At 34.5% G+C, this 144,179-nt stretch overlaps 7 protein-coding genes across 11 annotated transcripts in view; 5 read left to right on the forward strand and 2 right to left on the reverse strand.

Annotated features, from left to right (window-relative positions):
* The first annotated feature begins 4,513 nt into the window (after window positions 1-4,513).
* Window positions 4,514-20,487, forward strand: rbbp8l (retinoblastoma binding protein 8-like). 2 transcript variants are annotated; one of them, XM_077720099.1, is made up of 15 exons: window positions 4,514-4,623; window positions 7,419-7,514; window positions 7,611-7,653; window positions 8,727-8,822; window positions 9,399-9,511; window positions 10,615-10,690; window positions 10,761-10,918; window positions 11,003-11,055; window positions 12,052-12,113; window positions 12,185-12,220; window positions 13,449-14,181; window positions 16,401-16,500; window positions 16,579-16,640; window positions 17,580-17,775; window positions 18,855-20,487. In XM_077720099.1, the coding sequence occupies exons 2-15, from the start codon at window positions 7,454-7,456 to the stop codon at window positions 18,914-18,916; spliced, it is 1,851 nt and encodes a 616-aa protein (XP_077576225.1). In that variant the 5' UTR covers window positions 4,514-4,623; window positions 7,419-7,453; the 3' UTR covers window positions 18,917-20,487. The 2 variants fall into 2 exon arrangements, with proteins under 2 accessions (XP_077576225.1, XP_077576234.1); XM_077720108.1 differs by having other exon boundaries at window positions 11,006-11,055.
* A 2,443-nt stretch (window positions 20,488-22,930) lies between these two features.
* On the forward strand, window positions 22,931-36,710 carry hck (HCK proto-oncogene, Src family tyrosine kinase). Its single transcript, XM_077713903.1, has 13 exons — window positions 22,931-23,330; window positions 24,366-24,508; window positions 24,788-24,810; window positions 29,204-29,294; window positions 29,383-29,478; window positions 30,846-30,949; window positions 31,086-31,235; window positions 32,614-32,766; window positions 32,837-33,019; window positions 34,239-34,315; window positions 34,672-34,825; window positions 34,934-35,065; window positions 36,013-36,710. Exons 2-13 carry the CDS (start codon window positions 24,378-24,380, stop codon window positions 36,213-36,215), a joined length of 1,497 nt encoding a protein of 498 aa, XP_077570029.1. The 5' UTR covers window positions 22,931-23,330; window positions 24,366-24,377; the 3' UTR covers window positions 36,216-36,710.
* Window positions 36,711-37,094: 384 nt separating this feature from the next.
* On the forward strand, window positions 37,095-51,573 carry tm9sf4 (transmembrane 9 superfamily protein member 4). Its single transcript, XM_077713890.1, has 18 exons — window positions 37,095-37,171; window positions 38,269-38,379; window positions 39,226-39,325; window positions 39,417-39,573; window positions 40,572-40,716; window positions 42,019-42,142; window positions 42,210-42,331; window positions 43,283-43,394; window positions 43,503-43,573; window positions 44,703-44,835; window positions 44,948-45,029; window positions 45,112-45,187; window positions 46,067-46,150; window positions 47,094-47,269; window positions 47,366-47,429; window positions 47,507-47,626; window positions 48,435-48,524; window positions 50,572-51,573. Exons 1-18 carry the CDS (start codon window positions 37,154-37,156, stop codon window positions 50,719-50,721), a joined length of 1,935 nt encoding a protein of 644 aa, XP_077570016.1. The 5' UTR covers window positions 37,095-37,153; the 3' UTR covers window positions 50,722-51,573.
* An 863-nt stretch (window positions 51,574-52,436) lies between these two features.
* Window positions 52,437-96,658, forward strand: LOC144201978 (neuronal acetylcholine receptor subunit alpha-4-like). 3 transcript variants are annotated; one of them, XM_077724878.1, is made up of 7 exons: window positions 52,439-52,575; window positions 52,846-52,912; window positions 82,733-82,884; window positions 85,242-85,286; window positions 85,356-85,465; window positions 93,447-94,827; window positions 96,455-96,658. In XM_077724878.1, the coding sequence occupies exons 4-7, from the start codon at window positions 85,257-85,259 to the stop codon at window positions 96,578-96,580; spliced, it is 1,647 nt and encodes a 548-aa protein (XP_077581004.1). In that variant the 5' UTR covers window positions 52,439-52,575; window positions 52,846-52,912; window positions 82,733-82,884; window positions 85,242-85,256; the 3' UTR covers window positions 96,581-96,658. The 3 variants fall into 3 exon arrangements, with proteins under 3 accessions (XP_077581011.1, XP_077581004.1, XP_077580994.1); XM_077724885.1 differs by lacking the exon at window positions 52,846-52,912 and having other exon boundaries at window positions 52,437-52,575; XM_077724868.1 differs by lacking the exons at window positions 52,439-52,575; window positions 52,846-52,912 and adding an exon at window positions 77,716-77,858.
* An 8,796-nt stretch (window positions 96,659-105,454) lies between these two features.
* zgpat (zinc finger, CCCH-type with G patch domain) lies at window positions 105,455-118,407 on the reverse strand. Of its 2 annotated transcripts, none has more exons than XM_077728486.1 (7): window positions 118,298-118,407; window positions 116,484-117,106; window positions 114,801-114,934; window positions 113,473-113,637; window positions 112,324-112,443; window positions 107,154-107,562; window positions 105,455-105,857 (listed from the first exon to the last, which is right to left on the reverse strand). In XM_077728486.1, exons 2-7 carry the CDS (start codon window positions 117,068-117,070, stop codon window positions 105,719-105,721), a joined length of 1,554 nt encoding a protein of 517 aa, XP_077584612.1. In that variant the 5' UTR covers window positions 117,071-117,106; window positions 118,298-118,407; the 3' UTR covers window positions 105,455-105,718. The 2 variants fall into 2 exon arrangements, with proteins under 2 accessions (XP_077584612.1, XP_077584603.1); XM_077728477.1 differs by lacking the exon at window positions 118,298-118,407 and adding an exon at window positions 117,494-117,663.
* Window positions 117,887-138,405, forward strand: tti1 (TELO2 interacting protein 1). The gene is made up of 14 exons (XM_077728496.1): window positions 117,887-118,014; window positions 118,228-118,975; window positions 120,291-120,628; window positions 120,702-120,972; window positions 122,473-122,644; window positions 122,732-123,024; window positions 124,352-124,741; window positions 124,810-124,969; window positions 126,010-126,177; window positions 126,896-127,050; window positions 127,162-127,302; window positions 127,975-128,179; window positions 135,152-135,239; window positions 137,296-138,405. The coding sequence occupies exons 2-14, from the start codon at window positions 118,247-118,249 to the stop codon at window positions 137,498-137,500; spliced, it is 3,315 nt and encodes a 1,104-aa protein (XP_077584622.1). The 5' UTR covers window positions 117,887-118,014; window positions 118,228-118,246; the 3' UTR covers window positions 137,501-138,405.
* Window positions 138,406-143,661: 5,256 nt separating this feature from the next.
* vstm2la (V-set and transmembrane domain containing 2 like a) overlaps window positions 143,662-144,179 on the reverse strand; it is a 41,819-nt gene continuing 41,301 nt past the window's right edge. The window contains exon 4 of the mRNA XM_077730820.1: window positions 143,662-144,179. This exon is cut by the window's right edge and continues 515 nt beyond it. The gene's annotated coding sequence lies outside the window, so the exon portion shown is untranslated.

Here is a 144,179-nt window from a genome sequence, read left to right on the forward strand (position 1 = left end):
TTTTTCCATTGGCTTTGGTGTCTAATCCGGCAGGTCTTTTCTAAGCAGAAGTGATTTAAAGCTATGATGGCCGACCCCCCTCGCAAGGGTCCGATTGGGGGTGCCGTTAATTTGCCAAAGTGTGTGTTTTTTTCATGTTTTCCTCCCTGGAGTGCCTGACATGCTTAAAGCTACATAAACATTTACGCAGCAGTAATTTTTAAAGGCCCTTCGTGGTGTCTTGTAAATCTGTACTACACTTTGATGCCTTATCTGGTGTGTGTGTAAAAGTGTGTGTAAGTGTGTGTAAGTGTGTGTAAGTGTGTGTGTTGTCATTCATACAATTGGCATTTATTAAATATTTTAATTTAAGTAAAAAAAATGGATGAGCAACTCAATGTCATGTCAATAGTATAGTACTTTTACCCGCTTTTTTTGCATTTGATACCATTTTATTGATTTTATTTTAATCGTTTTTTGTATAGGTTACTATCACAAGGGTCGCAGGGGGTGCTGGAGTCTATTCCAGCGAACTACTGAATCCGAGGCCAATAGGGCAAGAGGAAATGGACAAGAATTTAGACTCAAAGCTATGGACAGTTTAGCATACAGTTATTGATTTTATTTCCTTCATTTTCGGAAAAGGTTACTATCACAAGGGTCGCAGGGGGTGCTGGAGCCTAGCCCAGCTAATTTCGGAATCCGGGGTCAATAGGGCAAGAGGAAATGGACTAGCATTTAGACTCAAAGCTATGGACAGTTTAGAATAAATGTATTGATTTTATTTCATTTATTTTCTGAACAAATTACCCTCACAAGGGTCGCGGGGGGTGCTGGAGCCTATCCCAGCGAACTACTGAATCTGTGGCCAGAGGACAGACAAGTGTTTAGACTCAAATCAAACTTATGGACAATTTAGCATACAATTATTGATTTTATTTCCTTCATTTTCTGAACTGGTTACTACCCTCACAAGGGTCACGGAGGGTGCTGGAGCTATCCCAGCTAACTACTGAATACATAGTCAGAAAACAGACAAGCATTTGGACTCAAATCAAACCCATGGATAATTTAACATGCAATTATTTATTTTATTTCATTCTTTTTCGAACAGGTTACTATCACTAGGGTCGCAGGGGGTCCTGGAGCCTAGCCCAGGTAATTTCGGAATCCGGGGTCAATGGGGCATGAGAAAATGGACAAGCATTTAGACTTAAACCTATGTATACAATTATTGATTTTATTTCATTCATTTTCTGAACAGGTTACTATCACAAGGGTCGCGGGGGGTGCTGGAGCTATCCCAGCTAACTACTGAATCTTATAGTCGTGAAAATACGGTAATTGCTATTGACTTCCAGGTATGAAGCACTCACTACTTTACAGTCACCTCTAGAGCCAGCCATTGTTGATGTTTTGGATTTTTTGGTATAAATTCTTGCAGTGGGGGAGGAGCTATATGATAAAGAAGATTTTGTAAACTAAGATGGCATCTGCATATTTAACAGTATTGTTTCAGTTCAGGCATTTGTGTTTTTTTTTTTTAATATCCGACAGTGGTGGTTTTCTGTTTTTTCCATATATAAGGCGCACTGGATTATAAGGCGCACTGTCTATTTTGGAGAAAATGTAAGACTTTGAAGTGCGCCTTATAGTCGTGAAAATACGGTACTAATGTATTTTTGATGAGGGCCCTCAAACAAGTGTGCAGGCCACTTAATAGATGTGTTAAATGTTGTTTATGTAAGCACGAGGGCGAGAGGGAAGGACGGCAGCTGATTTACGAGCATGTGCGGCCGTTACGGGTCAAGGTAATGATCATAAATAAGAGGCGCAAAAGAGGCTGCGCCAACATCATAACAAGTGTACAAGTTCAAATTCCTTCGGCCATTCCGTGTCGTAACTTACGAGTGGTTGTGTGCGGCCATTCCGTGTCTCACTGATCTCTCTCTCATTATTTTTTTTTCATTGACGTGATTTATGACATATAAATCATACATCTTAAAATTTAAGACCAGTTGAGGCCCATTGATTATACTTGAATAAACTTTGTAATACCTCATTAGTTAGTGTGAATAGAATAGCTTTCATTTCATCCATTCATGTTTTGTTTTTGTTTTTATTACAAAATGCTTTAGAGATCAATATTATCATAGAAGTAGAAAAATAATATTGAAAAGTGGTAGTGGTAGTCGTAGTATTAGTAGATGTAGTAGTGGTAGTCGTAGTATTAGTAGATGTAGAAGTGGTAGTCGTAGTATTAGTAGATGTAGTAGTGGTAGTAGTAGTAGTAGTATTAGTAGATGTAGTAGTGGTAGTAGTAGTAGTAGTAGTATTAGTAGATGTAGTAGTGGTGGTAGTAGTCGTAGTAGTGTTTGTAATTGTAGTGGTGGTGATAGTATTAGCTGTAGTAGTAGTAGTGGTAGAAGTAGTAGCTGTAGTAGTAGTGGTAGTAGTAGTTGTAGCTGTAGTTGTAGTAGTTGTAGTTGTAGTAGTTGTAGTTGTAGTTGTAGTTGTAGTTGTAGTAGTAGTAATAGTAGTAGTAGTAGTAGTAGTAGTAGTAGTAGTAGTAGTAGTAGTTGTAGTAGTAGTAGGATTTGTAGTTCTAGTTCTAGTTGTAGTAGTTGTAGTATTCGTAGTTCTAGTTCTAGTTGTAGTAGTTGTAGTATTCGTAGTTCTAGTTGTAGTCGTAGTAGTTGTAGTAGTTGTTGTTGTAGTTGTAGTAGTAGTTGTTGTAGTTGTAGTAGTAGTTGTTGTAGTTGTAGTATTCGTAGTTCTAGTTGTAGTTGTAGTCGTAGTAGTTGTAGTAGTTGTTGTTGTAGTTGTAGTAGTAGTTGTTGTAGTTGTAGTAGTAGTTGTTGTAGTTGTAGTAGTAGTTGTTGTAGTTGTAGTAGTAGTTGTTGTAGTTGTAGTAGTAGTAGTGGTGGTAGTATGAGTAGTAGTAGAGGATTGTGTCATACAACCACTAGCTAGAGCTGTCGTTGTAGTAGTAGTACTAGTAGTAGTAGTAGTAATAGTTGTTCTAGTTGTGGTAGTAGTGGTGGTAGTACTACTACTACTAGTAGAAGTAGTAATAGTTGTTGTAGTAGTAATGGTGGTAGTACTAGTAGTAGGAGTAGTGGGGGATTGAGTTATCTGTCCACTAGATACAGCTGTAGTACAAGTAACTGTTGTTGTTGTATTGGTTCGAAGTGGTGTTATATATGAACTAGATGTGAATTTCATACAATGATTAGCGTTTGAGTCTTTTAGTTGCGCCTTATTGTTGGGCAACTTATGTAACAACAAAACTGTCCTACACGGAGGTAAAAAATAAGAGCAAAATAAAAAAAAAAGAAATATTCAGTTTACCTTTAAAGATGGAGCCTCCCACATTTGCAATGTATTTGAGCTCTCTAGTGGAAAGAATAGGTCATCACAAAATGGGATCCAGAAATGCTTGCCATTGGTGCCACTGACATCTGATGGTAGATGACGGTAATTAAATTCACTGTCAAGTGAAAACTCCATTTTCTGTACTGAGCTCGTATGTCAATTAACTCGTAACTCAAATGAACGTCCAAAATTTGACTTCTATCTCAAGATAAATATTTTGCCCCAAATTTGTCTCATATCTCAAGATAAATATTTTGCCCAAAATTTGTCTCATATCTCAAGATAAATGTTTTTCCCCAAATGTTACTCGTATCTCAAAATAAACATTTCCCCCAAAATTTTACTCGTATCTCAAGACAAATATTTTGCCCCAAATTTTACTCATATCTCAAGACAAACATTTCCCCCAAAATTTTACTCGTATTTCAAGATAAATATTTCCCCCCCCCAATTTTTACTCGTATCTCAAGACAAATATTTTGCCCCCAAATTGTACTCATAACTCAAGATAAATATCCCCTCCAAATTTTACTCATATCTCAAGATAAATATTTCCCCCCCAAATTTTACTCGTATCTCATGAAAAATATTCCCCCCCAAATTTTACTCATATCTCAAGACAAATATCCCCCCCCCCCAATTTTACTCGTATCTCAAGAAAAATATCCCCCCCAAATTTTATTCGTATCTTAAGACAAATATTTCCCACCAAATTTTACTCGTATCTCAAGACAAATATTTCCCCGCCCCCAAATTTTACTCGTATCTCAAGATACAAGATACCTTTTCCAAAAAGTTTACTCATATCTCAAATTGCTCGTATATCGGTGCACTCTTATGTCAAGGTACCACTCTATAACATTTTAAAGGTCTTTTTGCTTCTTCTTATTCGCTAAAAATAAATAAAAGTGTGTCCTAAAAAAACCTTTCTCGTTAAATATCAACCTTTATCTCATACAACAAAAGAAATCTTTGTCACTTTGTCAACTGGTTCCGTCCCACTATCCCCAGCGGGCTTTATGAAACCAGTTTAGCCTGTTTTGTGAGATTTCAGCAGAACTGGAATATCAAGGGAGAACTTGCCCAGGCCTCCATGTTTGTGTTCCTCAACATAAACCGCCCAAACCGGTTTTCCTGGGGTGGGGAAGGCGAACGAAGGATGGGAGTGTGTAAGACAATCTCATTCGCCATAATTTCTCAATGTGACCGTATAATTCGGCGCCGGTTGGAAATCCAAAAGGAGCCCAGAGATTGGTCTCACTGAACCAGGTGAGTTTTTTAAAGGTCTCAAGTCTTAATTTTGATGGAAAACTTTACCAAAACTTTTTTTTTAGAACTGTAGATCAGATCTGTTCCACTCAAAACGTGAAATAGAACAAAACTTTAAAGAATGCTTGATTTTTTTTGGGTGTGAAGTTGCGTCTTCTTAAGTTTTTGGCCATGGTTGTCGTTGATTGGTCGTTTTGGGTGATTTCCGTGTCATCGTTTGTTAGATGTGGTTTTTATTCTGTTTTGAGAATTGATTATTTGTGCAGAATTGTCTAAAAAAACTGTGTTTGTGTTGTGATTGGATTATATTAATTTGGAGGGTGTAATGCTATATGCTATATGCTAATGCTTTTTGGTTGTAGGGTGGCTGTAGTGAGGTTGTGCGTCAGTTGATCGGGAAGAGACAGGTCTTTTCTTGCTTGACGTATCCCGACTTGTTGGGAAGGAATTGTGACGTGAGATGAACTGGCTACAAACTAATATTTATTTTTTGTATGTGAATAGTACTTTGTAGTGTATTTAAAGGCATGTTTTTAGAGCAAAAATGCCTTGCTCGATGGCATTATGGGTGGCTGTAGATAGGAATCAAACCGTGGACAATTCAGTCACCGGGCAACTTAGATTTGTATGTTTATGGCTTGCCAATTATTAGGATTTGTTGGAGTTTGATTGTTGTTGCTCATAAAAACTGGATATGGATGTAATCTGGCAGTCAAATGGTCATGCAAATTAAATGTGGTGGGGAAAAATATTTAAAAAATAAAAAAATGTAAGGAGACAGTAAATGACTTATTTGAAATATTTTTAAAATATTTTTCTTCCATCAGAATTCAAGTAGAATTTGATCCCATACTTGTACACTAAAATAAAATTGCTCATAGGTTGTGTTTTTAATTGAATTGAATGGTTTTATTGTCAATATAAAAATGCAATGAGATTTAAAGCCTCACTGCAAAAGTTTACAATAACAACAACAAACAAGACAAATAAATTATAAAAAAAAATAAGCAATAACTAATACATAAATATACAATAAATAATGAATTAAAGAATAAATAGTCTATATAATAAGTTGTCAACAATATAAATAAGTAGGAAAGTACACAAACAACAACAGCAAATAAACAAACAAACTAACAGATAAATAATCAATAAATAAATATGCATAAATATATACAAAAAAGTGGGTTGAACGGATATTTTAATTGCTAAAAGCTGTTGATATATATATATTTTTTTATTATTATTATCATAATTTTTTTATTTTATTTTTTAACGAATTTAGTATATTTTTTTCATTTTTTTCAGTACTACGCTTATTTTTTTTTTTTTATGTCTAACATTTCTGTGTCTGTATTCTATATATATATATATATATATATATATATATATATATATATATATATATATATATATATATATATATATATATATATATATATATATATATATATATATATATATATATATATATATATATATATATATATATATATATATATATATATATATATATATATATATATATATATATATATATATATATATATATATATATATATATATATATATTATATATATATATATATATATATATATATATATATATATATATATATATATATATATATATATATATATTATATATATATATATCAATCCATATATATATATATATATATATATATATATCAATCCATATATATATATATATATATATATATATATATATATATATATATATATATATATATATATATATATATATATATATATATATATATATATATATATATATATATATATATATATATCAACAGCTAATAGCAATTAAAATATCCGTTCAACCCACTTTTTTGTATATATTTATGCATATTTATTTATTGATTATTTATCTGTTCATATACGACAAAACTAAACAATCTTAAAGTGACCCACCTCCATAAACACACCCATGCACACATTGACAAAATTTTACTGACATAAACACATTCACGGGTGGAAAAAGATGAGTTTTGTGTACTTGAGAAACCGTGTCGACGCTCACTGGTAAAACCGGCCCAGCTAGTTTTAATCATCGTCAATATGACAGCCAAATTTGGCAACTAAAATGGGTTGCATAAATACATGCTTGCATGAAAAGAGCCGTTTGATCATTTCACATTAAACGTAAAATGATTTAAAGTGGGCGGGACTATTTTTGATAGATTATTTAGATTTTTTTTTAGTAAATGGAATAAAAGAACTGTGTTAAAAGCCCTGAATATTTAGTTTTTTATAGATTTAAAACAATGTTTATTTTAGCTTTTTTTTAAATATATTTTTAGATTTTGCAAAAATGATTTTTGAACTAAAAACACAGGAAAAAATGATTAAAAAATGACAATTATTGATTTAAAAAGGGGGAAAATCAGGAAATGTAATATACATCTATACTCTTCATTTTAATTTGATCCTAAAACAGAAAATGTTTATTTTAACTTTTTTATATATATTTTTAGATTTTACAAAATTATTTTTCAACTAAAAACACAGAACCATTTTTTTTTATTAAAAAAATTTAATTTGATCCTAAAACAGAAAGTCTGCACTCATGATTTACTTCCCCGGGCCACACAAAATGATGTGGCGGGCCAGATTTGGCCCCCGGGCCGCCACTTTGACACCTGTGCATTTAACAAATGTGATTGCGGGTTAGAAAATTGTCCAAAAGTCAAAATATGAAAGGAAAAACTAATAATGTGGCATATTGATAGCAGTTTTTTTAAGAAATATTGATGTATTTGTGCCTCCAGATTTCTGTTGAATGTCCAATTTGCGAAGATAGACGATGGAAAGCTTCAACGAGCTGCTTCTGAAACTCAAAGAAGTCCACGAGCGAGAGCTTGAAGGTGAGAAATTCATCCATAAAGACTTTATTAATCATTTAATTTATTTAAATCCTACATTTTTTAATCATTTGATGGTGCCATGTGTTTTCATTTCAGCATGGCAGATGAAAGTGCAAGAATTATCCAACAAGAAGTGCTGGTAAGTGGAGGCAAAATGTTGTTTTGGTGTTTCTGTGGATGAGTAGTTAGCTAGTTGGCTTCTGGGGATTTGGGTTCGATCCCAGGTGGGTTTTCACTGTTTGGAGTTTGCATGTTGGGACCGGGGTTGCGTGAGTTTTTTCCGGGTACTTTAGTTTCGTCCTAAATCCTAAAAATGCTAAGCTAGCTGGCTAAACACTCAATTTGCCCTAGCTAAAAGTCATTGGTTGTGGGTTTTCTCTGGGTACTCCGGTTTCTTCTGACATACCAAAAGCATACATGCTAAGCTAGCTGGTTGAACACTTTCAATCACCCTTAGCTACAATTCATTGGCCGTGGGTTTTCTCCGGGTACTCTGGTTTCCTCCCAAATCGTAAAAATGCTAAGCTAGCTGATTAAACACCCTAAATAGGCTCTAGCTAAACGTCATTCGTCGTGGGTTTTCTCCGGGTACTCTGGTTTCCTCTGACATTCCCGAAACATTAAAGCTAAGCTAACTGGTTAAACACTTTAAATTGGTCATACTGTTGATTGGTTGTGGGTTTTCTCTGGGTACTCTGGTTTCCTCCCACCCCAAAAAGCATGCATGCTAAGCTAGCTGGTTAACCACTCTAAATTGGCCCTAGCTACAAGTCATTCATTGTGGGTTTTCTCTGGGTACTCCAGTTTCCTTCCCCATCTCAACAACATACATGCTAAGCTAGCTGGTTAAACACTAAATTGCCCCTAGCTACAAGTCATTGGTTTTCCTTTGTCTCCTTTAGCCTTCTGATTAGCTTGCCCTCGATTCAAAGTATCAGAGATATACCCTAAGGTAGGCTCCAGCACCCCCTAGCTTCCTTTTCAACCACTCAAAAAGAAAAATAAATGACTCCTTCACCTGTTACATCTTGTCTTGCTTAACTCTTACCAGTGACTCATGTTTGAACACGTCCCAAAACATTTTTTGTTTTTCTTTTAAGAAGTTTTGAAAGAAAACTTTGCTGTAGGTTTGTTTTGATTGTGTACATGTTTGTGTGTGTGTGTGTGTGTGTGTGTGTGTGTGTGTGTGTGTGTGTGTGTGTGTGTGTTCAGTGATACCAAACGAATGGAGGAGTTGTTCACAAGAAACCAGCAAATGAAGGAGCAGCAGCGGCTGCTCACTGAAAACATCAAGACACTTGAAAACAGGTACACACAGTTGAATTTTTAATATACAGTGTTCCCTCGCTTATCGCGGTTAATGGGGACCGGGACCCCCCCCCCCCCCCCCCCCCCGCAATAGGTGCGTTTCCGCGAAGTAGGCGTGCCCCTTCAAAAATGCTTGAAGAAACGTGTAACAGGTGCACAAAAGCACCAGCAAGCAAAAACATCATAGTAGTCCGTATAGAGGATCTTCTGCAGTTTTTTTGCACGTAAGAAACATCGTTATTGGGAGTTGTAAACATTGTTTTTTGGGCGGTGAAGATGCGCCTGTAAACAGCCATGACGTCATCAATGCCATTCCTGAACTCTCACCATGTTATTGACCATTTATTTGGCCTTTTTTGATGCAATTACTAATTCTTATTGAATATATTGTTTCCACCTCTTGTAAAATGATGTAATTCATAATTTTAATTTAATATCTTTAGATTTTGTATTTATTTTTTTCCTGAAAAAAATCCGCGAAGCTCTGAGTCCGCGATAGCTGAAGCGTGAAGTAGCGAGGGAACACTGTAAAAAGCATGTGAGTATGCTAGAAAATTGCTCCTTTATCATTGGCAGGTTGAGAGCAGGCCTCTGTGACAGATGTACAGTCACCCAGGAGGTGGCCAAAAGAAGACAACAGGAGTTTGAAGTCTCCCAGATGCAGACCATCCAACATATGACGCTTCTAGGTAGTGTCATTTGCATACCTGGCAACCTCGAGCCAATTGCTCCCCTTATTAATGATTGCAATTCCCATTAATCCGTGATAATAAACCGTACAAATGCAACACAGCACGTATTTACTTAAAAAGGGCACACTTAAAAGTCTAAAAAAAATATTAGGAAAAAATAAGTACTTTTTAAAACATTTTTATCCTCATTTTTTTAATCAATGGATTAAAATAACTGGATTAAAAGCCCTGAATATTCAGTTTTTTATAGATCTAAAACGATGTTTATTTTAGCTTTTTTTTAAATATATTTTTATATTTTACAAAAGGATTTTTGAACTAAAAACAGAAAAAATGATTAAAAAGTTACAATTATTGATTTAAAAGGGGGAAGTAAGGAAATTTAATATACATCTATACTCTTCATTTGAATTAGAGCCTAAAAAAGAAAGTCTGCACTCATAATTTACTTTCCCGGGCCACACAAAATGATGCGGCGGGCCAGATTTGGCCCCCGTGCCGGCACTTTGACAAATTTGGCGTACACAATTTGAAATTCGGAGTGGTTCGTGTGTCGGCCTCACGATTGGCTGGCCTCGTGCTCAAAGTCAGCTGGGATGAGCTTCAGCACCCCCTTCCACCCTTGTGAGAATAACCGGTTCAGAAAACGAATGAATAATTGAAATATCCAATTTTTGCGCATATAAGCCGCATTTGTAACTAAAAAATAATGATGACAGAATCAAGGGTATGGCTTATATGTGCACAAAACTTGCTATACTCTTTTTCAACAGTAGATATTGGCAAAGCAACATTTACTATTTTTGGGTTATTTTCTGTTTTGCAGTAAGAAAACTACTTTTGGTGGATGAATTAAGTCCTGATATTGACCCTAATAATGTGCTTTTAGTAACTCAAAAATACCACAAGTGATGATTTTTCTCAAGATTTTCCCTTCAAAGTAACACATTTGTACTCCCGATTAAAACTATGAATATGGAGGTGAATTTATGAAACATAGAGCGGCTTATATGCGAGAAATTGTAAAATTCAACGATTTTAAGGTCATTTTAAGTGTAGCTTGTCAAAAATGTCCCTTACTAAATGTTGTTTTGCCACAGTTGGAGAGACAAATACCCTGAAAAAAGAAAACAAGAAACTCCGAGATGACTTGGATAATTTAAGAGAAGCGCTAAAGTGAGTATACAACAATGGCTCTTATTTTGGAGGGGTGTAACATACCTTTTTGTCGTCCCTTGCCTTGTAGCAACTCAGCTTTGGAGGCTAATCCAAACACTTCGCCAAAAATGTCACCTTCTCCTGGACCGGTGTCTCTTATTGCCATGGCAACCGGAAGAACCGCCTCCAACCAGTCTGAAGATGGAAATGTTGGAGTTAAGCAAGAGACAAACCAAAAAGTTGATGGTAAGATTGTAAATGACAGGTTTTCTGTTATATTTAAAGTTTTTTTTTTAAATTATTCTGTTTTTTTTTATTTTTATCAAACAGCAGAATCGCATTCGGAATTTAAACGTTTGCAACCAGCGAGCAAGAGCAACTTTGTGAGTTAATTTTTATTTTTTCCTTAAAAATTGGGCCCTTCCGGCATATTTTTGTCATTAATTGTACATCAATCCAGCTAAATTATTGATTATATTTATAAGCTAATAGACAAAAATATGACTTTATTATCCCAAATCGTATCGAATTTTATTGGAATTAACTAAAAACAAAGAAAATAATATTTAATCAGCTATGTATTCATTATTAAACATATTTTTTTTGTTTATTAGTAGAAATTTATGTTAAAGTACAACATTGGGAATATTTTCCAGTGCATTCTGGGAAAATAATTTCTATTTAAATTGCTATCAAAAGTAGAGAAAATCCATAAAATATGTTAATAACATCTGATTTAACAACAAAAAAAAATGACAATTCATGTATGTATCTGTATTCCAATGTTAATAAAATTTAAAAAAAAAACTAAAAACAAAGAAAATAATATTTAATCATATATGTATTCATTATTAAAATTTTTTTTTGTTTATCAGTAGAAATTTATGTTAAAGTACAACATTGGGAATATTTTCCAGTGCATTCTGGGAAAATAATTTCTATTTAAATTGCTGTCAAAAGTAGCGAAAATATTAATAACACCTGAATTAACCAAAAAAAATATGACAATACATGTATGTATCTGTATTCCAATGTTAATAAAATTAAAAAAAAAAAATACATGTAGTTCTTTTTTTATGCATTAGGTGGCGCCAAAATGCCAATCCATTATTCTCCAAAATTGTTATTATTAAAGTAAAGATGCTGATTTATGAATAAACAAATAACTCAAGTTACACAAAATGCAATATAATAAATTATATTAAAGATGAAAAATACTAGCTTCATTGTGTACAAAGGTAAAAATATACTAAATATATCATGAAATATATACAGTAACATTCCCATCATTAATAATAATAGCAGGGGTATGTACCATTATTTAGACAAACAAACACATTGTGCAATATTGTGAATGTGGATTGTATTTTATTTTGAAGGGTGTATCAAATTTTACTTCACCACCCTGGAAGACGGAGAACGTTTCACATGGAGAGCGAAGGTAAATCCAATAATTCTAGAGTTCATGAATCTATTTTCTGTATTTTATTTTTTATAATGTCTGTCTTACAGTTCTGGACAACAGCCAATGAAGACTGGATTATCCAGGTCTGGTATAAAGCAAAATCTTAAAAAATATTTAAAATGTGAGCTACTGCCATTAAAGTGGCGCCATTTTGGCTCCAGGAGAAGAGATACAGACACAGGAAAAGACATTGTAGAGCTAGACCAGGGGTGGGCAAACTTTTTGACCCGGGGGCCACATTGACTTTAAAAATTTGATAGATGGGCGGGGTCAGCACAAGATACGATACATATAAAAAAAGTGCATCCGTTAACTGTACATATGAAACATAAACAGAAAAAAAAGGACTAAAGTATTAACATACTCATCACTCTTAATTAAAGTAAAAAAGTATAAAGTACAAAGTCAAGTAAAAAGTATAAAGTACAAAGTCAAGTAAAAAGTATAAAGTACAAAGTCAAGTAAAAAGTATAAAGTACAAAGTCAAGTAAAAAGTATGAAGTAAAGTAAAAAGTATAAAGTACAAAGTAAAAAAGTACAAAGTAAAGTTAAAAGTACAAAGTTAAGTTAAAAGTACAAAGTTAAGTTAAAAGTACAAAGTAAAGTAAAAAGTACAAAATAAAGTAAAAAGTATAAAGTACAAAGCAAAAAGTATAAAGTACAAAGCAAAGTAAAAAGTATTAAGTAGAAAGTACAAAGCAAAGTAAAAAGTATTAAGTAGAAAGTACAAAGCAAAGTAAAAAGTATTAAGTATAAAGTACAAAGTAAAAAGTATAAGGTACAAAGTAAAGTATAAAGTACAAAGTAAAGTGAAAAGTACAAAGTAAAGTAAAAAGAACAAAGTAAAGTAAAAAGTATAAAGTACAAAGCAAAAAGTCTAAAGTACAAAGCAAAGTAAAAAGTATTAAGTATAAAGTACAAAGCAAAGTAAAAAGTATTAAGTATAAAGTACAAAGCAAAGTAAAAAGTCTTAAGTATAAAGTACAAAGTAAAAAGTATAAAGTACAAAGGAAAGTAAAAAGTATTAAGTATAAAGTACAAAGTAAAGTAAAAAGTATTAGGTATAAAGTACAAAGTAAAGTAAAAAGTATAAAGTACAAAGTCAAGTAAAAAGTATAAAGTACAAAGTAAAGTAAAAAGGAATGTCTTAAGAAATATTAAAATATCATTTAAAAAAAATAGAAGGGCTGCAAATGTCAGAGCTAGATAAAACTGGAACATCTTCCACAAGTTCATTGAGACCTTTGAGTTCCAGTCACAAAAACATTTTTCCCCCCCAAAAATTATAATATTTTGTATATTTTGCCACAGATCTCACATGATTGGACCTCTAGACCAACCACTCCCAATCCCCAATCAACCTCTTTTCCTGAAGACCTCTTCCCCCTTACTTCATTCCAATGGAAGTCCAACAAGACACACCCTGAAGCCTCCTGTCCTCTTCCGTCCTCAGCCAATCAAGAGCAGCCCTGTATCATTCCCTTGGGCTCTTCCAGAATCTTCTACATGGGCATCCATGTCCACCCAAGGAGGACCCACCCAACCCAAGCACTCTTTCCCCAAATCAAATCTAACCCGATTCCCGAATTTAGTCCCAACGAACCAACATGGCGGTCTTTCCCACCATCCCGATCATGGTTATGGACCTCCTTGGCAGAAACATGGCGTCTTCCCAGGATCCGTAAAAGAACCTACTCTAATACTACGAGTGAATAATGTAGTAGAGCCCAGGGAGTGTTTGGTTAAGTCGCCGGAGAAAAAGTATACGCCACCGCCGCCACAAAGCAACGAAAGTGATTCCGGGGAAGGAATCAAAGATCCCTGTGATGGTCCTCTTGATCTATCGGATAGAGGGAAGTCCAAATCTAGCCAAACACCAAAACATGAGATGTCAGAAGGAGGAGAGAGTGCCAAGCTAAGAATTGATGAGGAACTGATGAGGAATTTTGTCACACATTCCAAAGAAGGGTCGCCTCCTACTTCTCCGTCAATCCCAAGACCTTTACTTGAGGTTTCGCAAGACAGCATGCAAGCAAAATTTAAGGTATCTTGACAAGCTCTGGAATTATGAAGGGGAAATAGCTGGATATCAAAGACACAAAGAGCAAAAATTGTGAGATTTCTAAGAGCTACACCACCAAATTGGACACACACACGCAAAAAACACATTTAAAACCATATTATGCACTAAGACACTTTCATGGCAATAAATTGACATCAAAGACACAAAGAACAAAAACTGTGAGAAGTCAAAGAGTCACACCACCAAAATACACACACACACAAACACACAATTAAAACAATATTATGCACCACGACACTTTCTTGACAGTAAAGGGAAAATAGCTGGACATCAAAGACACAAAAAAAACAAAAAATGTGAGAAGTCAAAGAGCCACACCACCAAAACAGACAGACATGCACACAAAAACAAACAATTAAAAACATATTATTCACCACAACATTTTCTTGACGATGAACTGGACATCAAAGACACAAAGAGCTAAAATTGTGAGAAGTCAAAGAGCCACACCACCAAATTGGACAGACACGCACACAAAAAAAAACACATTTAAAACCATATTATGCATAAGACACTTTCATGGCGATAAATTGACATCAAAGACACAAAGAACAAAAACTGTGAGAAGTCAAAGAGTCACACCACCAAAATACACACACACACAAACACACAATTAAAACAATGTTATGGGCCACGACACTTTCTTGACAGTAAAGGGAAAATAGCTGGACATCAAAGACACACAAAAAACAAAAAATGTGAGAAGTCAAATAGCTACACCACCAAAACAGACAGATACACATACACAAAAACACACAATTAAAACCATATTATTCACCACAACATTTTCTTGACAATGAACTGGACATCAAAGACACAAAGACCAAAATTTGTGAGAGGTCAAAGAGCCAGAGCACCAAAAAAGACAGACAAGCACACAAAAACACAACCCTAACATTAAAACCAGATAATTCACCACATTTTCTTGACGATGAACGGATAATAGCTGAACATCAAAGACACAAAAAACAAAAATAGTGAGAAACCAAAGACCTACCTCACCAAAAAAAGACAAACACACAAACAAACACACCATTAAACCCATATTATTCACCACAACATTTTCTTGAAGATGAACGGATAATAGCTGGACATCAAAGACACAAAGAGCAAAAATTGTGCGAAGTCAAAGAGCCACACCACCAAAACAGACAGACAAGCACACAAAAACACAACATTAAAACCATATTATTCATCACAACATTTTCTTGACGATGAACTGATAATCGCTGAACATCAAAGACACAAAAAACAAAAATAGTGAGAAACCAAAGACCCACACCACCAAAGCAGACAAACTCGCACACAAAAACACCATCAAAAACATATTCTTCACCACAACATTTTATTGAGAATGAACGGATAAAAGCTGGACATCAAAGACACAAAGAGCAAAAACTGTGAGAAGTCAAAGATCCACACCACCAAAATACACACACAATTAAAACCATATTATGCACCACAACACTTTCTTGCCAATAAAGGGAAAATAGCTGGACATCAAAGACACAAAAAGCAAAAACTGAGAGAAACCAAAGAGCTACACTACCAAAACAGACAGACACGCACACAAAAACACACAATTAAAACTTTAGAATTCACTACATTTTCTTGACGATGAAGGAATAATTGCTGGGCATCAAAGACACAAAAACTGTCAGATGTCAAGGAGCCACACCACCAAAATACACACACATACACAATAACACACAATTAAAACCATATTACTCACAGCAACATTTTCTTGACAATGAACGGATAATAGCTGGATATCAAAGACACAAAGATCAAAAACTGTGAGAAGTCAAAGAGCCACAACACCAAAACAAAGAGACACATACATATTATTCGACATAACACTTTTTCCCAATCTGCCACATTTTTTTCAAAATATAATTTATTATTTAGGGCGGCCTGGCGGTATAGTGGTTAGCACATCGGCCTGGCCTCACAGTTCTTGGGTCCTTGGTTCAAATCCAGGTCGATGCACCTGTGTGGAGTTTACACACTCTCCCCTGGCTTGTGGGTTTTCTCCGGATACTCCGGTTTCCTCCCACATTCCAAAAACATGCATGGTAGGCTGATTGGACACTCTAAATTGCCCCTAAATTTTGTCCAGGAGCCCCATACGGCTCGAAAGCCACATGTTTGCCACCCTTGATTTCTAGTTGTTCTTACAGATGGCAAAAGAGTATGTGGAGCAGACAAAGGAGACCAATGGAAAGACAGAGGAAAGCAATGGAAAGAAGGTCCCGGCCCTCACTATCTCATTACGACCAGGTAACCACTAAACACCCTATAAATATAGCGTGTCAGCAAGCAATGTACCCATTGTGTTTTTTGTTTTTGGAACAATAGTCGTGCTGGAGTCTATGAATTCTACTCTACAAAATCAGGACAATTTATCAACAAATGGAGAGGTGAGATTATGTTTAAAATCAACAAGGATATTATGTCAAAACAAGTGTCTATTTTCAGTAATTTGTTGGATGGTGATAATGTAGTGATGCCATATGCAAGCCATATCTGTTCAATTTGGTATCAAACTTGATACGTATATTAAGTCCAGTCAGTGACTTTTGTAGCCATCTTGGAAATGGTGACAATGGCAACTTTTAAAAGGATGTTTGTAGCTGGCGGACATCTTGGAGGGGGCAAATGGGAAACAAATATCAAAGAGTACATGTTGTGTAGCATGAATGTGCTATTTCTTAGTACTGATTACATATTTTTGAAGGTATATGAACATTTTAGTAATTAATTACTGCATATTCAGTTAAATGCAACAACAAAATGATATTATTGATAGCTTATTGAATTAATTCCTGTAAAGATTGAGACAAAAAATGTTCTTAAAAGTCAAAATGTATTTATTTTTACTAAATATCTGTTAAATTTGGTATGAAACTAGATATATTAAGCCTAGAGTCAGTGTCATGCTGCCATCTTGGAAATGGTGACAAGGGCTATGTACTTTTGAAGCAATTTTTGTAGCTAGCAGCCATCTTGGAGAGGGCAAATTGTGTTTAGAAACTAAATATCAAAGAGTACATGTTCTGTTTTAGTAGTAGTTACCGATTCTGGGTTCCAAGACTACTAGTATTAGTGCAAGACTAGTTAAAAACACAATTTCTGGAAAAAAAAAACTATATTAAAACTAGCAATTCTATCATAGGTTCACATATAGTATTCTTATATAAAAATCTAGATGAGTCAAAGTTGGTCAAAATGTGGCTGATAAACAACAATAACGAAAATCATGTTGTTTTGATGCTAGTAATGTTTTATGTTTTGGCAGAAAATTGTGGATTTTGGAATGATACTTCTTTGCAAAATGAATATAAATATATATATTACAGTCATTGCCACCTGCAGTCGAGACGGGATGCACAAAAGAAAAGATGGAGGAAAGGGAGGAAGAGGAGGCTGAAGACCAGGATGAAGAAGGCCATGAGGATGATCAGGTCTCAGAACCGGAGAACAACCACAGCTACAAGAGGAAGAATTTTTTTGCCGAAATGGAATTGGACCAAGACTCGGACACAGATGATAAGTGTGAGTTCAAATCAATCAATTTCATCAAAATGTCCATAGTTTGCCTTTTTTACCCTTCCGATGATGAATTGTGATGTTTTATTTTTTTTTAACCCTTAGAGCAAGTGTCTGACTAGATCTTACAAAATGATTTTTGAACTAAAAACTGAAAAAAATGATTAAAAAGTGACAATTATTGATTCAAAAGGGAGAAAATCAGGAAATTTAATATACATCTATACTCTTTATTTTATTTTGATCCTAAAACAGAAAGTCGGCACTCATGATTTACTTTGCCGGGCCTCACAAAATGATGCGGCGGGCCAGATTTGGCCCCCGGGCCGCCGCTTTGACACCCGTGCTTTAAAGTGTTAACCTGTCTGTATTTCAGTTTTTTAAATCATTTTAATTTGATTCATTTTGTTTGATTCATATTGTGTATATTTGTAAATATATTTATAATGACAAAAAATTAAATAAGGTCATGAATAATCATTTCAAATATATAATTAGTATTTTTTATTAAAAAAAGACAGACATTTGCACTGTAGAAGGTTTAAAGTCCTTAAGTGTAAAAAATAACATTAAAATAAAAAATAAAATGAAAATTAAATAAAATAAAAAATAAAATGAAAAATAAATAAGATGAAAAATAAATAAAATAGAAAATACAATGAAAAATAAATAAAATAAAAAATAAAATGAAAAATAAATTTTATAAAAAATTAAATGAAAAATAAATAGGATAAAAAATAAAATGAAAAATAAATAAAATACAAATAAAAATAAATAAAATAAAAAATAAAATGATAAATAAATAAAATTAAAATAAAAAATGAAAAAAATTAAAATATATATTTTTATTTTATAGTTTTTATTTGCTTTGTATTTTTTTATTTTATTTTAGTGTCAATTTTTGAATAGCTGCTCACTATAGTGAGCACTTTCCCTTAAAGAGTTATATTTGGCAACAGCATGATAATGATATGATATATAATAATAACCCTGAGTTGAATTGAATGCTTTTACTGCCATTATACAAGCATAATGAGATATAATATCATTAAGTGTCTTTTTGACATTTTCTCCTTTCTCCACAGTCACGGCAATAGCCAAGAAAGTCAAGACCACTGTAAAATCACTAAAAAAACCATCCAGCTGATCCAGAGATTGTAACTATAATCACGATGTGGCAAAAAAAAAACATGATTTAGAACTCCACAAACTAATACAGTATGTATAATTATTTAATCATGGCAGAATTAGAAAACAAAAGAGCCTTTTTTTTAAAAAAGCTCAAAGCTAAAAAGCTTTAATGGTTGCAATGAGGAACACCCTTCCATTGTACTTTCCATTTTTAAGTAATATATAGTATTTTAGGCACTGAAAGTGATGTTATAATTGACCTTTGACCTTTTTGATTGAGCTTCAAGTTACTTAGCTTCAATTCGGACAGCATCAGGAGATGATGATGTCATAGCTAGCAATATTTTTTATTTTCTGCGATAATTGTAAATAATAAGATCTTTTTTTGGCTTTTAAACTCCTAAAATAGTATTTTTTTCTAAAAATATTTCATAATAGATAGCCGAATTAATCTCAGAAAGCTAATATTAGCATGTTTAAACCTAATATTAGCATGTTCATAGCTAATATTGGCATGTTTAAAGCTAATATTAGCATATTTGAATGAGGAAACAATGCAAAAAAAGAAACATAACTTCTAAGGAAATGCAATTTTTATGAAACTTTTTGGTATTTTACTGGACTTTTTCAACTTTTAAACTCCAAAAATGTTCATTTTTCAAGTAAATAATTCTCAATACATAGCCGAGTTATCTCAGAAAGCTAAAATTAGCATGTTTAAAGCTAATATTAGCATGTTTAAAGCTAATATTTGCATGTTTAAAGCTAATATTTGCATGTTTAAAGCCAATATTAGCATGTTTAAAGCTAATATTAACATGCTTAAAGCTAATATTAGCATGCTTAAAGCTAATGGCATGTTTAAAGCTTATATTAGCATGTTAAAAGCTAATATTAGCATGTTTAAAGCTAATATTAGCATGTTTAAAGCTAATATTATCACGTTTAAAGCTAATACTAGCACGTTTAAAGCTAATATTAGCATGTTTAAAGGTAATATTAGCATGTTTAAAGCTAATATTATCCTGTTTAAAGCTAATATTAGCATATTTAAAGCTAATAGCATGATTGGATGGGAAAATTGTGCAAAAATATACAAATATAACTTGTACATAGTATAAGTGAAACACAAATTCAATCCCCCAGCCAAAGGGTTAACCAATTTTTATGAAACTTGTTGGTATTTCACTTTCCTGGCCTCTTATGTTTACCACAAATTCCCCCTCCTCTTTCCCTTCGTGTCTTTAGTGGCCTAACAAATGGAAACCAAAAAAAAAGAGTAATAGAACTTCCTCTTCCTCATTTTGAAAATGCACATATTTTGCAAGCATTAACTTTCCACTTACAGCTGTGAAAGCATCTGTTCAAAAAGGGTGCGTCTGATAAATCGACAGTTAAAATAGCGAGTTAATAATAGACTTCAACAAAGTCACCCTTCCGACAAAAACACCGTCCATTCTAATCGCTGAGTCATTTTCAATGACATTATTTTTTGTTTTCTCTTTGTTGTACGTTTGCACATTTTTCTTTTTTTTAAATACTTTTGTGTACTTCAATTGAACTTTTATGTGACCATAAATGCTGTGATATCATTTTTTTTAGTGGATATTTCCGTCCAATAAAGGAGAACTACAGACATATTGTTTATATAGTTTGATTTATTTAACATATAATATCTAAGAGAGAGAGTTTAATATCTAAGAGAGAGTTTAATATCTAAGAGAGAGTTTAGTATCTAAGAGAGAGTTTAATATCGAAGTACTGTTTAATATCGAAGTACTGTTTAATATCTAAGAGAGAGTTAAATATCTAAGTACTGTTTAATATCTAAGTACTGTTTAATATCTAAGTACTGTTTAATATCTAAGTACTGTTTAATATCTAAGTACTGCTTAATATCTAAGTACTGTTTAATATCTAAGTACTGTTTAATATCTAAGTACTGTTTATTATCTAAGTACTGTTGAAAACAGTAGATATTTAGATATTAAACTCTCATGAATATAATTTTGAGAGCTGGTTTCAACAGTACTTAGATATTTAACAGTTTTCAGATATTCAACAGTACTGAGATATTAAACAGTACTGAGATGTTAAACAGTACTTAGATATTAAACAGTACTTAGATATGAAACAGTACTTAGATATTAAACAGTACTTAGATATTAATTATTACTTATTTATTAAACAGTACTTAGATATTAAACATTACTTAGATATTAAACAGTACTTAGATATTAAACAGTACTGAGATATTAAACAGTACTCATTCTGAAGGGAATACACAGTCACCTCTAGAGCCAGCCATTTCTAATGTGTTGGATTTTTTTGTTTAAAATCTTGCAGTGGGGGAGGAGCTTATTGATGGAATATTTTGTAAACTAAGGTGGTATTTGCATATTTAACAGTATTGTCCCAGTTTAGAGGTTTGTGTGTGTTTTTTTTAAATATCTGATTACATCACATTCGGGTCGAGGGTAGTGCTTAACAGATGCAAGGCTGCCATTTTCTTTTATCCCTTGACTCATCAACTATGGTCTTTCCACAATTTCAAAACGCTTAACATTCTATCTTTCCCTTTGACTCATTTAATTTCATTCATAGCCTCATCCGTCTTTCACCCAAACAATCTCTATCCTCCCCCCTCTCGCTGTTTTTTCAAGGGGAACTTTTAATCCTTGCTGTTGATTAAGGATTATGCTTGTGATCTGGTGGTTTTCTCTCGTCAACCACGGCAACACCCACATGCAACATCCTCCTTCTCAGTTTGACCCGTACAATAGCCGTCAAGGCAATATTTGGCAATAACAAATGTAGTTAAGGTATACACAAAAAATCCAAGTAGCGAAAAATACCAACTTATACCTTACAAACTTGACAAAACTGACTTTTATCCAAATGTAATTATAATCTATTTTTAATCATTGTTGAACCTGTTTAACCAGATTTACAGAACTTGGTTTTGGAATAAATCTAAATTTAAAATATATAGGTAAATAAATGAGTCAGATTCATTAAGTTTGTGTCAAAAATCTCCACTTAAAATGTCAATTCAAAAAAATTAAATGGTAAAAAAATAGATGAAATTATACTAAAATGATGATTCATCAAAAAATACTTAACATAATACTTCAAGAGGTCAAGAGGTAAGTGTTTCGGCCTCACAGTTCTTGGCTCGGAAGTTCGATCCCAGGGCCTGTGTGGGTTTTCTTTGGGTACTTTGGTTCCAAAAATAGGCATTCTAGGCTATCTGATTAAATTTTGAGTGTGAGCGTGAATGGTTGTTCATTCAAAAATTCAGGCTGTTCCCTAGCTGGTGCCCATAGTTAGCTGGGATAGGCTGCAGCACCCCCAGCGACCCTTGTGAGTATAGATGGGCCGGAAATCAATGAATGGAGGAATGTCCACTATATTGACATACCTGTCAACCTCGAACCATTTGTGATCTTACCAAATTTTGTTTTCGCCCTTACATATATGTATAAATACATGGAAAATCTTACCACTTTACTTTTTTGTAAAAAATCACGAACAACAAGTGAAAATGAAAGTAAACATAAACAAGGGAACAGGAAACGGAAATCACATGGTGAAAGTGTTACAAAACGAAATGTTTATCATGATCTTTTTTTTTTAGCCAATCAGAGGCGCCGGTACATATATCACTTGGCAGACATGCGTTTCCGGGAAGAAACAATGGCGGATGGTGAAAAATGGCTAGAAAGTGCCTTAATTTATTTTTTTTTCTCAAAATCACCGTTTAGCGTACCATTTTCATGTGTACAGCGTACCAATATAAAAATGGGCTTTCAGTTGTACCAATTACGGCGAGAACGTACCAGTTGACAGGTATGTAATTGACTAATCTTTTGGAAGGTAAAATTTTATGTATTTTTTTTTTTATTGATTTATTTATTTATGTATGTTTTGAATAACAATTATTATTTTAATCTCTGTATTATGGAAACTTTAAATTAATTCCACGTAAACGAAACACATGAAGTCGACGCCAATGATTATTAACGAAGCGTCCGGCCGGAAAGAGCGGGAATGCGTCCAAAGACTTTCCGAAAAAAAGGGGGGGGACCTTCCGCCGACGAAACAATTAAAACCATAACTTGAAACTTCAAAATGGACGGTAAACATGCAGAATGTGCTTTAAATACACGATAAAAGTAAACTAGGGTGGGAAGGAAGATTCACATAGCCGCTTCCCCTTTTTGACGGCTCGGTCAAACTTGACAGCACCCCCCCACCCCACCCAACTTCCTTGTCCAAGTCGTAATTGCACCGCTTCTCATCACATCTTCAAACACCCGCGGAAATAATGGTCGCGTCCAGAACGAAATGAGGACTATTTACCGTCTCGGAGCAACAACTATTTACTATCTTGGTAAAGTCTTCGTCGGAGTGATCGATTAAAAACGGCGGTGAGTCATTCTTCCAACGGGCGTGACGTCATTGTCCGGGTCATTGGAAAAGATGGGAAAACAAAACAAAAAATGTGCTTAAGTAGTCACAAATTACGAGTATTCTTGGATAATGGGTTTTTGTTGATACATTTAGGTAGAAATTATCGATTTAAATTGCGTGGTGTTTTATTTAAATGATGAAATGACCGTTTTAACCCTTTCCAGGACAGTGGACATTCATTTAAAAGTTATTAGTTTAACTCTTTCAGTGCCAGGCCAGATCATAGTATGTGTGGTAGTAGTTATCAAAAGACGAAAAATTTAGATTTTAAACAAATATTAATGGGAATAGAAGTCCAATTCATTTGATTTGGGAGATGCTGGAAGTGTTCTTTTGATTATTTTCAATCGCTCTTAGTTAAAATGGATTGGACGTCTATTGCCGTCAATGGCAACCAAAGAGTTGAAGTATCCCAAGAGATGTAGATATTATAAAATAAGAGTAAAATACACATGGGGAAATATTTCAGAATGTCGTTATTGTATTTTTCAAGTTTTATCTGTTTATGTTTTCTGTAATTGGAAATAAATGACTGCATGGGGTGCATGTTGCGTCATGGTGTCATTGCGTTATGGTTTTAATTTATGCGCATATAAGCCGTACCCTTGATTCAGTCATCTTTTTTTGTGCGGCAAATGCGGCTTATATGCGAGTAAATTAAAAAAAACATGCATATCTAACACAGAGATAAATAGGATGTGGTCTACCTCTGAACTGAATTCCCAAAAAATCTGTTTATCACAATGCCAAAGCAATATATAAATCATATTAACACAAAACATTCATTTTGTGTCCAGTCTATCCTTAAAAAAAGTCGTAGGGGTGCTGGAGTTTAACCTAGCCAGCTTTTAGTAGTTGGTGGAGGACACCCTGACTTGGTTGCCAGGCAACGGCAGGGCGCAGTGAGATGATGTCATGAAATATTTTAATGAGCACTGCTCTTATTTTTGATGGGGTGTGAAAATGTGGTACTTTCTGTTCTACTCTTTCAGCAGGACAGAAACATGGGCTGCGTGGGATCAAAGAAGGATCGAGATCCTCTTCGGAAAGGGAACAGTGAGGTGAACAACAGTGGGCCGTCGACCCACTATGTCAAAGATCCTACATCGGGAAATTCTAAAACTGTAAGCAATCTGTGTGTGGAAAATATATCAGTTGTTTAATCTTAAAGTGATCTACTTGCAAGATTGTTTTTATTTTTTTAAATTTCTAGTCACAAAGCGGGTGGCTCAAACTACATATTGCATTTTCCATACTATAAGATGCAGCGTCAATGATACTATGCTTATCTTAAAATTTGTTCTGTATATAAGGCGCACCTGAGATGCAGTAGTAGTATTGGTGGTAGTGGTAGTAGTAGTGGAAGCAGTAGTCGTGGTAGTAGTGGTAGAAATGGTAATTGTGGAAGTAGTAGTAGTAGTGGTAGTACTGGTAGTAGTGGTAGTACTGGTAGTAGTGGTAGTACTGGTAGAAATGGTAGTACTGGTAGTAGTGGTAGTACTGGTAGTAGTGGTAGTACTGGTAGTAGTGGTAGTACTGGTAGTAGTGGTAGTACTGGTAGTAGTGGTAGTACTGGTAGTAGTGGTAGTTTTGGTAGTACTGGTAGTAGTGGTAGTAGTGGTAGTACTGGTAGTAGTGGTAGTACTGGTAGTAGTGGTAGTTGTGGTAGTAGTAGTAGTGGTGGTGGTAGTAGTGGTAGTTGTGGTAGTAGTAGTAGTGGTGGTGGTAGTAGTGGTGGTGGTGGTAGTAGTAGTGATGGTAGTTGTAGGAGTTGTTGGAGTAGTGGTACTAGTAGTAGGAGTTGTTGGAGTGATGGTAGTAGTAGGAGTTGTTGGAGTAGTGGTACTAGTAGTAGGAGTTGTTGGAGTAGTGGTACTAGTAGTAGGAGTTGTTGGAGTAGTGGTACTAGTAGTAGGAGTTGTTGGAGTAGTGGTACTAGTAGTAGGAGTTGTAGTGGTAATAGTAGCCGTAGTCAGTTGTAGTAGTAGTTGTAGCGGTCATAGTAGCAGTAGTCAGTTGTAGTAGTAGTTGTAACGGTAATAGTAGCAGTAGTCAGTTGTAGTAGTAGTTGTAGTGGTAATAGTAGCAGTAGTTAGTTGTAGTAGTAGTAGTTGTAGTGGTAATAGTAGCAGTAGTTAGTTGTAGTAGTAGTAGTTGTAGTGGTGGCAGTAGGGGGTTGTGTTATACATCCACTAGATGGAACTGTAGTAGTAGTTGTAGTGGTAGTAGTCGTAGTAGGGGGTTGTGTGCCCTCTCTTTTGAAGAAAGTGACCCTACTTTTGCAAATTTGGTACAAAGTTTGTCCGGATAAATTGGTTGAGGTCCTGGAAAGTGATCATGTGTGAGAACATTTCAAAATGGACAGACTTTGATGTGCGTCATCCTGGGTATCAGCAGCGAAAGGCCGCTATCTAACAAGTGTAGTTCCTCAGGCCATCGCTTCCTGTCGTTCACCCAAAGTGAAGAAAGAAGAAGTGACGAAAGCAGGAGCAAAGTGTCAAGAAGGCTTGAGATGCGTGATTAAAACCTCACGATTAAGCAACGTCTAACACCAGTCAACCTGAAAACACAGTTTGGTAGCATACACAGCTACTTTTACTTTCTGGTTGCTTATTCTATATTTGGCAAGTGCAAAAAAAAACAACTTCAAAAAACCCTTATATTTGAAGTCCATAGCAGAGTGACAAACAATTCCTTGTACTTGCAAAATATTTGCTTTACATGTTGTACCTGCCGTATTTTCACGACTATAAGGCGCACTTAAAAGTCTTAAATTTTCTCCAAAATAGACAGTGCCCATTATAATCCAGTGCGCCTTATATATGGAAAAAACTGAAAACCAATAACGAAAAACCACCACTGTCGTATATTAAAAAAACACAAACGCCTGAACTGAAACAATACTGTTAAATATGCAGATGCCACTTTAGTTTACAACATCTTCCATCATATAGCTCCTCCCCCACTGCAAGATTTTATACAAAAAATCCAAAACATCAACAATGGCTGACTCTAGAGGTGACTGTAAAGTAGTGAGTACTTCATACCTGGAAGTCAATAGCAATCACCGTATTTTCACCACTATAAGGCGCATTTAAGTCTTAAATTTCCTCCAAAATAGACAGTGCGCCTTATAATACAGTGCGCCTTATAATACAGTGCGCCTTATAATACAGTGCGCCTTATAATACAGTGCGCCTTATAATACAGTGCGCCTTATAATACAGTGCGCCTTATATATGGAAAACATGTCATTCATGGAGGGTGCACCTTATAATACAGTGCGCCTTATAATACAGTGCGCCTTATATATGGAAAACATGTCATTCATGGAGGGTGCACCTTATAATACAGTGCGCCTTATAATACAGTGCGCCTTATATATGGAAAACATGTCATTCATTGAGGGTGCACCTTATAATACAGTGCGCCTTATAGTCGTGAAAATACGGTAATTAAGTTCTACCCAGTTTTTTGGCATGATGGCCAGCCAATCACAGGGCTCAATAAGACAAAAGACAACTAAACTTACCTATGGGCAATTTAAAAAGTTCAACTAGCCGAGCATGCATGTTTTTGGGATGTGGGAGAAAACCAGAAAACCCCCCAAAAAACACGCAAAAGAACATGCAAACTCCCTATAGTGAAGACTGACATGGATTCGAACCCTCGACCCCAGAACTGTGAGCCCAACACGCTAAACACACAAAAAACATTTAATATGCATCTTTTTTTCAGTACTTTATATGATAGCACCCATTTATTTAGTACTTTAAATGACGTACCGTATTTTCACGACTATAAGGCGCACAGCATTATAAGGCGCATTCTCAATGAATGACATTTTTTTCATTTATAAGGCGCACTGTATTATGGGGCGCACTGTCTATTTTGGAGAAAATGTAAGACTTTTAAGTGCGCCTTATAGTCAGTTCAGGCGTTTGTTTTTTTTAAATATCCGACAGTGGTGTTTTTTGGTTTTCTGTTTTTTCCATTTATAAAGCGCACTGGATTATAAGGCGCACTGTCTATTTTGGAGAAAATTTAAGACTTTTAAGTGCGCCTTATAGTCGTGAAAATACGGTAATCGAACATTCTAACAACTTTAGGTAGAACAGATAAGTTAACTTTTTGAAGTAAACTGTTAAGTTTTATTGTCATTATGAATTTATAATAAGAAATTCAGTGCTAATTGATTGATTGAGTCTGATTTATTTAATGAGGGACAGCACATATTAATGAACAGATTCATAGTGGTCAAAGGGATATGTATATTTTTATTGTTTACTTACGTTATGTAACTTCCCTTTTGATTGTTCAGTTGTTCCATCCATTTTATTTCTTCCAAAACAGGCCAAAAAGTGTGTTTTAACCTTGTTAAAGATTTTCATCTACATGATTTGATTACAATCAGGTTCATAAATCAAACCACTCTACAAACAAGTAGATTTCAAATAAAATGTAACTCTTTAACCCAAACGGGAAGTTAGCACCAAATTCAGTCAAAGATTTTAGTTCTCATTTTTTTTTTCAAATGTAGCTCGCAATCAAGTGGTTCCTTTTCTTTTAAATAGTGACACATTTTTAAAACCATACAGTAATATCTCGACATACGAGTGCCCCGACATACGAGCAATTTGAGATATGAGTAGAATTTTGAGCAAATATTTATCTTGAGATACGAGATAAATTTTGATATATGAGTAGACAGGGAACGCGAGATGCTGCTCATAAAAACATCATGGCCACCGTCTTTCTGGCTGCAACTCCCTTGTGTAATGTCTCTACGAGCACTGGGCGGAGCCTTGCATTTTTCAGTGTTTTTTTTTCCCGTTAGTCAGTGCGAATGGCGGAGCTATCGCTAATACAAGAGGAGTATATACTACTTCTCATTGGCAAGTGGTATTGCGTTATCCTATTGTGAGGACATTTGTTTGCATCATTTTCTGAATATTTTGAAGGTAATACAAAAGCAAACAACCCTCGATAGGTTGCATCTGAAAGTCAGGGTGGAGGCGGGGCCAATAGAGCCAAACCGGGGGAGGAAAGGTATCAAAATTCGAAACAAAATTACAATTAAGTTTAGTGTAAATTTAGATTAAACCTATTTTTGAATGTGTTTGCATTGTAATCCAAGTGATTTAAATTTGTTTATGTTATGTTACGAGCGCGTTGCCATAGAAAAATATGAGTTCAGTCCCGGAACGAATTAAGCTCGTATCTCAAGGTACCACTGATATAAGGATAAAAAAAACGTGGAAAATACTTTAAAAATGTATAAGTTGACAGGTCTGGGAAATGGTAAAAATGACTGTAAATGAGAAGGTATCTACAGTATAGTATTCTGTGTCCTCATGTGTTGTGTGAATTTATTCTAAAAGTGACTATCACATTTGATTGCCTTGAACAGGGGTGTCAAACATACGACCCACGGGCCGGATCCGGCCCGTCTGGTGGTTCGGTACGGCCCGGGGAAAAAAGCTGCATTGTATAAAAAAAATATGAATTTTCTTTAAAATTTGTAGTTCTTGTCTTATCCGCTAGGAGGCGCAGTGTTTTAGTACGTGCAGACAACATGACAACATTTATTTATGTTCTTATGTTATTCTCTTGTTCATAATATTTTGTTCATAATGTAAAAGGAAAATTCTTTTCATAAACATTTTGATAATTTACTCATTTTTTGCACAAATTATTAGTATTAGTGATTAATACAAAGGAAAAAAGTGGGTTTATTGTTAGTTCTATGACTATTTTAACATATTGTCACACCCCTAAAAAGCACATCAATTTTAACATTGAAACATGAATTTCCCTTCACTTACAGGAGACAACATTGCTATCGCGTTATACGACTATGACGCAATTCATGATGGAGACCTTGGCTTCAAGAAGGGAGAGAAACTTAAAATTCTGGAAGAGTAAGTGGACCCATTATATAACTGCTTTCTTGTTGGATTAGGTCATGAAAATGAGTATGGCAATAAAAATCTCTGTCACTCTTTATAGATCAGGGGAGTGGTGGCGAGCAATGTCGATAAGTTCGGGTCAAGAAGGCTTTATCCCCAGCAATTATGTTGCTAAGGACACCCTTGAGGCAGAGGAGTAAGTAGCCTCATACATTTAAAAAATGGTTGAAATAGGTTATTAAAAAAAAAAGTGCATGTGATTTTGTGTTAAGATTATTTTTCATGAAAGTGGGCTATGTTGGGTTTATTTTCCGTATTTTCTCACATTTTGACCGCCTCTGCGTATAAGCCGTACCCTTAAAATTGCCTTAAAATTGTTGACTTTTATGATTTTTGTCACATAAGACGCCCCCCTTATTAGTGAAATTACTAAAAAAAATGCACTAATTTTCATGTGCCGTATTTTCATGACTATAGGGCGCACTTAAAAGTCTTACATTTTCTCCAAAATAGACAGTGCGCCTTATAATCCAGTGCGCCTTATATATGGAAAAAACAGAAAACCAAAAATGAAAAACCACCACTGTCGGATATTAAAAAAACACAAACGCCTGAACTGAAACAATACTGTTAAATATGCAGATGCCATCTTAGTTTACAAAATCTTCCATCATATAGCTCCTCCCCCACTGCAAGATTTTATGCAAAAAAATCCAAAAGATCATCAAAATCTTCCATCATATAGCTCCTCCCCCACTGCAAGATTTTATGCAAAAAAATCCAAAAGATCAACAATGGCTGGCTCTAGAGGTGACTGTGAAGTAGTGAGTGCTTCATTCCTGGAAGTCATCAGCAATTACCGTATTTTCACGACTATAAGGCGCACTTAAAAGTCTTAAATTTTCTCAAAAATAGACAGTACGCCTTATATATGGAAATAAATGTCATTCATTGAGGGGGTGCGCCTTATAATCTGGTACGCCTTATAGTCATTGAGCTATATGAGGGAAGATTTTGTAAATTAAGATTGCATCTGCATATTCAACAGTATTGTTTCAGTTCAGGCGTTTTTGTTTTTTTAATATCCGACAGTGGTGTTTTTTTTATTGGTTTTCTGTTTTTTCCATATGTAAGGCGAACTGTATTATAAGGCGCACTGTCTACTTTGGAGAAAATTTAAGACTTTTAGGTGCGCCTAATAGTTGTGAAAATACAGCATGTTTTACATGAAAAATTAGAGGGAACATTGACATGCACCTGCTTATGCCAGGTGTTATACTGGTGTGCCCATAACGAGCAATGATGATGTCACTCACACTGGTACTCAGGGCGCTCAGGGAGGTTGTCTTTTTGCCCAGACCAACGAAAAATTAGAGGGAACATTGCCCATACCCATGACTTAGTTATCATTCTTTTTAGTTACATATACGGCGCATTTGCGAGAAATACGGTAATTAACTTGCGAGTGACGTATATTGGAAACATGTCACCGATTTTGAAGACCTTGTTCTGGACCATAGAGTGCGTTGTAGGTTTTGATATCATGTGTTTCCTGTTATTGAGGTGGTTCTTTAAGGGAGTGAGCAGAAGAGATGCCGAAAGACAGCTGCTAGCCCCAGGGAATAAAGTTGGATCGTTTATGATCCGAGACAGTGAGACCAACAAAGGTAAGTCACATAATTTGACTGTATATTAACCAAAGTCAATCACATGCTTTTGCTTTTTTTTGGCCTAAATCTAAAATGACTTATCACACAATCCACTGATTCATCATTTATCATTTCCCTCTCTTTTTTACAACAGGAAGTTTCTCTCTATCCGTCAGGGACGGTGACGGCCCATCTGGGGATACTGTTAAACATTACAAGATCCGTATGCTGGACAATGGAGGATTTTACATTTCTCCACGGATCACCTTCAATACCCTGCAGGACATGGTCAAGCATTACAAGAGTAAGTTTAAGGCCCTCAAGTTTCAGTTTTTAGAAATGACTCCCAGTGTACACTAACAATGGGAGCGTTGCTGCCATCTACTGTAGTGGATGTGCATGGAAGATTTAACGTCTTTATGATCGTCTTTCCATTTGTTTTACAGTAAAACCTTGAGATACAAGCTTAATACTTTCTGGTACTGAGCTCGTATGTCAATTTGTTCGTATCTCAAATCAACTTTTCCCATATAAAAACAAAATGCTCGTATCTCAAAACTAAATACAAATTAATCTGTTCCCACCCTCTGCAAGATAAATAAAAAAATAGGATATTACAATGGAAAAACATGTTTTTAATGCTTAATATCGATTACACTTTTTCTTCTGACTATCGTTCATTGCTTTGGACCCATTGTTTTTTGTAACCTAATTCTGCACTGATTAACGCATAAAAAATGCATGTAAAAAATGCTCGTATCTCAAATTTCTCATATGTCGGGACACTCATATGTCAAGGTATTACTGTATAAGCCAGGGGTAGGGACCCTATGGTTCGGGAGCCACATGTGGCTCTTTTGATGGGTGCTTATGGCTTGAGATAAGAGCTTGTATGTCAATTTGCTCGTATCTCAAATCAAATTTTCCATATAAAAACTAAATACAAATTAATCGGTTCCCACCCTCTGAAAAACATTTAACTTAGATGAACTTAGATTACTATTCACCCTCTTAAAGATAAGTTTTAATTTTTACATTAGCAAACCACTTTAGTCATGTTTACAGCTCTATTTTTTGTATTATTTTATGCTTAATATTGTCATCATATGCTTTTTCTTCTGACTACAGTTCATTGCTTTGGACTTATTGTTTATTTTTCACTTAATTCTGCACTGATTAACCCAAAAAAAGCACGTAAAAAATGCTCGTACTTCAAATTTCTCGTATGTCGGGACACTCATATGTCAAGGTATTACTGTATAAGACAGGGGTAGGGAACCAATAGCTCGGGAGCCACATGTGGCTCTTTTGATGGGTGCTTATAGCTCTCCGCTAAACTGTGAGCTCAAATCTGGACACTACGTCTATAGTCGCTTTAATCTTTCAGTTTTTAATTAAACCTTTCTGCATGCATGGATCCCATCGATTAGCATCAAGGTAACAATTTTGTCAACATAATTCTGGGATTTTTTCTACTTTAAAGGTAGTAAAATGACTAAAAATGCAATTGATTTCATTTAGTTTTACTTCTAGTAAATTCTCAGTATTGCTCTCAATGAAATATAATTGAAAATATGAATTGTTTATGGCTTTCTCTGTCAAAAAAAGTTTCCTGACTCCTTGTATAAGCCTATAAAAAAGGCTCTCTAGAGTTTTTCTTAACTTTAGCTTTTACTTTTTAGAGCAGGGAGATGGTCTTTGCCAAACTTTGACCAACCCTTGCCTGAGTCCGAAACCAGAGAAGCCATGGGAGAAAGATGCCTGGGAAATCGCGAGGTCGACACTGAAACTGGAGAAGAGACTTGGGGCTGGACAATTTGGAGAAGTTTGGATGGGTATGATGTAGCCGAGCAACTTAGCCAATGCCAATTGAATAATGATGTATTTTTTTTTCTCCTATTTTAGCTACATATAACAAACATACCAAGGTAGCAGTGAAGACTATGAAACCTGGAAGCATGTCAGTTGAAGCCTTCATGGCAGAAGCCAATCTAATGAAGACCTTACAACATGACAAACTGGTTCGACTCAATGCAGTGGTCACCAAGGAGGAGCCCATTTATATTATCACTGAATTAATGGAAAAAGGTATGCATCCAAATTCAGAATAATTAAGCGGAATGTATGGCGTGTAACCTCAAAGTACCGTATTTTCACGACTATAAGGCGCATTTAAAAGTCTTAAATTTTCTCCAAAATAGACAGTGCGCCTTATAATCCAGTGCGCTTTAAATATGGGAAAAAACAGAAAACCAAAAAGGAAAAACCACCACTGTCGGATATTAAAATAAACACAAACGCCTGAACTGAAAGAATACTGTTAAATATGCAGATGCCATCTTAGTTTACAAAATCTTCCATCATATAGCTCCTCCCCCACTGCAAGATTTTATACAAAACATCAACAATAGCTGGCTCTAGAGGTGACTGTGTAGTGCGTGAGTGCTTCATACCTGGAAGTCAAAAGCAATTACCGTATTTTCACCACTATAAGGCGCACTTAAAAGTCTTAAATTTTCTCCAAAATAGACAGTGCACCTTATAATACAGTGCGCCTTATAATACAGTGCGCCTTATAATACAGTGCACCCTATAATACAGTGTGCCTTATAATGCAGTGCGCCTTATAATGCAGTGCGCCTTATAATACAGTGCGCCTTATAATACAGTGCGCCTTATAATACAGTGCGCCCTATAATACAGTGTGCCTTATAATGCAGTGCGCCTTATAATGCAGTGCGCCTTATAATACAGTGCGCCTTATAATACAGTGCACCTTATATATGGAAAAAACTTCATTCATTGAGGGTGCGCCTTATAATGCGGTGCGCCTTATCGTCGTGAAAATACGGTACACCAAACAAATAGGAAAGGGAAGCCTGGAGGGACACAAGAGGTGAAAAACCCAGCCTAGAAAAACACGGCCGCACACAGACTTTCACCAAAACCCAGAAAAAATGGAATTTGTGGGAATGGGCAATTTGTTAGTTAAAAAAACACTGTCAACAAGAAAAAATTATACATTTTCCTTTTTTTTTTACTATTAATCTTCATTGACATATCCTACAAACCCAACAACAGATAGTAAAAAATGTTATAGTAGACTATTAGTGATTTTTTATTTTAGGTATACATGAATCTTAACCTTAATAAAAGAGTCATGAATTTATCTGGGTAAGAAAAAAATCAGACCAGAAAACAAATAAAATGTTCATTATTACTACTTAATGTTTTTGGTTACAGGATGTATGTAAAGCATAGTTTAAATGAATTTCCCCTTGAAATATTTTTCTATTTGTCCATACAGGCAGTTTATTAGACTTCCTCAAAAGTGATGAAGGGAGTCACATCGTACTTCCAAAGCTCATCGACTTCTCTGCTCAGGTAAGAATCCCTCCCTCACCTTTAAAACTTCTAAATATGTAATAAAGGATGAATAAATACAACTCCTGTACATTTGATACTCCATAAAAAACAGCCTTCTTCTGTAATCCTTATAAAACGTGATTTATGGGTGCATATGTTAAGATGCTCACGCTACGTTTGTCCAAACCGTTTATAGTGGAGAGTTGAAATTTTATATGATGGCCAGAAATGGCTGCCAGATCCTAATAGACCAGTGATTTGATATATTGGAACATTCCACTACTGCTAGGACTGGAATTAACCATTTTTCCATTTTGATATTTTATTCACTCCTCCATTTTTTAACTTAATAACAGTGACTTTTGTATTTGTAGATTGCAGAAGGCATGGCCTACATTGAGCAGAGAAATTACATCCACCGAGACTTAAGAGCCGCCAATATCCTCGTCAATAAGTCTTTAGTGTGCAAAATTGCAGATTTTGGCCTTGCCCGCATCATTGAAGACAATGAATACACAGCAAGGGAAGGTTAGGCATATTTGTTTTGATTTTATTAAGTCTTAACAACATTTTCTTAATGTGGAATATTGAAATATCTGGATTACAAACCTCTATAATACAATCATGATTGTTTAGGAGCACGATTCCCCATTAAGTGGACCGCCCCAGAAGCCATCAACTACGGCAGTTTCACAATTAAATCAGATGTCTGGTCCTTTGGAATTTTACTTACTGAGATCATCAGCTATGGACGCACACCGTACCCAGGTATGACCTCCATTATTTCATCAAATTTTCCCAATAGGAATGAAATGGTAATACCTGTCAACCTCAGCCAATTGCTCCCCTTATTAATGATTGCAATTGAGCGCAAAAAAAAATTACAAATGCGGCACATTTACTCACATAGGGTGTACTTAAAAGTATTCAAAAATGTTCAAGGTGGACGGGGTGCCCAATCAGAATGCACTAAATTCAAGATTCTGTAGATCACAGGTGTCAAAGTGGCGGCCCGGGGGCCAAATCTGGCCCACCGCATCATTTTTTGTGGCCCGGGAAAGTAAATCATGAGTGCTGACTTTCTGTTTTAGGATCAAATTAAAATTAATAATATAAATGTATATTAAATTTCCTGATTTTCCCCCTTTTAAATCGATAATTGTCATTTTTTAATCATTTTTTCTGTGTTTTTAGTTCGGAAAAATATTTTGTAAAATCTAAAAATATATTTAAAAAAAGCTCAAATAAACATTGTTTTAGATCTATAAAAAAACTGAATATTCAGGGATTTTAATCCAGTTCTTTTAATCCATTTATTAAAAAAAATCTAAATATTATATCTAAAATGAGTCTGACACCCTTGCTGGAGATGTTGCTGTATGACGTTGACAGCTTGACTTTCTGGGTACATTGCTTGCTGACATGCTATATTTATATTGTGGTAAGGCAGACCTTTAAAAAGGGGAATGTGCGTGAACATATCATGCTTAAAGTATGACAATATTAGCAATCGAAGATGATGTTTTCTTCTACGACCAGTGACCAAAACAATGCAGATTAGAGGTAAAACTAGTTGTTTTTTTAGGCTAGGTTAGAACGTTATTTCATCCCGTATTTGGGAAATGTCTTGGTTGCAGTAGCAAGACAGACATAAGACACATAAGACATTGTAGACCTAGGTAAAAAAAAACTAATAGAAACAATTTCATTTGCAGGAATGACCAACCCAGAAGTGATTCGTTCCCTGGAGAAGGGCTACCGAATGCAGCGTCAGAATAGTTGTCCCAAGGAACTCTATGACATCATGTTGGAATGTTGGAAGAACAAACCAGATGACCGTCCAACTTTTGATTATCTTCAGAGTGTCTTGGAGGATTTCTATACAGCCACAGAGAGTCAATACCAGCAGCAGCCTTGACTCATTTCTATGCTATTTCCACATGTAGTATTTGTACAAAAACTTTATAGTATATCCTGTGTCTTCAATCCATGTATGGCCCTCAATGAATTGATGTCCCAGCAGGCTGTTGACACGATTTCTTTAAAAATACACAAAAAACATTGGGAAAAAAACAGAAAACACTTTATATCTGTGTTTTTTCCCTAAGATTATTTAAGGCAATGATGGTTTAAGGCCAGTGAATACTCGAAAAAAGCTAAAGGAATGCAATTTCTGAAAATATATGGCATTTTTTTTTACCCTTAACTAAACTTCACAAGGTGCAACAAAACTAAAATATTTTAAAAATTCCACTTAGAATAGAACAATGCAAATTGGTGCCTGTAATGACAAAATATTGCATTTTTATTGTGTTTTATGAATCTTCTATCAGCACCATTAACAAGATGTGAGGGTTATTTATTGTTCAACTGTAAAAATGTGGTCAAGAATAAAGATTTCATAGCATTTCCACCATTTTTACTTTTTGTGTACAGAAGTCATCCAATGGAAAGCAAACTAATTATGAAGTATTTGTGTTTTTAACCATTAAACATTATGGTGACAGTATTTCCAAATATATTATATTATACATATATTATTATTATAAATTTGGATATTTTTAATGTAAAACAAAAACATACAATACTGCGCATTACCATCCAATAAATAATAAATCTAATCTTCATAGAGCCTGATGGAACAGCCAATCGTATTGCAGCACCGTGTATACGAGTTTAGAATGTAGGATTTAATTTTTGTAAAATACACATCAAAAGTTTTTGTAGTTGCATTAATATACATTTTAACTCACAAATGCGAATTTTAAAAATATATTTTTTACCAAAATAATAAACCGGCAGGAGGTTGAACAAAGCTAGAAATGTGGTGACGTCACTAATGACACGTATTTCAAGATGGCGGCCGCGGCTATGGTGAGTGGAGAAACGACTACTTTTTCCTCCAACTACACATTGCTTATCTGTTATAAGTCCAACTTTTAGGACAAGTGCAATGTTTTCATGGTGTAACTGTAATATATGGTAGATAATAGTTTGAAAATGAATGACGGTTTGACTCTCCCTTAGTGTTGACGCGCTTGCTAACTTCCTGGTAGTTAGCTAACGTCAGTTAGCTTTCATGATTTTACCTGCTAAGACGTCCTCGATTTATTTGCCAGGTCCATCGGACTGATTTGACAAAGTATAGAAACTCAAAGATGTCTCAGTCCAACTGGCAATCATTGATTATTATTTCCTAAAGAACTAGCCAGGTCGTTTTAGCATCCAATGCTACACAAGTTGCTGACGATGCATTATGTTGATCAAACCTGTTCCAAACCACAGAGCTATAGTGCTCAGGGCTATAAGTCATCCTACATTTATGGATGATTTACGATCCCAAACCTACACACTAAATATCCAAAGCTAAGCTAAGTTACAATGATAATAAAACGAAATTCAGCAGGGTATAGGTTGGAATTGGGTCCGTACCCCGCCCCCGAAATCATTCTTCAATCACAAATACGGATCAATACAAACAAAGTCCTAATACATGAATTTTAATTCATTCTGATAGCCAAATAATTTAATGATCAACATTACTAGTTTTTAAATATCTCTATTTTAACATCATTAGTCATAGCATTGTTTGAATAGGGAGTGTAGGGAGTTTAAGGAACACTTAAAGTTCATTTTATGAAGTTTTTTTAGGTCCCTTTCAGTCACATTCTGGAATAGAATGGCAGTATTCTACAGTTATTTAGTGAACATGTCAAGAAAAAAGTGCAGTTATTCATTTTTCTGAACCATTTTCTCCTCATTCGGGTTATGGGGGGTGCTAGAGCATATCTCAGCTGACTCCGGGCCAGAGGCAGGGTACTCCACACTGGTGGACTGACCTGGATTTGAACCCAGGACCCCAAAGCTGTGAGGGCGGCAAGCTAACCACTCAGCTGTTGGGCCGCTCCAGACAGTCAGAAGTAAATAATAAAAAAAACATCTTAAAAATATTAAAGATGTGTCTTTTTCAGGAGACGTGGTGGCCCTTGCTGCTATTATCTTTTTTGCCAGTGGTGCTGCCATTCTACGTTCCTGGTGTTGCTCCCCGGGACTTTCATGAAGGAGATGTTGTAGATATTAAGGTAAGAACTAGTGACTTATCGGGCAATTAGTTTAAAAGTGGGTTATTTTGGCTCACATGCATTTTGCTTGTAAGAATGCTCAATATTTTTAGAAATATAGGGGTAGAATAGATTATTTTTTGTAACTTCTATGAAGTTCAGGGCTTGGATTGTTGTTATTATTATTTTTTACACTATTACTGCTAATGAATATCGCCTCCAAATATTTATTATTGGCTTCTCTAACTACTAATAATTGGTATTGGTTTAATTTGATTGATTTGTTATTGGATTGGATAACTTTATTCGTCCCGTATTTGGGAGGTTTCATTGTCACAGTAGCAAGAGGGTGAGAATACAGACACAGAAAAATACATTTTTAAATATAAATAGATAGGTAGTAGGTACGTTGATTAATAAATAAATACAAATAAATAAATAACTGAAAGAAATACATTAAAATAAATAAATTAAAAATAAATAGATTAAAATTAAATAGATTAAAATAAATACATTAAACATGAACACATAAAAAATGATTATATAAAAAAATCTATAAAAAATAAATCCATAAAAAATAAATAAAAACAAATCAATAAAAAATAAATAAACAAAAAAGAAAAAATTAAAAAGAAATAAATAAAAAGAAATAAATAAAAAGAAATAAATAAAAATAAAATAAATAAATATCACAATTATAACATACTTTAGGTCACTAGACAGTGTACAACATGTTCTGACTGACAGCTGGCCACATATTACAAATACTAATAATTATTGCAAAGTTTTTTTTTTGTCCTCACTGGTACATGGAAGCAATCATTGATTAATAACCTGCTTTTCCGTCATACGGTTTTTATTTTGCAGGCTGTGAAAATGACAAGCTCTCATACGCAGCTTCCTTACGAATACTACTCCTTGCCATATTGTAAGCCAAACTCTGTTGTTTACAAAGGAGAGAACTTAGGTAAGCACTGGCCATAATCTCCCCAATGCTGGAATGCTTTTGCTACTCTTAAATCTTGTTTTTTTTGGGTTTTTGTTGGGTTTTTTTACAGGTGAAGTATTGCGTGGGGACCGCATTGTGAACACCCCGTTTAGTGTAGAAATGAACAAAGACAAGAAGTGTGAAGTAGTGTGCGACAAGAAAAAACTCAGCAAAGAAGAGAGCAAATTGTTTGCAGAGAGAATACAAGAGGAGTATTATGTTCATCTGTGAGTACTTTTTATTGTGTATTACAACAGTGATAACTCCCAAGGCAAACAGAATGACTATCGTCATTTCCAAACTAGAAATCGCACTCAAAAATGACTTTTATGTTTATTTTTCTCTGGCCACCAAAAGCCTGTTATGTTATTATTTTAGACTATTGTAATTGGAAATATTGTTATGTTAACTGATGCCTATTTAGCCGATTGTTCTCCATTTTATTATTGTTACTTGAACCTATTTTTAGTCTTAGTTTTTGATTATAACTCAAATTGTACCTAAAAAAATGCAAATTATAATCAGTATGATTTGTATATTTATTTATATATTCTTAGTTGTGTATTGTTTGGTTGATTTATAATACTATAGTCCGGAAAATACGCTAATCTACTCCGTATTACCAGAATTCCACAATGACATCAAAATAATTTTCGCCGAAACTGCCAAAGTGTCCTTTTTTGTATAATTTTTTGTAGTACAGTGTTCCCTCGCTTATCGCGGTTAATGGGGACCGGGACCCCCCGCAATAGCTGCATTTCCGCGAAGTAGGGGTGCCGCTTCAAAAATGCTTAAAGAAACGTGTAACACGTCCACAAAAGCACCACCAAGCAAAAACATCATAGTAGTCTGTATGGAGGATCTTCTCCAGTTTTTTTGCACGTAAGAAACATCGTTATTGGGAGTTGCGAACATTGTTTTTTTTTTGGGCGGTGAAGATGCGCCTGTAAACAGCCATGACATCATCAATGCCATTCCTGAATTCACCATGTTATTGACCATTTCTTTGATGCAATTACTAATTCTTATTGAATATTTTGTTCCTACCTCTTGTAAATAGATGTAATTTATAATTTTAACTTAATATCTTTAAATGTTTTATTTATTTTTCCTGAAAAAAATCCGCAAAGCTCTGAGTCCGCGATAGCTGAAGCGCGAAGTAGCGAGGGAACACTGTATATCAGACAAATGGGAGGACTTTAAACTTTTACTTGTCCCCATTTAGCATTGCAGATAATCTGCCAGTAGCAACCAGGTTGGAGGTGTATCTCAATCGAGAACCGGGAGCAGAAGAAGAGCTAAAGAAAGAGCCTGTCAAAGATATCCAGTTTGAACATGGCTACAGGCTGGGCTTTGTTGATAACAACAAGGTAAGGTCAGAATTTTAGACATAATATTTAGATCTTTTTTTATATAAATGGATTAAAAGAACTGGATTAAAAGCCCTGAATATTCAGTTTTTTCACCGATCTAAAACAATGTCTATTTTAGCTTTTTTAAAATATATTTTTAGAATTAAAAAAAAATGAATTTTGAACTAAAAAATGGATTAAAAAATGACAATTATTGATTTAAAAGGGGGAAAATCAGGAAATTTAGTATACATCTATACTCTTCATTTTAATTTGATCCTAAAACAGAAAGACGCCACTCATGATTTTCTTTCCCGGGCCATACAAAATGATGCGGCGAGCCAGATTTGGCCCCCGGGCCGCCACTTTGACAAATGTGCTTTAAAGTCTATAATTTTCCCCAAAATGGATGGGATGCCCAATCAGTATGCAGTAAATTCAAGATTCTGTATGTAGATGTCGCTGTATGACGCTGACAGCATGGCTGTCTGGGTACATTGCTTGCTGACACGCTATAGATATTTGAATAAAAGCTGGTGTGTGAAAGTCAAAATCCTTTATTTTCATTATCCAACAGCTGCGTATAACGAAATTAAAGGTGCTACTCCACAAAGTGCATGTTTCCCAATAAAAAAACATAAATAAGTCATTTAATAAGTAATGTCCGACTGGGTAAGGTAATTCTAAAATATTGCACAATCTTAGATATTCCACATTATTGTTTCGTTTGTATTATTGTTTCATGTTTCATTATTATTAGTGTTTCATATTTCAGTTTTTTTTATAGTTTAATATTTCATTTGTATTATTGTTTCATATTTTATTTTTATTAGTTTCATTTTTCTTTTTTATTATTGTTTCATATTTCATTTGTATTATAGTTTCATATTTCATTTGTATTATTGTTTCATATTTCATTTTTTATTATTGTTTATTTCATTTGTATTATAGATTCATATTTTGTTTTTATTATAGATTCATACTTTGTTTTTATTATAGTTTCATATTTCATTTTCATTCATTTCATATCTCATTCACATATTGTTTCAACACTACCATGCTTAAAATATGACAATATTAGCATTCGACAATGACATTTTCGTCTGCTACCATAAAACATCATTTTTACAAAACAAACATACTTAAGAATATACAAAAGTTGTTATACGGTGTACACAATTTGAAATGATTATAAAAACGTATAAAATACGTTAAAAAAAATTATACATTGACACAAGTATGATATCATGACATTTGTTTGTTTTGACAAAAAACATATAAGACACTAACAATATTCCCCATCTCTCTCTTTTTTTGCAGTATTATCTGCACAACCACCTTTCCTTCATCCTGTACTTCCACCGGGAAAAATTGGAAGAAGGAGAGCAGCACAATTACAGAGTGGTACGATTTGAGGTCGTCCCACAGAGTGTAAAAGTAGAAGGTAATTGTCGGTGTTCCTTCATTAGAATCTACACAGGCATTCGACCAGTTGCTGCTTTTTTTTTTAGATCTGAATGCTGTGGAAAAAGACAAAACATGTACTTTGCCAGAGGCCAGTGGCTCTGCTGCTCAAGAAATCGACCCCACCAAGGAGAACCAGGTCCTCTTCACGTACTCTGTACACTGGGAGGTCAGTGATTGTTGTGAGATTTCCGATTAATTAGTGCAGTACAGTGGTACCTTGAGATACGAGCTTAATGCGTTTCGGGACTGAGCTTGTGCGTCAATTTTCTTGTAACTCAAATGAGCGTTTCCCATAGAAATGAACTAAAAACAAATTAATTAGTTCCAACCCTCTGAAAAAACACCCAAAACAAGATATTGGATTTTAAAAACATTTTTATTTGTTCTAATTTGCCATCTATTAATAAAGTAACAAATAACTAGTGGTTTAATAGCACTAAAATGTGTTTATTGCTAAAATTAGAGACTTTTTGCACGGCAACGCGCTTGTAACATAACATAAACAAATTTAAAATAACTTAGATTATAATGCAGACACCCTAAAAAATAAATATAATCTAACTGTACACTAAACTTAATTCTAATTTTCTTTTAAATTTTCATACCTTTCTTCTCCCGGGTTGGCTCTATTAGCCCCGCCTCCACCCTGACTTTCAGATGCAACCTATCAAGGATTGTTTGCTTTTGTATTCCCTTCAAAATATTCCCAAAATGATGCACACAAATGTCCTCACAATAGGATAACGCACGACCACTTGCCAACCAGAAGTAGTATACACGCCATTCGCACTGACTAGCGTGGAAAAAGACAGTTAAAAAAATGCAACGCTCCGCCCAGTGCTCGTAGAGACATTACTCGAGGGAGTTGACAGTGGCCATGATGTTCTGATGAGCAGCCTCTCACGTCCGCTGTCTGCTCATATCTCAAAACTTGTCTCGTATCTCAAGATAAATATTGGCTCAAAATTTTACTCCTATCTCAAATTGCTCGTATGTCAGGGCACTCGTATGTCAGGGCACTCGTATGTCAGGGCACTCGTATGTCGAGGTAACACTGTAATTAATAGCCAATGTAAAGACCCCACAAATATATTTGGGTGCTCTGTGCCATATGCAGGAAAGCGAGGTGAAATGGGCCTCCAGATGGGACACATACTTGACCATGAGCGACGTGCAGATTCACTGGTTCTCCATTGTCAACTCTGTGGTGGTGGTCTTCTTCCTGTCTGGTATGGTTACCAAATCATACTCAAATGAGTGTTAGAGATGACATTTTTAAAGGTAACTACGTCTAGCTCGGGTAATAAATGTGTTTTTTTTCCTACTTTCTCTCTCAGGTATCCTTAGTATGATCATCATCCGAACCTTAAGGAAGGACATTGCTAATTACAACAGAGAAGACGATATAGTAAGTCTCTTTAAAGCAGTTTTTTTCCCCAAGCACTGTGCTATGGCACCCTGGTGTGCCGTGAGCAATGGCCAGGTGTGCCACGAGAAATTGCAAGAAGTGATATGAATGTAATAATTTTAGAGAGAAAAATTCATATGTATTTATAGAGATTAAAATTGAATTATTACTAGGGTAAAATCGAAACAAGGTAAGTGTTAAATTATAGATTATATTATTATAATACTTTAATATGAACTGGAAGTTTGGTTTATAGGGTAGGGGTGGGGAAAATTTTCGGCCCGGGGGCCATATTGACTTAAAAAAATTGACAGATGGGCGGGGTCAGCACAAGATACGATACATATAAAAAAGTGCATCCGTTAACGGTACATATGAAACATAAACAGGAAAAAAGGACTCAAGTATTAACTTACTCATCACTCTTCATTAAAGTAAAAAAGTATAAAGTACAAAGTCAAGTAAAAAGTATAAAGTACAAAGTCAAGTAAAAAGTATAAAGTACAATGTCAAGTAAAAAGTATAAAGTACAAAGTCAAGTAAAAAGTATAAAGTACAAAGTCAAGTAAAAAGTAAAAAGTACAAAGTCAAGTAAAAAGTATAAAGTACAAAGTCAAGTAAAAAGTATAAAGTACAAAATAAAGTAAAAAGGAATGTATTAAGAAATATTAAAATGTCATTTAAAAAAAATAGAGGGGCTATAAAACACCAAAAACAAATAAGAGTAAACAGAGCTACTGCCACTGGCTTCCGCGTGACGGCGCCATCTTGAAAAAAAATAAATGTTATGTGGACAACGTCGGAGGGCCGGATTAAAATGCCTCGCGGGCCGGATGTGGCCCGCAGGCCGTAGTTTGCCCATGTCTGGGTTAGTGTGAAAAAATAAAATTTTGGAGCTTTATGTGATTCATACTGCTAAAACTTTGATAACAATGACTATTATTAATATAGGCAACATAGTTTTACATAAAAAATGGTGTCCCTTGAAATATTTTCAATGCAAAAAATGGGCTGCAGCTTTAAAAAGGTTGGTAAACACTGTTTTAAAGTACGATTGTTTTACCTCGTTAACCCGGATACTGGGTATTGTTAACCCCATTTTTTGTTTTTCTTTCCCCTGCACCTTCAGGAAGACACAATGGAAGAATCGGGATGGAAGAACGTCCATGGCGATGTCTTCAGGCCACCTCAGTATCCCATGATTCTCAGCTCACTTCTCGGTTCAGGGATCCAACTCTTTTGCATGATCCTTATTGTTATATGTAAGTGTTTGTTTTATTTTGAAATTGTCAGTCATCTTAGTACTAAATGTCAATTTCACCACTTGAAAAATTTGAATATGTTATTGATTGTTAATCTCTTTTATTTGTATAGTTGTCGCCATGTTGGGAATGTTGTCCCCATCGAGTAGAGGAGCTTTGATGACCACTTCATGTTTCCTCTTCATGTTTATGGGGTGAGAAGCATTGGATTTTTAATGCTGGCCATGGAAGGCCTGAGAAATTGTTTATTTTAGTGATTTTTTGTTTGTTTTTTAGGGTATTTGGAGGCTACTTTGCAGGAAGGTTGTACCGTACACTAAAAGGGCATCGGTGGAGGAAAGGAGCTTTTTGTGTGAGTGCTTTTGTTAGCATGTTAGCATGTTATCACAGTGGATTTGTCAACTTGATTTCACGTGGGCCGGACCATTTTAGATATAATATTTAGATGTTTTTTTTTATAAATGGATTAAAAGAACTGGATTTAAAGCCCGGAATATTCTGTTTTTTATAGATCTAAAACAATGTTTATTTTAGCTTTTTTTAAATATATATATTTTTAGATTTTACAAAATTATTTTTGAACTAAAAAGAGAAAAAAATTATTAAAAAATTACAATTATTGATTTAAAAGGGGGAAAAATCCGTAAATTTATTTATTATTTATAGATCTAAAACAATGTTTATTTTAGCTTTTTTTTATATATATTTTTAGATTTTACAAAATTATTTTTGAACTAAAAAGACAGAAAAAAATTATTAAAAAATTACAATTATTGATTTAAAAGGGGGAAAATCAGGAAATTTAATATACACCTATATTTTTCATTTTAATTTGGTCCTAAAACAGAAAGTCGGCACTCATCATTTACTTTCCCGGGCCACACAAAATGATGCGGTGGGCCAGATTTGGCCCCCGGGCCGCCACTTTGACTCATGTGCACTACACCATTAATGCTCAGATTTAAAAAAATATAAAAATAAAAATGTCTAATTGATGACATTTTTACAACATTTGTAGATGTGGAAAAAAAAACTTTCCTAATTCTTGGGTTCATTTTTAACCGGCTCAAATCATTTTATCAGTGAGAATGTGGTCAATATGACCTGATTTCAGTTTCTTATCTTTGTTAAAAACTGGCCAGAAATGGTGGATCTAATAGTTTTGAAGTTTTGATATGAATCATTTGTCACATGTAACTTTTATTATTGTCATATTTTCTTCCCCATGTAGACTGCAACGTTGTATCCAGCAGTGGTATTTGGCATCTGTTTTGTCCTCAACTGTTTCATCTGGGGAGAACACTCCTCTGGGGCGGTAAGTGGAAAAATTGCATGTAAAAGTAACACATTTGTACTTCCTATATAAACCCATGAATATGGAGGTGAAAATTGTGAATTAGGGGCGGCTTATACGCGAGAAATTGTAAAATTCAATGATACCATGAATATGCAGGTGAAAATTGTGAATCGGGGGGCGGCTTATACGTGAGAAATTGAAAAATTCAATGATACCATGAATATGGAGGTGAAAATTGTGAATCAGGGCCGACTTATACGCGAGAAATTGTAAAATTCAATGATACTATGACTATGGAGGTGAAAATTGTGAATCAGGGGGCGGATTATATGCGAGAAATTGTAAAATTCAATGATACCATGAATATGGAGGTGAAAATTTTGAATCAGGGGACGGCTTATATGCGAGAAATTATAAAATTGAATGATTTTAAGGCAATTTTAATGCAAGAAAATACTATAGTTACAAAAGTGAATAGCAGCCTATAGAATGTTATTCCAGTACAAGTCTTGATTAGGTCCTATGTGCGGAACTCGAATTAAGTATGATGACAGCTCTTGGAAAATAAACAGTCTTTGAGTCTGTTTGTCTTGGCTGTTATTGTTAGTGTTCCCTCGCTACTTTGCGGTTCAGCTACCGCGGTCTCAGAGCTTTGCAGATTTTTTTGGAGAAAAAAAATACAAATATTACATTGAAACAACATATTTTACAGTTTTTTTTGTTATAACATGAATTTCACTCTCTCTACCCGTATTCTATATGGTGTACTGTATACAGGGGGGTAAAAAATAAAAATAAAAAAAATGAATTAAATGAAGCATTTTTGAAGGGGAATCCCTACTTCGCGGAAATTCACTTATCGCGGGTGGTCCCGGTCCCCATTAACCGCGATAACCGAGGGAACACTGTATTGCCAGTTTACATTGTCCACAGAGCTCATTCCGAATTATGGCTTCTTCAGGTGCCTTTCACAACCATGCTGGCTCTATTGTGCATGTGGTTTGGGATCTCCATGCCCTTAGTCTACCTGGGATACTACTTTGGATTTCGTAAGCAGCCATACGACAACCCCGTGCGAACCAATCAAATCCCCCGGCAGGTCCCGGAGCAGCGCTGGTATATGAACAAGTTTGTGGGGTGAGCAGTGAAGTAGTCTCCCAATCTCGAAATCTCCTTTTAACTGATGTTTTTTGAGGTCTGTCTGATTATCTAAGATTTTATTCCTTCTTTTAGAATCCTGATGGCTGGGATTCTACCCTTTGGCGCCATGTTCATCGAGCTGTTCTTCATTTTCAGCGTATGTGTGGTCTCTTTTGAACTGTTTTTGGAGTGTACGGCTTAGGAGTGTTTATTCTTGCTTCTTGACCATTTTAGGCAATCTGGGAGAATCAGTTCTATTATCTCTTCGGCTTCCTGTTTCTCGTCTTCATCATATTGGTGGTCTCCTGCTCTCAGATCAGCATTGTTATGGTTTATTTTCAGCTGTGTGCAGAGGTATGGCTTTTTTCCTATATTTAAATAACACAAATATTATGCAGATTCCACGTATTTAGAATTATAGTTGTAAAGGAAATAAAAACGATTGTTGTATACAGTTTTTCTCGCATATAGGCCGTATTTGTCACTAAAAAAATGATGACTGAATCGAGGGGACGGCTTATATGTACATAAATTGAACTTGACGTGGACGAAACTGCAAATAACGCAAGACAAGGCGGCCGATACGCTCATTTATTTCAAAAAAGGGAAAAGATACAGATAAAATGCTTACCATTTTTTTTTGGGACATTTATTTTTTAAATAAAAAAATCGGATTTTGCATAAAAACGTGGAAAAACTCTTGTGGCCGCCATTTTACCTAGGGATGACAAGCTAGACCGCTACAGACATACTTCCTGGTTGTACTGGTCACATGACTTCTTTTTTGAATTTATCTATGTACCTTTAAGAATGTGCTATCCAGCAGACGATCATTTGGATTCAAAAAGTATCTCAGAAATACCATGTGCGATGATTTTTTTTAAAAGATTTTCCCTTCAAAGAAACACATTTGTACACCCTATTAAAATTGTGAATCAGGGGGAGGCTTATACGAGAGAAATTGTAAAATTCAACGATTTTAAGGGTACGGCTTATACGAGGAAGCTGCTAATTTGTCAAAAAAAATGTGGTCATTATTATTGGAGGTTTCATTTCATGTTTCGTGTTTTTTTTGGGCATTTTTCTGGAATTCATTAATGGCAAAGCTAGCTTTTGGTAAATGCAACTTATGTGTTTCGTGTCTGTTTCCATGTTCAAAAAGGACTATCGATGGTGGTGGAGAACATTCCTGGTTTCAGGAGGCTCAGCGTTCTACGTCCTTGTGTACGCCATCTTCTACTTTGTCAACAAGGTAAAAGTTCACACACACACTCATACACACATTACGAATGATTGCATCAGGCTCATTCATAGCTGCCACACTGGGTAATCGTCTTATCTCTTGACCTTTTAGCCATTTAATCTAATAATTATTTTGTCAAAGCACTTAAGTCACTTTGATATGCCACTGCACTTTACTTGTATTTTTGCTTCTGAATTTGATTGTTATATATTCATCTTATAGTTTTATTGGTCATTTAAAAAGCCAATTTATATTTTACTGGTACTCATTAGTTGTATCCTGTAAAAGCGTTTTCATATGTATAAATAGTTTTTCGATTTAACACATTTATAAGGAATGTCTGATTTTCATTTGTCGATTTAAAACGGGGTCGCTTTGTGGATAAAAAAAATTAGATGGAGGGTTGGATTTGGATAAATAAAGGATGCTTTTTATAAAAAAACAATTAAATTAATTTTAAACTTAAAAGATTGATTTCAATTGACACTGATAGAAGTCCATTTTGACTTTAAATTGGAATGAAAAACAAAATGAAAGTTTTTTTTGATCATATTGGATTTTTAAAATTTAAACTATAAAATACAACAGTGATCCCTCGATTATCGTGAATTCACTTCTACATGATTTTTTCCGCTATTAATTTTTTCAATTTTTTTTTAAGTATTAAGTAGTTCATATAAAAAGTGAAAATCCACACTGAAAAAATTTGACTTCAATTAACGCCAAGAGAAGTCCAATCCATTTTGACTTAGAATTGGAATGAAAAACCAAAAAAGGCTGGATTTTTTTTCTTTAAACAAAAAATACTATAGTAATCCCTCGATTATCGCGAATTCACTACTACCTTTTTCCGCTATTAATTTTTTTTAAATAGTTTTTTAAAATCATAAAAAAGTGAAAATCCATGCTGAAACTCCTAAGCTCAGAAAAAAAGATAGTAATAATAGCGTGACCCTACTTTGCGATTTTTCGATTATAAACCGCAATATTCGAGGGATTACTGTAAAAGTCCATACAATTTCCTCCATCGATTTGAACCTGTTTTGCCCCCTGAGCTAAGGAAGACCTGTTTAATAGGCTCCATCTAGTGTTCAAGTTTAGTAGTGCAAAAATAAATAAAGGCTGTGCTTTTGTCATTTGCTTTGGATACCAAAAATCCCGATTTTAAATAGTGTTCCCTCGCATGTCGCGGTTAATGGGGACCGGGACCATAACCCCCCCCCCCCCCCCCCCCCCCAATAGCTGCATTTCCCGAAGTAGGCGTGCCCCTTCAAAAATGCTTAAATAAAGGTGTAACACGTGCACAAAAGCACCACCAAGCAAAAACATCATAGTAGTCCGGATGGAGGTTCTTCTGCAGTTTTTTTGCACGTAAGAAACATCGTTATTGGGAGTTGTGAACATTTTTTTGGGGCGGTGAAGATGCGCCTGTAAACAGCCATGACGTCATCAATGCCATTCCTGAACTTTCACCATGTTATTGACCATTTCTTTGGCCTTTTTTGATGCAATTACTAATTCTTATTGAATATTTTGTTTCCACCTCTTGTAAAATGATGTAATTCATAATTTTAACCTAATATATTTAAATTTTTATTTTATTTTTTTCCTGAAAAAATCTGCGAAGCTCTGAGTCCGCGATAGCTGAAACGCGAAGTAGTGAGGGAACACTGTACTACTTTTTTCCGCTATTATTTTTTTTAAAAATTTCCTTTAAGTCCATATATAGTTCAATATCCATGCTGAAACTCGTAAGCGCTGAAATAAAAGATAGTAAAAATAGTGACCCATTTGCGATTTTTCGATTATAAACCGCGATATTCGAGGATTACTGTAAAAGTCCATACAATTTCCTCCATTGATTTGAACCTGTTTTGCCCCCTGAGCTAAGGAAGACCTGTCTAATAGGCTCCATCTAGTGTTCAAGTTTAGTAGTGCAACAAAATAAATGCTGCACATTTTCCTCATTTGCTTTGGATGCCAAAAATGCTGATTTGAAATATATTTTCTTATGCCATTTATTTATTCCTAAATTTTGTTCCAATTTCCTTCACAGCTGGACATTGTGGAATTCATTCCTTCCCTGTTATATTTTGGTTACACCGCCTTGATGGTTTTATCCTTCTGGCTGCTAACGGGCACAATCGGCTTTTACGCCGCCTACATGTTCATCCGAAAAATTTACGCCGCAGTTAAGATCGACTGAGTCAGTTGCTGCTGTTGCTGTTGTCATTTTCTTTTTTTTTTAAATTTTTCTTTATATATACATGTGTATATCTAAGTATTTTTATTGTCCAACAAGCACTGACTTGGTGGAAAAAGCATCAAAACTTTTTGCTTTTTTTTTTCCCGTTCGGTAAAAAAAAAAAAAAAAAAAAAAAAACAGCTACACCTACTGGCCGGATCGAGTAGTACTTTTTTTTTCTTTTTTGGGGGAGGGACTAAGACCCCGGAGGACGTTACTCTGTTGGAACTGGTTCACCTTGCACATAACACAGTGGACCAAACAATGGTTTTCTGCACATTTTTTCATTTTTTTCCCATTTTTTTTCTTATAACGACTCTTATTTTGAAAAAAAAATCATCCCCAATCATCATCTAAGACTTCTGGCTTCAAACTGGTTTCATCCAGTTTCTTCTAGTCAGTCTTTTTTCAGAATGAAAAGGTGAACTGTGGTTGTGGCGTGTTTTGTGTTCTGTGGAACTGAAATTTATTGTGACGCAGAATGCTTATATTAAATGCTCTCTTATTTTTTAAATTGTGTTTCCATATTTTTTTTGTTTATTTTTTTTTAGGGGGAGGGACCACCTAAATTTGACCTGTTTCAAAATTGCACAGTTCACTAATATGTATACTTTTGCCCGACTTAAAATGTAAAGCAGTGGCCTGAGATTTATCATTAAATTGTATAAATATTCATCTGAAACTTTCCGGTTGTAACTTATCGATTGTTTTTAATGCTTAGAAAAATGATAGGTGTAGTATTTTTAATCCAGGAATCAATTTTTTTTCGCCCCACAGTTTTGGGATCAAATAAAGATATGACTTTTTCAGACAGTTTGTGGTATTTAATAACATTTTTTTACAGGAGGTACACATCTTTATATCTGCATTTTTATGTATGAATGTATATTTGTGCAGCTTTAAAGCATGTTTTAAGGACTTTCGTTTAACAGTGTAGTGTTTAAAGAGTTATTCATGGCTGTTTTTATTAATATAGATGATTTATCAAGATTGGAAATGAATAGTTCTATAAACCAGTGGCTGTTTTTTTTAAAAGGTAATTTTGCACTCCTTAGATATGCGTTTATTCCTTTTTTTAACCAATATATTAAGAGTGTTTCGCTTGAAGGAATTATTTTCTTTCAGTAGCCGACACGGTTCATCTTGCAAGTGCTGTCTGGTCATCGTGCAATGTATACCACCTACCACCAGGGGGCAATGTATGGCTTTCATTTGAGGTGAGTTACCGGCAAACAGATGGTACATTAATATCTCGTGTAATTAAACGGCACTATTTCATTTACGTTTGACATAATCAGAAATTTGATTCATTTATTCCATTACTCTGACATTTTATTTAACAACCCATTTAATTGCACTTTTGCGCAGTAACTTTTTTTCTGTATTCCCCGTTCTTGCTACTGTCACAATGAAATTTCCTAAATACGGGATGAATAAAGTTACCCATTCCAATACAATGCAATAAGAGAGAAGTATACTTTTTTAAAGTTATTAAACGGTTATATTTGGTCAGTTAAAATATAGTTATTTTTCATTCATATTCGCATTTTTTAATTTTATTTTCAAATTTGCAGAATTTCCACGTTAATCTTCAAATAATTACGAAGAAGATTGCTGAGGTTGATTTCGGGTTCACTAGTTTGACTATCGCTACCGTGAGGTGAGGCGGGAGAACTGCGGGCCTTATTCCGCAGCTGTGCGTAGCAATTTAATCACGTTCAGAACAAAAACACGTTACACACGTACAGTTTTACAAGCAGATTTCAATGCTTTTATTCAAAAGTAGTGGTTAGAAATGTTCATTTATAAGTGAAGGTAAGACGATGAGAAGTTATTTTTCTATTATATTTCAAATCTTATTCGTTGTGCTTTTTTCTAAAATGATCAACAGGCTGTAGATTCATTTATTTGTAAATCCGTCAACATTATGTACGTGGGACACTTAATAATAATTATTTTAAGGAAATAATAATTAAAACGCATTAATCTTTATATCCATCTGTTTGTTTTAGGCCATTTCATGACAAACAGACTGCACTTTTTACTGGATTTAATTCAATATTTCCCTTTTCAATATGATATCAGGACAGCCTGGTGGATGAGTAGTTTGCACGTCGGGCTCACAGCTTTGGGGTATTGTGTTCAAATCCAGGTTAGTTCTCCTATGTGGAGTTTGCATGTACTTCCAGAGCCTGTGTGGGTTTTTTCCGGGTAGGACTATGGAGTATAAATTGATTCCCGTATTTTTACGACTATAAGGCGCACCGCATTATAAGGCGCACCTTCAATGAATGACATTTTTTCCATATATAAGGCGCACTGGATTATAGGACGCACTGTCTATTTTGGTGAAAATGTAAGACTTAAGTGTGCCATATAGTCGTGAAAATACGGTAATTGCTATTGACTTCCAGGAATGAAGCACACTACTTCACAGTCACCTTTAGAGCCAGCCATTGTTGATGTTTTGGATTTTTTGATATAAAATCTTGCAGTGGGGGAGGAGCTATATGATGGAAGATGTTGTAAACTAAGATGGCATCTGCAAATTTAACAGTATTGTTTCAGTTCAGGCGTTTGTGTTTTTTTAATATGCGACAGTGGTGGTTTTTCGTTTTTGTTTTTCTGTTTTTCCATATATAAGGCGCACTGGATTATAAGGCGCACTGTCTATTTTGGAGAAAATTTAAGACTTTCAAGTGCGCCTTATAGTTGTGAAAATACGGTATTTATTCACCATTACTATATATTGATTATGTATGTGTTTGTTTGTTGGTTTCCTCCCATATTCCTAAAACATGCATGAGAGGCTGATTGGACACTCTAAATTGCCCCTAGCTACCAGTGATTGGTCATTTGTCTCCTTGTGCCCTGTGATTGGCTGGACATTGTTCAATTTTACAATTCCCCGCGTATAATCCGCCCAATAATCATCCATTAATGGTTGTTTTCTTACTGCAAAACAGAAAATAACCAACAAACAACAAGATTATAGCAACCTGTTGCCCTCCGTCTGCTGAGATAGGCTCCAGCACCCCCTGTGACACTAATGAGGATAAAGTGGTTCAGAAAACTAGATGAGATATTATTTTTTTTGTCTGTTTAGTGTAGTGATTTGTGTAATGTGTGGATAAAGTTCAATGATAACATCCAATCGGATGAGACCCTGTGGGTGTGTTCTTGGGGGACACTCTTTGGACAACAAAGATTGGCATGACTAATGTCTTTATTGATCACCCGGCCTTTTCATTCATCTCCAAAGACCCATTATCCAGCCCCCATCTCACGCTATTGTTCAAACACCAATCTGTCATGTCTGTATAAAAAGGCAGTGTCACTTTAAGAACCCCAGACTAAAAACTAAGAAGAAAACAATTACAAAAATGTTTTAAACAGTTTAAAATGTATTCTAATCGAGTCATTTGTTGAGTATGGTGACCGTTCTTTGGAAGAAACTGTCCTTGTAGCTGTTTGTCTTGGCTGTTATGGCTCTGTAGCGCCTTCTAGAAGGCACACGGTTGAACTAGAGGATTGTCTTTTTTGATGCTCTTTGCCCTTCTAAGCAATGGATATTTGTTGATGCTGGACAGGGTAGGTAGGGGACAGTTGATGATGTTTTTTTCCGGCTGTGTTGACCACCCTCTGCAGTCTTTTTCTGTCGTTTTCTGAATAACTACCGTATTTTCGCGACTATAAGGCGCACTGCATTATAAGGCGCACCCTCAATGAATGGCACATTTTATTTTTTTCCATATATAAGGCGCACTGGATTATAAGGCGCCCTGTCTATTTTGGATAAAAATATAAGACTTAAGTGCGCCTTATAGTCGTGAAAATACAGTACGTTTTTTGGGAGGATTTTTTATTATTCTGCGTGGAGGCCACTATTGGTTGAAGTACTATTGTTTATCCAATATATTTTTTTGCATTTATCAGTGTCAGTACAGATTTTGTTGTTTTCCAGCCTTATTCTATTTCAAACTTGACTGTAGAAGCTAAATACCGTATTTTCCATATATAAGGCGCACCACATTATAAGGCGCACCCTCAATGAATGGCGCATTTTATTTGTTTCCCATATATAAAGCGCACTGGATTATAAGGCGCCCTGTCTATTTTGGAGAAAATGTAAGACTTTTAAGTGCGCCTTATAGTCGTGAAAATACGGTACACAGACATGGGTTGATGACAAATCACAAACATCTGGGTCACACAAGGGAAGGGGAGCCAGGAGGGACATATCATGTAAAAACACATACAAATCACCCAGAAAGGAAAAAAATACCCATTCACCAACCTCAAAGACACTTAAAGAGTGAGTTTTCTGATACGCTTGTTCGATAACGACAATGGAAGGTTGTACGAAGAAGATCGGTGGGTGTACATCGTCAATATTGATTGTTATTGCACACTGGTGGGAGGTTAGAATGTCCTTGTGATCCGGGAGTGTTGTGTTGCTTTATTGCTGCCTCTTATTGTTATTGCAAAACAAGAGAAGCTGTTTTTCATTATGGCGTTCAATACACATACATAATTGTAGCTTTTATCAAAATGTGCCATGTTGCCATAGCACTCAACTATTGGGAATCGCGTTTCATTGCTGAAGAACCAATTAAGCTCGTATCTCGAGGTACCACTGTACTTGATTTTTTTGGCCTAGTAGTGAGGGTGCTCGGATGTTTGGTCGCCGGACGTTTGGTGGCCGGGACGTTTGGTGGCCGGGACGTTTGGTGGCCGGGACATTTGGTGGCCCGAGCGTTTGGTCGCCTGGATGTTTGGTCGCCCGAGCGTTTGGTCGCCTGGATGTTTGGTCGCCCGAGCGTTTGGTCGCCCGGATGTTTGGTCGCCCGGACGTTTGGTCGCCCGGACGTTTGGTCGCCGGTCTTTTGGTTGCCGGTCAAATGATGACACTGTGGAGGCCAGCTCTCAAAATTATATTCATGAGAGAGTTTAATATCTAAGAGAGAGTTTAATATATAAGAGAGAGTTTAATATCAAAGTACTGTTTAATATCTAAGTACTGTTTAATAGCCAAGTACTGTTTAATAGCCAAGTACTGTTTAATAGCTAAGTACTGTTTAATATCTAAGTACTATTTAATATCTAAGTACTGTTTAATATCTAAGAGAGAGAGTTTAATATCTAAGAGAGAGTTTAATATCTAAGAGAGAGTTTAATATCTAAGAGAGAGTTTAATATCTAAGAGAGAGTTTAATATCTAAGAGTTTAATATCTAAGAGAGAGAGAGTTTAATATTAATATCTAAGTACTGTTTAATATCTAAGTACTGTTTAATATCTAAGTACTGTTTAATATCTAAGTACTGTTTAATATCTAAGTACTGTTTAATATCTAAGTACTGTTTAATATCTAAGTACTGTTTAATATCTAAGTACTGTTTAATATCTAAGTACGCTTTAATATCCAAGTACTCTTTAATATCCAAGGACTCTTTAATATCTAAGTACTGTTTAATATCTAAGTACATTTGACCGGCGACCAAAAGACCAGCGACCAAAAGACCGGCGACCAAACATCCGGGCGCCCAAACGTCCGGGCGACCAAACGTCCGGGCGACCAAACGTCCGGGCGACCAAACGTCCGGGCGACCAAACGTCCGGGCGACCAAACGTCCGGGCGACCAAACGTCCGGGCGACCAAACGTCCTGCGACCAAACCATCCGGTCCTGAGTATTGAGTCAGAAATTACTAGCTTCCCTTCACTTTTTTATGTTTCAAGGAAAGAAATAATGACTTTTTTAAAAGTCAATTTGCAGTGAAACGGTGACATCCGCAAGGGTTATTGACGTGAATCTTTTGAGTTGAGATCAGATTTGTCGAAAAACACGCCGCTGAAAGCAAGGTGGGTGTTTGACATTGAACAAAATTCTCTTTGACTTCACCAACCGACGACTTGGATAATAGACAAGGACGCTTCTCTTTCAGAAAACGAAACGGCTCTCCGGGATCAAATAGAAAAGCTCTTGGCGCGCTAAATTGATAAGTTCAACTTGTTTCTTCTTTTCAGCTACAAAAAAAAAAAAATCAAGCCCGAGGAAACCATCTCGGGTTAATATAATGGAAATATTAAAGCTTCACGATCATTTTTATGTTTTTTTGAGTGTCTCTGGGTAAAATGCTTTCGTCTGTTTACAGCACTGCCTTTCAGGATTATGTTTTTTATTCTTTTTTTAAAATTGTATAGAGCAGTGGTGTCAAACTCCCTTTGCTCTGCGGGCCGAATCCAACTTAATTTGAGATTAAGCGGGCCAGACCAGTATATTCATTGCAAAATTACATAAAACTAACAATAAGCCCACTTTTTTTTACCATTGTATTAGTCATTAATAGTAATAATTAGTGCAAAAAAATGAGTAAATTATCAAAATGTTTATTAACCGAATTTTCTTTTTACATTATGAACAATATATTATAAACAAGAGAATAACATAAAAACATAAATAAATGTCAATTTATGTTGTCTGCACGTACTAAAACACTGCGCTCCCTAGCGGATAATACAAGAACTACAAATTTTAAAGAATATTCATTCCATTTTTTTATACAATGCAGCTTTCTTCCCCGGGCCGTACCAAACCACCAGATGGGCCGGATCCGGGTCGTGGGCCGTATGTTTGACACCCTGGGTTTAAACGAATAATTGTAATTTTTTAATCATTTTTTTCTGTTTTTAGATCAAAAATCATTTTGTAAAATCTAAAAATATATTTAAAAAAAATCTAAATTAAACATTGTTTTAAATCTATAAAAAACAGAATTAAAGAATTTTCCTTTTTCATTATGAACAAAATATTATGAACAAGAGAATAACATAAGAACATGTGTGAATACACTACATGTGAATACAATGCAGCTTTCTTCCCCGGGCTGTACCCAACCACCAGACGGGCCGGATCCGGCCCGCGGGCCGTATGTTTGACACCCCTGATGATGACATAAAGCCCTTAAATCACAAGTCCTTTTTTAAGTCCCATAGGGCTTCATTATAAGTGGCAATGTTAAAGCCAATTAAGGGTTTCGTTGCAGTTCCTCGCTATTGCTCGATAAATTCTTCTCGGCAGCCGATAAGAAGTGTCAAATGTCTCTTTTGCTCATGCGGTTTAAAATCGAAGACCAACAGTTCTTCCTTCAGGTCAACCAAATGTGAATGGGAAGTCTTTTGGTCATAATTTGTTTAAAGTAACTTATATGGGATTTCATTGCTCTTTCATTTCAGATAACCTTTTGTATCGTCCAAAGTATTATTTTATGGAAATTTTAGTTGTAAAATGATCGTATTTTACTTCAAGCCTTTTTACGCAACCCTTGTTTTAGCTATATTTATAGTAGTGGTGTTCAATGTGTGGTCCGGGGGCTAATGTGTGGCCCACGAGGCGGATATTTGATGGCCAAGCGAATTATGACTGTCATAAATATTGGAATGTTTTAAATGAAATTAATTCATTTATAGAGGGCCCAATTTTCGGCAAAAACAATAATAAAATGGTAAAATATATTTCAAAAAATGCAAATGAGGAGTTGAAAATATTGAATTATTTTAAATAAAATTAATGAATTAATTGAGGGCTCTATTTTGGGGAAAAATTATATTTTAATCGTATAATATGGAAAATAAAATTGGAAATGAGTGGTCAAAATTGTTGAAATATTTTAATAAAATGAATTCATTAATCAAAGGCCCCATTTTGGGAAAAAAAACAATATTTAAATAGTAAAATATACAAAAAAATGGAAATGAGCAGTTGAAAATATTGAAATATTTTAAATAAAATTAATGAAGTAATTGAGGGCTCCATTTTGGGGAAAAGTAATATTTTAATCGTAAAATATGGAAAACTAAATTGGAAATGAGTGTTTAAAAATATAGAAATATTTTAAATAAATAGAATTTATTAATTTAGGGCCCCATTTTGGGCAATACAATATTTAAATCATAAAATATGGAACATTAAATTGGGAATGAGCAGTCAAAATAATAGAAATATTTTAAATAAAATGTTGTTCTTTGAGGTCCCCATTTCGAAATATGACTATTTTCATCGTATGCTTTTTTTTGTGGCAAAATCGCACAGAATGACATAGACAAATATTTTTGTAACTATTTTTTTATAAATCTGCAACACTAAAAATATATTTTTTGTACTCCCGTGATTGAGTATGATTCCAAATTCCAAATTCCTAAAAAAAGAACCATAAACCACAAAAAAATGAACCAATTGAAAGAACTATTCATGAATTTTACGACGCAGACGGGGCGCAGACACTTACACAATCCTGCCTATCAACGACCGCTGGTCGAATAAATAAGCATATTTAGATGTTTCTTTTAGGCTCCAGCGCCCCCTTTGTGACCCTTATTTGGATAAGCCAGTGGTGTCAAACATACGGCCCGCGGGCCGGATCCGGCCCGTCTGGTGGTTTGGTACGGCCCGGGGAAGAAAGCTGCATTGTATAAAAAAAATAGGAATTTTCTTTAAAATTTGTAGTTCTTGAATTATGCGCTAGGGGCGCAGTGTTTTAGTACATGCAGACAACATGAATTGACATTTATTTATGTTCTTATGTTATTCTCTTGTTCATAATATATTGTTCATAATGTAAAAGGAAAATTTTGTTCATAAACATTTTGATAATTTACTCATTTTTGCACTAATTATTAGGATTAATGACTAATAAGAAGGTAAAAAAGTGGGTTTATTGTTAGTTCTATGTCATTTTGCAATGAGTTTAGTGTTCTGGCCCACTCAAATTAAGCTGTAGTATTCGGCCCTTGAACAAAGGGAGTTTGACACCCCTGTTTTAGGCTCTAGCACCCCCTTGTGATCCCTTATTTGGATAAGCAGTTGGAGAAAATGTACATTTGCAAGTTGACTTCTACCCTGAAGTAAACTTTTAGAAAGCAGACCCCTAAGGTGGCTTTTGCAGATGGTCTGGTTGTCAGTTGATGTCTTCAGCATATTGTTAAAAATAGGCCAGCTACACACACACTAACACACACAATCACACACACTGATACACACACATATGCTCACTCTCACCCTTGACCCTTGTCGCCATGAGAACAACAGCAGGTGCTTTCAGGCTGATGGATTGTGATGGATATATTTTGAGAGGATGAGCGATGGATGGAATGAGGAAACTAAAGTTTAACTGAGTTTGGAACTTTTAAATTAAAAGGGAAGGGTGGGGAATGGCGGTGGAGAAAGACAGACTGACACCCTTAAAATTTGGAAGTGGAAAGACTGAAGGGGTCTTGACAAAGGAGAAGGAAACTTGGATATTTTCTTTGACATGCTTGTTTTAAAGTTGATGGGAGTTTGTAATTTGTTTCCACGGCTAATCGGGCATTTTTTATTACCGTATTTTCACGACTATAAGGCGCACCGCATTATTAGGCGCAACCTCTATGAGTGACATTCTTTTCATATATAAGGCGCACTGTATTATAAGGCGCACTGTATTATAAGGCGCACTGTATTATAAGGCGCACACTATTATAAGGCACACTGTCTATTTTAGAGAAAATTTAAGACTTTTAAGTGCGTCTTATAGTCGTGAAAATACGGTAATTGCTATTGACTTCCAGGTATGAAGCACTCACTACTTTACAGTCACCTCTAGAGCCGGCCATTGTTGATGTTTTGGATTTTTTGTATAAAATCTTTCAGTTGGGGAGGAGCTATATGATAAACAAGATTTTGTAAACTAAAATGGCATCTGCATATTTAACAGTATTGTTTCAGTTCAGGCGTTTTTTTTTTTTTTTAATATCCGACAGTGGTGCTTTTTGGTTTTCCATTTTTTCCATATATGAGGCGCACTGGATTATAAGGCGCACTGTCTATTTTGGAGAAAATTTAAGACTTAAGTACGCCTTATAGTCGTGAAAATTCGGTAATTGCTATTGACTTCCAGGTATGAAGCACTCACTCGCTACACAGTCACCTCTAGAGCCAGCCATTGTTGATGTTTTGGATTTTTTGGTATAAAATCTTGCAGTGGGGAAGGAGCTATATGATGGAAGTTTTTGTAAACTAAGATGGCACCTGCATATTTAACAGTATTGTTTCAGTTCAGGCGTTTTGTGTATTTTTAATATCCGACAGTGGTGGTTCTTCGTTTTTGGTTTTCTGTTTTTTTTCCATATATAAGGCGCACTGGATTATAAGGTGCACTGTCTATTTTGGAGAAAATTGAAGACTTTTAAGTGCGCCTTATAGTCGTGAAAATACGGTAAGTTATTATTCTTTACATGAATATGCTAGATGTTTCGGCTTAAATGTACTCCATGCAATGTGCCAGAGGTTAATTGTTTTTCCTCACCTTATAGATACACCCGTCAGCACAAATACTGAAAATAAAAAAATGATTTCTCACAAAGCACTGCTGCAAAACGGCCCAAACGCCCAAAATCTAAACCTAACGAAATTTCCTGGAATGTTTTTTTATCTTCTAAATCAGGGGTGTCAAACTCCCTTTGGTCTGCGGGCCGAATCCAGTTTAATTTGAGATCAAGCGGACCAGACCAGTAAACTCATTGCAAAATGACATAGAACTAACAATAAGCCCACTTTTTTCCTTTGTATTAGTCATTAATACTAATAATTAGTGCAAAGAATGAGTAAATTATCAAAATGTTTATTAACATAATTTTTCTTTTACATTATGAACAATATATTATGAACAAGAGAATAACATAAGAACATAAATAAATGTCAATTCATGTTGTCTGCACGTACTAAAACACTGCGCCCCCTAGCGGATAAGACAAGAACTACACATTTAAAAGAAATTTCATATTTTTTTCATACAATGCAGCTTTCTTCCCCGGGCCGTACCAAACCACCAGACGGGCCGAATCCGGCCCGCGGGCCGTATGTTTGACACCTCTGCTCTAAGACTTGAAAATGCTCCCAACTGTGGACTTTTTTTTTACAAAAGGTCAAACACAGACGGCATTTATGCAAAAATATTTGCAGATGGAATAGAAATGAAATTGGTCAGCGAGGATTACTTCTTTTCCGAGTAGCAAGAGATGTTTCCGAGTGAAGGGAAGCTTCCCTAAAATGTCAAACGAATTAGTCTAAAATCTCTGGTGCTTATTAAAAGTCACTCGTCCGGCCTTAAGGGAGCGTCTCCAAATGTTCGTGGCGTGTAACAAGAGCCTGTGTCATCAATCACGGCTTTGGGGGGGCAGCACGCCGTGTGTCGGATGGCTTCTCCTTGCGTATCGCAGCACGTCCTCAAACTAGCATCCGTCAATGTCATTGTTAGGACATGTGACATTTTATCAAGTCGTTACTTTTATCAGAGCAGTTCGTCAAAAATGAGGACAGGAAAATAATCAGTCCCTCACTAATGAATAGGCTTTTCAATATATCAGCCCTTTGTTAGCCTAACATTAAACATTGCAAGAAGTATATTTTGCCTGTGTGACTTTTTTCATTCTTTACCTAATCGAGACTAATTTCTTATCTTGTACTAAAACTCAATAGCCTGCTAAATACTTTAATCACTTTTTCTAACTACTTATCTAAGTGACCCCTTATCTATGATGTGGAATACTTATCTGTGATGTGGACTACTTATCTGTGATGTGGACTACTTATGTGTGATGTGGACTACTTATCTATGAGGTGGATTACTTATCTATGAGGTGGACTACTTATCTATGAGGTGGACTACTTATCTATGAGGTGGACTACTTATCTATGAGGTGGACTACTTATTTGTGATGTGGACTACTTATCTTTGATGTGGACTACTTATCTTTGATGTGGACTACCTATTTGTGAGGTGGGCTACTTATCTGTGATGTGGACTACTTATCTATGAGGTGGACAACTTATCTGTGAGGTAGACTACTTATCTATGATGTGGACAATTTATCTATAATGTGGTCTAATTATTTGTGATGTGGTCTACTTATTTGTGATGTGGACTACTTATCTATGAGGTGGATTATGTATCTATGAGGTGGACTACGTATCTATGATGTTGTCTACTTATTTGTGATGTGGACTACTTATCTGTGAGGTGGACCACTTATCTTTAATGTGGACCACTTATCTTCAATGTGGACCACTTTTCTATGATGTGGTCTACTTATTTGTGATGTGGACTACTTATCTATGAGGTGAACTATGTATCTATGAGGTGGACCACTTATCTATGATGTGGACTACTTATCTATGTCTATTGACTATCTTATTTATTATATTGCCTACTTATTTACTATGTTGACTACTTATTCATTATGTTGATTACTTATTTATTATGTTGACTACTTATTTATGTTGACTACTAATTTATTATGTTGACTACTTATTTACTATGTTGCCTACTTATTTACTATGTTGCCTACTTATTTACTCTGTTGACTACTTATTCACTATGTTGACTACTTATTTGCTATGTTGACTACTTATTTACTATGTTGACTACTTATTTACTATGTTGCCTACTTATTTACTATGTTGCCGACTTATTTACTCTGTTGACTACTTATTCACTATGTTGACTACTTATTTGCTATGTTGACTACTTATTTACTATGTTGACTACTTATTTATTATGTTGCCTACTTATTTACTATGTTGACTACTTATTCATTATGTTGATTACTTATTTATTATGTTGCCTACTTATTTATTATGTTGCCTACTTATTTATTATGTTGCCTTGTTATTTACTATGTTGACTACTTATTTACGATGTTGCCTACTTATTTACGATGTTTCCTACTTATTTATTATGTTGACTACTTATTTATATATTAATTTATAAATCATCAATATTATTTGTTCATTATTTACTTGTTTGTTGTTATTATTTGAACAAAAGCACGTTGAAAAAAGGTCACTTAAAAATGAGAAAAAAATTATACCAATTTTAGTAACAAATTATGGGTGCGCGTTATACCCAAATAAATACGGTAACTGCCATCGTAAAACATTTCGATTTTTTTTAAACTCATTCCTAAAGAGCCCAATTTCCGATAAATTTCAATCATATTTCCTCACAATACCAAATTAAAAATGATAATGATAATTAGCAACCATCCCCATATGTTTTCATCCTCGTTCTCGACGCTAGCGAGGATAAACTCTAAATCTAAACTGGATTTATGGCTCTTCATAAAAGCAGAATGTCATTTCCATGAAGGTTAAAGGGATTTGCATCCAACACTCAGAAACCATCTCTTCTTATTTATTATTTTTCCACTTCTGATATTTTGCTGACACATTTAGAAATTGCAATTTTCGTATAAAATCCCACGATGCCGCAAGATCATGAAAGCCACACTTGGCATAAACACTTCTCATTTTGATTTACTCTCTGTGCAAAATTGGAATCTGACTACTACTTATGTATATTTCTGCTTCCTGTGATATTTTATCACATTAGAAGGTAATAAACGAGGGTAAGTATATTTTTAGAGTGAAAAAATATTGCTTCAAATCATCTTTCACTTCATTTGGACATCTACAAACCACAGAAGGATTATTAAAAATATATGTTTAGATGAGTTTGTAGTACAACTGTATAATGACGAACATAAGGCGCACTTAAAAGTCTTAAATTTTCTCCAAAATATACAGTGCGCCTTATAATCCAGTGCGCCTTATATATGGAAAAAACAGAAAACCAAAAACCAAAAACCACCACTGTCGGATATTTAAAAAAAACACAAACGCCTGAACTGAAACAATACTGTTAAATATGCAGATGCCATCTTAGTTTACAACATCTTCCATCATATAGCTCCTCCCCCACTGCAAGATTTTATACAAAACATCAACAATAGCTGGCTCTAGAGGTGACTGTAAAGTAGTGAGTGCTTCATACCTGGAAGTCAATAGCAATTACCGTATTTTCACCACTATAAGGCGCACTTAAAAGTCTTAAAATAGTCCAAAATAGACTGTGCGCCTTAGGATCCAGTGCGCCTTATATATGGAAAAAACTGAAAACGAAAAACCACCACTGTCGGTGATTAAAAAAACCCACAAACGCCGGAACTGAAACAATACTGTTAAATATGCAGATGCCATCTTAGTTTACAACATCTTCTATCATATAGCTCCTCCCCCACTGCAAGATTTTATACCAAAAAATCAAAAACATCAACAATGGCTGGCTCTAGAGGTGACTGTAAAGTAGTGAGTGCTTCATACCTGGAAGTCAATAGCAATTACTGTATTTTCACCACTATAAGGCGCATCTAAAAGTCAGAAATTTTCTCCAAAATAGACAGTGCGCCTTATAATACAGTGTGCCTTATAATACAGTGCGCCTTATAATACTGTGCGCCTTATAATGCAGTGCGCCTTATAATGCAGTGTGCCTTATGATACAGTGCACCTTATGATACAGTGCGCCTTATAATACAGTGCGCCTTATAATACAGTGCACCTTATATATGGATAAAATGTCATTCATTGAGAGTGCGCCTTATAGTCGTGAGAATACGGTACCTTGTATTCAAACCCCAAAAAATGGAAGATATTGGATTTTCTATCATAGGAAGCTATTTTTAATCGTGCTATGACATGTCCATTAATGTAGATTATCTAATCATTTGTATACTTGTCAACCATGGCTAATTGCTCCCTTATTAATGATTGCAATTCCCCTTATTAAGTCATAAACAATGTACAAATGCAATGTGGCACATATTTACTCACATAGGGCAGACTTAAAAGTCTGGTTCAGATGAAAAATGGATGTATAGTAAGCAAAAGTTCATTTATAATATACATTTTAAGATTATGTTAGTGTCACTAAAGTTTAGTGAACTGAATGTGACCGCCTGTCTCCAAGGTAAGAACTCCATGCAATACTGTACAGCACAGGTGTCAAAATGGCGGCCCGGGGGCCAAATCTGGCCCGCCGCATCATTTTGTGTGGCCCGGGAAAGTCAATGATGAGTGCTGACTTTCTGTTTTAGGATTAAATTCAAATGAAGAGTATAGATTAAATATTAAATTTTCTGATTTTTCCCCTTTTAAATCAATAATTGTCATTTTTGAATGATTTTTTCTGTGTTTTCAGTTTGAAAATCATTTTTTGAAATCTAAAAAATATATTTAAAAAAAAGCTAAAATAAAAATTGTTTAAATCTATAAAAAATGGAATATTCAGCTATTTTAATCCAGTTATTTTAATCCATTTATAAAAATTTAAAAAAATATCAATATTATATAATCAAAATGAAAAGTACAGATTGTATTAAATGTCCTGATTTTTTCCTCTTTTAAATCAATAATTGTAATTTTTTAATCCAAATTTTCTGAGATTTTAGTTCAAAAATCCTTTTGTAAAATCTAAAAATATATTTAAAAAAACCTAAAACAAACATTGTTTTAGATCTATAAAAATCTGAATATTCAGGGATTTTAATCCAGTTATTTTAATCCATTTATAAAAATTAAAAAAAATATCAATATTATATAATCAAAATGAAAAGTATACATGTGTATTAAATGTCCTGATTTTCCCCCTTTTAAATCAATAATTGTCATTTTTTAATCCAAATTTTCTGTTTTTAGTTCAAAAATCATTTTGTAAAATCAAAAAATGTATTTAAAAAAAAAGCTAAAACAAAAATTGTTTAAATCTATAAAAAACGTAAAATCTAAAAATACATTTAAAAAAAGCTAAAACAAACATTGTTTTAATCTATAAAAAACCAAATATTCAGGCCTTTTAATCCAGTTCTTTTAATCCATTTATAAAAAATTAAAAAAATATCAATATTACATAATCAAAATGAAAAGTATAGATGTGTATTAAATGTCCTGATTTTCCCCCTTTTAAATCAATAATTGTATTTTTTTAATCAATTTTCTCTGTTTTTAGTTCAAAAATAATTTTGTAAAATCTAAAAATATATTTAAAAAAAGCTAAAACAAACATTGTTTTAATCTATAAAAAAACAAATATTCAGGCCTTTTAATCCAGTTCTTTTAATCCATTTATAAAAAAAAAAAATCGAAATATTCTATCTAAAATGGTCCAACCCACATGAAATCAAGTTGACGTTAAAGCAACCCGAGTCTGACACCCTTGATCTAAACCAATACAGACCAGACATCATGAATACAGGATACACCAATTGTAATAGAGTAAAATTCCTCCGACATGGCCAAAAAATGACACCCCTCAGCATTTCCCATCCTCTCCTATTTACCACACAGACAGACGACTCGCTCATGTGGTCCGAACAGGGTGTTGAAATGCTCCGTGGGGGTGATTGCCTTCAACCAAACCCCCCCACCCCCAACAAACCATTCCTTAGGGTGAGCAAATTGAAGCTCTTATCCAAAGATGCAGGCCCTGTAACTGTCACCATGCGGTCACAAAGCAGCAACCTTAAAACGCCTGTACCAACAAAGCGTGATATAGTATACAAGCGCCACAATTGTGGTGTTGGGGGTTTGGTCCTGCTCGATATCTCTTACTGGTTTTCAGTTGGTTCAAAAATCATTTTGTGAAATCTAAAAAAAATCTAAAAAATGCTAAAATAAACATTGTTTTAAATCTATAAAAAACTGAATATTCAGGTATTTTAATCCAGTTCTTTTAATCCATTTATAAAAATTTAAAAAAATATCAATATTATATAATCAAACTGAAAAGTATAGATGTGTATTAAATGTCCTGATTTTCCCCCTTTAAATCAATAATTGTCATTTTTTAATCCAAATTTCCTGTGTTTTTAGTTCAAAAATAATTTTGTAAAATCTAAAAATATATTTAAAAAAAGCTAAAACAAACATTGTTTTAGATCTATAAAAAACTGAATATTCAGGGCTTTTAATCCAATTATTTTAATCCATTTATAAAAATTTTAAAAAATCTCAATATTTTATAATCAAAATGAAAAGTATAGATGTGTATTAAATGTTCTGATTTTCCCCCTTTTAAATCAGTGCGGATCGTTAGCTTGATCGTGTTAGCCACTGTGCCTTAAATTTACCTGTCAATGTCGGCCAATTGCTGCCATTATTAATGATTGCAATTCACCTTATTAAGCGATAATAAACCGTATAAATGCAACATATAAGTCACATTTTTTTTCAAAGTGAATCAGTCGGTGCAAGTTTTGTATGCACTAAATTTAAAATTCTGTAGATCAGTGGTCTCAAACCGGTCCTCAAAGGGCCGCAGTGGGTGCAGGTTTTCATTCCAACTCAACAAGGATACCTTTTGCAAGTGCAATCAGTTAATTAGAGTCAGGTGCTACTTATTGTAAAGACACCTGATTGGTTAAAATGTTGGCACTGGATTGGTTGGAACAAAAAACAGGACCCACTGCGGCCCTATGTGGAACCGGTTCGAGACCACTGCTGTAGATGTTGCTGTATGACGCTGATAGCTTGACTGTTTGGGTACATTGCTTGCTGACACGCTATAGTTGTATCGTGAAAAGGCGGACAAAAGGGGAATGAACGTGGGTTTATCATGCTTAAAGCATGACAATATTAGCAATCAACAATGTTTTTGTCTGCTACCAGTGACCTAGACCAGTGCTTCTCAATTATTTTCTGTTAGCCCCCCCCCCCCCTAGCAAGAAGAAAACTATTTGCGCCCCCCCCCCCCCCCCACCCACTTCCCACCGTGACTATAAATAAAATCATTTTATAAAATTGTTATAAGTACAACATTTTATCCTTATCAACATTAAAGAAAAGGAAAAAAAGAAAGAAATATAGTCAAACTTACAAAGAATAACTTTATTAAATCTTGTTTTAAGTCTGCAACAGAAAAGATTTTAAGTGCATCAATGCCTGAAATAAAAAGTAAATGAGTGCGCCACTGCCAACTACTGTAGTGGATGCGCAATTACACTTTATACTAGTACGGCCAAATAAAATCCTGTTCCCCAGGGTTACACGCGCCCCCCCCCCCCCCCCCGGGTATCGCACCACGCCCCCCCATGGGGGTGCGCCCCACTATTTGAGAAGCACTGACCTAGACCAAGGGTGTCAGACTCGGGTTGGTTCGATTTGATGTGGGCTGGACCATTTTAGATATAATATTTAGATTTTTTTAAATAAATGGATTAAAAGACCTGGATCAAAAGCCCTAAATATTCAGTTTTTTTTATAGATCTAAAATAATTTTTATTTTAACTTTTTTTAAATATATTTTTAGATTTTACAAAATGATTTTTGAACTAAAAACACAGAAAATTTTGATTAAAAAATGACAATTATTGATTTAAAAGGGTGAAAATCAGGAAATTTAATATACATCTATACTCTTCATTTGAATTTTATCCTAAAACAGAAAGTCGGCACTCATAATTTACTTTCTCGGGCCGCACAAAATGATCCGGCGGGCCAGATTTGGCCCGCGGGCCACCACTTTGACACCTGTAACCTACACGATCCGGATTAGAGCCAAAATGAGTAAAACGAGATCGGTTTTACCAAAAAAACTACTTAAAAAAATAGAATATTCTTGTAAAAAAAGTACACAATTTGAAATGATCAGAAAACTTAAAAAAATACAGGAAAAACTTTGGGTCATATCCTAATGTGATTAAACTAGAACTTTATTTCATCCCATATTCGGGAAATATATGTTCCAAGTCAATATTTACATAAATTTAGTTTTCCTCAAATTTTTGGTGGTCAATGGACATTTTACTTTAAGCAACAGTTCTTCTAAACGACTTTACTTCCCCTAAAATAGAAGCTAAGTTATATAAAAATACCATTTATAAATTATGGGTGATATGGATCAGTAATGTTGATCTAAAAGTGTGCCTGAAATCAATATTTCTGATATTTTACGGTATCTATAATTGCCTCTTCCAACACGTGCCGTCAATTGATGAGATGTGTCTGAGGACATCAAATATAATGTCAAGAATTAGTCAATTAAGGCTAACGATCAATAAAAAAAGAATACAAATATGTTTGAGTGAGTTGTACCGTATTTTCACGACTTCCAATCATCTTTCACTTCATTTGGACATCTAACAAACCACAGAAGGATTATTAAAAATATATATTTAGATGAGTTTGTAGTACTACCGTATTTTCACGACTATAAGTTGCACTTAAAAGTCTTAAATTCTCTTCAAAATAGACAGTGCGCCTTATAATACAGTGCGCCTTATATATGGAAAAAACTGAAAACGAAAAACCACCACTGTCGGATATTAAAAAACACAAACGCCTGAACTGAAACAATACTGTTAAATATGCAGATGCCATCTTAGTTTACAAAATCTTCCATCATATAGCTCCTCCCCCACTGCAAGATTTTATACCAAAAAATCCAAAACATCAACAATGGCTGGCTCTAGAGGTGACTGTAAAGTAGTGAGTACCTGGAAGTCAATAGCAATTACCGTATTTTTACCACTATAAGGCGCACTTAAAAGTTTTCAATTTTCTCCAAAATAGACAGTGCGCCTTATAATACAGTGCGCCTTATATATGGAAAAAACTGAAAACGAAAAACCAACACTGTCGGATACTAAAAAACACAAACGCCTGAACAGAAACAATACTGTTAATTATGCAGATCTTCCATCTTAGTTTACAAAATCTTCCATCATATAGCTCCTCCCCCACTGCAAGATTTCATACAAAAAAATCCAAAATATCAACAATGGCTGGCTCTAGAGGTGACTGTAAAGTAGTGAGTACCTGGAAGTCAATAGCAATTACGGTATTTTCACGACTATAAGGCGCACTTAAAAGTCTTCAATTTTCTCCAAAATAGACAGTGCGACTTATAATCCAGTGCGCCTTATATATGGAAAAAACAGATGTTGACAAGTATGATTTCTAGTCATTTCATATGATTACAAAGCTGCCTTTTGTTAGACACAATTGATTCAAAATAAAGTATAACCATCCATTAAGCCAGTACGTGACATACATAGACGAATAAAAACCAGCTCGCTGCTCACTATTTTGGTGACTCATCCTTGTCTTATTATGACAAACTCTAAAAAAGATTCCTGTAATTCCACTTGATGGAGTGCCCGAAGAAGGCTTACATAACTATGGCCAAGTCCAATTAGAATATTGTACTCTTATAACTTGTTTTATGTATATTACTACTTAACATTCCCCAGTGGAAAGCATACACTTTGCTTTGTTTGGGTAATAAATCTGCAAGGGTTTATTTTAAAGCCGTGATTGACAGTTGATTTGGGTTGTGTTAGTGGGTGGGGGTGCTTGTGCATGCTTGGGTTGGAGACCCTTGTGTTTGTGTGTATTTTGTGTGTATTTTTGTGTATATTTGTTTTTTTTGTGTATTTGTGTGTATTTGTGTGTTTTTGTGTGTATTTGTGTGTGTTTTTGTGTGTTTGTGTGTATTTGTGTGTTTTTGTTTGTGTTTTTGTGTGTATTTGTGTGTTTTTGTTTGTGTTTTGTGTGTATTTGTGTGTGTTTTTGTATGTGTTTTTGTTTGTGTTTTTGTGTGTGTATTTGTGTGTGTATTTTTTGTGTGTGTATTTGTGTGTGTATTTGTGTGTATTTGTGTGTATTTGTGTGTATTTGTGTGTATTTGTGTGTATTTGTGTGTATTTGTGTGTATTTGTGTGTATTTGTGTGTATTTGTGTGTATTTGTGTGTATTTGTGTGTGTATTTGTGTGTGTATTTGTGTGTGTATTTGTGTGTGTATTTGTGTGTGTATTTGTGTGTGTATTTGTGTGTGTATTTGTGTGTGTATTTGTGTGTGTATTTGTGTGTGTATTTGTGTGTATTTGTGTGTATTTGTGTGTATTTGTGTGTATTTGCGTGTATTTGCGTGTATTTGCGTGTATTTGCGTGTATTTGCGTGTATTTGCGTGTATTTGCGTGTATTTGCGTGTATTTGTGTGTATTTGTGTGTTTTGTGTGTGTATTTGTGTGTGTATTTGTGTGTATTTGTGTGTTTTTGTACGCTGGGGGGAATACATAGGAGATAAAGCAGTAGGTTTGAATCATGGAGGTAGAAAAATAGCGTTGTGTAGTGACCTAACGTAGTGATGTCACTTCCCTCAGGTACTTCAGGGAAAAATACTTTTGGACTGAGATCAGTGGTAAAGTTTCTTTATGGGACGCTTGTCAATAATTCAACTATTTTTTACTTGTGATTGATTCCCTCGGGCTACAATGACTGTTGTGGGATTATTATGAAATGTATGGTTTCCTGCTGACCATTGCTTATTTAGATATACAGTGGTACCTCGAGATAGGAGCTTTATTCGTTGCGGGACTGAGCTTGTATGTCGATTTTCTTGTAAGTAAGACGAATATTTCCCATTGAAATGAAGTAAAAACAAGATAATTGGTTCCAACTCTCTGAAAAAACACCAAAAACAGGATATTGGATTGGAAAAACATTTTTAAAAAATATGCAAAGCTCCACCCAGTGCTCGTAGATATCTGTTATACATGAAAGTAATGCAGTATTAAAGACATTAAACGTTAAAATAATAAACAGCCTCTCATGTCTTGCCCACCTGTTTTTTTCATATCTCGAAATTTGTCTCGTATCTCGAGATAATTATTTGCTCGAAATTTTACTCGTATCTCGAATTGCTCGTATGTAGAGGTAATTATTTGCTCGAAATTTTACTCTTATCTCGAAATTGGTCTCGTATCTTGAGATAATTATTTGCCCGAAATTTTACTCGTATCTCAAATTGCTCGTATGTAGAGGTAATTATTTGCTCGAAATTTTACTCGTATCTCGAATTGCTCGTATGTAGAGGTAATTATTTGCTCGGAAGTTTACTCGTATCTCGAAACTGGTCTCGTATCTTGAGATAATTATTTGCTCGAAATTTTACTCGTATCTCAAATTGCTCGTATGTAGAGGTAATTATTTGCTCGGAAGTTTACTCGTATCTCGAAATTGGTCTCGTATCTTGAGATAATTATTTGCTCGAAATTTTACTCTTATCTCGAAATTGGTCTCGTATCTTGAGATAATTATTTGCTCGAAATTTTACTCGTATCTCAAATTGCTCGTATGTCAGGGTACTACTGTAAGACGGGGAAAAAAGCAGTTTTGAGGCTTGCTATCATTATGAATAAAAGTTGATTAAAGTTGAACACATAATAATTGATTTTTGAAGTACTTTATCTGAACAATGCCATGGGAAGGACATTTAAAAACCACTAGACTGTTATAATCCTGAAAAAAAATGTGCGTACACCCACCATAATGCAGATAATCTATTAAATTTGCAAGACCTTGATTATATGAAAGCAAGTAGAAGCATTAAATTGTACACCGTAAAGGTCATGTCTCTCTCTCTCTCTCTCTTTCACACACTCTCTCTCTTTCTCACTCTTTTTCTCACACACATGAATGCATTCACCCACACACTCTCACACATATACACACAAAAATACACACATTTCTTTGCATTTCAGCCTCCCACTTGGTGTCTTTTCACTCCAACCCAATCAAGCCAGCTGTCTCTTTGGCGTGTGTTGTTGTGCACCTGACAGAAAATACTGTATACACATATGAATGCAGTGAATAACTGTCAAAGTACTTTGTGATCAAAGGATGTCTATTATGCATTATAAAAACAACAACGCATGGGATACTGCTCAGGGTGAATACAATTGCAGACCCTCTTTTTCTCCCTATCGACCCACGCAGATATTCTTCTTTGGATACCTTTATGTTGGTGGTTAGAGTTAGTAGTTAGTGGCCAGCAGGCTAGACTGGTTGGTAAATGTGTTTGTTGATATTTGCATAGGTTGTTTATAGAGTGGTAGCTCTACTGAAGAAATGAATTGGTTACAAAAGTGATTTCGTTAGTTGTTGTTTTTTGGTACATTGGGTTTTTCGGAAATTTGATTTTTCGTAAGTTGGATTTTTTGTGAGTTGGGTTTTTTTGTAAATTGGATTTTGTGTAAGTTGGATTTTGTGTAAATTGGATTTTTTTGTGAGTTGGAATTTTTGTAAGCGGGTTTTTTTGTGAGTCGGGTTTTTTGTGAGTTGGGTTTTTTTGTGAGTTGGGTTTCTGTAATTTGGGTTTTTTTTAAGTTGAATTTTTTGTGAGTTGGGCTTTTTGTAAGTTGTTTTTTTTTGCAAATTGCGTTTTTTGTGAGTTGGGTTTTTTGTAAGTTGGGTTTTTTTGTAAGTTGGGTTTTTTGTAAGTTGGGTTTTTTTGTAAATTGGGTTTTTTGTGAGTTGGGTTTTTTTGTAAGTTGGGTTTTTTTTTAAGTTGGGTTTTTTGTAAGTTGGGTTTTTTGTAAGTTGGTTTTTTTGTAAGTTGGGTTTTTTGTAAGTTGGGTTTTTTGTAAGTTGGGTTTTTTGTAAGTTGGGTTTTTTGTAAGTTGGGTTTTTTTTGTAAGTTGGGTTTTTTTTGTAAGTTGGGTTTTTTTTGTAAGTTGGGTTTTTTTTGTAAGTTGGGTTTTTTTTGTAAGTTGGGTTTTTTTGTAAGTTGGGTTTTTTGTAAGTTGGGTTTTTTTGTAAGTTGGGTTTTTTTGTAAGTTGGGTTTTTTTAAGTTGGGTTTTTGTAAGTTGGTTTTTTTTTCGTAAATTGGACTGTCCGTATGTTGGATTGTTTGTAAATTGGATTGTTTGTAATTTGGATTGTTTGTAATTTGGGTTGTTTGTAATTTGGATTGTTCGTAAGTTGGATTGTTCGTAAATTGGATTGTTCGTAAGTTGGATTTTTTGTAAATTGGATTGTTCGTAAATTGGATCGTTCGTAAGAACATCATGGCCACTGTCTTTTCCGTCGCCCTTATGTAATGTCTCTACGAGCACTGGGCGGAGCGTTACATTTTTCACTGTTTTTTCCCCCGTTAGTCAGTGTGAATGATTGAGCGATCGCTAATACGAGAGGAGTGTATACTACATCTCGTTGACAAGTGGTCGTGCGTTATCCTATTGTGAGGACATTTGTGTGCATCATTTTTCGGAATATTTTGAAGGGAATTCAAAAGCAAACAACCCTCGATAGGTTGCATCTGAAAGTCAGGGTGGAGGCGGGGCCTATAGAACCAACCCAGAAGAAGAAAGTTATCAAAATTTAAAACAAAATTACAATTAAGTTTAGTGTAAGGTTAGATTACATTTATTTTTGAGTGTCTGCATCGTAATCCAAGTTCATTTAAATATCTTTGTTATGTTACGAGCGTGTTTTCATGCAAAAATCCATCCACAATTCCAAGATTTATGTTTCAACACTGGATGCTTTGACACCCTACAAGCATCCATACATGTGAAAACGTTACCTGGGCAATTTGCCAGAAAATAAGGCTATTTACTATCAATTTCAATGCCGATTAAATGGTAATTAAGGACCTCTTGGAGTCCTGTGAAGAGGCCAGAGAAGAAAGAAAAAAAACGTGGTGTTAAAGTGTTTATTAATGAGCTCATTTCCACTCACAGCGGCGACCAACTGCTGCGTTTTTTTCACATCGGAATTCCTATCGGCTATCGACGTGCATAATCAGCTGCTGAGAAAGTAGAAGTTGGGAACTTCAGTGTTGGCGTGGGTGGGGGATGGGGGGGGGGTTCATTTCATTTGGGTTACGTCAATGTTAGTCATGGCCGCTTTTTGTCAGTTCGTTTCTTTGATTAGAGAAATATTGATATGCTCTGTGGGTGCATTGAAAAATGAGATGGAGATGTTTAAAGGCTGACCAAAATAAACTCGGCTCTGCTTGAATGTGTCCTTTGTTCACTGTTGGGTAAGAAAAAAAATTGTGTAACAATCCTAGAAAGGAGTAGTGGTACATATTGTAGTTAAAGCTTATTGTGTGCCTTTAAAAGCTGTGGGGATGGATACAAGGCCAGGATTGGCTAAAAAAATTCTTATAGTGTTCCCTCGGTTATCGCGGTTATTGGGGACCGGGACCACCCGCGATAAGTGAATTTTGGCGAAGTAGGGATTCCCCTTCAAAAATGCTTAATTTGAATTTAATTCAAAAATAACTTATTTATTTATTTATTTATTTTTTTTTAAATTATTTTATTTTTTGAATTTTTTGTACTCCCATGTATACAGTACACCATATAGAATACGGGAAGAGAGTGAAATTCATGTTATTACAAAATAACTGTAAAATATGTTGTTTCAATGTAATATTTGTATTTTTTTTTCCCCCAAAAAATCCGCGAAGCTCTGAGTCCACGGTAGCTGAACCGCGAAGTAGCGAGGGAACACTGTATTCTTTTTATCAGAGTGATTTTATGGATTTTTTTGGGTGAAACAATTGTACAAAAATTGGGCAGCCATCCTTAGATTTAGAGAAATATTTAAAGGTTTTTGGTACAAATAAGATGTGTTGATTTTTTAGTATTCATCATTGCCTTTGTAATTTAGATTTTGATGGCTTGCAACTTGCTTTTTTTTCATTTGTGGGTTCTACTTCTATTTCCTCTCTCATTTTTTTGTTTTTTTTGTTTTGATAATTGAATGTGAATTGGATTAATTATTTTTGTGTGTTTTGGCAGGATATTAAACTCTTGGAATAAACTTGTGTAGTGGTACATATAGTGCAAAATTATTTTTTGGTTTTAAAATACCACTTGATGGAGTTGTAGTAGTGGTAGTGGTGGTGGTGGTAGTAGTAGTGGTAGTGGTGGTAATAGTAGTGGTGGTGGTAGTGGTGGTGGTGGTGGTGGTGTAGTAGTAGTGGTAGTGGTGGTAATAGTAGTGGTAGTGGTGGTAATAGTAGTGGTAGTGGTGGTAATAGTAGTGGTAGTGGTGGTAATAGTAGTGGTGGTGGTGGTAGTAGTAGTGGTAGTGGTGGTAGTAGTAGTGGTAGTAGTAGTAGTGGTAGTAGTAGTGGTAGTGGTGGTGGTAGTAGTAGTGGTAGTGGTGGTGGTAGTAGTAGTGGTAGTGGTGGTGGTAGTAGTGGTGGTAGTGGTGTTGGTAGTAGTAGTGGTGGTAGTGGTGTTGGTAGTAGTAGTGGTGGTAGTAGTAGTGGTAGTAGTAGTGGTAGTGGTGGTAGTAGTAGGTTAGTGGTGGTAGCAGTAGTAGCAGTAGTCGCAGTAGTAGCAGTAGTAGTAGTAGTAGTAGTAGTAATAGTAGTAATGGTAGTGGTAGTGGTGGTGGTGGTGGTAATGGAGGTAGTGGTAGTAATGGTAGTAGTGGTAGTAGTGGTAGGGTGTAGTGGTGGTAATGGAAGTAATAGTGGGGGTTTGTGTTATACATGCACTAGATGGAGTCGTAGTAGCGGTGGTGGTGGTGGTGGTGGTAGTGGTGGTAGTGGTGGTAGTAATGGTAGTAGTGGTAGTAGTGGTTGTAGTGGTTGTAGTGGTAGTAGTGGTAGTAGTTATTCTTCAACTAAATGGAGTTTTGTTGAAAGGAATTTCATACAATGTTTAACCAATATTGATATTAATTACATTGGGTAATAGGGCACACTGCCAGATTTTGAGAAAATGGTTGTCATTAATTGCATTACTCTAAACTGACATCATCTCAAATGGCTGTATATATCATGTTTTGTTCCAGTATTTCTTTGTCCAATTTTGATCCTGAAATTTCTTTTTCCAATCTCACGTGTACTGTAAAATCCAATAAAGGAACTTCGTAAGGGAAATGTTAGCATTTTACTCCATAACAACACCGGGGGAGTACTTTTTTTTATTTCTTTTTTTTCCCGATGGAAAACATTTCAAATTACGAAGAGAATTGATTCCGTTCATCCTCAGTGGTTCCAATGTGTATTATTAAGAACCGTTGGAGGGCTCGAGAGAGCTGGGGGGGGCTGAGAAATGAGAGGAACGGGGGGGGGGGGGGTGTCGGGGGTTGGGTTTGGGGGGGGGCTTCAACTCGTGCGAGCCGAGGATTCCGGTAGAGCGAAAAAGGCACCTGCTCGCCTTGAAACTAGGGAGGAAAACCTCTTTTCTAACTACGAGTGGACAGCAGAGTGACAGCCCCGGGGGGGACAGATGGATGAGGGTGGGGGACTGGGGGGGACAAGACCAGGCTGACATTGTCTCATTCAACATTGGGATCTCGGATAAGATCATTTGATGCCGGAGCCAACGGTTTCTATGGCGACATCTTGCAGCTTGAGGATGGTTGTAAACAAATGTTGCATCTTAGTTTTGCTTGGTGTGGTCGCTGCTGTGGAAGGTAATTGGGATTTTTTTTTTTAATGGGGGTTGTGTGGGTTTTGTGGTGGTGGTGGGGGGTTTTGGGGGGGGGGTGTGTGAAAGTTTTGGTTTTGTGGTTTGGAGTTGGAAAGGGGGTGGAGGGGTTTTAGGGTATTGTGATATTGGTTGGGGATTTTTTTTGGGGGGGGTTTAGGTAGGAAAATTGTGCTTTATTGGGGTATTTGGTTTAGGGAGCATTTTTTTATTGTTTGGTTTATTAGGAATAGTGCCTGTTTTATTTATTTTATATATTTTATCTATTTTAGCAATTTAATCTATTTTGTCTTTTGGTCTTTTGGTCTTTTGGTCTTTTTGTCTTTTTGTCTTTTTGTCTTTTTGTCTTTTTGTCTTTTTGTCTTTTTGTCTTTTTGTCTTTTTGTCTTTTTTATCTACTTAGTCTATTTTATCTACTTAGTCTATTTTATCTTTTTTTTTAATTTTATTTATTTTTTCAATTTTATCTATTTTAGCTATTTTATCTATTTTATCTATTTTATCTATTTTATCTATTTTATCTATTTTAGCTATTTTATCTATTTTAGCTATTTTAGCTTTTTTATCAATTTTATCAATTTTATCAATTTTATCAATTTTATCAATTTTGTCTATTTTGTTTATTTTATCTACTTTGTCTATTTTATCTACTTTGTCTATTTTATCTACTTTGTCTATTTTATCTATTTTGTCTATTTTATCTATCTTATTTATTTTATCTGTTTTATTGATTTTTATTGATTTTATTGATTTTTATTGATTTTATTGATTTTTATTGATTTTATCTATTTAATCTATTTTATCTGATTTATCTGATTTATCTATATCATCTGTTTTATCGATTTTGTTGATTTTGTTGATTTTGTCAATTTTGTGGATTTTTATGGATTTTTATGGATTTTATTGATTTTATTGATTTTATTTCTTATTATTTGACTATTTTTATGACTGTTTTTTCTTCTTATTTGTGCACTATGTAATGAAAACTTTAAATCTCATTAGACTTGGATAATGACAATAATAGCATTCAATTTAATTCAATTTTTAAATACTTAATGTAAAAATAACATTTACTTAAAATTTTTCAATCCCTATCAGTAAGAAATTATTATTTTTTAACCCAAAAGTATCATAGGATCTTTTTAATTATCAAAATAATATTGCTTCATTATAATATTTAACATAGAGATGTTCTTTTATTATTTATTTTACTCAAAGAAGTGCCAGTTTTTTTCTTTATTTTTTTTATTCATTTGGGTGAGTTGACAGAAGAAAAATGAGAAAAAAATATTATACTGGAGAATTATCTTGAGAACAAATGAGATGAGATGGAGCGACATGTTATAACTTGGTGATTTGGCGCTGCTAAAAAAATAAATAAGCAAACACTGCCAAAGGATATTTGCTGCTCGTGCACTATTGGCCTCGGAAAGCACATTGATCAAAATGGGACAGAATTGGGTCCAGTTGCTGGCAAACCACTGGACGCACCAGTTAGTTTGCCACGTGCGTCATAGAGGCACATGGCAGTGTTAAATTTAATTGCACATTCTTCCATTTGTTTGCAATTAAATCTTTTGTATTCCATATTTGGCCATTCCTACCTGAACCGTAAATGTTCAAACAATTTGTTGTTTAGGGCTAGTTTAACTCCTATTCATTCATTTGTTGGTTAATTTTCTATAAGAATTGTTTTCAGCAGGGTCATGGGGGTGCTGGAGCATATCTCAGCATAAGGAAATAATCCAAACAATATATATGTATATGTATATGTATATGTATATGTATACGTATATGTATATGTATATGTATATGTATATGTATATGTATATGTATATGTATATATATATATATATATATATATATATATATATATATATATATATATATATATATATATATATATATATATATATATGTATATGTATATGTATACGTATATGTATATGTATATGTATATGTATATGTATATGTATATGTATATGTATATGTATATGTATATGTATATGTATATGTATATGTATATGTATATGTATATCTATATGTATATGTATATGTATATCTATATGTATATGTATATGTATATGTATATGTACAGAGGTAGAGGTAGGGGTAGGGTAGAGGTCGGGGGAGAGGTAGAGGTAGGGGTAGAGGTAGAGGTAGAGGTATTGGATTGGATAACTTTATTCATCCCGTATTCGGGAAATGAGGTAGAGTGGAGGTAGAGGTAGAGGTAGAGTAGAGGTAGAGTAGAGGTAGAGTAGAGGTAGAGTAGAGGTAGAGTAGAGGTAGAGTAGAGGTAGAGTAGAGGTAGAGTAGAGGTAGAGTAGAGGTAGAGTAGGGGTAGAGTAGGGGTAGAGTAGGGGTAGAGTAGGGGTAGAGTAGGGGTAGAGTAGGGGTAGGGTAGAGGTAGGGTAGAGGTAGAGTAGAGGTAGGGTAGAGGTAGGGTAGAGGTAGGGTAGAGGTAGGGTAGAGGTAGGGTAGAGGTAGGGTAGAGGTAGGGTAGAGGTAGGGTAGAGGTAGGGTAGAGGTAGGGTAGAGGTAGGGTAGAGGTAGGGTAGAGGTAGGGTAGAGGTAGGGTAGAGGTAGGGTAGAGGTAGGGTAGAGGTAGGGTAGAGGAAGGGTAGAGGTAGGGTAGAGGAAGGGTAGAGGAAGGGTAGAGGTAGGGTAGAGGTAGGGTAGAGGTAGGTTAGAGGTAGGTTAGAGGTAGGTTAGAGGTAGGTTAGAGGTAGGGTAGAGGTAGGGTAGAGGTAGGGTAGAGGTAGGGTAGAGGTAGAGGTAGAGGTAGAGGTAGAGGTAGAAGTAAATATATATTTTTTTCACATTCTACTGGTACTGCTCACATGAGTTCCTTTTTTAATATCTTTACCTGTAGGCAACACCCTTTAGGAATGTCCAATCCAGCAGACAATCCTTTCAATTTATACAGTATCTCATAAATACCACATGCGATGAGTTTTCTCAAGATTTTCCCTTCAAAGTTATACGTTCGTACTCCCTATTATAACCCTGAATATGGAGGTGAAAATTGTGAATCAGGGGCGGCTTATACGAGAGAAATTGTAAAATTCAACAATTTTAAGGGTGCGGCTATACGCAGGTCAGAAAATAGGGTAATTACATTTTAAAAATTATTTGTCAGATAGGATTTTTTGACTCTATCAGTTTTGGCTCTTTGTATCATACACTTTTACTGCAAGTCTCACTTTGCAAGCTATTACACAGCTTTAATGGTGCTCATATTTCAGTATAAAATAAGTTGGGACGACGTAGTAAGCTTCTAATGGGGAAGCTAATGTCAAAGCCGTTTTCCTGACGGGCACCTGCAGATGGATTTTTGCATAAAAAAAGGATGACAACACTTCGGAAGATATTGATCCGGGGACTAAAGGACAACACATCCGCTTTGATAGAATGTGTAGGAAGAAAGACAATAGTAACATTTGCATATAACTGGTTTTTACCCTTTAGAAGGCAACACCTTTGCTGGTTTTAATCGATTAACAAAACCCTATTGGCTGTCTGGGAAAAAAAAAAAATAAATAAATAAATTAAAAAAAAAAATATATATATATATATATATATATATATATATATATATATATATATATATATATATATATATATATATATATATATATATATATATATATATATATATATATATATATATATATATATATATATATATTTTTTTTTTTTTTTAATTCAAAAAATTGAAAAGCAACATTTCCTATTTTAATGACAGTGTCCTGCCTTAAAATAAATGACTTAGGACTGGAAAAATATTAATAATAAAAAAACATTTTTTATATATATACATATATACATAAAAAACATATACATATATATGTATTTATATATATATATATATATATATATATATATATATATATATATATATATATATATATATATATATATATATATATATATATATATATATATATATATATATATATATATATATATATATATATATATATATATATATATATATATATATATATATATATATATATATATATATATATATATATATACCGTATTTTCACGACTATAAGGCGCACCCTCAATGAATGACATTTTACATTTATAAGGTGATTATAAAGCACACTGTATTATAAGGGTTAGGATTAGGGTTACACTGTCTATTATGGAGAAAATGTAAGACTTTTAGTTGTGAAAATATGGTAATTGCTATTGACTTCCAGGTATGCAGCACAGCTCACTCCACAGTCACCTCTAGAGCCAGCCATTGTTGATGTTTTAGATTTTTTTGGTATAAAATCTTGCAGTGAGGGAGGAGCTATATGATGGAAGATGTTGTAAACTAAGATGGCATCTGCATATTTAACAGTATTGTTTCAGTTCAGACGTTTGTGTTTTTTTAATATCTGACAGTGGTGGTTTTTCGTTTTTGGTTTTCTGTTTTTTCCCTATATAAGGCGCACTGTATTATAAGGCGCATTGTCTATTTTGGAGAAAATTTAAGACTTAAGTGCACCTTATAGTCGTGAAAATACAGTTATATATGTCAGGCTTTAGTAGAAGTTGATTTTTATTTATCAAATTGGTCAACGACCGCTGACAAACAAAATGGAGAACAAAAGTTTGATCTTTGATAACCTGACTAACAAGACTCTGAATCCCTCTCCAAATTGATTAAAGTCTTCATCTTCAGTATTCATTTTTAATAACTCGCAAGTCGATAACATCCCTGAAGCACAATGTGAGAGAAAAATAATATAGACGTCGCATCCCAGTGACCGGAAAATACGATCATTGATCATAATAATGAAAAACAATTAAATGTTTGATGTATTTTTAATTGTTTTCATTTCTTGGAACTCCTTCCAGTGCATTGTTATGCCGGACCTCGAGCTCACGCTGAGGAGAAACTGCTCCAGGATCTGTTTGTGCGTTATAACAAGCTCTCCAGGCCTGTGGAAAACTCATCTGAGACAGTTCTGGTGCACTTTGGTCTTTCCATTGCTCAACTTATAGACGTGGTAAGTAAAATCTGGGATTGGGAACCTATGGCTCGGGAGCCACTTGCGGCTCTTTTGAGCAAAAAAAAAAAATAAAAAATCAGTTTTATGAATTCAAAAGTGTCCAAAGAAAATCAAACAAGTAGACTTTTAGGCCTCTGCTAGCCGGAGACTCATTGATACTCATTGATTAGCATTAGCATAACAATGTGGTTTACAGAATTCAAGGACTTTTTGCACTATAAAAGCGGCGAAAAAACAAAAAAATTAGGCAGACATTTGTATGTATTATTACTTAAAAACTTGGTTTCTCAAGGAATAAGATTTGAAATATGACTTGCCGTACAATGACATTTTAGCAAAACATAAAGAAAAATAAACATTTGTACAGTGGTACCTCGACATACGAGGAATTTGAGATAAGAGCATTTTTTTTTATATAAAAGCAAACAGTGGATGCATTTTAGTAATATTAAACCACTAGTTTTCTGTTACTTTGTCAACAGATTGCGAATTAGAACATATAAAAATGTTTTTCCAATCCAAACTCCTATTTTGGTTTTTTTTTCAGAGGGTTGGAGCAAATTAATTTGTTTTTAGTTCATTTTTATAGGAAACATTCATTTGAGTTACAAGCAAATCGACATATGAGCTCAGCCCCAGAACGAATTAAGCTTGTATCTCGAGATACCACTGTGATTAGCCTTGTTTCTTTTTGGAAGTTTTTATAGATCCAAACCAATTTAACTCTAATTTTTAGTTGGCTGGCTTAATATTTTTTTTTCTCATATGTCCTATTTATAAGCCCACTTACAGAATGAAATGTAAACAGATGAATTACTTTTTTACATACTAAACTCCATTGGAGAGTTTCTGTTGACTCGGAGGGAAAACTTAAAGTTTGACACCAGGAATATATATTTTCATGAAGGAATCTCAGAGATGGAAAATGCAAAAACTCCATTTCTATTCAAAAATAGAGACAGCATACGAGTCAGTTCGTGGCAAAGTTGTCTTCTCCTATAGAATGTGTCAGAGAAATGTTGCCGAGTTGCTATTTTCAAATATATTTCTTTCTCTCTCCAGCTTCCTCTCGCAGTAAAAAAAAACATCAGTGAATTTTTACCAGTGTGGCATATTATTACTCTACGAAAAAATAAACACCAACAGAGTGATCATTTGAATTTTGAGCAAATTCAGTTGGAATTTGAGTTATTTATTAAAAGGACAGCACATATTAATGAACATATTCATATTCATGTTAATGAACATATATAGCTAAGATGGGTAAGATTGGAGCTGAGGGCTAATTTCTAAAATTTTCACAGTAGTGCCTTGACATACGAGTGAAGCGACATATGAGCGATTTGAGATACGAGTAAAATTCCGAGCAAATATAAGATTTCTTGCCGCATCTCCCTTGTAAAAAGATCTCTACAAGCACTGAGTTGTGGGCTTATTTCTATAATCTTTACAGTAATACCTTGACATACGAGTGCCCCGATATATGAGGGATTTGAGATACGAGTAAAATTCAGAAAAAAATATGATTTCTTGCCGCATCTCCCTTGTAAAAAGATCTATATGAGCACTGAGCTGAGGGCTTATTTCTAAAATCTTTACAGTAATAATTCCTTGACATACGAGTGCTTCGACTTCCGAGTAATTTGGAATACACGTAAAATTCTGAGCAAATATATGATATCTTGCCGCATCTCCCTCGTACAAAGATCTCTACGAGCACTGAGGTGAGGGCTTATTTCTAAAATCTTTACTGTAATAATACCTTGACATACAAGTGCTCTGATATATGAGGAATTTGAGATATGAGTAAAATGTTTTTCTATTGAAATATCCAGTTTTTTTCTTTTTCAGAGGGTGGGAACAAATTAATTTGTATTTAGTTCATTTCTATGAGAAACGTTGATTTGAGATACAAGTAAATCGACATATGAGCTCAGTCCCGGAACGCATTAAGCTCGTATCTCAGGGTACCCCTGTCTATCTAGTTCATTTCTATGGGAAACGTTGATTTGAGATACGAGTAAATTGACATATGAGCTCAGTCCCAGAACCCATTAAGCTCGTATCTCAAGGTATGACTGTATTCCCTTGTGTAGGTTGAAGGTAAACAATTACAAATACATATATGCAAGTAGCACAGTTTTAGACAGTTGTGATCACAATTTTATTCGTCTAACAGCCAAGCTTTAATATGATTGGCCAAGAGGTTAAGAGACGGTAGTTCCCGTAAGCTAATTGGTCATTTTGAAGGGAACTACACAGTCACCTCTAGAGCCAGCCCTTGTTGATATGTTGGATTTTGCACTGTACCGATATTAACAGTCAAAATTTGCTTTCTGTTTCCGGCAAACGAGGATGAGAAGAACCAGATGATGACCACAAATGTCTGGGTCAAGCAAGTATGTAAAAAATGAAAAGACAAATGGTTGTATCGAATATATATTAATGTAACCAACGATTTCCTCCAGGAATGGAACGATTACAAGTTGCGCTGGAACCCGGATGAATACGAAAATGTCACTTCTATCCGGATTCCCTCGGAGATCATCTGGAGGCCCGACATCGTGCTTTATAACAAGTGAGCTTCTTTCATAATTGAATACAGTGGTAACTTGACATATAAGTGTCCCGGCTTACGAGCAATTTGAGATACGAGTAAAATTTGGAGAAAATATGTATCTTGAGATACGAGACAAATTTTGATATACGAGTAGACAGCGGACGCGAGAGGCTGCTCATAAGAACATCATGGCCACTGTTTTTTGGGGCGCAACTCCCTCGTGTAATGTCTATACGAGCACTGGGCGGAGCATTGCATTTTTTCAGTGTTTTTTTTTTTCCCGTTAGTCAGTGCGAATGGCGGAGCGATCGCTAATACGAGAGGAGTATATACTACTTCTCATTGGCAAGTGGTCATGCGTTATCCTATTGTGAGGACATTTGTGTGCATCATTTTTGGGAATATTTTGAAGGGAATACAAAAGCAAACAACCCTCGATAGGTTGCATCTGAAAGTCAGGGTGGAGGCGGAGCTAATAGAGCCAAATCTGCCAAGAAAGGTATCAAAATTTAAAACAAAATTACAATTAAGTTTAGTGTAAGGTTAGATTAAACTTATTTTTGAGTGTGCCTGCATCGTAATCAAAGTTCATTTAAATGTGTTTATGTAATCTTACGAGCGCGTTGCCGTGCAAAATGTCACTAGTTGAGGTAAGAGAAAATCGACATACGAGCTCTTGGAACGCATTAAGCTCATATCTCAAGGTACCATTGCATATATATCTAGAGGCGACTGTGTAGTGAGTACTATAAGGCGTACTTGAAAGTCTTAAATTTTCTCCAAAATAGACAGTGCGCCTTATAATCCAGTGCGCTTTATAATCCAGTGCGCCTTATATAAGGAAAAAACAGAAAAACTAAAACCAAAAACCACCACTGTCGGATATTTAAAAAACACAAACGCCTGATCTGAAACAATACTGTTAAATATGCAGATGCCATCTTAGTTTACAAAATCTTCCATCATATAGCTCCTCCCCCACTGCAAGATTTTATACAAAAAAAATCGAAAACATCAACAATGGCTGGCTCTAGAAGTGACTGTGTAGTGAGTGCTTCATACCTGGAAGTCAATAGCAATTACCGTATTTTCACGACTATAAGGCGCACTTAAGTCTTAAATTTTCTCCAAAATAGACAGTGCGCCTTTTAATACAGTGCGCCTTATATATGGAAAAAATGTCATTCATTGAGGGTGCGCCTTATAATCTGGTACGCCTTATAGTCATTGAGCTATATGAGGGAAGATTTTGTAAATTAAGATGGCATCTGCATATTTAACAGTATTTTTTCAGTTCAGGCATTTTTTTTTATATCCGACAGTGGTGGTTTTTCGTTTTTGGTTTTCATTTTTTTTCCCATATATAAGGCGCACTGGATTATAAGGCGCACTGTCTATTAATTTCTAAATTTCTCTAAAGCCCGACATATATAACCGTATTTTCACGACTATAAGGTGCACTTAAAAGTCTTAAATTTTCTCCAAAATAGACAGTGCGCCTTATAATCCAGTGCGCCTTAAATATGGAAAAAAACAGACAACCAAAAACCACCACTGTCGGATGTTAAAAAAACACAAACGCCTGAAGTGGAACAATACTGTTAAATATGCAGATGCCATCTTAGTTTACAAAATCTTCCATCATATAGCTCCTCCCCCACTCCAAAATTTTATCCAAAAAAAATCCAAAAGATCAACAATGGCTGGCTCTAGAGGTGACTGTAAAGTAGTGAGTGCTTCATACCTGGAAGTCAATAGCAACTACCATATTTTCACCACTATAAGGCGCACTTAAAAGTCTTACATTTTCTCCAAAATAGACAGTGCGCCTTATAATACAGTGCGCCTTATAATACAGTGCGCCATATAATACAGTGCGCCATATAATACAGTGCGCCATATATATGGAAAAATATCATTCATTGAGGGTGCGGTCTTATAATGCGGTGCGCCTTATAGTCGTGAAAATATGTTTTTTTGCTTTTTTTTCTCTGCTTTTAAATCTCCATTCCCAACATAACCTCATCATCAAACACTTTAGATAAGCCGACTTAACACCAGTGACCAAGTTCACATCCATAATAGCTACTCTATATGAATAATGAATCATCTCCATAATGAATCCAATTGATCACAACCATCCTCCACTTGAATATATAGTAAACCATCACTTTGACGCCATTACATCCTCATCGCATCACGCCGCCATATTTACCACCACAAGGCGTAACGGGGACGAAAATACGAAAAAAAAATGTCGCCATTCCGACACTCTCGTTACCGTGCCAACGTCGTAAAGCAATTTAGCCGTGAACAAGGTCATCCTTAACGGGAACGGCCATAAACAAAACGGGTACATTGTGCGAAACAATACGTCAGAATGAAAAAGTTGGAGGATAAAATGTAATTAAATGTGTTTCCAAGCGCCGCACGATAAAATGCATCCACTGTGACTGTTATTACGAGTGAAGGGAATTCTCAATGAGCGACGTAACAATGAATTTATTAGACGTGACAAGATGTGAGCAACACAATTACTAAATGCACTTGTCTTTTAACAGCATAAAGTAAGATTGGGCCATTTTACGCTTTATATGGCCGACGGCTTGTGAAACTAATTGCGCGAGACTGAGGGCCAGCTGTTCCAAAGCATACGACACTGACTAGTTATTGTCAAAATGGTCGCAGGGGGTGCTGGAGCTTGTTCCAGCTCACTACGGGCCAGACAATTCCAGGGTACAATGAGATAAACAACCAAATAGAGGTAATTTTGAGTGGTCAAAAAGCTTAGATAGGATGGATGTGGGAGGAAAGCAGAATACCCAGATAAAACCCACGTAGTCCAGGGAGAATATTGAATTGAATGGTTTTATTTGTATTATATGAGTATGAGATTTTAAGCTTCAGTATGAAATTCAGAAATAATCAATAAATAATAATGATAAATAATAATGATAAATAATAATAATATATAATAATGATAGATAATAATGATGAAAAATAATGATACAAATATTGATAAATAATAATGATAAATACTGATGATAAATATTAATGATAAATATTGATGATAAATAATGATGATACATAATAATGATAAATAATAATTTAAAAAAAATAATGCTAAATAATATATAGAAATAATAATGAAAAATAATAAGGAGAAATAATAATGAGAAATAATAATGAGAAATAATAATGAGAAATAATAATGAGAAATAATGAGAAATAATAATGAGAAATAATAATTAGAAATAATGAGAAATAATAATGAGAAATAATAGTGAGAAATAATAATTAAAAAAATAATGATAAATAATAATGATAAATAATAATGAAAAATAATAAAGAGAAATAATAAAGAGTAATAATAAAGAGAAATGATAAAGAGAAATAATAAAGAGAAATGATAGAGAAATAATAATGAGAAATTATAATGAGAAATAATAAAGATAAATAATAAAGATAAATAATAATGAGAAATAATAATGAGAAATAATAAAGAGAAATAATAAAGAGAATTAATAATGAGAAATAATAATGGAGATAATAATGAGAAATAATAATGAGAAATAATAATGAAAAATAATAATGAAAAATAATAATGAGAAATAATGAGAAATAATGAGAAATAATGGAGAAATAATGAGAAATAATGAGAAATGAGAAATAATGAGAAATAATGAGAAATAATGAGAAATAATGAGAAATAGTGAGAAATAATGAGAAATAATGAGAAATAATGAGAAATAATGAGAAATAATAATGAGAAATAATAATGAGAAATAATAATGAGAAATAATAATGAGAAATAATAATGAGAAATAATAATGAGAAATAATAATAAGTTATAATAATAAGATATAATAATGCCCTCATCATGCCCTGTGATTGGCTGGCCACCAATTCAGGGTGACCCCACTTGAAAATTTCGTAAGTAGAACAGTACTTTAAATATAAATTCTGTTATACATTTTACGGTCCTTACCAACTAAATAACTATCTTTTGTAACTTGGGAATTAGATATAATTTTATGTATAACATAAATATACTTCACTGTGACTTATTTGACTTCTGCGGTTATCGTTCAGAAAATACGGTCCATGTTTTATGCAGTTTGTATTAAAACATCAGATGTTGTCCTTGACGACATCAAATAGAAGCGTGTATGAATTTGCATGATATAACTTGGCCCTGGAATGAAGTATAATGTATAGTAGTATTATGTTCAGTACTAGTTGTAGTTGCATGGTTGGGTCGATGAGTTTTACTATGTAAAATGGAATTTTATTACCTGAAACCATGAAAAGAGAGAAAGTAAGGTGCGTCTGTGTCCTTGCGGTAAAACTTTGAGACGTCGTAATTCCTCTTTATGGACTTTGTTCACACCTGACATACAGCAATTGTCATGATTAAATATGGTCTAAAAAAAACACAGGTTTTCACCAAAAAAAAAGACCACAAAACACAGGTTTTCACCAAAAAAGACCACAAAACACAAGTTTTCACCAAAAAAAAGACCACAAAACAAAGGTTTTCACAAAAAAAAGACCACAAAACACAGGTTTTCACCAAAAAAAGACCACTGTAATGAGTGTTTTTAACAAGGTCAAAGTGTATCAAAAATATTTGAGGCAAGACACACTCTCTTTAATACACCAATTTTGAGGAAATCCTGTTAAAAAGAGTATTTTTTGTCATTTTAACACAGGTTTTCACCAAAAAAAGACCACAAAACACAGGTTTTCACCAAAAAAAGACCACAAAACACAGGTTTTCACCAAAAAAGACCACAAAACACAGGTTTTCACCAAAAAAAGGCCACTTCAATTAGTGTTTTTAGTCAGAAATGCATTTTTCAGTTGGGATTTTATTACTATTTTTACACATTTACTTGGCAGATCAATTTGGGAAGGTCTAACAAGGTCAAAGTGTATCAAAAATATTTGAGACAAGACGCACTGTCGCTTTAATACACACATTTTGAGGAAATCCTGTTAAAAAGAGTATTTTTTGTCATTTTAACACAGGTTTTCACCAAAAAAAGACCACAAAACACAGGTTTTCACCCAAAAAAGACCACTTCAATTAGTGTTTTTAGTCAGAAATGCATTTTTCAGTTGGGATTTTATTACTATTTTTACACATTTACTTGGTAGATCAATTTGGGAAGGTCTAACAAGGTCAGAGTGTATCAAAAATATTTGAGACAAGATGCACTGTCTCTTTAATACACACATTTTGAGGAAATCCTGTTAAAAAGAGTATTTTTCGTCATTTTAACACAGGTTTTCACCAAAAAAGACCACAAAACACAGGTTTTCACCAAAAAAAGTCCACTTCAATTAGTGTTTGTAGTCATAAATGCATTTTTCAGTTGGGATTTTATTACTATTTTTTACACATTTACTTGGCAGATAAATTTGGAAGGTCTAACAAGGTCAAAGTGTATCAAAAATATTTGAGACAAGACACACTGTCTCTTTAATACACAAATTTTGAGGAAATCCTGTTAAAAAGAGTATTTTTTGTCATTTTAACACTGGTTTTCACCAAAAAAAGACCACAAAACACAGGTTTTCACCCAAAAAAGACCACTTTAATTAATGTTTGTAGTCAGAAATGCATTTTTCAGTTGGGATTTTATTTGGGAAGGTCTAACAAGGTCAAAGTGTATCAAAAATATTTGAGACAAGACGCACTGTCTTTTTAATACACAGATTTTGAGGAAATCCTGTTAAAAAAGTATTTTTCGTCATTTTAACACGTTTTCACCAAAAAAAGACCACTTTAATTTGTGTTTGTAGTCAGAAATGCATTTTTCAGTTGGGATTTTATTTGGGAAGGTCTAACAAGGTCAAAGTGTATCAAAAATATCTGAGACAAGACGCACTGTCTCTTTAATACACCAATTTTGAGGAAATCCTGTTAAAAAAAAAAGAGTATTTTTCGTCATTTTTTGGGACAACGACATGTTTTTTTGCCTTTCCGTCTTTTTGTCCGTTGGGGATTGTTATTTATTTTTTTTTTTTTATTATTTTTTTTATTTGCTAACGAGCCAGAGGGCTTTTTTTTTGACAAATCCAATCGTAAAATGTGGTTTTGATGCCTCTATTGCGGTGTGGTTTACAATTTACTGCAGATGAACAAATAAGGTTTTCTTGTAAAGTTTGGTGGCGGTGGATTTTAATCGGGTGTTCCGAATAGTTGGAAAATGACCTGTCGGGATTTTCTGGGAAAGACGGTAGAGGTATAAGAAATTGATTTGGATCCATACATCTGATTCTTAAGCATAATCAATCAAAACTGGTCAAAATGCAAAATTGAGGAATGTGAATCAAATGATCAGCAAGCTGTCCAGAAGCTTCATACTGATCCAGATGATTTGATTATGGTGTGTTGGTGGAGGTAGATCTGGAAAACAGACCGGATAGAGTACAGGTGTCAAAGTGGCGGCCCGGGGGCCAAATCTGGCCCGCCACATCATTTTGTGTGGTCCGGGAATGTAAATTATGAGTGCTGACTTTCTGTTTTAGGATCAAATTAAAATGAAGAGTATAGATGTTTATTAAATTTCCTGATTTCCCCCTTTTAAATTAATAATTGTCATTTTTTTAATCATTTTTTTAATCATTTTTTTCTGTGTTTTAGTTCAAAAATCATTTTGTAAAATCTAAAAATATATTTTAAAAAAGCCAAGATAAACATTGTTTTAGATCTATAGAAAACTGAATATTCAGGTCTTTTAATCCAGTCCATTTAATCCATTTATTAAAAAAAAATCTAAAATGGTCTAACCCACATTAAATCGAGTTGACGTTAAATCGGCCCGCGAACCAACCCGAGTCTGACTCCCTTGTCATAGATGTATATTACATTTCCTGATTTTCCCCCTTTTAAATCAATAATTGTGTTTTTTTTAATCAAGTTCAAAAATAATTTTGTAAAATCTAAAAATATATTTAAAAAAAAATAAAATAAACATTATTTCAGATCTATAAAAAACTAAATATTCCGGGCCTTTAATCCAGTTATTTTAATCCATTTATTAAAAAAAATACATATTCTATCTAAAATGGTCTAACCCACATGAAATCGAGTTGACGTTAAATCAGCCCGCGAACCAACACATATAGATGTATACATTACATTTCCTGATTTTCCCCCTTTTAAATCAATAATAGTCATTTTCTAATCCATTTTTTTCTATTTTTAGTTTAAAAATCATTTATTAAAATCTAAAAATATATATATAAAAAAAATCTCAAATAAATATTGTTTTAGATTTATAAAAAACCTGAATATTCAGGGCTTTTAATCCAGTTCTAAAAAATAAAAATCTAAAAATTATATATAAAATGGTCTAACCCACATGAAATCAAGTTGACGTTAAAGTAGCCTGCGAACCAACCCGAGTCTGACACCCTTGGTCCAAAGACCCACCATCATAATGGATTATTTCCACTCCTCATTCATACATACATACATACATACATACATATGTATATATATATATATATATATATATATATATATATATATATATATATATATATATATATATATATATATATATATATATATATATATATATATATATATATATATATATATATATATATATATATATATATATATATATATATATATATATATATATATATATATATATATATATATATATATATATATATATATATATATATATATATATATATATATAGAGAGAGAGAGAGAGAGAGAGAGAGAGAGAGAGAGAGAGAGAGAGAGATATCTATATCTATATCTATAACCATATCCATATCCATATCCATATCCATATCCATATATATATATATATATATATATATATATATATATATATATATATATATATATATATATATATATATATATATATATATATATATATGTGTGTGTGTATATGTATATGTATGTATGTATGTATGTATATATATTCCCAAAAACTAACATTGTCCCCCCCCCGCCCCCCCACAGCGCCGACGGCGACTTCGCCGTAACCCACCTAACCAAAGCCCACCTCTTCCACGACGGCCGAATCAAATGGATGCCACCAGCCATCTACAAATCCTCCTGCAGTATCGACGTCACCTTTTTCCCCTTCGACCAACAAAGTTGCAAAATGAAATTCGGTTCCTGGACTTACGATCGCGCAAAAATCGACTTAATCAGCATGGCTAGTGACGTTGACCAAATGGACTACTGGGAAAGTGGCGAATGGGTCATTATGAACGCTGTAGGCAAATACAACACAAAAAAATACGAGTGTTGTACCGAAATCTACGCTGACATTACGTACTACTTCATAATCCGACGACTACCGTTATTCTACACTATTAATCTCATTATCCCTTGTTTACTCATTTCTTTCCTAACCGTTTTAGTTTTTTACTTACCATCACAATGCGGGGAAAAAATCACCTTATGTATTTCCGTTTTACTGTCCCTTACCGTCTTCTTGTTGTTAATCACGGAAATAATCCCGTCTACATCCCTGGTAATCCCCCTTATCGGCGAATACCTTCTCTTCACTATGGTTTTCGTAACTCTCTCCATTATAATCACTGTTTTTGTCCTAAATGTCCACCATCGTTCGCCACAAACTCACGGAATGCCACATTGGGTTCGTAGAGTATTTCTAGACGCTGTTCCTAGGGTCCTTTTCATGAAAAGACCACCCGGAACTGCTAAACAACACTGTAAGAAGTTAATCGAAATGATGCATCGACCTACAATGATCTCAGCTACGGGGAATTCCCAAAGTTTTTGGACCGGGTTAGAAACTAGCTTAACCCAAATTGGACAGTTGGAGAAAACCCTCGTCAAGACACCTTCAGACAGTCCGGATGTCCATGTCTCTGCTCCGTCTCCGTCCTCTTCACCAATTAAAGAACCAGACCAGAACGAACCACCGCCAATGGAAGCCGATCTTTTCTCGCAGTATTCGGGTCTCCGAAGAGGACATCGTCCATCAACTTTGTCTTCATCCCGACTGTCTTTACCCCCGGTGTTGCCTCTAGGTCCCCTCCGCCGACATTCAAAGGACAACGCCAGTAAATTGTCCTCATACGGGCGTTCGTTGAGTGTAGAGCAAATGTGTGACCACCAGAGGGAGCTTCCTCTAAGAGCAGCTCAACGATGCCACTCAGGCGGCTTTGAGTATTGCGGCTCGGGTGAGGAAAGACCGGAGAAGAATGGAGAAGCCCCCGCTAATGGCCCGGCGGAAAATCTCAAAGTCGAAGACCCTAAACGGCAACGGGAGCCGGTGGTTCAACGCCTGTCTCCGCCAATGCAACGAGCTATTGAAGGAGTTCAATACATTGCCGATCATCTCAGGGCGGAGGACGACGACTTTTCGGTAAGTTGACGGAAATATCTTGTACTGTAGTACTGCTAACTATAGGTGGCGGGCGCTCTAATTCGGTGGCCAGCCAATCACAGCTAGGAAGTTCAGTTAGAATAATGTATACCTATAATGTATACATATACAGTGTTCCCTCGCTTATTGCGGTTAATGGGGACCGGAATCCAGTTCTTTAATCCATTTAAATATATCTAAAATGGTCCGCCCCACGTGAAATCAAGTTGATGGGTCTGTGTGGGTTTTCTCCAGGTATTCTGGTTTCCTCCCACATTCCAAAGATATACATGGGAGGCTGATTGGACACCCAAAATTGCCCCTACCTACGAGTGATTGGTTGTTTTTCTCATTGTGCCCTGCGATTGGCTGTCCACAAATTTTTGCCCGAAATCAGCTAGGATTGGCTCCAGCACCCCCTGCAACCCTAGTGAGGATAAAGCACTTCAAAAAATGAGATGAGACAATTGGAAATGTTCAAAAAACTTTTAAAATGTTCAAAAAACTTTTAAAATATACATACTGTACAATAAAGAAATATGCAATATCTTAGATTTTGCAATATTTTACAATTACAATGACTTTTTAAATGACTTATTTATGTTTTATTGGGAAAAACGTACTTTATAGAGTAGTACCACTAATTTCGTTATATGTAGTTGTTGTATAATATATATATATATATATATATATATATATATATATATATATATATATATATATATATATATATATATATATATATATATATATATATATATATATATATATATATATATATATATATATATATATATATATATATATATATATATATATATATATATATATATATATACATATACATATACATATACATATACATATACATATACATATACATATACATATACATATACATATACATATACATATACATATACATATACATATACATATATATATATATATATATATATATATATATATATATATATATATATATATATATATATATATATATATATATATATATATATATATATATATATATATATATATATATATATATATATATATATATATATATATATATATATATATATATATATATATATATATATATATATATTTATATTTATATTTATATTTATATATATATATATATATATATATATATATATATATATATATATATATATATATATATATATATATATATATATATATATATATATATATATATATATATATATATATATATATATATATATATATATATATATATATATAGATATATAGATATATATATAGATATATATATATATATATATATATATATATATATATATATATATATATATATATATATATATATATATATATATATATATATATATATAGATATATATATATATAAGTATAACAACAATAAATATGTAGTTGTTATACAATAACGGCTTTGGATTTTTGACAGATATGGTCAAAAAACGTTTAAAATACAGCAAAAACTTACAAATTGACAAATATGATAACGAAACATTTTCATAAAGAAACACTAAGTCACTGTCTTATAAAAAAAATTTAATAATAATGGAGCAAAATCATTGTATCTTTCCAAATTGACCAACTTTTATTTTTTCCATAGGTAAAGGAAGACTGGAAGTATGTAGCCATGGTCATCGACAGAATTTTCCTCTGGATGTTTGTACTGGTGTGTATACTGGGATCTGTGGGACTTTTTCTTCCTCCTTGGCTGGCTGGAATGATCTGAAATGGTAACTTGTCTGTTCTTGTATTTTTATTTTTATTTTTTCTTCCCCCGATTAACATAAAGGTTATAAACAAAGGTGGAATGTCTATCACTTACTGGAAGTGCATACAATTTTTATGGGGCAGTGAAAAACATCCCTTTGTACTTATCCGTTTCGACATTGAACTTTATAAAATGTCACTCAGCGGGGTGTACGTCACCCCCGAGGTTGAACATTTTTCATTTTTGTTAGCTTAGAAGATGTTTGCGCCATTTTTTTTAGCTTTTGTTTATTCGTCAATGACAAAATCAAAGTGAATTGGCAATTAGGAGAATTAATCAATAGTCGTGATATGTGCAGTGTTTGCCTCCCACCAGCAGGGGGTGCTCTACTTCCGTCTTAGTTATTTGACGAATGTAGAAAATCGTAACTTGAGTACGAATGGCTCCTCCTTATTAATGATTGCAATTGGCAATTAGGAGAATTAATCAATAGTCGTGATATGTGCAGTGTTTGCCTCCCACCAGCAGGGGGTGCTCTACTTCCGTCTCAGTTATTTGACGTGTGTAGAAGATCGTAACTTGAGTACGAATGGCTCCTCCTTATTAATGATTGCAATTGGCAATTAGGAGAATTAATCAATAGTCGTGATATGTGCAGTGTTTGCCTCCCACCAGCAGGGGGTGCTCTACTTCCGTCTCAGTTATTTGACGTGTGTAGAAGATCGTAACTTGAGTACGAATGGCTCCTCCTTATTAATGATTGCAATTGGCAATTAGGAGAATTAATCAATAGTCGTGATATGTGCAGTGTTTGCCTCCCACCAGCAGGGGGTGCTCTACTTCCGTCTTAGTTATTTGACGTATGTAGAAGATCGTAACTTGAGTACGAATGGCTCCTCCTTATTAATGATTGCAATTCCCCTTATTAAGCAAAAAAATGACTGTTTGGGTACATTGCTTGCTGACGCGCTATATTTATATAGTTAAAAGGGGGATGGGCTTATTATGCTAAAAGTATGACAACATTAGCAATCAATGATGAGGTTTTTGTGGGCTAACAGTGACCGAGACGATCCGGATTAGAGCCGAAATGGCTAAAACCAGATCGGTTTCACAAAAAAAACTATTTGAAAAAGTATTTATAAGGCGTACACAATTTTAAATGATAAAAAAACGTATCAAATACGGGAAAAAAACGGATAAATTGGGATCATCTCAAAAACAAGTTCGGCTAATTGTATGTTAAATTGTCCCTTAGTATTTATTTATTACTTATATATTTTTACATATATTTTATGGCTTATTTATTGTTTTGTTATTATTATTGTTATTATGATTTGATAATTTATTAATTATTATTATTTATTGATTTATTTTTGGGTTACTTTTTATGCTGACTACTTATTTATTTATTATTACTTATTTATTGTTATTATTTGATTATTTGAGTGTTACTTGGTTGTTTTTATTTTTATTATTATTTTTTTTAGATTATATAACTTTATTCATCCCGTTTTCAGGAAATTTCATTGTCACAGTAGCAAGAGGGTGAGAATAAAGACACAGAAAAAACATTTTAGACATAAATAAATAAGTTAATAAATAAATTAATATAAATTAATTAATAAATAAATTTTTGTGCACTTTTTTGTGACACTTTAAATCTCATTATACTTGTATAATGACAATTTAATTCAATTCAATAACATCAGATTTTAGCCTTTTAAACCGATTATTAACTTTTGTTTAATTATGTCTTTAAATCAGCTTCCTACCCTTAATAAATCAACAAAAAATTAATGGGAATAATTAGTTATTTCATTGTACCCTGCAGTTGGCTGGCTACCTGTTGCTGTAGTTAGCTCCAGCACCCTCTGCGAGCCTTGTAAGAATAAATGAATGATATTTTTTTGCATAGTTCCGAGCAGAAATTCAAAATCCTACCCGGTTTTTGACTAAGCGGCATTTACGTGAATAACCTGGACTTTTATACGATGGAGTAAATGTCGGATTGTTGAAGATGGAGTGAAAAAGTATCAAGAATTTACAACCATCTTCGACCAGAAAGCTGTTTTCGGTAAGTTTTTCCGCCCTCTTCTATTTTTTTACACTTAAAACACATCAGCATGCTGCTCTCGCACAATCGTGAAACTCTTGGAAACACCTTGTATTTAACGGGATGTGGCGTTTCCACTCCAACGCCCGTCGCGTTGACCTTCACTCCGTCCGTCCCGTCCTGTCTCGGCAAACCGCTGGTTTCTATTTCCAACGGCTCAGCAGAGAAACTATTGATTATTGTTGTGAAAATATAGGCGGGAGACAATGGCAATTAAAACCAAAAATATGGAAAGGCAGCACTTAACAAGGTGAGAAGACACTTTCAGGACTGCAAAGTTCCTCATTGATTTTAGCACATGCCTAATTGGTTTGGGCACATCATTTCGTTTGCTTCGTTAAAGACTAAAATCTGCTTAAACTGAATCTTTGCAGTAAATGAGGATAAACAAACAGAATAAATAAATACATTTAAACAATGTGCACCATGATAAAAATGGGAGAATATATATATATATATATATATATATATATATATATATATATATATATATATATATATATATATATATATATATATATATATATATATATATATATATATATATATATATATATATATATATATATATATATATATATATATATATATATATATATATGTATGTATGTATGTATGTATGTATGTATGTATGTATGTATGTATGTATGTATGTATGTATGTATATATATATATATATATATATATATATATATATATATATATATATATATATATATATATATATATATATATATATATATATATATATATATATATATATATATAATGTAGATATGTATCCATATATGTACACAAATATATATGTTTACACATAAACAGGTACACATGTACAGATATACACATATATTCCATACAAATGTACACATGTACACAAATATTCCATTTATATGTACACATGTACAGATATACACATATATTCCATACATATGTACACATGTACACAAATATTCCATTTATATGTACACATGTACAGATATACACATATATTCCATACATATGTACACATGTACACAAATATACACAAATATCCCGTATATATGAACACATGTCCAGAGATATACACAAATATCCCATATATATGTACACATGCACACAAATATTCCATTTATATGTACACATGTACACCAATACACAAATATCCCATATACATGAACACATGTATATGGAATATACACAAATATCCCATATATATGTACACATGTACACAGATATACACAATTATTCCATATATATGTACACATGTACACAGATATACACAAATATTCCATATATATGTACACATGTACACAAATATACACAAATATCCCATATATATGAACACATGTACAGAGATATACACAAATATCCCATATATATGTACACATCTACACAAATATACACAAATATTCCATATATATGACCACGTGTACACAGATATACACAAATATCCCATATATATGTACACATGTACCCATATACACAAATATTCCATATATGTACACATGTACACAGATATACACAAATATTCCATATACATGTACACCAATACACAAATATTCCATATGCATGTACACATATATACACAAATATTCCATATATATGTACACATGTACACAGATATACACAAATATTCCATATATATGTACACATGTACACATATATACACAAATATTCCATATATATGAACACATGTACACATATATACACAAATATTCCAAAGATTTGTACACATGTACACATATATACACAAATATTCCAAAGATATGTACACTTGTACAAATGTTCCAAATATATGTACACATGTACACATATACACAAATATTCCATATATATGTAGATATATGTAGATGTACACAGATATACACAAATATTCCATATATATGTAGATATGTAGATGTACACAGATATACACAAATATTCCATATATATGTAGATATATGTAGATGTACACAGATATACACAAATATGCCATATACATATGAACACATGTACACAGATATACACAAATTTTCCATATATATGTACACCTGTACACAGATATACACAAATATCCCATATATATGTATACACCTTCACAAATATACACAAATATTCCATATATATGTACACATGTACACATATACACACAAATATTCCATATATATGTACACATGTCCGCAGATATACTCAATTATTCCATATATATGTAAACATGTGCACAGATCGACACAAATATTCCATATATATTCCAAATGTTCTGCCCATTTTGTGTTAGAGCACATCTTTAGCATCTGGCAATTGAATCCATTCTATACTTACAGTATATGGCTACTTACAGTTTATTAATATTCAAACCATACGTATCAGTAAAATCCCATTTTCAATGGGGCACCTTTCAACTGAACATCTCACGTTGAATTCCCCAGTCAAACACCTGTCAAGGTGGCCTCCCAATCAATTGGTCCATCACACCTCTTTAATCCCATAATCCCAAACCCCGATACCATCTGAGTGACGGCCAAACCTTTCCAACCGGGGCTGCGTCCAATCCATATGCGGCGTGCATATCCGCAGGCGCTACGTCGAGCATACAGACTCGGTGGATAGCCAAAAAATCCAAGAGACGAAACTCCTCTTGGGATATCATTAAATCAACACAACCAAATCTTTCCACATCCCAACTGACTATTTATAGATGTATAGATGTATATTAAATTTCCTGATTTTTTTCCCCCTTTTAAATCAATAATTTTTTAATCCATTTTTTCTGTGTTTTTTAGTTCAAAAATCATTTTGTAAAATCTAAAAATATATTTTAAAAAAAGCTAAAATAAACATTGTTTTAGATGAAAAATCATTTTGTAAAATTTTAAAATATATTTTCAAAAAGCTAAAATAAACATTGTTTTAGATCAAAAATCATTTTGTAAAATTTTAAAATATATTTTAAAAAAAAGCTAAAATAAACATTGTTTTAGATCAAAAATCATTTTGTAAAATTTAAAAATATATTTAAAAAAATCTAAAATAAACATTGTTTTAGATCAAAAATCATTTTGTAAAATTTAAAAATATATTTTAAAAAATCTAAAATAAACATTGTTTTAGATCAAAAATCATTTTGTAACATTTTTAAATATATTTAAAAAAAGTAAAATAAACGTTGTTTTAGATGAAAAATCATTTTGTAAAATTTTAAAATATATTTTCAAAAAGCTAAAATAAACATTGTTTTAGATCAAAAATCATTTTGTAAAATCTAAAAATATATTTTAAAAAAAGATGAAATAAACATTGTTTTAGATCAAAAATCATTTTGTAAAATCTAAAAATATATTTTCAAAAAGCTAAAATAAACATTATTTTAGATCAAAAATCATTTTGTAAAATCTAAAAATATATTTTCAAAAAGCTAAAATAAAAACATTGTTTTAGATCAAAAATCATTTTGTAACATTTTAAAATATATTTTAAAAAGCTAAATTAAACACATTGTTTTAGATCAAAAATCATTTTGTAACATTTTAAAATATATTTAAAAAAAGTAAAATAAACATTGTTTTAGATGAAAAATCATTTTGTAAAATTTTAAAATATATTTTCAAAAAGCTAAAATAAAAACATTGTTTTAGATCAAAAATCATTTTGTAACATTTTAAAATATATTTAAAAAAAGTAAAATAAACATTGTTTTAGATGAAAAATTATTTTGTAAAATTTTAAAATATATTTTCAAAAAGCTAAAATAAACATTGTTTTAGATCAAAAATCATTTTGTAAAATTTTAAAATATATTTCAAAAAAAAGCTAAAATAAACATTGTTTTAGATCAAAAATCATTTTGTAAAATCTAAAAATATATTTTCAAAAAGCTAAAATAAACATTGTTTTAGATCAAAAATCATTTTGTAAAATCTAAAAATATATTTTCAAAAAGCTAAAATAAAAACATTGTTTTAGACCAACAATCATTTTGTAAAATTTTAAAATATATTTTCAAAAAGCTAAAATAAAAACATTGTTTTAGATCAAAAATCATTTTGTAACATTTTAAAATATATTTTTAAAAAAGTAAAATAAACATTGTTTTAGATGAAAAATCATTTTGTAAAATTTTAAAATATATTTTCAAAAAGCTAAAATAAAAACATTGTTTTAGATCAAAAATCATTTTGTAACATTTTAAAATATATTTAAAAAAAGTAAAATAAACATTGTTTTCGATGAAAAATCATTTTGTAAAATTTTAAAATATATTTTCAAAAAGCTAAAATAAAAACATTGTTTTAGATCAAAAATCATTTTGTAACATTTTAAAATATATTTAAAAAAAGTAAAATAAACATTGTTTTCGATGAAAAATCATTTTGTAAAATTTTAAAATATATTTTCAAAAAGCTAAAATAAAAACATTGTTTTAGATCAAAAATCATTTTGTAACATTTTAAAATATATTTAAAAAAAGTAAAATAAACATTGTTTTCGATGAAAAATCATTTTGTAAAATCTAAAAATATATTTTAAAAAAGCTAAAATAAACATTGTTTTAGATCAAAAATCATTTTGTAAAATCTAAAAATATATTTTCAAAAAGCTAAAATAAAAACAGTTTTAGATCAAAAATCATTTTGTAACATTTTAAAATATATTTAAAAAAGCTAAAATAAACATTGTTTTAGATCAAAAATCATTTTGTAAAATCTAAAAATTTATTTTCAAAAAGCTAAAATAAAAACATTGTTTTAGATCAAAAATCATTTTGTAACATTTTAAAATATATTTAAAAAAGCTAAAATAAACATTGTTTTAGATCAAAAATCATTTAGTAAAATCTAAAAAAATACACGCTTGCCTTAGAATATAGTTTTTTTTTCAAATAATAAAATATATCCTGTCAACTTCGGCCAATTGCTTCTCTTATTAATGATTGCAATTCCCCTTATTAAACGATTTAAAAAAAATAAAAAAATGTAACACGACACCAGATTTGGCCCCGGGGCCGCCACTTTAACAACCTTTGTATGGGATTTTCTTTTCGATTCGAACCCAAGCACCTAGACCTGCCCATGTGTAAGATAGGTGGCCAAAAATTGTATCGGAACTAGGATAACTCCCCTTTCCTATTTAGGTTGCCAGATAAGTGCTTTGCAGTGGAAATCCATGCTGACGTTTATCCGAATCAGAAAAGATTGGTTAACATCTACCAAGCCGCAAACCAATTTTACAAAACAAATAAGAAGCCGTCGGTAACACATGAAAAAAAATGGTTTTATAAACCTAAGGAAAAAAACAACATAAAACTGTTGGTCTTTTCCTTATATGAAGAAAAAGCTGACAAGTGTGAAATTGGACCAATGCCACAAATCTCTGTTGAGTAGTCGCCATGACACATTCCATGCAAAATGGCAAATAGGAAGAATGAAAACAAACAACCGAGAAGGCAAAAAACAAACATGGGGGATTTTGAAGAAGGTCCCTTTCAAATAATATATATTTTTTAAAAATCTACCTTTGGGAGCACAAAAATGCAACACCTAATTAACATTTTCTCTGCTCTACTTTTTACAGCGTATAGCATTTTATTGATCATCAAACTGTACTGAGAATTCATGTTGTAGCTGGTTTATGTATTATTGCTATACTCTATCATGGAGATGCTATTTTATATATATATACATACGCACTCATACACCATATTTTTTTGGACTATAAGTCGCACTTTTTTATAGTATGGCCTGAGAATAATACTCAAGTGCGACTTACATGTTTATTTGTTTGTTTTTCTATAACTAACGAAATACTTCTTTTGCTTTAGTTAAAAAATCTATATATAAAAAAACTAAAACAAAAAAATATATGTTTAGATGTATGTATATATATATATGTGTGTATATATGTGTACGTGTGTATATATGTGTACGTGTGTATATGTGTACGTGTGTATATATGTGTATGTGTGTGTGTGTATATATATATATATATATATATATATATATATATATATATATATATATATATATATATATATATATATATATATATATATATATATATATATATATATATATATATATATATATATATATATATATATATATATATATATATATATATATATATATATATATATATATATATATATATATATATATATATATATATATATATATATATATATATATATGTATGTAAATTATATAATATAATATGTAAATGCTACATTGTACTACTTGTACTTTAAAGTATGTTTGTTCTTGGTTTTTGATCAAATAAATTGCCCTTCCTAAATTGAAATAATAATCTTTAATCATCTTTTTCATTCGGCAGGTGCGATTTATAGTCCGAAAAATACGGTAGTTGAATCCAAAAAAGGTAAGATCATTGATTTTTAAATATTTGAGAGTATGGTATTTGTTGGAGTATAACACGCACCCACAATTTGTGACAAAAAAATTGGTCTGAAATTTTGACATTTATTCACAGCATATGGCATGGAAACCTGGTTAAAACAAACTGCCGGTATGAACACAATTCTCAAATGGAATTTACAATTTTAAAAGTCCAATTATTCATCATAATCTTTAAAATTTAGAAAAGTCTGTTTCAACATCATCATATTCACAAAACAATTGATTTAATTTTTCTGGAGTTCGTAGTGTGAACATCGGCCAATAGAACGAGCTCTCACATTTTATGTGACCAGCAGGGGCAGTGTTTCACAAAGATTCATGTATATCGCACACCTAAACTTTTTCTGAAATTTTTTTGTTCCAAAATTTAGCGCATTATACCCAAATAAATACAATATTTAAAATACTCCACTTCAAATTCCAATTCCAAATTCAAATGTTTAATAAATCACAACATCCATCATGAATATTTGTTTGTAACGTACTTGTTTGGGAGAAAAAAACAGCAAAAAACCCTCTAAATTGTGTTTATAGTACATAGAAACCATCATTTTAACCAAAAAAATCTGTAGAGACCAATGAACTTAAACCAAATTCCTACAGTCGCTTTCCCATTTTCTGACAACTAAAAAAAACCTAAAAAAAACAAAGTTTTTTGTAGACGAGAACTTAGAATTCGGTCATCTTCTTATGTGTATCCGCCTTGTTTTGTTGTCTCAGAATTGACTGTTCTTGGGCTTTCTGCTGAGCCAAAAGTCGCCGTGCTGCCGCCAGTTTTTCTTCCAACTGCTTCACTCTAGATGAGTCCCTTTTTTTTTAAATTTTATTTTATGACACAGAAAACAAAAAAGATTAAAAGGTGTGGAAGGACAGGCTTGTTTTCAAGCGGCACTTTCTTTAATGAGTTGGCCACGGAGAGCAAGTCTCACCTTGAATGGCTGCATCTCATTAAAAATGTTTACCACAAATTTAAATGAATCAGCACTTTATCGCAAAAAAAGTAGGTGGAGTCTGTTAGATAGGTTTTAAATATAACTTAGTCTAAATGATGGCAAATAGATTACAGTAACATTTGCTATTGAGAAAAACCTTAGATCATATGGGTGTCAAAGTGGCGGCCCGCGGGCCAAATCTGGTCCGCCGGATCATTTTGAGCGGCCCGGGAAAGTAAATGACGAGTGCCGATTTTCTGTTTTAGGATCAAATTAAAATGAAGAGTATAGATGTATAGTAAATTTGCTGATTTTCATCCTTTTAAATCAATAATTGTCATTTTTTAATCATTTTTTTCTGTTTTTTAGTTCAAAAATCATTTTGTACTTTTTTTCTTAGTAAGGGGAAACATATAATAATTAGTTTTTCATTTCAAAATGGAAACACATTTTTTGGAATTATATTCAATATTAAAGTGGAAAACCGAAAATATTTTTTATATATTTATTTTTAGATTTTACAAAATGCTTTTTGACTTAAAAACACCAAAAGAAAAAATTGACAAAAAATTATTGATTAAAAATGGGGAAAATAGGGAAATATAATATACATCTGAGCCGGACCATTTTAGATATAATATTTAGATTTTTTTATTTTTTATAAATGGATTAAAAGAACTGGATTAAAATCCCTGAATATTCCCTTTTTTATAGATCTAAAACAATGTTTATTTTAGCATTTTTTTTTAAATATTTTTAGATTTTACAAAATGATTTTTGAACTAAAAACACAGAAAAAATGGATTAAAAAATTACAATTATTGATTTAAAACGGGGAAAATCAGGAAATTTAATATACATCAATACTATGTTTATTTTAGCTGTTTTAAAATATATTTTTAGATTTTACAAAATGATTTTTCAACTAAAAATACAGAAAAAAATGATTAAAAATTCCAATTATTGATTTAAAAGGGTGAAAATCAGGAAATATAATATACATCTATACTCTTCATTTGAATTTGATCCTAAAACAGAAAATCGGCCCTCATCATTTACTTTCCCGGGCCGCACAAAATGATGCGTCGGACCAAATTTGGCCCCTGAGCCGCCACTTTAACACCAGTGGTGTAAATCAAAGCTCAATTCTGATAATACAGTAAACTACTGACCTGCCAGTTTGCCTTCCAAGCGTTTGCGTCAGGTTTTGAATCTCCCTCTCCGTCTGCGAAATCTTCTCAGCTGCCTGAAACGATCTAACGTTCAGACTCCTCTTGGTGCTCTTGCACCCCTTGTAAGCCTCCACGCCGGTAAGCGCGCACGACTCCACCGTTTCTTCGGAAGTATCTTGCTGTTTGGTGCCAAGTTTGTTGTTCAGAAAGTCAAAAACGGTGTTTCGCTTTCCGTTGTTTTCCCTCGGTTTTCGTCGGCGTTTTGGTCGGCCCGTTTTCTCGCCATCTTTAGCCTTGCCGCCGTGGGCTCGTCTCAGGGTTAACTCGGCACATTGGTCCAATGATTTGCCTTTAGGAACCATAACCGCCATGACTGGTTCGACTCGGCCTTCCTGTGTTTTTCCTAAACCTGACGGAAAGAACAAAAGCGTGGGTTTATGGTCTTCATCTGTATTCGTGTCTTTGTCAATACATCGTAACGATCCATGTAATAAATCACGGTGGCATTTAGAATGCGGTAGATGATAAAGAAGGGTGTTTTTTTAGGTGTGGCTTCTTTGTGATTGATATGTTGCAAGCAGGGCGGCGTGGTAATACATATAAATGGGGCTTGGGACGGAAAAAAACACAAGATGTTTGTTGTCTATGTTGTCCAAGTGGCGGCCCGGGGGCCAAATCTGGCCCGCTGCATTATTTTTTGTGGCCCGGGAAAGTAAATGATGAGTGTTGACTTTCTGTTTTAGGATCAAATTAAAATGAAGAGTATAGATGTATATTAAATTTCCTGATTTTCCCCTTTTTAAATCAATAATTGTTATATTTTGTAATAATTTTTTCCAGAGTTTTTAATTCAAAAATCATTTTGTAATATCTATAAATATATTAAAATAAACGTTCTGTTTTAGGATTAAATTAAATTGAAGAGTATAGTTTAGGGATAGAGAACCTATGGCTCGGCAGCCGCATGTGGCTCTTTGATGGGTGCAAAAAAAATGAATATCAGGGATTTTAATCCTGTTCTTTTAATCAATTTATAAAAAAAAAAGTCAAAGTGGCGGCCTGGGGGCCAAATCTGGCCTACTGCATCATTTTGTGTGGCCCGGAAAAGTAAACCATGAGTGGCGACTTTCTGGTTTAGGATCAAATTAAAATGAAGAGGATAGATGTATATTAAATTTCCTGATTTTCACCCTTTTAAATAAATAATTGTAATTTTTAAATCATTTTTCAGAGTTTTTAGTTAAAGAAACATTTTTTAAAATCTCAAAGTATATTTTAAAAAAGCCAAGATAAACATTGTTTTAGATCTATAAAAAAACTGAATATTCAGGGCTTTTAATCCAGTTCTTTTAATCCATTTATAAAAAAAAAAGTCAAAGTGGCGGCCTGGGGGCCAAATCTGGCTCCCCGCATCATTTTGTGTGGCCCGGGAAAGTAAATCATGAGTGCCGACTTTCTGTTTTAGGATCAAATTAAAATGAAGAGTATAAATGTATATAAAATTTCCTGATTCTTCCCCTTTTAAATCAATAATTGTCATTTTTAATCCATTTTTTCCTGTGTTTTTAGTTCAAAAGTCATTTTGTAAAATCAAAAAAATATATTTAAAAAAACCTAATAAACATTGCTTTAGATTTATAAAAAAAATGGAATATTCCGGGCTTTTAATCCATTTATATAAAAAAATCTAAATATTATATCTAAAACGGTCCAGCCCACCTGAAATCAAGTTGACGTTAAAGCAGCCCACAAACCAACCCAAGTCTGACACCCTTGTCTTAGAACTTCTGACCCTGTCATGTTATAGTTTCAAATTGATAGCTTCCTCTATCTGTAGACATCCTGGACAAAAAGCGGATTGTAATTCACATGTCAAGCGTTAATCAAATACAAGCCCTGTTGGTCTGATGGGTTTCTTGGGGAAGAAATTCCTAATTGGAGTAATGCCTCATGTTGCAACTTTGACCTTTAAATGAATGGCGATGACAGCAGGTGCTTTTTAGATAAATGTAACATAGCTTTTGGCTTTTGTCATTAATCAGCAGGTACGTGCTTCACCTTAACTAGCAAGCTGGATATAATTATCGGCCTTATGGTCCTATTTGACCCAAAAAATGTCATCAGAAACTGACAATTTGGATTTATATTCAAAAAGCTAATAACAAACACATTTTCTAAATTGCCATTTCAAGACGCCTGAGTCAGCAAAATTATATTTTGACCAAATGATTATATTACACATGATTTACTGCCAAATAACTTGGTCATTGGCCTGCAAAACAACACTAAAACTAATTGAAACTTTATATAGAAAGCCAAAAACGCTATCAGATATTTAAAAAAAACACAAATGCCTGAACTGGAACAGTAATATTAAATATGCAGATGCCACCTTAGTTTACAAAATCTTCCAAAACAAAGCTCCTGCTCCACTGCAAGATTTTGTACAAAAAAAATCCAACACATCAACAAGGGCTGGCTCTAGAGGTGACTGTGTACTTCCCTTAGAAAAAGACTGTATTCCACCAATTAACATATGTGAACTTCCATCTCTGAACCTCTTGGCCAATCATTTTAAAGCCTAGCTGTTAGACCACGTGTCAAAGTGGCGGCCCGGGGGCCAAATCTGGCCCGCCGCATCATTTTGTGTGGCCCGGGAAAGTCAATCATGAGTCTCGACTTTCTGTTTTAGGATCAAATTAAAATGAAGAGTATAGATCAGACATGGACAAACTACGGCCCGCGGGCCACATCCGGTCCGCTAGGTCTTTTAATCTGGCCCGCCGATGTTGTCCAAATAATGTTTTTTATTTTATTTTTTCCCCAAGATGGCGCCGTCACACGGAAGCCAGTGGCAGTAGCTCTGTCCACACTATTTGTTTTTTGTGTTTTCCAGCCCCTCCATCTTTTTTGAAATGACATTTTAATATTTCTTAATACATTCCTTTTTACTCTACTTTGTGCTTTATACTTTTTACTTTAATGATGAGTAATGAATATGTTAATACTTAAATCCTTTTTTCCTGTTTATGTTTCATATGTACTATTAACGGATGCACTTTTTTATTTGTATCATATCTTGTGCTGACCCGGCCCATCTGTCAAATTTTTAAAGTCAATAACTTAACTTAATTCTTGTTTTTCTATGTTTAATATCACAGTTTATTTTCATATCAATGGGTTTCACAACCTGAAAATTTGTCAATGTTTCAAAGTCGTGGCTCCAGGGCCAAATCTGGCCCGCCGCCTCATTTTGTGTGGACCGGGAAAGTCAATGATGAGTGCCGACTTTTTGTTTGAGGATCAAATTAAAATGATAGACATAGATGTATATTAAATTTCCTGATTTTCCAACTTTCAAATTAATAATTGTAATTTTTGATCATTTTTTTTCTCTTTTTAGTTCGAAAATCATTTTGTAAAAGCAAAAAAAATATGCTTCATATGTACTGTTAACGGATGCACTTTTTTATATGTTATCGTATCTTGTGCTGACCCGGCCCATCTGTCAAATTTTTAAAATCAATATGGCCCCCGTGCCAAAAGTTTGCCTACCCTTAGTCTAGTAATTGTTATCGTTTATCTTCAACCTATACAAGGGACTAAAGATGAAAATTAGCCCTAGGCTACAATATTACATATTTACATATGTATATTACCATGAATATAATATATGTGAATATACATGTTCATTAATTAATTTAGATGGTCTGAGATCAAAATGAAATGTTTTAAATTTAAAACATAAACATGGTAAAACTGCTCAGGCATGGATGGAAATGATAATTTAATATTCTAAATGATCTTTTAAAGTTAATTGTTGTTGACGTCCAATCCATTTTTTTTGCTTGGAGCTACTACTGACAGTGACTGGTGAAACAATGCAGTGCACATTGAACCCTGAAGTAGAAAAATCTGGGTTCTATGCCTCAGTGCTCAGTGAGTCAGCTTGTGACGAGGAAAGAAGAAGCATAAGGCTGAGACGAAAAACCTCCAAATTGAATTCAGCATCTTCACTTTGACTAGGAAATGTCAAAATGTCCTTTTGGGTTGATATAAAAAATAAAAAACGAGATACCTGGCCTTCGAGTGTTATTCCAGGCAAGTAAACCACAGTAATAATTTCAAATGTGACCTTAAATATATGTTTCAGACTCTCAATCATTTGTGAGTGTTTAGTAAACATAGTAAAGTGAAGGTACATCTAAAAAAATTGAAAAGATGGTACTATGAAGACCCGAATAATCATATGTTTGCGATTATTTTTACAACTGAAATTTTCGCATGGCTACGGTTCTTATTGGGGTGCCTACGATTATTAATTTTTGCCTCAATTAAGTCCGTGCAGCGGCAACATTGTTCTATGTCATTAACTTTTTACGTGTAAAGCACACGTGCTCTTTTTACTAACGTAGTACTAGTAAGAACGAAAAGTTGATTATTTCTTTACAGTAGCCTATGTAATCGATCATCATGACTTTAATTTTGTGGAATTTCGACATAGTATTTTGTTTCATGCTACTAGTAAACTGTTGATTAAAATAATAATGATTGTCCTTGTTATGATTTTATAATAAATATTCCATCATAGCTTGAATTCTATGCATCGAATCTGTTTCGACAGTAATTATCTCGTGCCTACTAATATTATTTTACATTATTTTTGGATATTTTCCACTACCTACTATTATTCTAGCGCAAGGGTGGGCAAACTACGGCCCGCGGGCCACATATGGCCCGCTAGGCTTTTTAATCCGGCCCGCCGACGTTGTCCAAATAATGTTTTTTTCCCCCCAAGATGGCGCTGTCACGCGGAAGCCAGTGGCAGTAGCTTTGTACTCTTATTTGTTTTTGGTGTTTTACAGCCCATCTATCTTTTTTTTTTTAATTACATTTTAAAATTTCTTAATACATTCCTTTTTACTTTACTTTATACTTGAATGATGAGTGATGAGTATGTTAATACTTTAGTCGTTTTTTTCTGTTTATGTTCCATATGTACTGTTAACGGATGCACTTTTTTATATGTATTGTATCTTGTGCTGACCCCGCCCATCTGTCAGATTTTTAAAGTCAATGTGGCCCTCGGGCCCAAAAGTTTGCCCACCCCTGTTCTAGTGCCTACTAATATTCGGGTCTTCATAGTAGTTTGAGTCCGTTTTTCACCAACCTTTGCCATATTCGTAGCCCATCTTCAACATTAATTTCGATCCGATTCCTCTGGTGTGGACCTCCCAACCTCCAAAGGAGGAACTGGTACTTGCCGTTGATTCACCAGCAGAGTCCAAAACTATATTATTAAATGAAATAAGAGTAGAAAATGAAGGAAATTTGAAAAAATTACAAAGAACACAAATTTGAACCATGTTGACATTCAAAATATTTACATATGTCAAGTTGTTTTATTTCTACTTGCTATGTTCTAAAATGTGTGCAGGTTTAACAATTCCAGAGCTAATGGCAGTGTATTTATATTAGAGGTGTCAAAGTGGCGGCCCGCGGGCCGAATCTGGCCCGCCGCATCATTTTGTGTGGTCCGGGAAAGTAAATCATGAGTGCTGACTTTATATTTTAGGATTAAATTAAAATGAAGAGTATAGATGTATATTACATTTCATGATTTTCCCCCTTTTAAATCAATAATTTTAATTTTTTAATCCATTTTTTCTGTTTTTAGTTCAAAAATCATTTTGTACTTTTTTTCTTAGTAAGGGGAAACATCTAATAATTATTAGTTTTTCATTTCAAATGGAAACACTTTTTAAAAATAATATTCAATATTAAAGTGGAAAACCGAAAATATTTTTTAAATATTTATTTTTAGATTTTACAAAATGATTTATATATTTTTTTATAAATGGATTAAAAGAACTGGATTAAAAGCCTTGAATATTCAGTTTTTATAAATCTAAAACAGTGATTATTTTAGCTTTTTATTAAATATTTTTAGATTTTACAAAATGATTTTTTAACTAAAAACACAGATTAAAGGATTAAAAAATTACAATTATTGATTTAAAACAGGGAAAATCACGAAATTTAATATACATCAATACTATGTTCATTTTAGCTTTTTCTAAAAAAAAAGAAAAGTTTTTTTTGTTAAAAAATAATTTTGTAAAATCTAAAAATATATTTAAAAAAATGCTAAAATAAACATTGTTTTAGATCTATAAAAAAATTGAATATTCAGGGATTTTAATCCAGTTCTTTTAATCCATTTATTAAAAAAAAATCTAAATATTGTATCTAAAATGATCCGGCCCACACAAGATCTAATTGGCATGGATTTAGAGTATAAAAACTGTTTGATACATGCCTTTTGCGTAAGCCGCATCATCATCATCATCGCCATTATCCAGATCGGAGTCAGAAGAAACTGTGTCTTCTTCTCTAAGTGGTGGGATGATGCAGTCAGCTTCAACAACTGCATCTTTTAGCAACAAGGAGTCAAATTTGACTGTGTAGAAGCCATCTTCAATTCCTAAAAGGGAAGAAAATAAAACTGTTGGAGTTATTCTGTAATACTATTATATTTATATATGTGTGTATTTAATCATTTTAGAATGAGAGCTTCTTCAATGTTTACTGTTTACTGGAAGATAGGACTGACCTTTACCCCAGAATGCAGACCTAGAAAGACGCTAAAGAAATTGCTGATGCAGCGTGATGGCTATCCAACAACCTTCGTGATTACTCGCATGTTATCGTAAATTGTGACGTTCGTTTTCACATAATTATGGAATTGTTTTGCAGAATGGAGGCTTGTTTGTTTAATTTCCAATGGAGTTGTTTTGGAATTCCGACCTTAATTGTAATTTTAGAATACCGTATTTTCACGACTATAAGGCGCACTGTATTATAAGCCGCACTGTCTATTTTGGAGAAAATTTAAGACTTAAGTGCGCCTTATAGTCGTGAAAATATGATAATTGCTATTGACTTCCAGGTATGAAGCACTCACTACTTTACAGTCACCTCTAGAGCCAGCCATTGTTGATGTTTTGGATTTTTTTGTATAAAATCTTGCAGTGGGGGAGGAGCTATATGATGGAAGATTTTGTAAACTAAGATGGCATTTGCATATTTAACTGTATTGTCTCAGTTCAGGCGTTTGTGTTTTTTTAAATATCCGACAGTGGTGGTTTTTCGTTGTTTTTTCCATATATAAGGCGCACTGGATGATAAGGCGCACTGTTTATTTTGGAGAACATTTCAGACTTTAAAATGCGCCTTATAGTCGCGAAAATACGGTACCAGATATGCGATGATTGTTACAGCTGTTGTTTTTGCTTACGAAATTGAATGAATGAATAACCTTGTAATTGTTTTGATTTATTATTAATGTATTATTAATCTATATATACATATCTATTCAAATGTTATTAATTAATATTTATTATTAATCAGATGCCCCCTGTATTTTTTTATAATTATATTAAAGTATAATTAAAGATGAATTTAACAAAAACAGAAAACCAAACTGAAGTGTAGTTGATCAAGAGTCCATTTAGCGAGTAACACTGTTTACATATGAGCTATGAGTACTACACATGCAAATTTGTTGCCAAGTAATTTTTTTTCTGTAAATCATTCATCTTTGACTTTTCTATTGGTTTGTACAAACACTCAAAAGGAGTCCAGCACCTGTGATTCTGGCTGGGTACCAGATGCCATCATCATGTCGGGTCAAGCAGGACGATCCCTCCATGAGGTTACTGAGGTCGGAGTCCACAAATTCTCGGAGCTCTGACACGTACACGACTTCGCCATGGGAAAACCTTCACATAATGAAAACACACAAATAAGGAAGGTATGTCTTAAAAATGTCAAGAATAAAACATGCTAAATACTCAATCCAAGTATGTCAACAATGGTATTGTACTGAAAAATCATCGCACATGGTATTTCTGAGATACTGTATTAATCAAAAGCATATTATTAGGATCAATATCATAAGGAAGTTAACAATTCATCCAGTAATGGTTGGCTTCTTAATAATAATAATAATGATAATAATAATAATAATGATAATAATAATAATAGTAATAATAATAATAATAATAATAATAATAATAATAATAATAATAATAATAATAATAATAATAATAATAATAACAATAATAATAATAATAATAATAATAATAATAACAATAATAATAATAGTAATAATAATAACAATAATAATAATACTACTACTACTACTACTAGTAATAATAATAATAATAATAATGATAATGATAGTAATAATAATAATCGGACATAGGCTTTGTCATCATTGACTCGAGAAAAGATGAGGACAAAGCCGATTATTATTATTATTAGTATTATTATCATTATTATTATTTTTATTATTATTATTAAGAAGCCAACCATGACTGGATTAATTTTTACCTTCCTTATGATATTGATCATAATAATCTGCTTTTGATTAATACAGTGTCTCAGTATCCTACTGCAAAACTGAAAATAACCAACAAATAATACATGTTAATTTGCCGACATCTACTGGTGAAAAAGAGTAGAGCAACGTTGTAAGTCTTATGCGCATATAAGCCGTACCCTTGATTCCATCATCATTTTTTTTAGTTAAGGCTTATATGCGAGAAAATACGGTAATTCAAAAAGTGTCTTCTTCAATGTTAACATTCAATGATTTTTGGGGGATAGAAACTGGTTAGCGGGCCATACTTTGGAGACCCTTGTAATAAACACTTAACTTTACACTGACAATAGTCTTGAAAATTGAATTCTGAAAATTTTTATATTTGCTGGACAATATTTGAAAATGTAAAAGTAAGTTTAGATCAGGGGCGTCAAACATACAGCCCGCGGGCCGGATCCGGGCCGTCTGGTGGTTTGGTATGGCCCGGGGAAGAAAGCTGCATTGTATAAAAAAATATGAATTTTCTTTAAAATTTGTAGTTCTTGTATTATCCGCTAGGGGCGCAGTGTTTTAGTACATGCAGACAACATGAATTGACAATCATTTATGTTCTTATGTTATTTTATCGTTCATAATATATTGTTCATAATGTAAAAGGAAAGTTCTGTTAATAAACATTTTGATAATTTACTCATTCTTTGCACTAGTTATTAGTATTAGTGACTAATACAAAGGAAAAAAGTGGGCTTATTGTTAGTTCTATGTCATTTTGCAATGAGTTTACTGGTCCGGCCCGCTTGATCTCAAATTAAGCTCTATTCGGCCCGCAGACCGAAGGGAGTTTGACACCCCTGGTTTAGATGCAAAATAACTGAACTAACCAACAATAGGAAATATTATTATACGAGTTCTTGAACAGGAACAGAACTAACTACAACAGTTACCTGCAATTATCATCGAAGCGACATTTGTCCTCCAAATAGAACGGACATGGTTTCATAGACTTCTGCGTGGGATAAATATACAAAACTCGAACTTGCGCCTCATTTCCATCCGGTGCCTCTGCTCCAACCACCATGGCGTTGTGGTACTCCAAAGTCCCCCACGACGTCCTGTAAGGCGCCCTAACTTTGGTACCACTCAATGTGTCTATCTCTTCATCCTCATCCTCCTCATCTTCACATTCAGCATCCGCCGTCTGTGCCGATTCTCTCGTATCCGAACGAGTCCCGGAAAATTCCCCTAGCTCGCTGTAAAAAGTGGCAAACTGGGAATCGAAATCGCCTTTCGTGTCCGGCTCCGGCACCCCAGCAAGGACTCCACCAGGGCCTTCCAGGGAGGCCAGAAGTAGACTCTTTCGCAAAGACAGCAAGCTGGCCTTAGTGAGTTCTATCAGCTGGCTTAAGTCATCTTTCAGTTTTAAAAGGTCGTCCTGTTGGGAGGGATCCAAACCAGCGGCTAAGGTGGCATCGACTTGCTGTAGCTGGGCTTCGTACGTGGAAATGGCGCCCTCTAGAGTTTCCTCATCCATGGTGCAGCTTCACAGCAATGGCAGGCATTCATTCAGCTTATGGAGAAACCGTAGAAGAAATGCATTTAAAGGAGAATTGTTTTAATATACAGATGTAATTTCAGGTTGACATATTCGACACTAATTCTAGCCAATCATAGCCGGGGAAATTTTGATTTTTCAACTAGCTAGCTTAGCATGCATGTTTTCTTTGGAATGTGGGAGGTAACCGGTGTACCCCGAGAAAGTCCACGCAAGCCCGGGGAGAACAAACTATACATAGGGATGAGCCATGCTCCATCACCCCCGGCACTTGAGGATAAGCGATTTAGAAAATTAATTAATTATGTTTTTGATCTGAGCAGTGAATAACACAAGCTAGCGATGGGTTCGTAGCCACGGTGTTAGCTTTAAGAAAAAAAATCATAATATTACAGGCATTACCGTCGATGTCTGGTCGACTGTCCGAAACTAGTTTCTGGTCGGAAATGGGAATAACAATGTAAATGATGCGTCTTTACAATGGAATATTATTTGGCCAAACAGTGAACAGAAAACCGGCTGCAACCAAGTATTTTACATGGATATCGGTCTCCGTTATTTATTTTCAGTGCAAAATACTTATTCCCGACACGAAGATGTATTATTCTTCAAACGCCTAGTTTCAGTTTTAAAATAATTATTAATAAAATTTAAAATAATAATTTTAGTATTTTTATTTTCAATTTTCTTATTTTAAATATTACTTATAAGTACAGTCAGAAACGTTTTGCATTATTTTTATAAAATACCGGATGTAGATATGCTTTCCATTTTCTTGTTCTCGTCGAGTAAAAAGTGCGTCATTGGCGCATAATGATGACGTCGCACAACGTCGACGCCATGCTGGCTTGTCACTACTGTTCGAATGTTTGCTTCTCTTGAGAAATACTTTGTGCTTTTACATCGATTTCACCAATCTGGAGGTATATTCCTATTTTTATATATTATCTAAAAGAATACTAGTTAGGAAGCTGCTACGTTTTAAATTTGATGACTTCGAAGGTAGCTTCATGCATGGTTCCTATTTTCAAATCAGTGCAATTCATCTTGTAAAAACCGACTTTGTCCCTTCTTTGTTGTGGATTAACCATCAATGTTCTTTATCATATTCCATTTTTATTATTACGAATTTCCAGAAAAGCGATCTCCGCTGCAATGCCTCCAGCCAAGTCACTTATAAGCGACCCAAAGACTGCATTTGCCTACCTCCGCCCAGCTTGTGTCCTTCTAACCCGCGTCCCTACTTTAAAAAACGTCGAAGCATTGAGTTCTCAATTAAAAGACATCCAAGATGCCACCTTACAGCAGCTCCAAGAGTACGTCCTCTTCCCTCTCCGCTTCGTTCTCAAAATCCCCGGACAGAAAAAGGACAAATTTGTGGAAGCTGTGGTGGAGGCCATGCGTCATATCCTGGAGAACACTTGTGTTCAGAACTGGCAGACCCTCCATGAGCTTTTTTCCGAACTCTGCCTCTGCATTTGCTCACCAGGAAATCCTGGGAAACCTGCAGATACATCAGAAGAGGTGAAATTATCCGTGTTGCGATGCCTGAGTGCTTTGCTTCATGCAGCATATGGAGATATTGTCTTCGAGTTCTTCAAAGTCGCAATGCTGCCCGAACTGGGAGCTGCCGTTTCACTTTTCCTGGCAATGGCGGAGAAGGAGAAATCTAGAGATGTTCAAATAGCAGCTTTGGAGTTTCTCCAGACTTTGACACTGCAGTGTGACTGTGTTGAGGAGGAGCATGTCGTGCCTTCGCCAGAGGAACGGCAAGAACTAGGCAATGCCATGGCGTCATTTTTGCCTGGTGTTACCATGGCGGTTGCTAAGGTCATTGCAGGCGATGTTAGACAAGGGCATCGAGTCACTGTAAGAGCCATCAAGGTACGTGTCTTTAAAACAATATTTGTTTGAAAGGCTGTGCAGGCCAAATTTGACTGACGGGTTCATTTGTCTTGTTTATAGTGATGTGGTAGATTCGGTCATGTGATGGGAAATCATGTCATTTTTGGAGAATCAAGTTTTGGGTAATAAAAAAGATTGGGTTTTTAAAATCAGTCAACTGCACCCCATTTTCTTATCTTCTGTTTTTGGTCGATAGTAAACGCTTATTTAATTCGCAATGGTAATTTGAAATAAAGAACTTGTGATGAAACGGTGGTCAAGAGTGTTGCTGTTGTGAGGCTGCAATAAGTAAGTGAGTGTAGTGTTAAGCAGGATGAAGGACGATTTCAAAATAAAACAACGGATGCATGAAATGTATTTACTTTTTGTGGGATTTGTTAACTTGAATCTTGTTTTCGTATATGGTCATTTGCATATCAAAGTGTTTCGTAACCTGAAAATATTGTTTTTAGAGGCATTTGTAAGTAGGGGTATTTGTAAGTAGGGGTATTTGTAAGTAGGGGTGTTTTTAAGTAGGGGCGTTTGTAAGTAGGGGCGTTTGTAAGTAGGGGCGTTTGTAAGTAGGGGCGTTTGTAAGTAGGGGCGTTTTTCAGTAGGGGCGTTTGTAAGTAGGGGTGTTTGTAAGTAGGGGCGTTTGTAAGTAGAGGCATGTGTAAGTAGGGGCATGTGTATGTACGGGCATGTGTATGTACGGGCATGTGTAAATAGTGGTGTTTGTAAGTAGGGGCATTTGTAGGTAGAGGCATTTGTAGGTAGAGACATTTGTAGGTAGAGACATTTGTAGGTAGAGACATTTGTAGGTAGAGACATTTGTAGGTAGAGACATTTGTAGGTAGAGACATTTGTAGGTAGAGACATTTGTAGGTAGAGACATTTGTAGGTAGAGACATTTGTAGGTAGAGACATTTGTAGGTAGAGACATTTGTAGGTAGAGACATTTATAAGTAGGTGTATTTGTAAGTAGGTGTATTTGTAAGTAGGTGTATTTGTAAGTAGGGGTATTTGTAAGTAGGGGGCGTTTTTAAGTAGGGGCGTTTTTAAGTAGGGGTGTTTGTAAGTAGAGGCATGTGTAAGTAGAGGCATGTGTAAGTAGAGGCATGTGTAAATAGTGGCGTTTGTAAGTAGGGGCGTTTGTAGGTAGGGGCATTTGTAGGTAGGGACACTTGTAAGTAGGGACACTTGTAAGTAGGGACACTTGTAAGTAGGGGCACTTGTAAGTAGGGGCAGCACTGTACAAACGCCATTATGGACTTAAAGTACTAACTGTGTTTCTTTTCTCACACTATCTTTTAAGGTCTGGTCCAGCATGGTCAGTCTGGTCATGGAAGATGCTCAACTTCAATTTAGTGAGACACCCAAGTCGCCCTTGGTTGAACTGTCGAGGATTGGGCAGCTAATGGTCGTACGCACACAGGACTGGGTCAAGAACACGGCAGGAAAGCTTTTCCTCCTCCTGAAGAAGATCATCTCCGCCTCTGTGGCCCATCCACATTGGAAGGTTCGAGTGGAGGTGGTGGGACTGGCTGAGCACCTGCTGGACAAGTCCAGTCAGTCTTTGGGCGAGTGTGTCGGACTTCTTCTGGAGACGTTAGTTGGAGCAATTAATGATGAGGAGCCTAAAGTTAGAGAACGGTTTGTTTTATGGTTTAAAGTGGGCTGATTGGATGGTCTGAAGCTTATTTTTGTCTGATTTTCTTGTCTTTAGGTGCAAAGTTGCGCTCGGAAAGGCTTCCAAAAGAAACAATGGGAAGGATATCGACTGTAAAAACAGTTGTCAGACTTTCACTGACGTTCTCTCGGAAAATCTTCACTCGTTGGCCACTTCCATGCCGAGATTAATGCGGACTTCTGATGATCAGAAGAAGCTGTTTCTACTGAATGTCTTTCTGGGTTATTTGAAGCTTCTTGGACCGTTGATCTCGGTGGTGCTGAATTCTGCAGTCCATCTTGAGAGGATTTCCAAAGCTCTGATGCAGGTAGGGACCGCTGAAAGCGGATAATCCGGCAATTGATTTCATATAGTATCTCAGAAATATCATGTGCAATGATTTTTCTTAAGATTTTCCCCTTCAAAGAAAGATATTTTTACTCCCTATTTAAACCATGAATATGGAGGTGAAAATTGTGAATCAGGGTAGGCTTATATGAGAGAAATTGTAAAATTCAGCGATTTGAGGGCAATTTTAAGGCTTGTATGCGAGAAAATATGGTAATCAAGATTTTGGGTGGGCAGGGCTTAACAGCTTTTAGGGCAATTTTAAGGGAAAGGCTTATATGCGAGAAAATATGGTAATCAATATTTTGGGTGGGCAGGGCCTAAAAGCTTTTAGGGCAATTTTAAGAGCACGGCTTATATAAGAGAACATATAATTAATATTTTGGGTGGGCAGGGTTTAACAGATTTTAAGGGCAATTTTAAGGGTAAGGGTTGTATGCAAGAAAATATGGTAATTGTTATTTTGGGTGGGCAGGGCTTGACTACTTTTAGGGCAATTTTAAGGGCACGGCTTATATGCGAGAAAATATGGTAATTAATATTTTGGGTGGGCAGGGCTTAACAGCTTTTAGGGCAATTTTAAGGGAAAGGCTTATATGCGAGAAAATTTGGTAATTATTATTTTGGGTGGGCAGGGCTTAACAGCTTTTAGAGCAATTTTAAGGGTAAGGCTTATATGTGAGAAAATATAGTAATGAATAATTTGAGTGGGCAGGGCTTAACAATTTTAAGGGCACGGCTTATATGCGAGAAAACATTATAATTACTATTTTGGGTGGGCAGGGCTTAACAGTTTTAGGGAAATTTTAGGGGCACGGCTTATATGTGAGAAAATATGGTAATTAATATTTTGGGTGGGCAGTACTTAATAGTTTTAAGGGCAATTTTAAGGGTAAGGGTTATATGTGAGAAAATATGGTAATTAATATTTTGGGTGGGCAGGGCGAAACAGAATTTAGGGCAAATTTAAGGGAAAGGCTTATATGCGAGAAAATATGGTAATTGTTATTTTAGGTGGGCAGGGCTTGACTGCTTTTAGGGCAATTTTAAGGGCACAGCTTATATGCGAGAAAATATGGTAATTAATATTTTGGGTGGGCCGGGCTTAACAGCTTTTAGGGCAATTTTAAGGGCACGGCTTATATGCGAGAAAATATGGTAATCAATATTTTGGGTGGGCAGGGCTTAACTGCTTTTAGGGCAATTTTAAGGGCACGGCTGAAATGAGAGAAATTTTTGGGTAATTAATATTTTGGGTGGGTGGGGCTTAACAATTTTACGGGCATGGCTTATATGCGAGAAAATATGGTAATTATTATTTTGGGTGGGCAGGGCTTAACAGCATTAACCCAAAAACACTGTAAAACCTGACCTTATCACACCCTTACCCTTTTCTTACCTGTACAGATGGCAGTCTATGATTGGCTCTTAATTTTGAACCTCATTTTATAGTGATACGCAACGTGCTTTGATTTTACAGGTGCTCGAGTTGGATGTCACAGATGTCCGAATCGTAGAAGAACGAGGTCACTACGACGCAATAGAAACCAGCTCAGATTTCCGTCATTCTGCACACATACGGAGGAAGCGTTTTCTCTTCTTTACAAACCAGAAAATCTTTTCTGTGCTCGCAGAGATCTGTCGTACTTTAGGTACGAAAACGGCAGCCATTGTCCCGTTCCGCTTCACGTCACCACCAAATCCACTGAAATACTTTCCTGTGGTGTGTGTACTTGTAGGTTATTACGGCAACGTTTTTTTACTGACCGACCACTTCTTGGACCTGTACCGCCAGTCCTCGGCGTACAGGAAGCAGGCCGCCATGGTTCTTAATGAAATCATCAGAGGCGCCGCCGGCATCGCTGTTGTTGCCGAGGAAGATTCCCTGGAGGGTGACGGGCGAGGGATTGGAATCTCTCAGGAAGAACTCAAAGCAGCTGTTATGCTGGTCATGGAGGAATACATCAGTGTATGCAACTGGAACCTGATCACAGCCAATCAGGAGACGGATAGAGATCGACAGGACCAACAGGTGAGCAGAGTTAGTGAGTAAATATGCAGCCGATTGTGAAGATTTCTTTTTAAGTGAAGTTGTCATAATGTCCTTCATTGGCAATTCGTGGCTTGCAAAGGTTTGGCATTAACAAATGCATTGAAATATGTTAGTATTTAGAAAATGTACAAATATTAATAAGCAATAATGATGTCTAATATTTCCTTACATCAAGCAAATATAGAGGGAACAGGAGACTTTAATGATATATATTTTTTCTATTTTTATGTTTGGATTTTAAGGGTAAGGCTGACACAGTTGCTGGTTTAGATGAGATTAGATTAGTTTACATTAGATTAGTTTAGTTGAGTTTAGATTATATAATATTGTATTAGATTAGATAAATTCAGATTAGATACATTCAGATTATATTAGATTAGATAAATTCAGATTAGATTAGATACATTCAGATTAGATTAGATACATTCAGATTAGATTAGATACATTCAGATTAGATTATATACATTCAGATTAGATTAGATAAATCCCAATTAGATTAGATAAATCCCGATTAGATTAGATAAATCTTGATGAGATTAGAAACATCCTGATGAGATTAGATACATTCTGATGAGATTAGATAAATTCTGATGAGATTAGATAAATTCTGATGAGATTAGATACGTTCTGATGAGATTAGATACGTTATGATGAGATTAGATACATTCTGATGAGATTAGATAAATTCTGATGAGATTAGATAAATTCTGATGAGATTAGATACGTTATGATGAGATTAGATAAATTCTGATGAGATTAGATAAATTCTGATGAGATTAGATAAATTCTGATGAGATTAGATAAATTCTGATGAGATTAGATAAATTCTGATGAGATTAGATAAATTCTGATGGAATTAGATACATTCTGATGAGATTAGATACGTTATGATGAGATTAGATAAATTCTGATGAGATTAGATAAATCCTGATGAGATTAGATAAATTCTGATGAGATTAGATAAATTCTGATGAGATTAGATAAATTCTGGTGAGATTAGATAAATTCTGATGAGATAAGATAAATTCCGATAAAATGAGATTCGATTAGTTTAGATTAGATTAGAGAAAACGCACACAAGCGCGAGTGGAGTTTGCATCCTCCACATTGTGAGGAATAACCTGGGATCAAACCTTTGACCATAGAACTGTGAGGCTGACACGCTTACCACTCGTCCAGCCGGGGAGCCGAATTTTTTAAAAATAGTTCATCTTATCATTGATGTCATCTTGTCAAAATTGTTGTACTTTATAGAATAGAATTAACTTCAGACATGTAAAATTCATGACCATGTTTCTAACTTCAGCTGCTGAAGCCCCACATGCTCCTCTCCATATCCAACACCTCTGCCGACCCTTTCCAAGTCGTCCCTTCTTCCCGCACGACCTCACCCACCTCGACCGTCCACCAGCTCAACAGTAACATCTGGCAGCTATGCATCCAACTCGAGGGCGTGGCCTGCTTTGCACAAGCCTTGGGCGAAAACTTCCGTCCCCTGCTGATGACATCACTATACCCTCTACTGGAGAAAGCCGGGGAGGAGACACTTCTAGTCAGCCAAGCGGCGCTGGACGCCACGCGGGACGTCAGCCGGGCTTGCGGATACCCGTCTTTAAAAGAGCTAATCAACGAAAACTCGGATTATCTCCTCAATGACATCTCGCTTAATTTACAGAGGCTCAGTCAGCATCCACAGGTGAGATTTATTGCATTTTAGCAGCATTAGAAAAGTGCTTAGAGAAACCTTTGCCTTGCTCTCTTTAGGCTCCACGAGTGTTGACCGTCATGTTGGCTCAATCCGATCGTACGTTGTTGCCGCTGGTCAGCGACATCGTCCAGGATGTTTTAATGGCTCTTGACCTCAGCTACGACTACGCCTCCTCTCTCTTCTGCTCGGTACTGCATGCGCTCATGAAGGCGCTTGGTGAGCTCTCATGTTTATACTTGCAATACAGTATTTTCTCGCATATTAGCCGCCTTCGCGTATAAGCCGCCCGCTTAAAATTGCCTTCAAATCGTTGAATTTTACAATTTCTCGCGTATAAGACGCCCCCTGATTCACAATTTTCACCTCCATAATAATCAATTGAATGGTTTTATTGTCCGTATTCAAGTATAATGAGATTTAAAGTTTCACCATGAAGTGCATAAATAACGACAAATAAATATTCAACAAATAAGTACTCAACATAAGTAGACAACAACATAAATAAGTAGGGAAGTGCACAAATAACAACATTTGACAAACAGTAAACAGATAAATAATCGATCAATAAATACTGTATTTTCTCATATATTGACCACCTCTGTGTATAAACCCTCAAAATTACCTTAAAATTGTTGAATTTTGCAATTTCTCGCGTATAAGTCGCCCCCGGATTCACAATTTCCACCTCCATATTCATGGTTTTAATAGGGAGTCCAAATGTGTTACTTTGAAGGGAAAATCTTAAAAAAAACTATCGCATGTGGTATTTCTCAGATACTTTATTAATCGATTGCTGGATTGAACATTCTTAAAGATTGTTAATTGCACATAGACAAATTGAAAAAGGAAGTCATGTGAGCAGTACAACCAGGAAGTGTGTCTATAGCGGGCTAGCTTGTCATCCCTAGGTAAGAAAGCGGCGCCCTGAATGAACAATAGTAGGCGCAAGTGAGGGACTTCTTTTACGTTTTATGCAAAATACACCTTATTTTTTTCTTGAATTTCATTCATAGACGTCAAAATATATTTTAAGCGTTTTATTTGTTCTCTACACTTTAAAATAAATGACCGTATCGGCCGCATTCTTTTGCGTTATAGCGTTTCGCGCATGTCAAGTCTAATTTATGCGCATATAAGCCATACCCTTGATTCAGTCATCATTTTTTTGGCCAAAAATATGTCCACATATGTGAGAAATCTACAGTATTTGATTACTTTTAATATTTGACTTATGATCATGTCTACTTTTCTTTCAGCGAGGTGGTTTCCCTTGACTTCTAAAGTAACCAAAGAGTCTCCTCGGTCCAACCAGACTTCTACCGACCAGGAAGTCTTTGACATCCGCCAGTTCCTGTTGGACTATCGCAAACAGAAAGAGCTGGCGGAAGGCATTGGAATTGACCAAGACGACTCTGACGACCTTGGTATGTACCATTATTGAGTTTTTAAAGAAATACTGCAGACATTATGTAAATGAGTATACATGGGAGTGTAAAAAAAGTATATTGCCGTATTTTCACGACTATAAGGCGCACCGCGTTATAAGGCGCACCATCAATGAATGACATTTTTTTCATGTATTATAAGGCGCTGTATTATAAGGCGCACTATATTATAAGGCGCACTATATTATAAGGCCCACTGTATTATAAGGCGAACTGTATTATAAGGCGCACTGCATTATAAGGTGCACTGTATTATAAGGCGCACTGTATCATCAGGCGCACAATATATTTTGGAGAAAATTTAAGACTTTTAAGTGCGCCTTGTAGTTGTGAAAATGCGGTAATTGCTATTGACTTCCAGGTATGAAGCACTCACTACTTTACAGTCACCTCTAGAGCCAGCCATTCATGATGTTTTGGATTTTTTTGTATAAAATCTTGCAGTGGGGGAGGAGCTATATGATGGAGGATTTTGTACACTAAGATGGCATCTGCATATTTAACAGTATTGTTTCAGTTCAGGCGTTTTGTGTTTTTTTTAATATCTGACAGTGGTGGTTTCTCGTTTTTCGGTTTTCTTTTTTTCCATATATATAAGGCGCACTGTATTATAAGGCGCACTGTCTATTTTGGAGAAAATGTAAGACTTTTAAGTGCGCCTTATAGTTGTGAAAATACGGTACTCCTCTTTTTGCAGCGATCCCTCCCTCTGGACAGTTTGACAACAATGATGATGATGATGCTGGTCCTGATGTGAAAGCAGAACTTCCCACACACCTCAACATTACTAAAGATGTAATGGAACGCTGTATTCATCTACTGTCTGATGCCAACCTCTGGCTCCGACTTAAGGTACCATTGCATCTGTTGTAGTCATCTTCAGTCTTTCGGCAAAACTTGTTAAAGGCATGCATCACTGTAAGATGACTAAGTCTAAATCATTTTTCATTTTTCTTCTTCTAGGCGCTAGATGTGTTGGAGTTGTGCGTTAGTGTTCTGAGTGAGAGGGAAAATGAACTGTTACCCATGGCCCATCGATGCTGGCCCGCACTTTTACAGAGATTGACAGCTGATGATCCACTAGCCGTCCTCAGAGCCTTCAGGGTAAAAAAAAAAAAAACATTTCCAGCGGTTACTGGCCAAAAACCAATATTTGGAGTCCATATTCATAGTAAAAGTGTAAAAAATTGTGTAAAAAATTACTAAGGCAAGCCCTGAACTTACCATATATACATATATATCATACAAGTCAACCTCAGCCAATTGCTCCCCTTATTAATGATTGCAATTCCCTTATTAAGTAATTAAAAGACATACAAATGCAACGTGGCACATATTTACTCACATAGGTCGCACTTTAAAGTCTAAGGTTTTGCCCAAAGTGGACGTAGTATAAGTATGCACTACATTCACGATTTTGTAGATGTCGCTGTATGACACTGACAGCTTGACTGTCTGGGTACATTGCTTGCTGACACGCTATATTAATATAATATGGAAATATTAACCCAAATATGGCAATATTAACAGTTGACAATGATGTTTTCATCTGCTACCAGTGACCGAGACAATTAGAGCCGAAATGGTTAAAATGAGATTGGTTTTAAAAATAAAACATACTTTAAAAATAAAAATTCTGTCCAAAAGTTGTTATACAGCGTACACAATTTGAAATGGAAAACATATAAGTTGACAGTTATGATATACAGGTCCCGATTATTGGTCGATTGCGCAATTGCATGCCCACCAAATCTTATCTATGCATCACTCTTTCAGGTTTTGTGCACTTTGGGTCATACTTGTGGAGATTTCCTAAGGAGAAGGGTCTCCAAGGAGATTTTGCCGAAGCTGAGCTCTTCTCTGGCTCAGCAAGCTCCCATTAGCGCTAAAGCTGGACCCATCTATACTCACACTTTGGCTTATAAACTGCAGCTGGCTGTTCTCGAGGGAATGGGCTCCCTGTGCCAGAGCTTGGACCTTGGTAAGTACACAAAAAACACATATACAATGCATCGGCAGTAGCTCTAAAATGATATTGAATTTTCCGCCCAACTTGCAAAACGGGTTCCCAAAATGTTGGGACGCTAAATATACTACACTAAATATTAAATTGTGATCAATAACTAAATGCAATGATGTGTGGCATTGTTCAATATTATCACTCTGCTAAAATACAGTCATACCCCTCTACTTAAGAAATTAATGGGTTCCAGATTTTTTTTCGTAACTTGAACATTTCTTAAGTCGAGGCATTCGTAAGTAGAGGTATGACTAATCTCTTAACTTTTTTACAATTTTTTTTTACACCAAAAAAAATGTCAAATTATTACTTCGTAAACATAATATAAACACCAAAAATGTACTACTAAAAAGCACACTCTCTTTGTAATTTTGAATGATAAACAAGTTTTATTCTGTTATATCTGAGTACTATAACAATATACTGAGTACTATAATATATACAGTATATTATATGGCTAGTAATATGTCTGATTTATTCATGTTATTGTTTTTAATCCTGTAAATAGTTTGTAAGTAGGTTTGTAAACAAGAGTTAAGCACAAATTAATTCATATTCATGGCATTTCAATACATAATCATGTTCAAATGAATATGTACCACCAGGGGGCACACTTGGACATCTATTTGAAATAAACTACATTAATCTTGAAAACCTAAAATTCATCCTCTCCAAAACTAATGGATTCAAGTCTCTTTTAAATTACTACACAATGAAAATTCCATTTGGAATTAAAATGACGTTTAGAACTGGAATATGCATTAAAATATCTCGGTTTTTATTGTGAATTTGTATACCGTAAAAATTCATTAAAAGTGGATATGTTATATAAAATAATCCAAAAAATAGTTTATTATTGGGTTCATACTGAGTTTTTCCCACATATTTTTCTGATTGGAGATATTCAAGAACCGTATTTTCACGACTATAAGGCACACCCTCAATGAATGACATTTTTTCCATATATAAGGCGCACTGTATTATTAGGCGCACTGTCTATTTTGTAAGACTTAAGTGCGCCTTATAGTCGTGAAAATACGGTAATTGCTATTGACTTCCATGTATGAAGCACTCACTACTTTACAGTCACCTCTCGAGGCGGCCATTGTTGATGTTTTGGATTTTTTTGTATAAAATCTTGCAGTGGGGGAGGAGCTATATGATGGAATATTTTCTAAACTAAGATGGCATCTGCATATTTAACAGTATTGTTTCAGTTCAGGCGTTTGTGTTTTTTAAATATCCGACAGTGGTGGTTTTTCGTTTTTGGTTTTCTGCTTTTTTCCATATATAAGGCGCACTGGATTATAAGTCGCACTGTCTATTTTGGAGAAAATGTAAGACTTAAGTGCACCTTAGAGTCGTGAAAATACGGTAGCTACACATTATGATGTCTTAGCTTACCGTTTTTACTGTCCCTAATATATAACCAGCAATATTCACCTAAAGTTTAAAATTACATGCAAATTTAATGATGATGGCATCCTTACACGCCTTTAAAATTTGTGCTGGACAAAATTGTGCGGGAAAAGCAATGGCTGAAACTGTTATGAAGGCATCACTGTATATTACCTAAGAGACTTGCCTCCATTCTAAAAATCCCAATGGGGTACTTCTATGTAATACCCGCAATATTCCCATTTAAAATCATTTTTTTTTGCCACAAAATGAAACCATTCCACGACTCATTATTATTTTTTTAAAGTCTGCAGTGACCATTCCATCTTCATGTCTCACAAAACATATTTAAAACAGACACACACACACACATTTTTTTTGTTAATTTCAGTGTCGTAAGCACCTTTTCTCCCTTCGGGGTATTTTTGTGCAAGTATAATTAGAACAGCTCCCCAAGTCAATTAGCATGCATTAAATGTTAAAAGGGAGGTTGAGGCAAGTTTTATGGTTAATCTCTTTCAGGTAGTGTTTTATGTACTTGTCTTTCCCCCTCTGCTTTATTTAGTAAAGCCTCATTTTCTACTAATAAATAGTTAATCCTAATTGCCTTTAAGATGCAAGTTTTTTTCAGTTAACTGTAGCCTAAATAGAAAAAAACAACAACAACGTCCTATTGGTGGTAGGAAATAATAAATAAAACACACAACTGGTACTTATTGCCTTATTTTTGGGCATATATGCTGTATTTGTCGCAAAAAAATAATGACTGAATTAAGGGTATGGCTTATATGTGCATAAATTAGACTTGACATGCATGAAACTGCAAGGTGACAGAAGTTATAGGTTCATTAATAATTACCCTACTTTGAATTTGTCAATAACTACAGGAAGACGTATTCAATTATTGACATTTAATTAAATAGATTGGATCACAGATAAGAACCTTAAGGGAGGATGTCTTCCAAAGTATCCTCTCGAACAGTATTTCGCGTACGGCTTTAAGGCATTTGGATAAAAACAATCACACCTTCATTTGACCTAACAATCATATAACAATTACATAAAGAAGCCCGAATTGCGTCACGAGTGTTATGGAAGTAGCAGAAACAACATCTTTGTTATTGGCTCCGTTGCTGGAAATGGCTGATATCCCGAGTCCTTGCTGCGTCCCGATCAACAACCCTCACAGCCCGATACAGGGTGAGATGTAGCATAAACAATCCTTGGATAAGTCCATGTGAGAGTGGACTAGGTGGCAGTTTATGACCTCGAGCCGAACAATAGAAAGACTTTTAATGATTTAACAAAGAAATGAATTACTACACATATATGTATAATAGTAATACAGAATAAACCCAACAGAATAATGCAAGACAATTATGGCCAGTAAAGTCATTTATTTCAAATTAAGGAAAAGATAAACAGATGAAATGCTAAACAAGATTTATTTTGACATCATGAATGAAATTCAAGAAAACAAATAAACCATATCTTGCATAAAAAGGGATGAAAAACAAGACCGCTACAGACACACTTCCTGGTTGTACTGCTCACGTGACTTACTTTTTGAATTTGTCTGCGTACAGGCAACACCCTTTAAGGATGTCCAATCTAGTACATTCGATTAGCATATAGTATCTCAGAAATACCACATGCGATTACATTTTTCTCAAGATTTTCCCTTCAAAGTAACTTTTGTAATCCATATTAAAACCATGAATATGGAGGTGAAAATTGTGAATGAGGGGGCGGCTTATACGAGAGAAATTGTAAAATTATTTGATTTTAAGGGTGAGGCTTATATGCGAGAAATTGTAAAATTCACCAATTTTAAGGGTGCGGCTTACACGTGAGAAATTGTGAAATTCTTAGATTTTAAGGGTGTGGCTTATATGCGAGAAATTGTGAAATTCACAGATTTTAAGGATGCGGCTTATATGTGAGAAATTGTAGAATTCACAGGTTTTAAGGGGGTGGCTTATATGCGAGAGATTGTAAAATTCACTGATGTTAAGGGTGCGGCTTATACACAAGATATTTTAAAATTCAATGATTTTAAGGGTGCGGCTTATACGCGAGAAATTGTAAATTTCACCTATTTTAAGAGTGCGGCTTATACGCGAGAAATTGTAAAACTCACCAATTTTAAGGGTGCGCCTTATACACGGAGGAGACTTATATGCGAGTAAATACATTAGTTGCAGGCCCAGCCAAACCATGAATAAAAATTCAACTTATATTCCACAAACTACAGTCCATAGATAATTATTTTAAAGTAAGGGAGTGGAAAAAGACATTTTCCATGTCAAAAAGACTTACTCAGCGTGTCGGCAAATACTTGCAGCTCACGGGACTAGCGATTAGATTCGTGCTCACCTCTGGGATGACTGCAGCGAGCCAATTAGTGAGCCTCCATGGCAGACCTTGCCGTCGACACTCAGATGGGCAGAGCCAAAAAAAGCACCAATATATACCGTATTTTCACGACTATAAGGCGCACTTAAAAGTCTTACATTTTCTCCAAAATAGACAGGGCGCCTTATAAAATAACTAAAATGTGCCTTTCATTGAGTCCAGTGCGCCTTACAATGTGGTGCGCCTTATATATGGAAAATACGGTATTTAGCATCTACAGTCAATTTTGAAATAGAAAAAAGCTGGAAAACAACAAAATCTGTACTGACACTGATAAATGCAAAAAAATATATTGAATAAACAATAGTACTTCAACCAATAGTTGCCTCCACGCAGAATAAAAACAAAAAAATCCTAAAAAAAAAAACGTACTGTATTTTCACGACTATAAGGCGCACTTAAGTCTTATATTTTTCTCCAAAATAGACCGGGCGCCTTATAATCCAGTGCGCCTTATATATGGAAAAAAATAAAATGTGTCATTCATTGAGGGTGCGCCTTATAATGCGATGCACCTTACAATGTGGTGCGCCTTATATATGGAAAATATGGTATTTAGCATCTACAGTCAAGTTTGAAATAGAATAAGGCTGGAAAACAACAAAATCTGTACTGACACTGATAAATGCAAAAAAATATATTGAATAAACAATAGTACTTCAACCAATAGTTGCCTCCACGCAGAATAAAACAAAAATTCCTAAAAAAACAAAACGTACCGTATTTTCACGACTATAAGGCGCACTTAAAAGTCTTAAATTTTCTCCAAAATAGACAGTGCGCCTTATAATCCAGTGCGCCTTATAATCCAGTGCGCCATATATATGGAAAAAGATAAAATGTGCCATTCATTGAGGGTGCGCCTTATAATGCGATGCACCTTACAATGTGGTGCGCCTTATATATGGAAAATATGGTATTTAGCATCTACAGTCAAGTTTGAAATAGAATAAGGCTGGAAAACAACAAAATCTGTACTGACACTGATAAATGCAAAAAAAATATATTGAATAAACAATAGTACTTCAACCAATAGTTGCCTCCATGCAGAATAAAAACAAAAAATTCCTAAAAAAACGTACTGTACTTTGACGACTATAAGGCAGACTTAAGTCTTAGATTTTTCTCCAAAATAAACAGGGCGCCTTATAATCCAGTGCGCCATATATATGGGAAAAAAATAAAATGTGCCATTCATTGAGGGTGCGCCTTACAATCCAGGGCGCCTTCTATATGGAAAATACGGTATTTAGCTTCTACAGTCAAGTTTTAAATAGAATAAGGTTGGAAAACAACAAAATCTGTACTGACACTGATAAATGCAAAAAAATATATTGAATAAATAATAGTACTCCAACCAATAGTGGCCTCCACACAGAATAAAACAAAAATCCTAAAAAAAAAAAAAACGTACAGTATTTTCACGACTATAAGGCGCACTTAAGTCTTAGATTTTTATACAAAATAGACAGGGCGCCTTATAATCCAGTGCGCCTTATATATGGAAAAAAATAAAACATGCCATTCATTGAGGGTGCGCCTTGTAATCCAGTGCGCCTTATGTATGGGGAAATGTCATTCATTGAGGGTGCGCCTTATATATGGACAAAATTAAAATGTGCCATTCATTGAGGGTGCGCCTTATAATCCAGTGCGCCTTATGTATGGGGAAATGTCATTCATTGAGGGTGCGCCTTATATATGGACAAAAATAAAACATGCCATTCATTGAGGGTGCGCCTTATAATCCAGTGCGCCTTATGTATGGGAAAAATGTCATTCATTGAGGGTGCGCCTTATAATGCAGTGCGCCCTATAGTCGTGAAAACACGGTACATATTTTTTTGGATGGTGCTTCATTGTCATTTTTTTTTAGTTTACCACCGACCATTCGAGTATTTGTCACGACTCGCCACGCGTTTCAAGCCATCCCCAATCCACAAAGGTGGTCATGAGTGTGGCGGTAACGGATAGTGAAAGGGGATCAAAAGTGGGGGGGGGGGCCATAATCCCATTGAACTGGGAAATGTGTAGCACTTCTCTTATTCTTGACACGCCGCCAGCGTGGCTCGGCCCGCAAAAAAGGGAATCTTGACGTGTTTTGAAACGAGGCTTGAAAGGAGAAACCTCGCTACGCACTTAAGGAATGGCTGAGCGTCTGTCGGCCGTACGAAGGAGGCGATGTGGGAGGGGTTCGCTGTCGGAATAAATCAGATGAAAGAGTCCAAGCGAGGCGAAAAGGGAGGCGAGGGAAAAGTATGCATTCGCTTGGGTGGAAATGTCCAATACGGCTAAAGCAGGGGAGAGCTATAAACAATTCATATTTTCAAAGATTATTTTCCTTGAGAGTCATGTTATGAATTTCAAACTAAAAATATGTGATGAAAATGTGTGCATCATTTCAGCACTTTTTAAAGTTAGGGAAAAGTATTGGATTTTTTTTTACATTTTTTATAATGTTGCTAATCAATGAGTATCATACTTGTCAACTTCGGCCAATTGCTACCCTTATTAATGATTGCAATTCCCCTTATTAAACGATAAAAAACATACAAATGCAACAAGGCACATATTTACCGTATTTTCACGACTATAAGGCGCACCCTCAATGAATGACATTTTTTCCATATATAAGGCGCACCCTCAACGAATGACATTTTTTTCCATATATAAGGCGCACTGTCTATTTTGGAGAAAATGTAAGACTTAAGTGCGTCTTATAGTCGTGAAAATACGGTAATTGCTATCGACTTCCAGGTATGAAGTAATCACTACTTTACAGTCGCCTCTAGAGCCAGCCATTGTTGATGTTTTGGATTTTTTGGTATAAAATCTTGCTGTGGGGGAGGAGCTATATGACGGAAGATTTTGTAAACTAAGATGGCATCTGCATATTTAACAGTATTGTTTCAGTTCAGGCCTTTGTGTTTTTTAATACCTGACAGTGGTGGTTTTTCATTTTTGGTTTTTCTGTTTTTTTCCATCCACGACTACTGATATTCTCTACATTCAGTTCTGTAATTTCCAAACTGTAAATCAGAAGCATAAAAATTCATAAGAAAACAGTTCACTTTTTACCAATCTTTTTCATGTCTTGTCTTCTGATTTCTGTATTTCCAGCTGAAGCGGACTTGGATGTTGTTTGTGACGCTTGTCTTCCTTACCTAAGCTGCAGACAACCCGTCAAACTGCAGGAGGCCTGCTTGAGGTAAAACCAAAAATCTGTTTTTTTTTTCTCGTGTTAATGAATTGAATTCAATTCAATTAAATGGTTTTATTGTTCGTATTCAAGTATAATGAGATTTAAAGTTTCACCATGAAGTGCACAAATAACAACAAAAACAAACAAATCAACAATCAACAAATAAGTAGTCAACAACATAAATAAACAGGGAAGTGCAAAAATAACAACAACAAAACAGTAAAAAGATAAATAATCAATCAATAAATACCGTATTTTCGCGTATATTGACCACCTCTGCGTATAAACCCTCAAAATTACCTTAAAATCGTTGAATTTAATTATATCTCTTGTATAAGCCGCCCCCTGATTCACAATTTTCACCTCCATATTCATGGTTTTAACAGGGAGTACAAATGTGTTACTTGGAAGTGAAAATCTTAATATTTCCGAGATTACTATATGAATTGAATCTGCTGGATTTCCGAATAGAATTTTTGGCAGGGTGAATTTTGTATTTGGTTAGAAACCAAGAACCGACATATTTGATGGTAAACAATCAAACATGGAGAACAACAGGCAAAATAATTTTTCAGTTAACTATAGGGATCAATACTCAGAGAAACAAAATGCATATAAACCGTATTGGCCCGAATATAAGACGACCCTGATCATAAGATTTTTCAGGAATCAAGTTGGAAAAAAGACTTCTTGGACATCAAATTCAAATTTTATACATAAAATTATGACAGAGCATCTGAAATGTACATGAAAGAATATGATAATCAATAAATAAGTAATAAGTAAATAAGTAGTCAACATTGAATAAATAAGTAGGAGTCGGCATTGAATAAATAGGTAGGAGTCGGCGTTGAATAAATAAGTAGGAGTCGGCGTTGAATAAATAAGTAGGAGTCGGCGTTGAATAAATAAGTAGGAGTCGGCGTTGAATAAATAAGTAGGAGTCGGCGTTGAATAAATAAGTAGGAGTCGGCGTTGAATAAATAAGTAGGAGTCGGCGTTGAATAAATAAGTAGGAGTCGGCGTTGAATAAATAAGTAGGAGTCGGCGTTGAATAAATAAGTAGGAGTCGGCGTTGAATAAATAAGTGGGATTCCGCGTTGAATAAATAAGTGGGATTCAACATTGAATAAATAAGTGGGATTCCGCATTGAATAAAGAAGTGGGAGTCCGCATTGAATAAAGAAGTGGGAGTCCGCATTGAATAAATAAGTGGGAGTCGGCATTGAATAAATAAGTGAGAGTCGGCATTGAATAAATAAGTGAGAGTCGGCATTGAATAAATAAGTGAGAGTCGGCATTGAATAAATAAGTGAGAGTCGGCATTGAATAAATAAGTGAGAGTCGGCATTGAATAAATAAGTGAGAGTCGGCATTGAATAAATAAGTGAGAGTCGGCATTGAATAAATAAGTGAGAGTCGGCATTGAATAAATAAGTGAGAGTCGGCATTGAATAAATAAGTAGGAGTCGGCATTGAATAAATAAGTAAGAGTCGGCATTGAATAAATAAGTAGGAATCCACATTGAATAAATAAGTAGGAATCCACATTGAATAAATAAGTAGGGGTCCACATTGAATAAATAAGTGGGAGTCCACATTGAATAACTAAGTGGGAGTCCACATTGAATAACTAAGTGGGAGTCCACATTGAATAACTAAGTGGGAGTCCACATTGAATAACTAAGTGGGAGTCCACATTGAATAACTAAGTGGGAGTCCACATTGAATAACTAAGTGGGAGTCCACATTGAATAACTAAGTGGGAGTCCACATTGAATAACTAAGTGGGAGTCCACATTGAATAACTAAGTGGGAGTCCACATTGAATAAATACGTAGGAGTCCACATTGAATAAATAAGTAGGAATCCACATTGAATAAATAAGTAGGAATCCACATTGAATAAATAAGTAGGAGTCCACATTGAATAACTAAGTAGGGGTCCACATTGAAAATGAAGTCAAACAACTACATACTGCTCAAAGATACCTGGACATGTTTTTTCCGCAAAACCAAAAACACACGTTGAATCCATCCCAAAATGTTTGCCGTCTCCACAGCGTTTTTCGCCACTTGATCCAGGTGGACCCCGACGGCTTGTGGTTGACGTTAAACGAGTTGCACTGCCCGTCCTCCTTCGTCCCGCCGCATCCCGACCTGCAGCCTGTGCAGCTGAGCGGGATGGGTCGCCCCCGAGATGAGTACTCGGACAATGTACTCAAATTACTGAGGGAGGAATTTGGTCAAACGGGTGACGATGAGTAGAATTGCACATTTCGAAACTACTAATACTACTACTAACAATAATGTTAAAAGTGCAGAGACACTGTTTATCATGTGCATCGAAACGCACGGAATTCCATTTTTCTGCTTTTTAACTGAAGAAAAACCTAAATAAAAGTTGGGAATTCTCAGAAGGGCTCTTTGTAATGGCAGACATTTTTAAATCCCAGTACAATATATTTTAGCCAATCAAATTGGAGTCCTTCATTTTGCCCGCCCTTCCTCATGATTTCAATAATCCCCATTAGTTGGTTTTCGTTTGTCTTTGGGTTTTCAGTATTTATTCATTTTCCGTAGTGCTTATCGAGGGCGGGGGTGCTGGAGTTTATCCCAGCCAGCTATGGACACAACGAGACTGACAACCAATCATAGCTAAGGACAAACAGAGGTCTCAAAATCAATTCTCGAGGGCCGCTGTGGGTTCAGGTTTTTGTTCCAATCGATCCAACACAAACAGTTTAACCAATGAGGTTTCTGCTGAAAAAATAAGCATCTGACTGCAATCCACTGATTGCACTTCTAGGATACCAGATTGGTGGAAATGTTTCCTTTTACAGTCTAGAACAGGGGTGGGCAAACTTATCGGCCCGGGGGGGAACATTGACTTTAAAAATTTGACAGATGGGACGGGTCAGCACAAGATACGATACATATAAAAAAGTGCATCCGTTAATAGTACATATGAAACATAAACAGAAAAAAAGGACTAAAGTATTAACATACTCATCACTCATCATTAAAGTAAAAAGTATAAAGTACCAAGTAAAGTCAAAAGGAATGTATTAAGAAATATTAAAATGTAGTTTAAAAAAAGATAGGGCTGTAAAACACGAAAAACAAATAAGAGTAGACAGAGCTATTGCCACTGGCTTCCGCGTGACGGCGCCATCTTGGGGAAGAAAAAAAACATTATTTGGACAACGTCGGCGGGCCGGATTTAAAAGCCTAACGAGCCGTATGTGGCTCGTGGGCCGTAGTTTGCCCATGTCTGGGCTAGAACGAAAACCTGCCCTTTCTGGAATAGTTTGGGTACCACTTATTTAGTGTTCAACTAGCTAGCTTAGCATGCATGTTTTTGGGATGTGGGAGGAAACTGGAGTACCCGTAGAAAACCCATTCAAGCCTGGGAAGAACATGCAAACTACACACAGGAAGCTCCAACCTGAGATAGAACCCTCGAAGTGTTTATAGAACATAAATATCAAGACTGGGAGTCCTCAAGTTAACTTTGAAAGCAGAGCTAGTTCCTCTATCACTGTCAATGTTAGCCAATGAGCTAAAACTCCACCCTTACAGATAACCATAACCCTAACCCTCCAGGAAGAAAGCATTTCACAGCTGTTAGCACTGTGTTTTCATGTTGCTTTTTCAATGAATTATCCCACTCCCTCTCCATTATCGCATCACCCCTCTAGTCGGGGGAGGGGGGGAACCCCGAGCCTCCCAGCTCATTGCTTGGTAATGAATGTACAAGCCCTCCAGTGTGAGGAAGCAAGGACGCCACCTTTTCTGGTTAGACGACCTGACTTAATGTTAGCAAATGTAGTGCGCACCGTCTCTTTATCTCATTGTGAGCCGACACTATTTATCCGCCCGCCAGCGCTGACAAAAGAACCATTACTCATCGGTGGTAACACAGGCGGAAAGGGGCTTCTGACAAACATTCTTCCGACACTCCCGCAGTGCATGCTAATGGTAAATACCGTATGTTCACGACTGTAAGGCGCACTTAAAAGTCTTACATTTTCTCCAAAATAGACAGTGCGCCTTATAATCCAGTGCGCCTTATATATGAAAAAAAAGAAAAATGAAAAACCACCACTGTCAGATATTAAAAAAACACAAACGCCTGAACTGAAACAATACTGTTAAATACTGTTAAATATGCAGATGCCATCTTAGTTCACAACATCTTCCATCATTTAGCTCCTCCCCCACTGCAAGATTTTATACAAAAAAATCCTAAACATCAACAATGGCTGGCTCTAGAGGTGACTGTAAAGTAGTGAGTACTTCATACCTGGAATTCAATAGCAATTACCGTCTTTTCACGACTATAAGGCACACTTAAAAGTCTTAAATTTTCTTCAAAATAGACGGTGCGCCTTATAATCCAGTGCGCCTTATATATGGAAAAAACAGAAAACGAAAAACAAAAAACCACCACTGTCGGATATTAGAAAAACACAAACGCCTGAACTGAAACAATACTGTTAAATATGCAGATGCCATCTTAGTTTACAAAATCTTCTTTATCATATAGCTCCTCCCCCACTGCAAGATTTTATACAAAAAAATCCTAAACATCATCAATGGCTGGCTCTAGAGGTGATTGTGTAGTGAGTGCCTGGAAGTCAATAGCAATTACCGTATTTTCACCACAATAAGGCACACTTAAAAGTCTTACATTTTCTCCAAAATAGACAGTGCGCCTTATAATACAGTGCGCCTTATGTATGGAAAAAATGTCAATCATTAAGGGTGCGCCTTATAATGCGGTGCGCCTTATAGTCGTGAAAATACGGTAACGTCGAAAAATGATTTTTACTGAGCTGGTTGATTAGAATACAAAAATTTCGTTAATTTTGCGTAAGACAATTATCATTCAGTTTTTTTTACGAACATTTACATGAACAACTAAAATTGTGAAATATAGTAACAAACTATTCAGGGTTTAAAAACAGGTAACACACGAGCATATTTTTACTGTAAATTTGTAGATTTGTGATTATATACTAATGTATTGCTATTTCCAATTGTCTTACATGCATTACTCACATACTTTCGTCAGGACAAATTGGGTTATTATGAAGTAGGGATTGGGTTTTTTGGGGGTTGATGCCACTACTAAGGCCCTTTTTAATATCCCAAATTGTAGTAATTCAGTGTAAATTCAATTTAAAAAAAATATCCTGCTGGCCAAAATGTGTACTGCACGGATAAGTCTATTTATAGATAGTAAAGAGGCGTGTAAAATGTATTTTGTACATTGTATTAGATATTCCTGTACATTTTTCATCAAGTGTGATGTCATAAAAAGCTATTTTTTCTTAATAAAATATTTTTCGGAGGAATATTGTGTTCTTGTTGGGTATTTTATTTTAAGTGACTTTTTTTTTAATCCCAAAAATGTGCTTTAATGCTTCGATCTTTAAAATCAAGACGGATTTTTTTGGTTAATGTTCATTACTTCAAAAATATCAAAGCTTACTCTTTTGTAGTGATTTCATATGCTGTCTTCTTCCATGATTTATTATTTCATCATTGTTAAGTTCAGTTTTGCCTGTCGGACTTAAATTTGCAGAGTGAGAAGAAAAAGACAACGTGAAAGGTATGTAATATGGTAAGGAATCAAATTTGGTTATTTACAACATGCTTATTCATGTATTAATTTATTTATAGTATATATATATATATATATATATATATATATATATGTATATTTAATTATTTTGGGGGAATTTCATTGTCACGGTAGCAACAGGGTGAGAATACAGACACAGAAAAACATAAATATATTATAAAATACAGACATAAATAAGTATATTTATGTCTAAAATGTCTTTTTCTGTGTCTGTATTCTCACCCTCTTGCTACTATGACAATTAAATTTCCCAAATACAGGATGAATAAAATTATCTAATCTAATATAATCTAATTTAAGTTACTCCATTCTCTCAGAATGCTTTAGTTTTTAGGGTTTTATTCTTTTAATGTATTATTGATTTTAATTATTATTCTTATTAATGCGCAGTTGCAGTTCCCTTCAAATCAGCTGAAGAACATTCATTAGTGACAATTGTTTCCAGGGGTGCTGGAACCTATCCCAGCTAACTAACATCTAGGTAAGTAACATATTTCCAAAATCCTCCCTGTAGTGTAATTTTGTGAAAAGTTCCATCCAAATGTAGTACCGTATTTTCACGACTATAAGGCGCACCGCATTATAAGGCGCATCTTCAATGATTGACATTTTTTTCATATATAAGGCGCACTGTATTATAAGGCATACTGTCTATTTTGGAGAAAATGTAAGACTTTTAAGTGCGCCTTATAGTCGTGAAAATACGGTAATTGCTATTGACTTTCAGGTATGAAGCACTCACTACTTTGTATAAAATCCTGCAGTGGGGGAGGAGCTATATGATGGAAGATTTTGTAAACTAAGATGGCATCTGCATATTTACAGTATTGTTTCAGTCCAGGTGTTTCTGTTTTTTTAATATCCGACAGTAGTGTTTTTTTCGTTTTTGGTTTTCAGTTTTTTTCCATATATAAGGCGCACTGGATTATAAGGCGCACTGTCTATTTTGGAGAAAATTTAAGACTATTAAGTGCGCCTTATAGTCGTGAAAATACGGTAAACCTAATTTTGCTCTTTGACTCACCAACTGACAAAATTGGCATAAAAACAGGGCACTTTTTTAATGTTAAATTTTGAGTATATTATCACTGATTGGCAACAAAATCACCACCACAACATCAATATTTGTATATCATTTATTTTCTCTGAGAAAGCCATACACACTTAAGCATGAGATCAAACTATGGACAAATTTACATGTTTATTCTTTCCCCAATTTTCAGACTTTTAATCGCGTTCCATAGGGATTTGTTGTTGTTTCCTCAAATAGAGCGGAATTTTTGCGCAAGGTCTTTTTTTTTGCAGCCCGGCGCTTACTCATCCGCATCATCCCAAATATTCCAGTTTGTAACGCTTGATCCCTTCGGAGCAAAGAGGCATCCCTCGCCGTCAAGCATGTGCGTGACAATATTATTAGTAGCGGTTAGTGGTTACAAAAAGTAGCAGGGGTGAAGTAGTTTTGCGGCGACCCCGAAAATGCGGAGAATCGCGTGCCGACCTCGGTTATGATTGGCAGATTGTCTATGAATACAGTGGTACCTCGAGATATGAGCTTAATTCGATCCGGGACTGAGCTAGTATGTCGATTTTCTCGTAATTCAAATGAACTTTTCCCATTGAAATAAACTAAAAACAATTACACACATTAATTAAGTTCTAACCCTCTGAAAAATTGAATTTTGATGAAATATCGGCAACAGTTCAAATGGAATAAAAATTAATCTGTCGATTTACTTGTAACTCAAATGCACGTTTCCCATAGAAATGAACTAAAAACTAATTAATTTGTTCCAAACCTCTGAAAAAAACACCAGAAATAGGATATTGGCCTGGAAAAACATTTTTATTCGTTCTAATTTGCCATCTATTGCAAAGTAAAAATTTTTTACTCGTATCTCAAGATAAAAATTTGCCCGAAACTCTACTCGTATCTCAAGATAAATATTTCCCTGAAATTTTACTTGTATCTCAAGATAAATATTTGCCTGAAATTTTACTCGTATCGCAAGATAAATATTTGCCCAAAATTTTACTCCTATCTCAAGATAAATATTTGCCTGAAATTTTACTCCTATCTCAAGATAAATATTTGCCCAAAATTTTACTCGTATCTCAAGATAAATATTTGCCCAAAATTTTACTCGTATCTCAAGATAAACATTTGCCCAAAATTTTACTCGTATCTCAAGATAAACATTGGCCTGAAATTTTACTCGTAGCTCAAGATAAATATTTGCCTGAAATTTTACTCATATCTCAAGATAAATATTTACCCCATAATTTCACTCATAACTCAAGATAAATATTTTGCCCCAAATTTTACTCGTATCTCAAGATAAATATTTGCCCGAAATTTTACTCCTATGTCAAATTGCTCGTATGTCGAGGTACCACTGTATAAAGATGGCTGTCTGAAAGTGTCATTCATTTGTCTGTACTACAGCACTTATCGGAAATGCAATGACATGAAAAGAAGGTAAAATACAACAATAGCTTAACAAGCAACCAATTTTCCTGCGAAAAAAAAGTATATTGTGTATATTTAGTTGAAAAGGCTTTTAAGAAAATGGACAAACATGCATCCACTTGGGGGTCCTATCATGTATATACAATGTTATTATATACAAAGCAGATTAGAGCTTTTATTTTGAAAGGGTTGAAGCTTTCTTAATGGCTAATGCTAATAAAATACAAGGCGGAATATACGAAGATTGTTTTTTTTTCTGCTAAGAAATGCCTCTAATCAAAATATCACTTCTTTTTTCTCCCTATATTTATCAGGAATATTTTTATTTATGAATAAAATCACTATTATAATGTTAATATAGACATTGACAAATGTAAACGTTTCCTGTGTTTTTTTTGCCACAGATGCTTCAATCTGTTTTGATTAGCATGTTAGCTTGCTAGCATTCTTGCAAAAGCATTCTTCCTTCAGGAAACATTAAGCGTAAGTACACAATTATGTTTTTTTCCTTACAAGGGTCGCGGAGGGTGCTGGAGCCTAGCCCAGATAACTAGTATGGGCACCAGGTGGGGGTTATACCCAATTACTGGGACAAAAACTTAAGCTCACTTGAAAATTTTGTGTTGAAACGCATGTTTTTGGGATGTGGGAAGAAACCGGAGTACCCGGAGAAAACCCACGTAAGCCCGGGGAGAACATGCAAACGCCACACACTGACCTTTGACCCCATTGTGTGGCTAATGCGCTACCCACTCAAGCCAAGTATTAAATTAAATTATATTTTGAAGGGGAAAGTGGGTGTTAGCTTTTCCCGGTGAAAAACCACGAAG

This window comes from Stigmatopora nigra, chromosome 1 (genome assembly GCF_051989575.1).
Source record: "Stigmatopora nigra isolate UIUO_SnigA chromosome 1, RoL_Snig_1.1, whole genome shotgun sequence".
Taxonomy (NCBI): Eukaryota; Metazoa; Chordata; class Actinopteri; order Syngnathiformes; family Syngnathidae; genus Stigmatopora; species Stigmatopora nigra.

What these genes read in the sequence shown, in the direction of transcription:
- LOC144201978 (XM_077724868.1), top strand. Translation starts at nt 77,756, where the DNA reads ATGCCGGAGCCAACGGTTTCTATGGCGACATCTTGCAGCTTGAGGATG. An exon ending in CAAATGTCTGGGTCAAGCAA is followed by an intron (nt 85,287 to 85,355) that starts GTATGTAAAAAA and finishes GATTTCCTCCAG; the next exon opens with GAATGGAACGATTACAAGTT. An exon ending in CGGAGGACGACGACTTTTCG is followed by an intron (nt 94,828 to 96,454) that starts GTAAGTTGACGG and finishes TTTTTTCCATAG; the next exon opens with GTAAAGGAAGACTGGAAGTA.
- rbbp8l (XM_077720099.1), top strand. Translation starts at nt 7,454, where the DNA reads ATGGAAAGCTTCAACGAGCTGCTTCTGAAACTCAAAGAAGTCCACGAG. An exon ending in CCAACATATGACGCTTCTAG is followed by an intron (nt 9,512 to 10,614) that starts GTAGTGTCATTT and finishes GTTTTGCCACAG; the next exon opens with TTGGAGAGACAAATACCCTG. An exon ending in GTTTCACATGGAGAGCGAAG is followed by an intron (nt 12,114 to 12,184) that starts GTAAATCCAATA and finishes TCTGTCTTACAG; the next exon opens with TTCTGGACAACAGCCAATGA.
- zgpat (XM_077728486.1), bottom strand. Translation starts at nt 117,070, where the DNA reads ATGGATGAGGAAACTCTAGAGGGCGCCATTTCCACGTACGAAGCCCAG. An exon ending in CGCTTCGATGATAATTGCAG is followed by an intron (nt 114,935 to 116,483) that starts GTAACTGTTGTA and finishes CATTATGTGAAG; the next exon opens with GTTTTCCCATGGCGAAGTCG. An exon ending in GGGCTACGAATATGGCAAAG is followed by an intron (nt 107,563 to 112,323) that starts GTTGGTGAAAAA and finishes TCTTTCCGTCAG; the next exon opens with GTTTAGGAAAAACACAGGAA.
- tm9sf4 (XM_077713890.1), top strand. An exon ending in ACAGAGTGTAAAAGTAGAAG is followed by an intron (nt 42,143 to 42,209) that starts GTAATTGTCGGT and finishes TTTTTTTTTTAG; the next exon opens with ATCTGAATGCTGTGGAAAAA. An exon ending in GGAGGAAAGGAGCTTTTTGT is followed by an intron (nt 45,188 to 46,066) that starts GTGAGTGCTTTT and finishes TTCCCCATGTAG; the next exon opens with ACTGCAACGTTGTATCCAGC.
- tti1 (XM_077728496.1), top strand. Translation starts at nt 118,247, where the DNA reads ATGCCTCCAGCCAAGTCACTTATAAGCGACCCAAAGACTGCATTTGCC. An exon ending in GAGCCTAAAGTTAGAGAACG is followed by an intron (nt 120,629 to 120,701) that starts GTTTGTTTTATG and finishes TCTTGTCTTTAG; the next exon opens with GTGCAAAGTTGCGCTCGGAA. An exon ending in ACCTCTGGCTCCGACTTAAG is followed by an intron (nt 127,051 to 127,161) that starts GTACCATTGCAT and finishes TTCTTCTTCTAG; the next exon opens with GCGCTAGATGTGTTGGAGTT.
- hck (XM_077713903.1), top strand. Translation starts at nt 24,378, where the DNA reads ATGGGCTGCGTGGGATCAAAGAAGGATCGAGATCCTCTTCGGAAAGGG. An exon ending in AGACAGTGAGACCAACAAAG is followed by an intron (nt 30,950 to 31,085) that starts GTAAGTCACATA and finishes TTTTTACAACAG; the next exon opens with GAAGTTTCTCTCTATCCGTC. An exon ending in CATGGTCAAGCATTACAAGA is followed by an intron (nt 31,236 to 32,613) that starts GTAAGTTTAAGG and finishes TTTACTTTTTAG; the next exon opens with AGCAGGGAGATGGTCTTTGC.